This window comes from Zalophus californianus, chromosome 2, assembly GCF_009762305.2.
Source record: "Zalophus californianus isolate mZalCal1 chromosome 2, mZalCal1.pri.v2, whole genome shotgun sequence".
In the NCBI taxonomy this organism is placed as follows: Eukaryota; Metazoa; Chordata; class Mammalia; order Carnivora; family Otariidae; genus Zalophus; species Zalophus californianus.
This window is the reverse complement of record NC_045596.1, coordinates 149,763,382-149,907,560: the sequence shown is the minus strand read 5'-3', so window position 1 is coordinate 149,907,560 and position 144,179 is coordinate 149,763,382. Positions and strand designations below refer to the sequence as shown.

At 46.4% G+C, this 144,179-nt stretch overlaps 1 protein-coding gene across 5 annotated transcripts; it reads left to right on the top strand.

The window, feature by feature from the left end:
* The first annotated feature begins 55,912 nt into the window (after nt 1-55,912).
* On the top strand, nt 55,913-136,106 carry GATA4 (GATA binding protein 4). Of its 5 annotated transcripts, none has more exons than XM_035726421.1 (8): nt 55,913-56,026; nt 72,949-73,064; nt 87,577-88,695; nt 125,664-125,833; nt 127,063-127,188; nt 131,067-131,154; nt 132,674-132,822; nt 134,236-136,106. In XM_035726421.1, exons 3-8 carry the CDS (start codon nt 88,080-88,082, stop codon nt 134,416-134,418), a joined length of 1,332 nt encoding a protein of 443 aa, XP_035582314.1. In that variant the 5' UTR covers nt 55,913-56,026; nt 72,949-73,064; nt 87,577-88,079; the 3' UTR covers nt 134,419-136,106. The 5 variants fall into 5 exon arrangements, with proteins under 5 accessions (XP_035582314.1, XP_027456347.1, XP_035582315.1 ...); XM_035726422.1 differs by lacking the exon at nt 55,913-56,026 and adding an exon at nt 72,395-72,770; XM_027600546.2 differs by lacking the exon at nt 72,949-73,064 and having other exon boundaries at nt 55,923-56,026.
* The last annotated feature ends 8,073 nt before the right edge of the window (nt 136,107-144,179 follow it).

Genomic DNA, 144,179 nt, shown 5'->3' with positions numbered 1-144,179 from the left:
TCCACCCCGTGGCTTGCTGTCTTAGCACAGACACCCAGCACCTCTGGCCTAGACGCTTCCAGCTGTCCCTCCTGGACTCTCTGCCCACGTGAGCAGACAGCCCTGGAAATGCCTTCTGTATCCCCCAGCCAGGGTGGCCTCATTAAGATCCACACCTGACCCTGCCTTTCCCCGCTTGGAGCTCTGCAGTGAGCTCCCACCCACTCCCCTTGCCATGGCCTCAGAAGAAGATCCAAATGATGCCTCCACATCCCGCAGCTGTCTGTGACCCCCACGCTCTAAGTTGCCTGCAGTTTGGGGGTGCTATGTTGCACCCCCACAGCCTTTGCATACCTTGTCTGGGATGCTCATGGCCCTGGCACCCCCATCTGAGTACTCCCTGCATGACCTCCAGCACCCGGCTTGCTGCACCCTCCTCTGGGAAGTGCAGCCCCCTGCCCCCGCACCGCCCCCCAGCTGGGCAGGTTCCTTACCCTGCGGGGCCTGCTCCCCTTTCCTGTCTGCCCCCTCCCCTAGACCACCTGCTGCTCATGGCCAGTCACGTGTCTGCTCCCAGCCCCCAGCTCCAGGCCCAGCACCTAGCAGGTCCCCTATCCAGTATTTGCCAAATGTATGAACACCAGCTGTTTTCAAATATTTGAAAGGCTGTCATGGGGGAGAAGGGTCAGTGCTAACCTGAGTGGCTCAAGAGGCACGATCAGGATCAGTGTGTGGAAGTGACAGAGAGGCAGGACCCTGGTGGGCTTCACCTATAACATAGGCTGCTCCCGAGGGAGTGAACTCCCTGTCACCTGTGGTCACCGAATGGGACAGGATGGCCCCTTGAAGGGGTGGCAGTCGAGGGCGTTTTGTTTACATGAGATCACCTCCATGCCTTCGCGCTCCGGGACTCTAAGAGTTAGTTCTATTTCTATTTCGGGGCCCCCTCCACGTACACACGCCAGTCATGGTGCAGAGTTGAGCTCTCCCTGTTGAGAAGCCTCAGGGCTGTTGAGCAGAACACAGCCCCAGCTAGGATGGAAAATCTGTCACCGTTCTGGAGAGGCATGCTTTGTGTCTTTGGGAAGGCAATGAGATGGATGTTTGGCCATCAGCCCGCGGGCCCCTAGGAAACACATACTCTTCTCAACCCCAGAACCTGCGGGGCCAGCGCTTGGCTCTCACCCTCTCCTGGAGAATCAAGCATTGTGTGCCTACCCAGAGCTGGGACTGGGGTCTTTGACATCAGATCCAACCCAGGTGCAGCAGGGGAGGGGAAGTGACCTCAGCTCAGCCAGCACGGCTCCTTGGCCTCAGCTGGGCTGTCCTCCCTCACCGGCAAGGTCACTGTTATCTGCTCTGTGAACACGCTTGCAGGGCCTGGACACCCTCCAAATATGTGGAGGGAGTTTTAACCTAACCCAAGACTAGAAGGCCTCCCACGCCTGACATTTTCCAAGAGCTGTAAGCTGCAGGCAAGGACAAGAAAGAGACGCACTTGAAAGCACTTCTGCAGCAGAGGCTGTCCACACTACCTGCACTCGTGTACGTGTGTGTGGCAGTGTGTGTGGCTACGTGTCAAGGTGTATGCCCGCGCCAACATGTGTGCGTGTGTGTGCGCGTATGTCCATACGTGTCCTGGGTGTATGTGAACATGTGTGTGTGTGCGTGTATTGGGAAGGTGTAGAGAAGCCATTTGCCTTGGCTTCAAGGCTGGAGTTATAGAAGCATTTTGTCCAGAAGCCTCTCCAAGGCTGGGAAGACAGAGAAAAATGGCCCCAATTCTCAATCTCCAACTGCTTTCTGGACGTGGTCATCAGCGGCCCCCTCGGCCCCTTTGAAATCTCGAGCTGTGAACCATCCTTGTCCTCCACAGGAACTTCCGCTTCCCCATTGCTGTCAGACGGGCCATCACTTCTGGAGGATCGACTCCTTCGAGCCCCAGGGAAAGAGTGAAACGCAACGTGGGACAGTCCTGAATCCCCACCATCCCGTTGCCAGTTGTGTGACTCAGGGCAGTTAGCCTCTCTGTGCCTCAGTCTCCCCAGCTGTCCAATTTGGAAATGGTCTGATGAGCTGATACCTGGACAGCACTATTACTCGTGGCTTCCCAAACCCTTGGGAATCTTCTCTTTTTGTGGTTCCCCACATTGTAAAGCCACTTTCGCAAAACAAAAACCAACAGAGCTATTTCCCGACTTCCCTTCCTGCAAGGGCACAGGCCCATGACTCAGGTGGCACCAAGCGATGCCCCTGCGGGCGACTTTGAGTTGTTCGCAGGGAGGCAGACAGGGTGGGACAGCTGCCATGGGGCATGAGGAGTGACAGAGGCCACCGAGCAGTGGCTCCCTGACCTGGCCCGTCCCTCGTGGCTCTGGGAGTTGTTCCCAGAGATCAACGCAGAGCCTGGAGCTCACCCACATTCTTAAATTCTTTCCTGCCCTAATTACTAGCCGATACTGATTCTGTGGTCTGCAGCTAAGCAGCCACCAACCTCTGAGAATTCACTACCACCTTAGGGCATCAAAGTGGGAGCAATTATGACTGTGTTAAACGAGACTGGATGTACAAAGTGCCTAGGTTTGTGTCTGCTTCTCTCTGTGCAAAGCCCCAGAAAACAGCCAGGCTCCTTCTTGAAGCACATGCCCTTTTCTGAGCTTTGCCATAAAGCCTGTTGGACCAAGCCCCATATATGTGTGCAAAGTCTCATGCCCTGTATCTCCTGCTGTTGGTGTGTGGGAGAAGAATCCAGAGGTGGTGTGTTGTGGACACAGATTCTCGAGCAGACCCTGGAAACCATCCTAACCTTATCATCTCGCTTTGAGATTTTCCTCCATAGCTAATGAAGACCCACCAAGCACCAGATTCTGAGTTAAGTAGTTAGGGGAGTGTAAAAAAAAAAAAAAAGTAAACAATCCAGTGTCTACTCCTAAAGAAGTTAGTTGGGTTGGGGAGACATCTCAAATGTGTGGAAGAAAAGAAGGACCAATAAAAAATAGATTTGATCTTTTATTATTGAGAGGAGCAGACTGTGTACCCCAGCTCTGTGTCAGGGGGATGAGATGGGTCTTGCTGGAGGGGACAGGGAGGGTTCCCAAAGGAAGCTAGACAGAACTTGGGCTTTAAAGGGTAGGCAGGACCTGGAGGGACAGAAAGTCAGGGGCAGGGGTCCCAGGATGAGGCATAAGCAGAAGTGCGGAGTGGGGAAAGCCCCTCCCTGTTCAGGGCTAATCAGCTGGAAGAGAAGGCTAATGGTCTAGAATGGAGGCTTATGGGGAAATAGAGAGAAATCTGTCTGGAATTCCTGGGGCGATCAAAGCCTGGATGAAGAGCTTGGGTTCCAGTCCAGGATAAACCTGTGGTTGGGTTAGAACAGAGATGACATTGACTACACCTGTTTGGCCCCACTGTTCTGACCCAGAGTATTTTAAGCACCTCATTTTTATCTCATCTGCTTCTTTCCTGGATTCAAAATACCCTGGACCCATTTTTGGAAGATTACCCCACTGTATTCTTTTACTCCTTCTACTTAACTAAAACTGCCTTGGCCTTCCTGTTGCCGAATTTTAGACACCTCTTTCAGACTTTGTCTTACTGGACCTCTCGTGTTTAATTCTATGAACCGCTCTTTTGTTCTTAAAACTCTCCTCTCATGGCTTCTGTCCAGGGTGCTCCTTGTCTCTCCTCTCCTTTCTCTGAGCATTCTGCCACCCCTGGCCCACCACACTTGTCCCTCAGATCCCAGAGCCAGCACGAAGCCTGCCGGCACTCGCTCCCTCCTGCGCGCCAGCCGCCCCCCGCCCTCCCGCCAGTGGCCAAGCCTATTTCCTCACGCAGCTGACAAGGTCTCAGACCCAGGAGAGGCCTCTGGGCAGGGCGAGGACAGGGGACTGTCTCCCTCTCTGCTTCCGAGGCCCCCCTTGTCCCTGACTCGGGGGCAATGGGAGGGATGAAATGGCCACAGGTGTGCAAGGCAGGAAACTGCAGTACAGCCTCAGCCATGAGACACGCTACCTCGGGCCTTTCTGCTGGGCCTTCGCACACCAACCTGTCCTGTGCGGGCCGAGATCCTCACCTAGCCCCTGCGTCGTTCCCCCCACCTCACCCCTCCCACCCACCCCCACTCAGGCCGGCCCATTTGTCACATTGCGTTCTTACTCTGCGTACTTCGTATCCAATGACAATACTTGCAGGGAGACATGGTACCCCAAAGTCCCTCCGCTTCTGGTTTTTACAAAAATAAAAAGGAGGGAGGACCCTGGAGCCTGGGGCTCCCTCTCACACTTCGTGAGCCTCCAGGCCTATCTGCTGCATTCATAAGCAGCTTGACCCCAGGCTCACAGGGGAGGGAGCTCTGTCTTCACACCACCACCCACCCGGAGCCAGGGATCCGTTTGTAGTTTTTTGACAACTGAGCGTTTCTCTTCTGTACAGGATACAATAAAAACTTCCTATGATTTGTACCTGGCATTCCTAGCCTGGTTTCATGGAAACACCTTTCTAGAATAGAGCCTCACTGCTTAGCCAGCTGCCCCCAAACATCTCTCCTCTGGGTCCGGAATTCCTCCCAGTGGGCCATCTTTGGGTCTGGGGCCCCTTCTCTATGCAAAAAAAAAAAAAAAACACGGGGCAACCTGGGTGGCTCAGTCATTAAGCGTCTGCCTTCGGCTCTGGTCATGGTTCCAAGATCCTGGGATCGAGCCCCACATCGGGCTCTCTGCTCAGCAGGAAGCCTGCTTCTCCCTCTCCCACTCCCCCTGCTTGTGTTCCCTCTCTCTCTCTGTGTCTCTCTCTGTCAAATAAATAAATAAAAATTTTAAAAAAACCACACACACAAACTGCCAACAGCCATCTACCTGCTGACGACACATCACTACCCAGGTCTCTCTCAGAGCTTCAGGCAAGCATGCTCAAGTACCTGGATTTGACTAGCTCCTGATGAGGGAAACAAAATACAGGCATTCCAGACACCTTCAATTCAACATTTCCAAGAAAAAAGTCATGATTCCCAACCTCCCACCACCCATAGCTCTTCATCAAACTGCTTTCCCTCCCTCTGTTAATGGGCACTAACATCCACTTAGTGATCCAGGCCAGAAATTAGGGAATCGCCCTTTTCTTCCTCCCTTGGCCCCAGCCCCTACTAATCAGGGTCCCTCCAGACTCCCCCCTCCATCTCTGCCCTGTCCCCCCATACTGCCCCTCCTCACTCAGGGCTCCCAACATTTCTTGCCAGCTCCACACTAGTCCCCGCCTGGGGGCTCAGCCCCCGTGTCACCCACTCCACTAGCATGAGCTCTTGGACATACGGATGTGACCCCCATCACCCACCTCCTTCCTGCATCTTTCAGTGAGTCCCCATTGCTCAAAGCCCAAGCTCTTTAGTGGAGCACATCTGCCCCTCTGTGACACGGCCCTGCCTCCTTCTCCAGTCTCCATCTTTCACTCTTCCACTGCATTCTCCATGCTCATAATCATTACCTGCTTGTGGTTCCCCGAGACCGCCACGCTGTTTTCTGCCCCAGTGCCTTTACCTGAGCCGTTTCCTCAGCCTGTGTTATGGACTGAATATTTGTGTCCCCCCCCTCAAAATGTGTATGTTGAGATCCTAACCCCCAGTGTGATGGTATGAGGCAGCAGGGCCTTTGGGAGATGATTAGGTCATAAAGGTGAAGCCCTCAGGAATGCAATTAGTGCCTTTATAGAAGAGACTCCAGAGAGCTCCCTCCCCCTTTCCACCATGTGAAACACAGCAAGAAGACAGCTGTCTAAAAACCAGGAAGCAGGTCCTCACTAGACACTGAATCTGCTAGACCTTGATCTTGGACTTCCCAACCTCCAGAACTGTGTGAAATAAATTTGTAGTTTATATATATAAGCCACCAGTCGATAGTATTCCAGAAGGGACTACTGTGCCTGGAGAGCCCGTCCTTCCCTCCTTTATGTAGATAATGCCTATCTACCTTGCAGGATGCATCTCAGGAAACTTCTCTTCCAGGAAGCTTTCTTACCCCAGACTGGATTGAGCACTCTCCTCCGCGCCCCAATGCACCCCATACAAAAACACAGCAATGTGAATGTTCTTAACACTACGGAACCGTGCACTTAAAGAATGGGTAAGATAATAAGTTTTATGTTATGTATATTTTACCACAACTAAAAATAAAAGAGGTTTACTGTACTGTACTGATTTTATCTGATTATAGCCATTTCTTCCCCACCAGCCTTTGAGGTAAAGGCCTGGCATAATGTCTTATCCAGCTTTGTAAACCTGTCACCTAGCACTGTGCCTGGCACAAAGTGGGAGCCCCATTCATTTTGTCAAATGGAACCAAACTAAACTGCAGGATGCTTTGGAAGTAGGGCTGGCCAGGGGACAGGGAAGACAGGGTGGATCCTGGTACAGAAGCCAAAGTATAGGGGATCAAGTTCAACCATGAGCACTTTCCTTCTTTCTCTGAGGAAATCTTCTGAAACCTGAAGAGATCCGTGAGGTAAGTGATTAGGCAAGTCAAGGGACACACAGATATCCTTCTGCTCCGTGGGACTGCTTCTCACCAGGCTTCTTCGCCCTTTGAGGAGGTGTTGAGCCTAGGTCAGAACAGCAAGGTCAATGGGGAGAAAGGGAAGGCATGTGGAACCCTCGGGCCACAGGACTTTCTGCTTAGAGGACAAGCAGGGGACAGAGCAACAAGCTAAAAGATGTCATGGGAGAAGCAAGGAGACAAAACCAGAAGGCGGGAGACTGTGCACAGCTATTAGCTCCAGTTTCACCAGCACATCGGCACCACTAGATAAAAGAGCCTTAAGGGGGGGGAACGTCTGGGTGACTCAGTCAGTTAAGCCTCTGTCTTCGGCTCAGGTCATGATCCCAGGGTCCTGGGATCGAATCCCACATCGGGCTCCGTGCTCAGTGGGGAGCCTGTTTCTCCCTCTCCCTCTGCCTGCCGCTCCCCCTGCTCATGTTCTCTCTCTCTGAGAAATAAATAAATAAAATTTTTTTTTTTTTAAAAAGAGCATTAAGGGGTAAAACAACCAGGTGCAAATGCATGATCACAGATAGAGTCTAGTTAGGACATCTAGAGAAATTTGAATACAAAAATGGGTATTTAGAGGAAAATAAGCAACTCATTAATTTTTTTGTATTATAACGTTATTTTGACTGTGTAAGAAAATGTTGTGTTTTTTTTTTTAGAGATACATGGTGAAATACTTGGAGGCAATATGTTTTGATAGCTGTAATTCACTTTAAAATGCTCCATCAAAGACAGTGAGTTTGGAAGGGAAAATGCTATTTTCTCAACTTCAAGTTAGAGACGCTATGAGTTAATAGCAGTTATCTTATGGAAAGTAATTACAACTGTTGGGGCGCCTGGTTGGTTAAGCGGCTGCCATCGGCTCAGGTCATGATCCCAGGGTTCTGGGATGGAGCCCCAAGTCGGGATCCTTGCTTAGCGGGGAACCTGCTTCTCCCTCTCCCTCTGCTGCTCCCCCTGCTTGTGCTCTCTCTCTCTGTCAAAAAAATAAATAAAATCTTTAAAAATAAAGTAATTACAACTGTTGAGTTTATGCTGATAATAGATTTATATCATGTTGTCTGTGGTGTATAACAAGTCAAATCATTTATAACTTTGTCATACAAAGAGCTATATAGGGGTGCGTTATGGACTGAATGTTTCTGCCCCCCCATTCATATGTTGAAACTCTAAACTCCAAGGTGATAGTTATTTGGAGAAGGGATCTTTGGGAGCTAATTAAGGTTCAATGAGGTAAAGAGGGTGGGGTTAGTTCCCTTATGAGAAGAGAAAGGGATAAGAAGCCCATGGTCTCTCTCATCTATGTGAGAAATAAGGAATAGGGCCCTCACCAGAACCTGACCATGATGGTACCCTGATCTCAGACTTCCCAGCCTCCAGAACTGTGAGAAATAAGTGTTTGTTGTTTAAAGCCCTCACTCTATGATATTCCTGTTATAGCAGCCCAAACAAAATAAGTCAGTTTGAGTGAAGTCAACGTACCCAGTCAAAATTATTTTAATGACAAAGGGAGAACCTTGAATGTCTGGGACTATGTATGTGCAATTAATGCGGAGTCTGAGAGCTAGTTGGTAGGGAGATCAAATGCCTGAGAAGTGACTCAGAGAATGAATGAAACAATACTTGGCAATGGCCAAGACCATTTAGATCCAAAGAGCAACAGAGCCCAGAAGAGCAACTTAAGACTCAGAAGCCGAGTCTGGGCTGGGCTGAAAATCCAGGAGCCAAAACCAGGGGAAGCTTGAGCAGATGTTGGGGAAGCAAAGACAAGGAGCCCAGAGGAAGGACTTTGGGACAGGCAACACACAGAAACTATGTTTTGTATATGCTGTGGTCCTCCTCTGCATGTGGCCTGTGTGACACCTGTCCAGTTAGGATCACAGGTATCAAACCAACTCTACAGCCTAAGGGTGGTCATGCTGGAGAGAGTGAGTGTATGTGCAAGTGTGCATGCACACACATATGTGTTTGTCTTGGTGTCTGGCCCACAGCAAACAGAAGGGATTCCTAGGAGAGCCACGCACATTAATATTAGTGAAATCTGGGTTGACAGTCTAAAAGTGAGTTTACGAAAACTTAAACCATGAAAACCAGACCAATATGGTAATTTAGGTTAAGGACAAATAGCTGTACACATCTCAATGGTCTTGGAGGACATTACTGTATTACTGTGAAGTATTATGATGCCTCTTTATCATCAAGACAAAGTTATATAGAGTAGTACCCTTCATTTAGGGTGCCAGGGAGTTCTATGCCAGTTTTGGGGTCATCAAACATTATTGACATATTTTAAAGTGATATTTTCAAGGACTGTCATTTATCAGAATATTAGTGCTACAAATATCTCATGTACACACAAACACCACGTAACTGAAGATGACTGTAATAGAATAGCCTGAATGAGTTTGTTTTCCAGGGTAGATCAAAACTTTTAAAAAATACTGTTCCTTTACTTTTCTACATGCAAAAACTCAGCAATGAAAACCAAGAGAGCATGAAGAAATGTTCTTTATCATGATCAAAAATTATTAATGACGACTCAAGTCCTAGAAGTGTATTTAGTTGGCTTCCAAAAGAGCCCACCAAAAGACACATTTGAAAACTAACTTGTGTGTGTGGACTGAAATACATTTCTCTTGCAAAGAACATAGGTGTATATTTGTATTATTAGATTAAGGAGTGAGGGAAGATAAGATGCCATCTATCCCATTTGTACTGAATGAGCTTTTGTGTCCAACCTACCTTCCCCAGATCCCCGATGCATCCCACAATGAGGGACTCACCCCCTCCCAAAGTAGTCCTCTCCAGATTTGCAATGCTGTTTTCAACACTTCTCTGGAGTATGGTGCGATGCATTTCCCCAGACTTCCACCTGTAATCTTAGCTGGATTCCTAAAAAAGTTAGGACGCTGAAGTTAGTTTTTAAGCTAAGGAGACTTTAGATTAACCACGCAGGATGTCTCCCGGGATCTCAGGGCAGAAATGCAGAAAAAAACAAAGCCAAACATAATGAAGGCCCTGAGCTTCTCTCCATCTTACTGTCAAGCTCTTTTGGATGAGTCCAATTCAAAGAAAGTCCATTTCAAGAAAAGAATCCAATTTATTTCTCAGCAAAGCACCTTTCTGTGCTATGGTGTCCCAAAAAGGATTGGGTGGTGAGGGAGGTGGCTGTCCATTTTTCCCAAGGTCACAGTTCAAGAAATGCAGAAAAATGGACTCCCAATCTCACAGAACTAAAAGGTGTCCCCTGCAAAGTCCAGCCATCCTTCTTCAAAGCAGTCTTTCAAATACCCAAGCCCAGGGTCATGTCTCCTTTGGATCTTCTGCCAAAAATTTTTCAGTCATCTGTCACCTGACCTGTGTGTCCCTTCTGCATCATGACCAGTATCCAACAGAATTGTTACCCAAGGCCTCATTGTAGGCATTTATGGACACTTGAAAAAATCTAATTTTTCCAACATAATGACTATTCTCATATAGCCTTAGCTAGGGAAAGTGAGCTGGTCTCTGGATTTCCATACCACCTGAGAGACACTTCTTACCAAGTGATATGAGCCCTGAGGGGAAAGGAACACACAAATGATGAGAACCAATATAAATGGCTCAAATGTTCACACTGGGAGAACAACTGTTCCGACATTCTCAGATTTTAGGAAGGAAACAAGTCAGACAGAGATTGGAAAAGATTTGCCATATACACAAGTTACTTGAGGAATAAAACCAGGGATATTCCTTGATTCCTATTCTTTAGCTTAAATCATGTCCAGGGGCCAGGGTCTTGGCTTCTCACAATACTATGTGAGTTTATACGATCAAATTGTGTTCCCCAAGATATTGGTTCCGGCTACACTTTCATGGCACAAACAAGCTTCATATGCCGGTTTCCTCAACTGTAATGTGAGGTTAGTGACAGATTTCACAGGGTGGTTGCAAGGGTAAAACTAAACATTATACATATTCTCACATTAACATGATCAATGAATAAATCATCACCATCATCATTATTATCATTGTCATTCTGAGACCCAACTTCACAGAGTAGAAAAGGTTCAAGGCCACAAAGCAACAGGATCATCCAATTATTCAACAATGGATCATCTTCCATGCACAAGTCCCCGTCCACATGCTTTCCTTTGGAAACTCCAATTAAATGTATACAGGCATACCTCGTTTTATGGTGCTTCGCTTTATTGCACTTTGCAGATACTGTGTTTTTTACAAATGGACAGTTTGCAGCAGCTCTGCCTCGGGCAAGTGTCTAGGTACAATTTTTCCAACAATATTTGCTCATTTTGTGTCTCTGTGTCACATTTTGGTCATTCTCACAATATTTCAAACTTTTCATTATTATTCTATGTGTTATGGTGATCTGTGATCAGTGATCTTTGATGTTACTATTGTCATTGTTTGGGGGCACCATGAACCACCCATGTAAGGCAGCAAACTTAATCAATAAATGTGTGTACTCTGACTACTTTACCAACTAGCCATTACTCCATTTCCCTTCCTCTCATAGGCCTCCCTATTTGCTGAGACACAACAATATTGAAATTAGACCGATTAATAACCCTACAAGGGCCTCTAAGAGTTCAAGTGAAAGGAAGAGTCTCATGTCTTTCACTTTAAATCAAAAGCTAGAAATGATTAAGCTTAGTGAGGAAGGCATGTTGAAAGCCAAGATAGGCTGAAAGCTAGGCCTCTTGCACCAAACAATTAGTCAACTTGTGAATGCAAAGGAAATGTTCCTGAAGAAAATTAAAAGTGTTATTCTGGTGAACACACAAACGATAAGAAAATGAAACAGCCTTACTGCTGATGTGGAGAAAGTTTGAGTGGTCTGGTAGAAGATCAGACCAACCACCCCATTCCCTTAAGCCAAAGGCTGATCCAGAGCAAGACCCTAACTCTCTTCAATTCCATGAAGCCGGGAGAGGTGAGGAAGCAGCAAGAGAAAACTCTGAAGTTGCAAAAGCTGATTCATGAGGTTTAAGGAAAGAGCCATCTCCATAACATAAAGGTAAAGGTGAAGCAGCAAGTGCTGATGTAGAAGTTGCAGCGAGGTTTCCAGAAGATCTAGCTCAGATAATTAATGAAGATGGCTACACTACACAACAGATTTTCAATGTTGATGAAATAGCCTTCTGTTGGAAGAAGATGCCATCTAGGACTTCAGAGCTAGAGAGGAGAAGTCAATGCCTGGCTTCAAACCTTAAAGAACAGGCTGACTCTCTAGTTCAGAGCTAAAGCAGCTGGTGACTTTAAGTTGAAGTCAATGCTCTCTTATCATTCTGCCAACCCTAGGGCCCTTTAAGAATTATGCTATATTTACTTACCTATGTTCTATAATTGGAATATCAAAGCCTGGATGACAGCACATCTGCTTACAACATGGTTTACTGAATATTTTAAGCCCACTGTTGAGACTACTACTCAGAAGAAAAGATTCCTTTCAAAATAAGCCTACTTATTGACAATGTACCTGTGTCACTCAAGAGCTCTGATGGTGATGGACGACCAGATGAATGTTGTCTGTCTGCTTACAGAGCATCCATTCTGCAGCCCATGGATCAAGGAGTAATTTTGACTTTCAAGGCATCTTATTTAAGAAACACATCGTGCAAGGTTATAGCTGCCATAGATAGTGATTCCTCTGACAGATTTAGGCAAAGTAAATTGAGAATCTTCTGGAAAGGTTTCACCATTCTAGAGGCCCTTCAGAACATTTGTGATTCATGGGAAAAGATAAAAATATCCGCATTAATAGGAGCTTGGAAAACGTTGATTCCAACCCTCACCGATGACTTTGAGGGGTTCAAGACTTCTGTGGGGAAAGTGACTGCAGATGTGGTGGGAATAGCAAGAGAACTAGAATTAGAAGTGGAGTCTGAAGATGGGAGTGAATTGCTGCATCTCGTGATACAACTTGAACTGATGAAGAGGTGCTTCATATGGATGAGCAAAGGAAGTGACTTCTTAAGAGAGAATCTGCTCCTAGTGAAGATGCTATAAAGACTGTTGAAATGACAACAAAGCATTTAGAGTATTACATAAACTTAGTTGATAAAGCAGTGGCAGGATTTGAGATGACTGACCTCAGTTTTGAAAGAAGTTCTAATGTAGGTAAAATGTAATATAAAACAGCATCTCATGCTGTTTTTATGGGAAAACAAGAGTCAATCAAGCAGTAAATGTCATCATAGTCTTATTTTAAGAAATTGGTACAGCCACCCCAGCCTTCTGCAGCCACCACCCTGATCAGTAAGCAGTCATCAACACTGAGCTAAGACCCTCCATCAGCAAAAAAAAAAAATTATGATTTGTTGAAAGCTGAGATGATGGTCAACATTTTTTAGCAATAAACTGCTTTTATTTATTTGCTTGTTTTTTAGAGAGAGCGCACAAGCAAGAGTGGCCTGGAGGGGCAGAGGGAGAAGGAAAGAGAAAAATCTCAAGCAGGCTCCACACTCAGCACAGAGCCTGATGCAGGGCTTGATCTCATGACCCTGAGGTCATGACCTGAGCTTAAGTCAGATGCTTAACCAACAGAGCCACCCAGGCGCCCCTGTACATTGCTTCTTTAGACACAATATTATTGTACACTTAATAGACCACAGTATAGTGTAAACATAACTTTTGTATGTACTGGGAAACCAAAAAACTCATTTGATTTACTTTATTGTGATATTTGCTTTATCGCAGTGATCTGCAACTGAACCAGCAATATCTCCAAGGTATGCCTGTATTAAAAGCCACTTGAAGTTGTCCCACAGCTCACTGGGGTTCTGCAGGTGTTCCCAGTTCATTTCTCTGTGTTTCATATTGAATAGTTTCCACTGTTATTTCTTCAAGTTCACTAATCTTTTTTGCTGGATATCAAGTCTGCTATTAATCTCATCCTGTCTAGCTTTTATCTCAGACATTCTCTCTCATCTCTAAAAGTTACATTGAATCTCTTTTTATATGTTCCATATCACACTCGTGTTTTTCTCTATCATGTTCAATGTATAGAATATACTTATAATAACTATTTTAGTGTCCTTGTCTACTAATTCTATCACCTTTCTCACTTCTGAGTTTGTTTCTATTGATTGATAGTTATCTTCATTATGGGTCTTATTTTCCTGCTTGTTTGCATGCTTGGTAATTTTTAATTGGCTGAGAGACATAGTGAATTAATTTTACCTTCTTGGGTCCTGGATATTTTTGTATTCCTTTCAATGTTCTTGAGTTTTGTTCTGGGATTGAGTTAAGTTGCTGGGAAACAACTTGTTCCTTTCAAGGCATGTGTGTAAGATTTGTTAGTGAGGACCAGCACAGCACTAAGTCTTGGGCTGATCGGACTTACTGCCACTATGGAGGCTGTAACCATCTGAGTCCTCTACCCAGTGCTCCAAGTATTACCAGGTGTTCCACTCTGGCTTATGGGAACACGAACTATCACTAATCTGTGTGAACCCTGGGGATGGTTATCCCTATTCCTTGAAGGAGTTCTTTTCCCGACCTCCAGTAGTTTCCTTGCATGAATGCATCTGTCAGTGCTCTTCTGACTGCTTGAGGGGACCCTGTGAAGGTCTCTGGGCAGCTCTCTCCTCTCCACTACTCTGCTCTGTGAACTCTAGCCTCCCCAAGGAGACTGCCAATCTCCACCTGGATCTCCGCTGCCAGTCCTACAGATTAGAAACTTTCTCCTCTTTCCCTTCTTTCAGGGACCCCTGCCCTGCCGGGCCTATTATTCCTCGTCTACAAACCATTGTTTCATATATTGTGTCCTGTTTCTCAATTGTTCAAGGTGAAGTTGATTCCGGTGTCTGTCACTCCATCTTGGCTGGACATGGAAGTCCTGCTTCAACTTTTAGAGGACATGGCTCTACTTCCTCACTGAGCACGAACCCCAGAGGATGCAGGGATGGATGCCGCTGCTGCCATTTTACCTCTTCAAGGAGCCTGAGCCCAAAGCCAACACAACAGAAAGCAGAACCAAGAGATGGAGAGAAACAGAGCCCTGGTGCTGTTATCTGAGCCCTGCATCAGACTGGTTTGTTAGACATCTTAGCTAGATGAGTTGGAGGGGGCAGGGATGGGGAGGGTAGGAAATCCCTTTGTTCAGGCCAGTTGGGGCCAGGGTTTCCCAGCATTTGAAGTGAATGAGGCTTACGTGATTTGCTTTTCTATTTAAAAACACATATGAATACTAGCACGTGTCTTTTGGAACTGGGACAAAGGTTAAAGAAAATATCCTGTCATCCTGTATACAGCAGGTGCTCAGTAAATGCTAGCCCTCTCTCTTGTCCTTGGGTCTCTGCTTCTTCCTTCACAATTTTGATCTGGCCTTCAAAACAGATCCAACGCTCTCTCCTGCCACCTCTCCAACTCTCTTTCTTTCCAGTTAGTAGCTGGTCTGTTCCTCGGTTTCCCTCTGAGCAGAGGGCGGGCTTTATAGTTAATATCCTGCCGCCTCTGATTGCAGCTTTAAGAGGTGTAACATTTGATAAGCTCCATTTAGCTTGGCTGTGCTGCATTGTTTAAATTATTCAAAGACAGATTGCTCCCCTGCCCTTCCCTCCTCCTCCCCCAAGGATTTCTGCTCTACTGAGCCTGCCGCCTGCAAGTTACCAGGAAATAAGGAAGGGAATCAGCAGGGCAGTTTCTCACTGTAAGGCTGAAAATCAGTTCCAGCCGTTGTTCTACACCCATCACACCCCATTATTCCCTGCTAATTGCAAGCCTGGTATGCAGGTTAACTCTTTGAGAACAATGCTGGCTTTGATTGCTAAGGAGGCGCAGGGCTGCCCCTTCATCCCTCCCCCTCGCCCTCCCCAGGCCTCTCCCCCCATCATCAGCTGACTCTGCCTGTCTGGGATTCCAAGGGTCTCACTTTGGGGAAGAGGAAATCTGTTCCCCAGGCGTTCTATGGGCAGCTCGCAACAGAGCCCTAGACCTGGACCTAAATGATGGCGGAGACCGACAACCCAGCCCCACTGCCTTGGCTGGCAGACTCAGAAAACACTCACTCTTCCTGGCCCAAAACTAGCATGGAGAGCACTCAACCAGAGCCTGGAGACATGTCTCCCATTCATCACTCAGCAGAGCCGTTTGCTTAGAATACCCTGAATAAATGAGGATGGTTGGCAGGCACCTTGAATGGGGCAATGTTATTTGGGGGATCATGTATTTCACTGGCCTAGATTTGATAGCTATTCACTTGGAGCAAATAATAATGATAATAATAATAATGATAATAGTAAGAGAGGCCGTACAGCCTGCCAAACCTAAAAGATTTACTCTCTGTTTCTTTACAGAAAAAGTTTGCTGACCCCTGACCTAGAATTCGGATTAAAAGAGACTGAGGACTGATGAGCACTGGGTATTATACGCAACTAAGGAATTGTTGAACACGACATCAAAAACTAAGGATGTACTATATGCTGTCTAACTGAACATAATAAAAATAAATAAAATAAATTAAAATTTAAAAAAAGACTAAGAAGACCTGGCCACTAACTACAAGACATGAGCCTGTCCTATTGGATCCTGGGCCAGAAAAGGGCATTAGCAAAACAATTGGCAAAATTTGAATAAGCCCTGCAGATTAGATCACAAAGGGCATCCATGAGAATTTCTTCATTTTGGTCATTGTACTGTGCTTCTGTAAGATGTTAACATTTGGGGAATCTGGGTATGTGGGAGTTCTTCATACTCTTCTTGCAACTCTCGTGAGTTTGAAATTGTTGTGAAAAAAAAAAAAAAGAAAGATTTACCAAAAAATAGTAAGGAGATGGAGAGTCTTCCTCCCCAGAATTGCAGGGACCTGAGGAAAGCAGCTTTAGGGTAAGGAGGCACACTCCCAGCAGTGGAGGTTACACTCACTGGGGGACCTAAGTGTAAGCTGGGGGACCCAGATACTGCAGAAAACATAGGTTTTTGGAAAGACCTGGAACGAAGAGGGAGGGGGAAACAAGATGGTAGAAGGATGTCCTTGTGGTGATCCCTACACATAAAACCACCAGCCTTATGAAGTACGCGTGTGATTGGATTTCTTGTTTAAGAAATGAAGGGTCCAAAGCGGCGCTAGCTGCAGGAGGCGAAACGCCTGGCACACCTGGTTGTAGCAGCGGAGACGGGGACCATGAGGAAGTGAGGGCAGCCATTCACACACCTCTCAGGAGGCCTTGGGCCTTACCCAGCCTGGGAAACAAGACTGAGCCAAGCTCACCTAAACTGCCAAGGGGTAGAGCGGTCTCAGATGCTGGGTTACTCTCTCCAGCGCACTTTGTGCTCTGAAAAGCAAAATGTGCTTGACTTCCCTGCGAGGGAGGGGACCCCGATGTGCTCCCTTGAGAACGTGCAGCCCAGATTGGCATCAGGACGATAAATGAGGCACGGGTGAAGTCACCCCTTCCGAACTCAATAATGCCCTGGTAATACACAGCCACTGTATGCGCTGTTTGCTTTCTCCGCCTACCAGAACCTGCTAACCAAGCTCTGGAGGAGGTCCATTTGCTGGGTTGCAAGCAGCACAGTGGATCTGCGGGGTCCCTGCGGTCACTGTAAGTTAGTAACTAAGAGCAAGATGGAAAGGCCCTGCCTTTCTTAAAGTATCTTTAAGAAGAGAGGGTGTGAAGAGGGCAGATATTTATCAGGTGGGTACACAAATGGCCAGATCAGGCAGCATGGCCATGGGCATGAACTATGCAGTCCTTCAACTACAGAGGGCTTTGCTGACCAGGGGCCCCAGCCGCTGTGCTCTGAAATCCGTGGCTGTGTTGATAGGAAGACCACACTTCCAACCTCGATCGAGGGGGCTGTTCCCAGCCAGGGACTGAGTAATGCTGGGCAGTATTCCTGGCACCGCTGGGACCCTGCTGATGGCCAGTGTGAGCTCACGGACTCCTCTCCTGCTGCCCCAAACTGGCCTTCGACTGCATCACAGTCTAGAAACTTCCACCCAACTTCTCTCCCTCTCCTTCACTCCATTTACACTGGCTTTGCAGACTGAACAGCTCTCCCAGCTTTTCTGACTCCCTTTCCATTTTCCCTCCACAGACATTAAACCCATTTAGGCATCTGTTTTTTGGAGCATCGGGGCTAACCCAGGAGCCTCTGAGGTGCCAACGCCCACCCAATACAAAAGGAAAGGAGGGGCCGGGGTGCAAAAAGACTTCAGGGGCGAAGATATTTTAATACCATTTCATTAATAAAGTGTAAAATTTCAAGAATACATTCTTTTTTTCCAAGTTTGCACAAATTAATCTTTTTAATTTTCAGAAATATAATCTTTACTGGAATTATAAGGGGTGGTATTCACTCTAAAAAAAAAAATCCATGAACCTATTGATTTCTGATTACTACCATTTGAGGTGGTTATCACTTTTGTACTATCCAGTGGCTATGCCTTGAAATGTTTTGTTAGACAGCTACTGAAGGCATTTTATAAGGAAAGGAAAAGCATCGTCGCCCACCTCAAAAGCAGTGAGAAACTCTTCCAGACAGACAGGCTTCAGATTCAGGGGTCATAAGGAGTCAAAAAACCCAGTGGGGGGGCGGCGCCTGGGTGGCTCAGTTACTTGGGCATCTGTCTTCGGCTCAGGTCATGATCTTAGGGTCCTGGGATCGAGCCCTGTGTTGGGCTCCCTGTTCCGCAGGGAGTCTGTTTCTCCTTTTCCCTCTGCTGCTCCCCTTGCTTGTGTGTGCTCTCTCTCTCAAATAAATAAATAAAATCTTTAAAAAAAAAAATCCCAGTGGAAGAACATCAGGTTGATGTAACCTCTATGTCAACAATTATGTAATATGTGCAATATGCCATTGTCAAATTGATACAGTCTCACATATTGGCTTTACTTACCCCTCTACAAATGTTTTCCCCAAAATAAAAATAGACCAGCTAAGTCGATTGACAAAGTAGGAAGCTGCCTCAGAGATAGCATGACTTAGATGGAATGGGGGACATGAAAAATAAGGGGAAGAGGAGGGAGGAAAGTCAGAAGGAAAAACAGAGGAGAGGGTGAGGGAAGAGCCTCCTCCCCACCAGGCTCAGCTCTGTCAGGGGGAGTTTAGGTGCCTGCAGCTGGGAGATGGAAGGCCCGTTAACCTTGTGGATGGAGAGCCCCTGCGGAAGACAAAGCCAGGAAATGTCTGCGTTTGCCAATCCTGCTACTGACAAAAGTCCCAGCCAAATCTGTCCAAAACGTCCCTCACATTATGCAAATGGGTGAAAAAGGTCAGCGTAGAGGGAAAATCTTCTTTCTCTGAGAAGCAGAGGGAACTGTTTGGAAAACATCTCCATCTCCACACACTCCAAGGATGCTGGAAGAGCTGTCTGGGAACCCGGGAGGAGGAAGTAGTCCTGAGGTGTGAGAAGACAAACATGGCATTGGGTTAGCTCCTTCTCACACTGAGGAAGGCCGAGGGGCTCCTTAAGAACAAAGAGGTAGCAACCCCCAAAATGTTAGCACTGCAAAGGCCTTGGAGCTCACAGAAGTCAGCCCATCCTGTTGAGGTTTAGGCAATGAGGCTCAAAGAAGCTCAGAGCTACAAAGTTAAGAGCTGGTGTCCCAGCATTGGTGTCATGACACCATCCCGTGATTCAAATCAAGAAGGCATTTCTGGGCTCCTCGCCTCGGTGACTGTCAGCACTCACTTCCTTGGCTGGATTTTGGACTCAGAGCTGCCCCAGTGATGCTATCCTATTTGTCTTTGCTTAAAGCAGCGCTTTTTTAAAAAGCACAACTCACAGGAAGAAATACCTTTTTAATTACAGTCTGATATACATACACATATGGATATGTAGAAAATATCCGAAACAGAAGTTTCACAAGCCGACACTCGCCCTATCTGCAATACATTCTAGTATTTTCTCTTCCGTCTCTTCTCGTCTCTTTTCTCTATCACTGAAAAGAAATACTGCTTGTAATTGGACCGACATTGGCTGAAGGAAGGACCACAGTGACCTGAGGGCACTTTCTCTCCCCAAAGGGGCCCCGGAAGAGATAGCAGGTCACTAGTGAGGCTCTACTCACAGGTGTGGCTGGACGTCATCATCAGGTCTTTCTGAGAAGACTGGAATTACGACTCGACGAGGTCCCCATGACTGTGATTTCCATGGTTCATCCCACTACACAAGGTCCAATGGACATGCCTCAATTCAGACGCCCATACAGCTTTTGACTGCAATAATAATTTATACTTCCCCCTACATGCATTATCTCACTAGAAATTCCCTCAGAACAACCTAGCAGAATAGACAATGTTATTCCTTTGTTTAACAGATGAGAAAAGTAAAGGTTAGACTATCTAAGTGACTTGCCCAAGGTCACATGTGGCCAGGGCTAAGACCTGGATCTTCTGATACTCTTTCTACCATGACGCCTCCCCAATCCCCACGCCTTGATGATCCTCTGTTTGGAGTGGAGGACTCCTGTGATTCTGGAAACTCTCAGTCCTCCCCTCTCTCCCTTTGGAAATCGCTTCTGGTTTTCAAGCTCTCACAGGACTAGGAAGGTCCCCAAGGAGGAGAAATTTCTAGTACTCAGCTTATAGCAGGCTATGCAACTGACAGCCCCTCCAACAGGGGCTTACACAAAGTCCCTGAGCAAATGTTTAGGAATAATGGAGAGAGTGGATGGCTCAAGAAGAAATATGAAAAAGCCACAGTATTTCCAGCTCTGCCTAGGAACTCTTTTAAGCTGCTGAGGTCAGGAACAATTTGCAAAGTCCCCCAAGAAACTTGACCGAAAGACACTGTGTGCTAGGGGTTAATGTTTTTATTAATTGATTGTGTTTGCAGCTTCTTAAAAATATTGTATACCCATTGGCATCCGCCCCCATCCCACTGTGACAACCTCAACCCAGTCTCCATTTATCAACACAACTGCGTCAAGGGATCGCCTCCTGGCCTCATCCATCAAACAGGCCACTGTCTGCAGACATTCCGGGATTTGTTGTATTAGGGATTAAATGCAGAGGTGGGGAGTAAAATTAACGGGGTTTCTATAAATATAACTTCTCTGGCTCTTGTTAAAACTCTAGGGGTCACAGGAAATCTCTGGTTTCAAACAAGGCTATGCAGAGTGATCCTGTTTACTTGAAATGTCTAGCCAAGATCTAACTTTGCCCCATTAATACTAAATAAATAATTTCCACAGAAGCTATTTTTTGGTCACCTTTGCCAAAAATTTTGAGAAGAAGGGCCAGCACAGAAGCCTTACATGCATGTTTCATGAAAAGCAACAGGATCAGTGGGACCTAGGCTTTCTTTCATTTTTTAAAGCTGTTTCATGACAGATAAAACTCAGCTGGAGAACCAATCTATATAAAATGACCTACTGCACTGGTAAAAAAAAAAAAAAAAAATCAGTGATACTTGTTGAAGATGGTGAGGCAGACTTCATTCAGGACCATCAGGATAGGTGTAAGAACCACTGTAAGGGAATTTATAATGGGAGAGAGAGACTGGGCTCAACTCTGACTGCAGCATGAGCAAATGGGGATTTGTAGCCAAGGTGGGGGTCAGCAGACAGTAAATGAAGAGGAAACATCAGGGGTGAGAGGGGTTCTGGCTAAAAACCAACCTAATGGGATTCCTGCTGAAGGCAGACCAAGGTGATCAGACATCACCTAGAGGTGGTGGGGCCCCAGGATCCTGATCTGGTATTGAGGATGAGGGTGTTCTGGTTTAACTGACTTAGCAGGGTTCTTACTAAAACTAGATTTTACAAGGAAGTGAACAGATGGGCCTAGGAGAAGGACCAGGTACCTAACTAAGGTTTTGTCAAGCAGAGAATCTTGTGTCACTGGTTACCACCAAAAGGTCACTCCACAAGCTTCCTATTCACTTCCTAAGAAAACCTCTCTGAAAAGGGTCTAACAAACGTATTTACCCAAGATGTCAATGGCCAGCAAGCAGGGTTGCCAGATTCAGCATGAAAAAATACAGAATGCACAGTTAAATTTGGATTTCAGATGAACAGTGAATAATTTTCAGTATAAATATGTCCCATGCAGTATTTGAAATATACTTATGCAGAAAGTTATTCACCATCTATCTGAAATTCAAAATTAATTGAGTATCCTGTATTTTATCTTGCAGCTCTACTGGTAAAACTCCATATGCTATGGTTTCAAGAGAATTGGATATTTAACAGGGATAAGAGTAGACAATGATGTGGTTGGAAAGAAGGACCTATGGAACTGTGCTACTTTGCCAGGTAAGAGGCCTTCCTTGTTTTGTATAGAAAATTTGCTTTGTATAGAAAAGGCAGCCTATGGGGCGCCTGGGTGGCTCAGTTGGTTAAGTGTCTGACTCTTGGTTTCAGTTCAGGTCATGATCTTGCGGTTGTGGGATCGAGCCCCACATCGGACTCTGTGCCCAGTGCGGAGTCTGCCTCAGATTTTCCCTCTCATTCTCTCCCTCTCAAATAAATAAATAAAATCTTAAAAAAAAAAAAAAGGTAGCTTATCCAGCTATCTCCTACCTTGTCATTAAATAATAAAGCTTTGGGCCTTGACCTGTAGGACTGCTAAGAGCTGACATTATTGAGCGCTTATTGTACACTCACAGGGAGGTGGATATTATGACCCTGTTTTTACAAGAGAGGAAACAGAGTGTAGGGAGATCAGAAAATATGCCCAGTTCACCCCCGAGAGAGGTCACCAGAGCAGGCCAAGGTCAACACAGGAAGGAACATGCTCTTCCTCAGGCCACCACTCTGGGCACAGGGGAGACAGAGATGGACAGCAGAGAGGCAGAGGGACATCCAGACGCTGGTGGATGCATCCGATAAAATGACACTTACTGGGGGAGTTGAGGAAGCTTCAGCGCCAAAGTAATTTTGGAGAAATCAATAAAGAAAAAAGAGGGGATTTAATTGGAGGGAGGTGGAATGGGCACCAATCTGAAAACTGTGACCCCAACTGCCATCAGACCCTCTGCTTGGTAAAAGTGTATCCTCTCCCATTGGGTTCGCACCCAATTTATAGGAAACTCAAGCCAAAATTTTAGAAACTCAGTCTCCTCAACCTTATTACTGGAAAAGGACTCCTGGTCCCCCCGCCATTTTCTCACAGGACCCCCGTCAGCACAAAGCCTCCAAAATGGCTGTTTATCTCTGATTCGTGGGCTAACAACATCAACATCAGTGTCACGCTAACCTTGGATGCACCTAGTGTTTCTGTCAAGAGGTTCAGAGATCTCTGTAGGCCTCACGGTGGTTCTTAACTGGGCGATTTTGTCCCCTGGGGACATTTGATGATGTCTGGAGATATTTGGGGTTGTCACCGCTTGAGAAGACCAGCCATGCTGCTCGACATCCTACAAAGCACAAGACAGCCCCCACAACAAGGAATTAGCCAGCCTGAAACCTTGACCTAAACTATACATTTAATTCCTTCATTTGGGGCGCCTGGGTGACTCTGTTGGTTAGGCGTCTGCCTTTGGCTCAGGTCATGAACCCAGGGTCCTGGAATCAAGCCCCATGGTCCTGGAATCAAGCCCCCTGCTCGGCGGGGTGCCTGCTTCTCCCTCTTCTCCCTGCTCATACTCTGTCGCTCGCTATCTCTCTGTCTTTCAAAGAAGTAAATAAAATCTTTTAAAAAATAATAATAATCCCTTCATTTGAGAAGCAGCTATTTTGTACCAAGCACATCAGACATGGAGCGAGATGCTTGGAATGTGAGATAAATAAGGCAAGGTCCTTGATTTCATCAGCTCACACTCTGGGTAGGAGGAAAGACACAGAACCAGAGCATCTGCAAGTGATAGTGGTTGTGCACAGGGTTGGGAAGGCAGAGGGAAGAGGAAGGGAAGATGGTGTTCCTGGAACATCCAGGAGGCCTTCCAAGAAGGGGACATCGCAAAGGGGCTGTAAAGAATGAATAAGAGTTTGACAGCAGGAAAGGGAGGAAAAGTACTCAGGCAGTGGCCCCACATCAGAGGCCCAGTGGTGTAAGAGTAACACAGCACATTCCAGAAACTGTGAAGTGTTCCGTGCAGCTAGAGCATAGCCCGCAGTGAAGGACCAGGGTTGGACCAAGCAGGTGAGGAGGGGCTTGGCCATGGGATCACGTTTGAACTTGAAAACTTAACTCCGTATAGAGGATGTTCTGGAGCAGAGACAAGCGCGAGAGGACATGGGGACAATAATGCAGAGGGAGAAGGTGGCCAAGGGGTTAGGATAGCGAGGGGAAAAGCCGGGAGATTTTAGAACTTAGTGACTGATATTCCAGGGGGCGTCCTGGATTTAGAAGTTGGGAGAAGAGGGCAAAGGTGATGTGGTTGGTGAGGAGCAGGGTCTGGAGCAGTTTTGCTATGGAAATTTGCATGAGTTTGCTAGGGCCACCATAAGAAAATACCACACGCTGGAAGGCTTAACCTGCAGAAATGTATTTTCTCATTGTTCTGGAAGCTAGAAGTCCAAGATCAAGGTGTCAGGAAGGTTGGTTTCTCCTGAGGCCTCTTTTTCTTGGCCTGCAGACAGACATCTTCCACCCGGGTCCTCCCGTGGCTTCCCTCTGCACAGGTCTGTGTTCTAACCTCCTCTTCTTATAAAAACACTAGTCATATTGGATTAGGGCCCACCCCAGTTACCTCATTTTAATGCAATGGCCTCTTCAAGGCCCTATCTCCAAACACAGCCACATTCTGAGGTACTGAGAGTTAGGACTTCCAAATAAGAGTTTGGGGATGGAAGGTTACCAGTCAGCCCAGAACAGGACAGGAATGGATTCTGTCTCCTTCAGCCCAGGGGCCATCAGCTTCTTACTGGGTAACACACCCACCCGACAGCTGGACCGCAGCAACTTCCCGCAGACCAGGCAGCCAGCTGGTTCTCTAGTCCAGAAGGAAAAAAAAAAAAAAGCCCATTTATTGAGCAACTACTATGTGATGGGCATGTTATGTGCAGCATGCCGTCTTATCCTCGCGGTAACTCTGCAGGTAGCTACCACTATCCTTGTCATACAGTGGGGAGACTGAGGTTGAGACAGCTTCAAACACTTGCCAAGGTTCTCATCACTCATATGAGTCACATTAGCCTGACCACTGCCCAGTCTTCCCCTGCACGTCGATAAGCCTGCCCACCAAGCCCAGTCTCCACCAGAGGACCTGGGACCCGGTTCCTCGGGGAGACGCTTGGCCTCTGTGTTGCCCCGTCTCTTGGCTGGCAGAGCCCAAGCCTCAGGTGTCCCCACTGCACCAGAGATGTGCCCGTGAAAACAACAGGTAGCTCCTGGGACACCAGAGCCTCGGGTCAATATTTACCCAGTAATTCAAGCAGGCAATAAACAGCTTACAGGCAGCCTCCCTCACACACCATGCAGCCCTTGGACTAGGCCCAGCCTGGCAAGTCTGGTCTGGGGCCTCCTCTCCTTGGCCCTGGAAGCAGTGGCTCTCTACCTGGCTATACAGCAAACCTCCCAAGGGAGCTTTGAAAAATCTGAGAGCCCAGGCCATCCCCAGACTGATGAAATCCCAGAGCTTTGGGAGAGAGACTCAGTATTCTTATAAGCCTCCCCAGTGTGCAGGCAAGGCTGGAAAAATGCCGCCATCTGCAATGTGGTAAGGGTTCCTCTTGTCTTTTGTCCCTGAGAGGCGTGACATTCAGCACAGAGACCCTTCCCCTCCACGTTTGCACCTCCAGCTCATACAGATGACACACTGATGTGTGGATGGCCACACCCCACCACGCACATGCATGCACGCGCCTGCACACACCAGGACCACCTGTCATAAGCCCGTAGGAGAAAGGTCCATCAAACACGAGCTTCTCTGGGGCTTCCCCAAGTGGGGGATCATGAATCACAAACCCTGGCTTACCCCACATCACCCCAGCATTGACAATCTCAGCAGATCAGTCTCAGCCCTCGCTGCCAGCAGAGGAAAGGGGCCAGGCCTGCCCCTGAGATGTCAGTTCCAGGATCTGGGAGGGTGATTCCCATGGGCCGCTTGCACAGAACATCACAGTTAGGGGAGGAAAGGGACCTTGACAATGATCCTAGCTCCTCTTTTCTGTGTGGGGAACTGAGGCCCAGAGATGTGTAGGGATGTGCCTAAGGTCACCCAGAAAAGGGCTGACCATCCCCAGGCACCAGCCTGCAAAATGACACTAACAACCATCACAACAGTGAGCGTCACTGACCGCTCACTCTGGGCTGGTAGCTTTTCTCAGCTGTTAGACGTGTTCACACATTCAACCCTCATGTCCTTGAAGGCAGGGGAGGGGTTTTGCCCAATTTTAGAAAGGAAGAAACTGAAACTTAGGAGTTTTTCCCCCTCTCTTTTTTTTTTTTAAATTACAAAATACACATGACATGAAATTTACCATCTTAACCATTTTTAAGTGTACACCTTCACACTGTTGTGCAACCATCACCCCCATCAATCTCCAGAACATTTTTTTAAGAGAGGGCATGGGGGAGGGGCAGAGGAGAGAGAGAGAGAGAGAGAGAGAGAATCTCAAGCAGACTCCCTGCTGAGCGCAGAGCCCGACACGGGGCTCCATCTCATAACCCTGAGATCATGACCTGAGCCGAAATCAAGAGTTGGGTGCTTAACTGACTGAGCCACCCAGGGAGCCCCAGAACATTTTCATCTTCCCAAACTGACATTGAACCATAACCCCCCTCACCACCTTCCCCCAGCCCCTGGCAACTACCTTTCTATTCTCTGTCTCCATGAGTCTAACTACTCTTGGTACCTCACCTATGTGGAATCATATAGTATTTGTCTTTTTGGTGCCTGGCTTATTTCACTTAGCATAACTTCCTCAAGGTTCATCCATGCTGTAGCTTGTGTCAGAATGTCCTTCCTTGCAAAGAGTGAATAGTAGAATTCCATTGGACGTATATACCACATTTGTTTATATCATCAACTAACACTTGGGTTTTTTCCATCTTTTGGCCCTTGTGACTAATGTTATGAACACGGTGTACAAGTAGCCATTTGAGTCTCTGTTTTCCATTCTTTGGTGTATATTCCCAGAAATGGAACAAATGGTTACTTTATGTGTAATTTTTTGAGGATCCTCCACCCTGTTCTCCACAGCGGCTTCACCAACTTCCCACCAACAGTGCACAAGGGTTCTGATTTCTCCACATCCTCCCCAACACCGAGTTTCTGTTTTCCTGAAGGCAGCCATCCAGATGGGTGTGAGTGAGGTGGTATCTCAGGTCGTTTTGGCTTGCATTTCTCTAATGATTATTGATGTTGAGCATCTTTTCGTGTACTTGTCGACCATCTGTATATCTTCTTTGGAGACATGTGAAACTTAAGACTTTTAAATAACTCACCCAAGGCTACGAACTAGTGGTGGGAGAGTGACGTTCACACCCAAACATCTAACTGTGGGGACTTGCTCTTAACCACTAGCACTGAGATAACACATGGAAAGGTCTTGAACCAGTGCCTTGGATGCATTAGCTCAATAAATGTTACCTATTGCTACCAATAGTATTCCTACTATTATTGCTACCATTAACATTTGCCACTACTATTAAAACCATTAGTATTAGCACTTCTATTAGTACCCTTAATATTAGCACTACTACTGGGGCACCTGGGTGGGAGTCTATTGAGCAACTGACTCTTGGTTTCAGCTCACGTTATGATCTTGGGGTTGTGAGATCGAGCCCTGCGTTGGGCTCCATGCTCAGGGGGCAGTCTGCTTGAGAGTCTCTCTCCTTCTGCCCCTCCCACACGAGCTGTCTGTCTTGCTCTCTCAAATAAATAAATCTTTAAAAAATGTTAGCACCATTAATATTGCCATTACTATTTCTACCATTAATATTACTTCTGCTGCTACTACAAGGCTTCTTAAGACTGGAATCAGCCAGTTCTCTCTCACCACAGAGCTGTGACCCCATCACTGTATCCGAGGTATTACTACCATAGTTGGCACTAAAGGAGAAAAGATTGAGGACTATCAGGGCTTTGTGATTCACTCTATTTTAGCATTTCTCAAAAACTAGGCTGTGGACTGCCTGGATCAGAGTTTCCTGGGAATATGGTGCTTTTTTTTTTTTAAGATATTATTTATGAGAGAGAGAGAGAGAGTGCAAGCATGAGGGGCAGAGGGAGAAGCAGACTCCCTGCTGAGCAGAGAGCCTGATGCAGGGCTCCATCCCAGGACCCCGAGATGATGACCTGAGCTGAAGGCAGATGCTTAACTGACTGAGCCACCCAGGCGTCCCCTGGCTTTAAACTCAGGTTCCAGATCTCCATCTCAGACTTACTAGACCAGATTCTGGGGGTGGGAGAGCAGATGGACATTTGCAGGACACAGGCCTCAGGGGACTCTCCACTCCATATGACTGAGCATCTTGGCCCACTGATGCTGGGCAGGAGCCTTGCTCATCAGTGAGCCTCAGGTACATATTTTGGTTTTGGTAATAATGATCCCCCTACCAAAAAGACAAAAACAAACAGATTGTGATTTACTTTGTTTTTCCTGCTTTCATGAATTTCTAAATCTCTCTGGTGATCCTGTATTAGTTTTACACTGAAAAATAGACATGTTAAAAAAGCAACCAAAGACTTTGAGGCATGAATAAACTCTTTTTTAACAGCTTTATGGAAGCCTAACCCCTATATAATAAGATGCACCATTTAAGTAAACAATTTGATGAGTTTGTTTCTAAGATTTTATTTATTTATCTGAGGGAGAGAGCGCGTGCGTGCACGCACGAATGAACAAGGGGAGGGGAAGAGAGAGAGGGAGAAGCAGATTCCCCACTGACTGGAGAGTCCCCTCAGGGCTTGATCCCAGAACCCTGGGATCATGACCTGAGCCAAAGGCAGACGCTTAACCAACCGAGCCACCCGGGCTCCCCTACAATTTGAAGGGTTTTGACACATGTATGAGACCATCACTAGAGTTGCAAGAATGAACATGTTCATCAGCCCAAAAAGCCTCTGCGTGTCCCTTTGTAGAAGCACCTGTATTCATATCGTATGACTTCCTGCCCTTCCTTTCTGCCCCTGGGCCTTCCACTCTTCCCCAAGGCCTCCAGCATCAGAATGTGCAGATTATAAGGGGGAAAGGGATGTCAGTACCCTTTTCCAGAGAGCATTGCCATTGAAACAACCCTGGTGACACTGCCAGGCACAACAGACCGGGTCCCAGCAGCTGGCAGTAAAGCAGCAGGCCTAGGGGAACGCAGGCTGCCGCACACAGTGGCCGGGTAACAGGAGACGAAGGGGGGGCTAGATGACCAAACACATTAGCGGGCTCTGGTCTCTGCATCCAGGATGCCCTCCTCTGGCATCATCCAACTTTCAAACTCCTATTCGTCCTTCAGAACCCACCTCTTCTGAAAAGTCTCTCTTGGTCCACATCCCTGCACCCGCCTGGTCTCAGGGATGGTGCCCAATGTCAGGGAGTATCTTTTGCTGAGCTTTAAACAAAACCAAAGGACTTGGGACATCATCCTGGCCACCTCCCAACAACAGGAACCGGGATTTCTGAATCTACCTCCAAAGGCAGGCATCTGTCTCCTTTTGCTTTGATCTTCCAAGGGAGATTCACAAACGGCCATCACGGTGCCTAACAGCCTCCTCACTTTGGTCCAGCTCCTTGGCAACGACAGCCTAACACCTGGCCCCACTCCCCCACCCCAAAACACCTGCCAGGGTCTCCTGGCTGGCCCTGCTCCCCACCCAACCCCAACTCTTGAACAGTTTCCCTGGAACCAAGCCTGGAGCCTCTCCAGCCACCCTACACTCACTTCAGCCTCCTATAGGGAGAAGGCAGAGGGGAGGCAGGGAAGCAGGGCTGCGGAGGAGTCAGATCTGTGTTCTGCGTGTTCTCAGAAACAGGACAGAAGTGGTACAGTGCAGCCAGGCTGGACTTCCCGAGTGACACAACCCTACCCGGCTGCACATTCTTCAGCCCAGGCACCTGGGCACAACTGCCATGATAGCCATCGGTCATGCCAGCAGCTGAGTTTTGCGGAGCACTTCCCGTATACCAAACACTTTTGTTCACTGTATCTCACTGACTCCTTACAACAACCCCATAAGGTAGACCATTATGCTTCACAGAAGTTAGCCCCTCTTTCTCTTCTATGAATTCTACGCTTCACAGAAGAGAAAGAGGGGCTAACTTGCCCAGTGGCCCAGCTAAAGTGGGGCAGAATCAGGATTCCTGTGCCACTTGAGACCTGACTTCCTCATTCCAATGCTATGGTGCCTCGCTCACCTCGAAACCCAGAACCAACATGTAACGTGCAGGATCAGGGTCTTTCTGCACACGTGGCAGTTGAGTTCTCCATCCGGGGCTTCGGCCTCCACCCCTGGGAACCGATCCCCAAGACTTCGGGACAGAGCCCATCTCCTGTGCTGTTCAGAGCATGGGAGCTGTCCTGGCCCCGTCACCCATGCACCTGCCCTGCTGCTATGGTCCCTGGGCCTTACTCATCAGGGAAGCAGCCCCACAGTCAGGGTCAATGAGGAGGCTCGTTGCTTGTGTCTGAGCCTCATTCCACACCTACATCACCTCCTTTCCTTCTCAGGAGACAACTGACGGGGGCTTCTCAGAAGAGAAAGGCGAGCAGCGCCTGCCACATCCCCAACCCCAGCCCTCAGGAAGCGTGGCAGCCAGACACAGAGCTGCCGGCCTGCCGTGCATGGAAAGATGAGAGGAATTTTGAGTTTCCGGGCAATCTGACAAGGAGGAAATAAAGAGTCTGGGCAGGAGGAAAGGTGAGAGCAGGAGGAGGGTCTGGGGAGAGCGGGTACAACATGGCCGTTGGTGCTAAATTCTCTTGAAGGAAAATTCTCTTGTGAGGGAGCCACAGAACCCCAGGACAATACTGCCCAATGTCACATTTAAGTGTGTCTGCCAGGCTGTCCTCAGAGATGAACATCCATCCCCTCCCTGGCACTCAGGCCTTCGGGAAAAGTCAGCCTCACACAAAAGGGATATTTCTCTGCTGCTTGGGGCCTGAAGGAAGAGGAACGGCATCCAGCATGAGACAGTAAAAGAGGGTGGCAGACCAGGAACCTGAGAGCAGCAACACAGAAGGTGGGCAGGTGGGTGGGATGATACAGGGTTTCGAGGGACACCAGAGAGAATCTAGACTGATCGATGGCAGCGTCAGCCCCGGGGCTCTGCCCATATCCTCTCCCATCCCCCAGAAATCCTACTGAGGATTGTGCTGGTGAACTCCTCCCAGGACTGGAGCCAGGGGATGAGCCACACGCCAAAAGCCTAGAGGACATGTGTCCTAAGGACCATGGTAAGGAAGATGGCTTACAAACCCCATTCTACAGATGAGGGAACTGAGGCTTCTGCCCCCTTGCTCCCTCCACTCAACCACAAAACCCTCCCTTTACTTCTCTAAAGCAAAGGAGTTGAACTTTGGGTCCTTCCGCACCCTGCCCCTCACAAACCCCACTGCCTTGTTCCCTGCCTGTGTCCACCTGCACCTTCTCTAGGGAGATGACCCTCCATCAGCCATTCCTTAAGAACAGAGGCCACACATCCCTCCCAACCACCTGAGTAAATTCTGCACCAATCCACGGCCTCAGCTCTATTTTTTTTAAATTAACTGTGGTAAAATACATACATAAGATAAAACCTACCCTCTGAACCCCTTGTAAGTATACAGTTCAGTAGCATTCATTGTTGTGCAACCATCACTAGCATCCATCTCCAGACCTCTTTTTGTCTTTCTGAACTGAAATTCTAAATCCATTAAACAACCACCTCTCACTCCCTCCTCCCCGCAGCCCCTGGCATCCACCATTCTATTTTTTAAATTCCATGAACTTGACCATTCTAGATACTTCATGTGAGTGGAATCATACGCTATTTGTCTTTTCGTGGCTGGCTTACTTCACTCAGCTTCACGTCCTCGAGGTTCATCCATGTCGGAGCCTATGTCAGAACGTCCTTCCTCTTTAAGGCTGACTAATAAGCCATTGTATGGCCAGACCACGTTTCCTTTATCCACTCATCCACTGATGGACGCATGGGTTGCTTCCACCTTTTGGCAATTGTGAATAACGCTGCTCTGAACATGGGTGCATGAATAATTTTCAATTTTTTTAAGATTTTATTTATTTGATGGAGAGAGACACAGTGAGAGAGGGAACACAAGTGGGGGAGAGAGAGAAGAAGGGTCCCCGCTGAGCAGGGAGCCCGATGCAGGGCTTGATCCCAGGACCCTGGGATCATGACCTGAGCCGAAGGCAGACGTATAACCGACTGAGGCACCCAAATTTTCAGTTTTTTTTGGATATATGCCCCAAAGTGGAATTTCTGGATCAAATAGCAATTCGGTGCTTAACTGTTTTTGAGGAACTTTCCACAGTGGCTGCCCAATTTTACATTCCTACCAATAATGCACAAGAGCCCAAATTTTTCCATGTCCTCTCATTATTTTCTGTTCCCTCAGCTTTTTTTTTTTACCTAGTATCACTCCCCATCTCTCCCTACTTATGCTGGTGAAAAGTTGGAAAGTTCAGCCTTCCGATGTATTTTTCTGCTGGACTCCCAATTTCTGTATGGTTCCTAGTGCTCAGATGTTTTACAACATATAAAACAAAATCCAGATGACTTAATACTTCCCGCTTCATCTTGTTTGGCTTCTGGCCTGGAGCTGGTTGGAGGTCACTTTGACCTGACTGCAGGAGGGCCAGGCACCTGTCCTGATGGCCACCAAACCCTGGGCCTCAGCAGCTAATGGCTGGCTATGAGTCGAGGACTATTAAAAGGTCTTCACCTCGACTGCTGATTGGCTAAAAAATAAACCCGCTGCTCATTGGTGGAACGTGGGATTTTCACAGAGATATTCATGAACCCAATCAGAAAAAGACATCCCGAAGAAGCCTCACACATAGAAAGGCCACCCCTGTGAAAATCCGGATTTTACAGTCAAAGGACCTGTAGAAGACATCCTGTGCTCGCCCTCCCTCCAAAACTCCATGGCAGAAAGACATCTGCCCTCTTCTTAAAAATCTCAAGGGAAAGGAAGGAGCTTTCTGTGTAGTTCTTAAATTATACTGCTATGATCTGCCTGTTTGTATTCCCTCAAAATTCATATGTGGAAATCCTAACCCCAAAAGTGATGGTATGCAGAGGTGGGGCCTTTGGGAAGTGATAAGCAGGTTTAGTACCCTTATAAAAGAGACCCCACAGAGCTCCCTCACCCCGTCAATCATATGAAGACAAAACAAGAAGACAGCTGTCTATGAGAAAGTGGGTCTTCACCAGGGAGCGAACTTGCTGGCGCCATGATCTTGGACTTCCCAGCCCCCAGAACTGAGAGAAAGAAACGCCTGTTGTTTAAGACACTCAGTCTATGGTATTCTGTTACATCAGCTTGAACCCCCTCAGACATACACCATTAAAAAGCAAGGGAGGTGGCCAAGGAAGGTAAGTAGCATGGGTTCAGCAGCTCCTCTGTGCAAGCACCTCGCTCTGTGTTTTATATACTTTATATTACAGAACTCTCCAAATCCTGAGGGATATATAATCCCGAGACCATTTTGGAGATTAGGAAGCTAAGGCTTACAGGGCGTTAGCTTGTTGCCCACTAATGATGGAGATGCAAACCGAGACATGTCAGACTCCAAAAACCATGCTTCCAAACGGCCATCTGCTTCTCACCAGCACCATCTACTTCCATTTCTCCATGTCTTTGCTGTGAGGGAGGATGGGACAGGGGTGAGGGGGTGCTGTGGCTTCAGACCCTGGGCCTCTACTCTGCAGGTTCAGGGCTGGACTTCCATCTTTCTCCCAGAGGTGAGCAGTCTCCAGAGGTTTGCCCCCCACGCAGAGGAGACTGACTTGGAAACAGGGTAGGGTTTATCCATGTGTTATGCCCAGATGGTGAAGGACTGCCTAATTCCCCATCAGCCACCATCCACTGACTCAGAGAACCAAATCAAGGTCAGATCCAGAATTATACAAAGGAAGTCCATGCCGAGTGCTTTTCAGATTTTTAAGTGCATTTAAAAATGTAAGCAGGGCACCTGGGTGGCTCCATCGGTTAAGCGTCTGCCTTGGGGCTCAGGTCATGATCTCGGGGTCCTGGCAGGGAACCTTTGCTTCTCTCTCTCCCTCTGCCCCTGCTTGTGCACTCTCTTTCTTGCTATCTCTCTCTCTCTGTGTCAAATAAATAAAATATTAAAAAAATAAATTAAAATGTAAGCTCTACATAAGACGTACTATCTTAACTATTTTTAAGTGTATTATTCAACTACATTAAGTACATTCGCATTGTCATGCAACCCTCAGCACCATCCATCTCTAGAACTTTTTCGTCTTCCCAAACTGAAAACTCTGTCCCCAAAAAACACGAACTCCCCGCCCCCATTCTACTTCCTGTCTCTGTGGATTTGACTGCTCCAGGAACCTCATGTAAGTGGATTCATATAGCTTTTGTCCTTTTATGGTTGGCTTATTTCACTCAGCATGACATCTTCAAGGTGGAAGGTGCGGATTATAAGATACTTGGCACAACATGTCAAGGCCTGGTAAGTCACCCCTCTCTGCTGAGGAACCCAACACCAACTGGCCTGTACTAGAAAACTGCTAACAAACCCACGATAGCCTCTCTTCCCATGGACCGCATGTTAGGGGGACATCCTCTTCTCCATTTCTATGCTTCCAGATCTTGCTGAAGTCCCCAAATGTCCAGATAACTTCTCACTAGCTTGTATTTTTTTGGCGGGGGGGATGCTTCCCTATCACAGTTGCACAGGCCTTCTTCTTGTCAGGGTTCAACACATCTCCAAACTCCCCAGGGGTGGTGCCCCCAGGGAAGGCATCCAGAATCGGCAACCGCCATGCGGGGCTAGGGACTCTTGGTCACTTCTGCCATACAGCTGGGCACCTGCTGGCCCTGAGTCTTCTGCTCCCTGGTCCTCTCCACTCAACTACAAACCCCAAACCAAAGCTTCTCCAAAATAAAGATGACCTCTGGGTCCCTCCCACCCTGCTTCATCCCAGCTACTCCGCCGCCCTGCTCCCTGCCCACGCCCACCTGCACCGACCTGCCATTTGTCCCCTCACTGCTCCAGTCATTCCTTGTAGATTGAAGCCACCTGTCCCTCCCAACTACGTCCTGGCTGCCCCAGGCTGCCCAGGGCAGCTTCACCCTGAGTTCCTGGGAACACACGCGGCCATGAAATTGCATCATGCACACCTTTAGACTGCAAGTGCCACATGGGCAAGGACTCTGCTATTTGTCTTGGCTACACCTTTTTCTTTAGTTCCCTGCTGCCCTCATTTACGGCCCCATAAAACTACAGGATTAGAAAAAAATAACCAATCAGCCGTTGGCGCTCCCTTTCAGGAAAGAGGTTGGGAGGGGTCCTACTTTCCAAGTTCAGAAGTGAAAATATCACCTTTTACCTGAATAAAGAGAGGAACCCAAGAGGCCTTGCAGAGCTCAACAGCTCCCCTCCGAGCCCTTCTTGTCTCCTTGCAAAAGGAGTGACGTCTTCTGGACTCTTCTCCATCTCCCACCTCCTATCTCATCTCCCACCTTCTCACTCCCAGCTGCCCGATTACTCGTAAGTGTCCAAAGCCGCCCCCAGTCCTCACCATAAGCCCTCCCCACCACCCATTTTCCCTCCTGGATCCCAACTTCTCCCTCCACCAAGGCCCTTTTCCTGCTTCCCCAACAAACACCCTCCATGGCACCTCTCTCATCTTGTCTGTGACAGAGAAACTAAACGCCCTTCCCCAGAAGCATCCTCCCACCTCCTCAGCACCGTGCGTCACCACGCACCACCTGCCCCTGCTCGCTCCGGGAGGAGACCCCACTGGCAGAAGGGCAGGGCCAGCCCCTGGCATGCAGAGAGCCCTTCCAACCTCTCACCCACCATCAGTCACCCTAGCCAACCCTTGGAAAGGCCCAGCTGACAAAACCCTTATCGCTTCTCTCCCTGGTGGGAGCATTCCAGAACCGGCTTCTCACCTTCACATTTTAGAAACCACCTGTCTTTTCATCTTCCTCTCAGGCCTTTTAAAAAGTGAGAGAACCCCATTTTCATAAACATTCTGTCCCACTGCTGGAGGTATCTTTTATTCCTCACTCCTTCTCCACTCATATCCAACCTATTTTCTTTTCTTTTTAAGATTTTATTTATTTATTTGAGAGGGAGAGAATGAGAGATAGAGAGCACGAGAGGGAAGAGGGTCAGAGGGAGAAGCAGACTCCCTGCTGAGCAGGGAGCCTGATGCGGGACTCGATCCCAGGGCTCCAGGATCATGACCTGAGCGGAAGGCAGTCGCTTAACAAACTGAGCCACCCAGGTGCCCCCAACCTATTTTCCTGACAAAAATTCATAGTAGACCAGGTCTCTTGCAGAGTACTTCTCCTGGGTTCCAAGCTACTTCCGTCACTGGGGACCTGGTCTTCTCTGGTCGGGGCTGGGACACCAACCACCCAATGGCTCTCCCCAGCCCTCTGTCACTGCTGCCAAACAACCTCAGCGAGCCAACACAAGAAGCCTCTATGGCCCCCTTCCCCCAAAACCCTAAATGATTCCTTATCTTTTCTAGAATAAAGCACTGGAAGCCAGCCTCCCCTTCCAGAATCACCTCCCACAACCTCAGTGCACCTTATACTACAACTGAATAGATACACACACACATAGAATGTGCATGGTTTTAGTTTTGAAAGAAGGCAGCTTTTCTTCTATGGCTGAGGATGGCAGGAATGATCCAGAAAGAGAGAAAGAATGAGTGAGTCAAAGGAGAGAGGGGAGGTTTGTAGGAGCCACTCCTTGACCATCTGGAAGGAATGGGGTCCAGTCCACAGGAGAGGAGAGAGTGGCCTTCCAGAAGAGCAAGGACAGTGTGGCCACGTGCAGAGGGGAAGGAGGGTCACAGACAGGCGCTGAGAGAGGTAGGTGTGTGGATGTTGGGGTAGAAGCACATGGATGGCTTCCATTTTCTCGAAGAGGTAAGAAGAAGCTGAGAAGAGAGGAAGGGGAGGAAGTGTGGAGGTCTGAAGAGAGAGAGGAATGAAATATAGGATGACATCAACTATGAAAATACACACCTACTTATGCAGCTCCGTCTGTCTGTCTATCTAACTGTCTTTCTGCATACCCACCCACTTCTCCCTCTACCAAACCTGGAGAGAAATACATCAGAAGGTAATGTGAGGCGACATCTCAACAGAGGTTTTACCACTGGCTCCTGTTTTCTTCCTTGTATGTTTATATTTTCCACAATTTGTCCAGTGAGTGTGAATTAATTTCATAGTTAAAATAGAATTTTTCATAGTAAAAAGAAAATGAATTACAGGCTGGTACCTGAAGTTGAACAAAATAGTCAGAGAGTTCTCAAACCAGAGTCAGCCTTAAAAGGAAAAGGCAGATTCTGGCCCAAATATGAACAGAGGGGTCTGTCTCCTCTCTGGCGAAGGAACAAAGTAGCTACGAGCTTTCCCTTTCTCTCTCTGTCTCTCATCACACACACACATGCACACGCACACACACATACCCCAGGAGCTATAGGGCCAGGGAGAGCACAGGGCTATGATGCTCTGTTCTCCCCCACTGTGTGGGGCCCCATGTTCATGAAAATCCCTGTGTCCCTGGCTCTCCAAAACCAGTCCACATCTCAGAGTCCTTCCATTGGACACCATAAGGACCCTGAAGTTATCCACAAGTGTGGTCTCTATGCTGTGTGTCTCTCAGGAAAGCAAGGGGTCACAAAATCCAGAAAATTGTGGCTTTGGTCCGAAAGATGACAGCATAGTTGAAATAAGGCTGAGCTGGCTGAGCAGAGAGTAAATAAACACGGAGAGTGAATCTTAAATTTTGCCTGTGGCTTCGGAGAGAGGACAGTCTTGGATTGTCACCATCTGGTCCCTCCAAGTACACTACATAAATGTCGAGGAGACACATGACAGAATGCTTCTCTCTCCAAGCTGGGTCAATGTTCTGAGCCCTGATTGCCTTACCAGGACCAAAAAGAATGGCTTTAAACTAAGAAAGGATGGTGCTAAAGGCACAGGCAACAAAAGAGAAAAAGAAATTGGACTATATCAAACTTTAAAACTTCTGTGCATCCAAGGACACAATCCACAGACTGAAAAGGGAACCTACAGAGTGGAAGAAATATTTGCAAATCTTCTATCTCATAAGAGGCTAATATCCGGAATATCTATAGAATTTCGACAATTAGGAGCGCCTGGCTGGCTGAGTCAGCAGTAGAGCTTGCGACTCTTGACCTCAGGGTAGTGAGTTCGAGCCCCATACTGGGTGTAGAGCTTACTTAAAAATAAAATCTTAAAAAAAAAAAAGAATTTCTACAACTTAATAATAACAGAAAAAAACAACCCCATTAAAAACTGAGCAGAGGACTTGAATGGACATTTGTCTAAAGAAGACGTAAGAAAGGCCAATAAGAACCTGAAAAGATGCTCTGTATCACTATTAGGGAAATGCAAATCAAAACTAAGAAGAGGAACCATATTTAGACTAAGTAGCTGGAAGGGAGATGCAAACTGGCAGTCTAGTTCTGAAGCGATTTTCCCAGGAAGAGAGAGGCATCTGTGTCACTGGGTCATCTGAAGCATGAGATTGGACACCCTTCTTTGGGGGAAAGGTGGAGATGCTGTTCTAGTTCTCATAGGATGCTCATGGGGTGACTCTGGACTGCCCCAGGGTTTTCACTGTGATAAGTTCATTACTTGTATCCAAAAAACCAAGCGTGCCTATAAGCCAGAAGAGAGGCAAACTAAAGTTGGATCCATGGAAAAAGCTCAAGGCGGATTAGTATTCCCCTGTGTGAGCTCTGGGGCCACGCACCTTGAGCCCGAGCAATGCATGCACGGGTTGCTGCCTTCCTGCACCTCGGGACACCAGGCACCATGGAGCGCACTCTTAAAAGACCAATTCTGGAGCCCAGAGAGGGAGAGGGGGCCTTGTTCAAGGCCTCCCAGCAGGTCAGACGCAGAGCTTCACGCAGGTCTCTGACTCCACCATGCTGTGTCCGCTCACCACCCCCAGCTATTGCCTGACACCAAGCCTGAGAGGCCACCAGCTTTTTCCAGAAGGGCCCCAACATCTCAGCAACTTCGTCTTGCCTAATGCAAGTCGTTCTCCCCACTTTGACCCTCTTCCCCTGTCTTGTCTGTCCTGGATCCCTATGTCTTTATTACCCAAACTCAGACTTCCTGCCCTGCCCGAGGCTCCCCAACTCATCATTGTTTCAGGCACTCTCATTTCCGGATGCAATGGTGGCCGTGTTGTCCCACCGCCTCGTCCTCCGAGCTGTGCTCTTTCCCACCACTGCCCTCAAACGCCACAGAACAAGTCTCCAGATCTTCTCCCATCAAGTGAGATGGTACCTGTTCTTTTCCCCTGGGGTAGTCTAAACACGCATCTTAAGAAAAAGACATTTATGGCCAGGACAATTGGAGATAAGGAAAAGATCATGTGTCTGCCTGAACGGCTCAAGCTGAGCCTTGGCTGCAGCGTTGTCAGAGTGATTTTAGCACAGACCCTGTTAGACATTAGGCTCTTAGAAAACTCTAGATAAGGCCCTCATTTTTATAAGGCTCAGAGGAGAAGGGAGACGGGGAGTTGCATGATAGTCGCCACCGTAGATAAGGAGAATATATATTTTGTTTAACCAAACCTGTCCTTTGGCTGGAAACTCCAATGGAGTAGTATCCATCAAATCCTTTTCTGATTTACACAAATACCTGATTCCCCCGATAAGAAAAAGTGTAAGTCAACACTGCTCTGTTGTAATTGGGTGTTACCTGCCCAGATACCAGACTTTTTATCTACAGATCCTTTTGCAGGCTCCCTTCAGCTTTATCAGCCTCGTAGGTGTGACCAAATTGTCGTGTGTGTGTGTGTGTGTGTGTGTGTGTGTGTGTGTGTGTGTGTGTGTGTGTGTGTGTTGGTTCCAAGGGTCTATTCATGAATATGTCCCAAAGAAATGCCACAGAAAAAGAGTGACTGGGAATCTAAAGAGGAGAAAAAAGGGAGATGACAGGAGCATGATGGATCTATTTAATAATCATACCTAAGCCGCCTTGTATTGTCTGCTCTTCGGAGATCTCGTCTGCTATCCATCACCCATAACACGGAGAAGCCGAATCCCGGGGCTGACCTGATAAGAGGCCAATGCTGTGGTAAATCATCCCACACCTCCGGACTCAGTTTCTCCATCTAGGAAAGTGAAAATTATATCTACCACCAAGTATCTATCATGAGGATAGATGAGCTGCGTTACGCCAAGCAATCTTACAACAGAAAAGCTGGTGGATTAAATAAAGATTTACAAAGAATTATGTCCAAAGGATCATTATTTATGATGTGCTTCATGAAGGTAATAGATGACACCTGGAAGGGACCCCAGAGAAAACCTACTTCCAGTGCCTCATTTTCCAGATGAAAAAAAAGGAACACCTCCCCCCACCTTCCTCCACTGGTCAAGGAAGACCAGTTGGTGATGCAAGTCACTGGTAACTCAAAGTCCATCCTTCTAGTGACCCTTAGAATTTATAGCAATGTAGAGAAACAGCTGTGATAAAGTTTTGAGCAACGTAGCAGAATACAAAGTAGCATACATTTTACAACTATAGCTATGTCGTGTGTGCGTGGGAAATGCAGTGTTTCAAAATGAATGAAAATAATTGTGTTTGGGAGTGGCTTTTAGTTTAGAATTTGGTCTCTAATCTTACCGCTTTGTTATGACCTATCAAAAAATCATTACAATCTCTTTGTAAAAAGATTTTTTTTTGCATGCAATACAAACGTGTATGAAGTATAAAAAGTAAAAGTGCCTACCCCACCCTCAGTCCCTAATCTCTTAATCCCATTCTCCCAGGTTCGTTAGATTTAAATTTGCAGTGTCTTTCCAGACCTTTCTTAGATAGAAACCTGAGTCTCAATGTTTATATTTAAGGGTTTTGGCTTTTTTGTTTTTTTGTTTTTAATGAAAAGGGCATGAGGTGGTGACTCTCAAGTGTCACACTATTTAACTAAACTGGGAGCAAATCATCCTGTAACAATAAGCTGTCAAAGGGGAGAAGATACACTCTCCACCAAGGGACCAGGTAAAGGTGACTTGAGGAGCAGCGCAAGAAAAGAGTTCATTCACCTTCCTAAGAAGAGACTTTACTCCCAGAAAAACACCAACTCAGCATGGCTCCTCCTGGCCCAGCTCCTTCCCTTTTAGCCTGAAAGCACCAAGTGTGTTAGTCTGTGGACTCAACACCCATTGGCTTAGTCACAGGCCAGCTTGGTAGAGGAAGGCTCTGAGACATCAGTGGATCAGTGTGCATGAGTGACTTGAGAAAAACAAATCATAAAACAGGAATTATGGTAATAGTAAGTGGAGCAGACAGGGATTATGTCCAACATATTATGTTATGTACTTGGATAATATTCCTGAGAAATCCACCATCCTTCATGACCCGATTCATATGCCACTTTCATTAAATATTCATTTATTCTTAACTCTGGGTTGCCATAATGTACTAATCCCAATTTTGGAACAGGGTACTTTCATAATGCAGTGCCCTAAGTACCCTCCAACTATAAGGAAACCCCCATTTACATGCCATCCTCCCCATCAAACACATGCCCCCATCTACTGACCCCAAAACACTAGCAGTGGGCTCTTCACATATAGAGTTGCCAGATTTAGCAAATAAAAGCATAGGATACCCAGTTAAATTGGAATTTCAGACAATCATATTTTAGTCTAAGTATGTCCCATATCAGGACTCCTGGATGGCTCAGTCATTAAGCGTCTGCCTTTGGCTCAGGTCATGGTCCCAGGGTCCTGGGATCAAGCGCTGCATCGGGCTCCCTGCTCAGCAGGAAGCCTGCTTCTCCCTCTCCCACTCCCCCTGCTTGTGTTCCCTCTCTCGCTGTCTCTCAGTCAAATAAATAAATAAAATCTTAAAAAAAAAAGTATGTCCCATACGTCCTGAATTTTACCTGGCAACTCTATCCAAATGCTATACTCTCTACCAGCCAGATGATTTGATAATTTTATCTGATAATTTTATTTGTTCAAAAAGCACAGTCTAGGGGCACCTGGGTGGTTCAGTTAGTTAAGTGTCCAACTCTTGGTTTCGGCTCAGGTCATGATCACAGGGTCGTGAGATCGAGCTCCCACCTTGGTCTCTGCCAGGTAATTAAAACTCTGTATGGCAATTTTTATTTCTTTTTTCTGTGCGATGTCTATTCATATCCTTCATCTAATTGTGTATTGAAGCCTTGTCTTGTTCTTACTGATTTGTAGGATCTTTTTATATCTCTGTCATGCATAGAATGGTCTTTCCTACCCTGAGATTATATAAAGGTTCAGTGTATTTTTTCTACAACTTTTGTGGTTTTATTTTCTTATGTATTCGATCCAAATAAATTTATATATACAGTGTGAGATAACATTTGTCATCAAATGTTTACATCTGAATGGTTAGCAGTTGCCCAAACACTTGTATTGAATAATCTATTCTTTCTGAAATGCCACTTTTAGAATGTAGCAAACTCCTATATGTATTTCTAGACTACCTATTTCCGTTCCATTGATCTTTCTGCATATTATTACATCAATGCCTCATTGCTATCGTTACAGCTTTATAATACATTTTAACATTTAGTGGTCAAGTCCCTTATGATTACTCTTCTTTCATGGCTATTTTTATCCTTTTATTGTTTCAAATAAATGTTTAGATAAATTTGTGAAGTTCTAAAATATTCATATATCTTTCAATATTGAGTTTTCTCATCTAAGAGAACAGTATGTTTCTCCATTTAGTCCCCCTCTTCCTTCTCCTTCAATAAAGTTGAACATTTTTTGTGAAGTCCCCCATTTTGCATTGTCAATGAAAATCACATAGGAAGCCTGGTCTCACAACCCCACCCCGTAGCAACACAGCTACCACACTCCCAACTGGAATGGTGTCAGAGAAGCGTAATGGAGTTAGAAAATTTACCACCACACATTGATAAGGAGACCACCCTTTTTCTTGCATAAGTGGAAACCCCACAGAGTAACAACACACCTCTGATGATCTCAGACAGGGTGGCATCAATAGAGGCATAGTGGGGACCCCGAATTTCCAGCAGTGTCAGAAACCTACTCTAACAGAAGATTTAAATAAGATCCAGGGTGCCTGGGTGGCTCAGTTGGGTAAGCAACTGCCTTCGGCTCAGGTCATGATCCTGGAGTCCCGGGCTCGAGTCCCGCATCGGGCTCCCTGCTCAGCGAGGAGCCTGCTTCTCCCTCTGACCCTCTTCCCTCTCGTGCTCTCTATCTCTCATTCTCTCTCTCTCTCAAATAAATAAATAAAATCTTTAAAAAAAATAAATAAAGATAAATAAATAAGATCCAGTCCTGTAATGTAATAAGCAAAATGTCCACATTTCAATTGAAAATCATTCCTTATACGGAGAACCAGGGAAAAATTCATCTTGATAAGGAAAGACAATCAACCAAGATGACACACGTTAGAATGATCTGATAAAGATTTTATAGCAGGCGTAATAGAAATGCTTCAATAAACAATTACAAACACACTTGAAACAAATGAATAAGCAGAAACTTTTAGCAAATAAGAGCAGGTAAAGAAGAACCAAATGGAAATTTTAGAACTAAAAAATACAGTAACCAAAATTAAAAATTCATTGGATGGATTCAGCAGCAGAATGGAAGGGACTAAAGTAAGAATCAGTGAACTTGAAAATAGAACAGTAGGGGTGCTTGGCTGGCTCGGTCAATGGAGCATGCAACTCTTGATCTCAGGGTTGTGGGTTCGAACCCCGTGTTGGATGTAGAGGGTACTTAAAAATAAAACCTTAAAAAAAAAGAAAATAGGACAGTAGAAATTATTACCCAATCTGAACAATAGAGAGAAAATAGACTTAAAAAAAATGAAGAGAACCTCAGAGATGATGGGACAAGAACAAAAAAATAACATCCATGTCACTGGAGTCCCAGGAAGAGAGGAGAAGAACAAGGCTAAAAAGGTATTTAAAAAAAAAAAGACTGAAAATTTCCAAATTTGGTAAAAGACATAAACTTAGAGATTCAAAAAACTGCATGACCCTCAAAACAAGATAAATTTCAAGAAATTCGTGTCAAAACTCATAGTCAAACTTTGGAAAAATAAAGACAAAGAACAGTCTTGAAAGCAGTGAGAGAAAAATAACACCTTACTTGTGGGGAAAAACAATTGGAATGACAGCATATTTCTCAGCAGAAACCACAGGGGCCAGAAGAAAGTGGCATAATATTTTCGAAATGCTAAGAGAAAAATATGGTTAACTCAGAATTCTATATTCAGCAAAAATATCCATCAGAATTGAAGGCAAATCAAAGCATTCTCAAATGAAGGAAAACTAATAGAATTTTTTGCCCAAGACTTACATTGAAAGAATGACTAAAGGAAGTCCCCTAAACAGGAGGGAAAAAAAAAAAAAAAAACAGAAGAAAAAATCTTGGAACATCAGGAAGGGAGAAAGAACAACACAAATAGGGGTAAATACAATAGATTTTCCTTATCTTTGAATGTTTAGAATTATATTTGGCAGTTGAAGCAACAATTATAACATTGATATGGTTGGTTCTCAATGCATGTAGAGGAAATACTTAAGACAATTATACTATAAATGGGAGACAGTAAAGGAACATAAAGGGAAGTAAGGTTTCTACATTTCAGTCAAACTGGTAAAATGTTGATACCAGTAGATAGTGATAAGTTATGTACATATAATGCAATACTTATGCACCTACTGAAAAAAATTGTACAAAGAGACCCATTTAAAAACATGGTAAGAACACCATCAACCAACAGGATATAATCAACATTTATACAACATTTTACCCAACAACAGCAAAATACACATTTTTTCAAATGTCCATGGAACTGATATAGACCAAATACTGGCTCATAAGACAAACTTCAACAAATTTAAAAGAATTGAAATCATACAGAATGTGTTCTTTGACCACAATGAAATAAAAACAAGAAATCAATAGTGGAAAAATAACTGGAAAACCTGTATATACTTGGAAACTAAGCAATACACTCCTAAATAATTCATGGTTCAAAGAGGAAGTTTCAAGGATGATCATAAAATATATAAAACTGAATGAAAATACAACATAAAAAATTTGAAGGATGAAAATACTAATTTAAAGAGATGCATGCTATCCCATGTTCATTGCAGCATTATTTATAATAGCCAAAACATGGAAACAACCTGTGTCTCCCAACAGAAGAACGGATAAAGAAGGTATGGTATATACACAATGGAATATTACTCAGCCATAAAATAGAATGAAATCTTACTATTTATAACAACATGGACGGAACTTGAGGGCATTATTTTAAGTGAAATAAGTCAGACAAAGAAAGATAAATGCCATATAATCTCACTTATATGTTTGTTTTTTTTTTTTAATGAACTCATAGATACAGAGAACAGATTGGTGGTTGCCAGAGGTGGGGGGTGAGGGGTGGGCAAAATGAGTGAAGAAAATCAAAAGGTACAAATTTTTAGTTATAAGAGAAGTAAGTCATGGGATGTAATGTACAGCATGGCGACTATCATTAATAATACTGTATTGCATATTTGAAAGTTGCTAAGGGAGTAAATCTTAAAAGTTGTCATCACAAGAAAAAAATTGTAGCCATGTATGGTGATGGATGCTAACTAGACTTATTTATGGTGATCACTTCACAATCTATACAGATATCAAGTCCTTACATTGTTCATCTGAAACTAATATTTTACCTCAATTATATCTCAATATTTTTAAAAAGCACTGAGAGGGAGGCAAACTATAAGAGACGTTGAATTCTAGGAAACAAACTGAGGGTTGCTGGAGGGGAGGTGGGTGGAGGGTGGGGTAACTGGATGATAAGCATTAAGAAGGGCACTTGATGTCATGAGCACTGGGTATTATATGCAACTGATGAATCTCTAAATTCTACCTCTGAAACTAATAAAAAAAAAAGAGTACACTTATCTCGATGAGCACTGAGTAATATATAGAATTGTGAATCATTATATTGTTCACCTTAAACTAATGTAACACTGTATGCTAATTTTAATTCAATTTAGAAAAACATTTAAAAAAGAAAAAAAGGCACTGTGGTAAAATAAAATAAAATCACAAGGTTAGCTGTAGAATATAGGAGAAATAACTAGTCTCAGAGACAGAGGTTTCTCTGCCACTGACTAGTTGTGTGCCTTGAACATGTAATCTTGCTTTGACTTAGTTTTCCAATCTGTAAAGGAGAATATAACGTTTTTAAGAAAAATTTTGAGGGGCATAGCTAAAGCAGTGCTAAGAAAGAAATTTATAACACTACGCGTTTGTATTTGAAAAGAGAAAAAGTTCTCAAATAAATAATCTAAGCTCCCTCCTCAAGAAGCTAGAAGACTCAGAGTGAAATAAATGCAAAGCAAGTCGAAGGAAGGAAATTATGAAGGCAAAAATAGATATCAACGGAATTTGAAAACAAAAAAAATAATAGAGAAAAAATCAATGGAATAAAAAGCTGGTTCTTTGAAAAGATTAGTAAAATTGACAAAACTCTAGCAAAATTTTAAATTTTAAAAGGAGGTGAAGAAACAAATTGCCAAGATCAGAAATGAAACAAGGAATATTATTTCAGCCCTACAGACATCATAAGACAAAAAGTGAATACTATAATCCATTCTACACACACAAGTTTGACGAGTTAGATGAAATGGACCAATTCCCCAAAAAACAAACTACCACAACTTACTTAATATAAAATAAATCATTTGAATAGCCCTCTAACTCTTAAGAACATTGCATTTGTAATTTAAATACCCAAAAAGGAAATATGCAGGCCCAGATTATTTTATTGGATAATTCTACCAAATATTATGAATATGAAGAAATAACACCAATTCTACACAATCTACACAATCTCTTCCTAAAAATAAAAACGAAGGAAATATTGTAAGGCTAGTATTGCCCTGATACCAAAACAACTCTAAGAAACAAAAAGAACATTACAGACCACTATCCTTCATTTATATAAATGCAAAACCCTTAACAAAATATTAGTAAATAGAATACAGCAATATATAAAAAGAATTACACATCATGACCAGTGAGATTTATTCCAAGGATGCACAATTGGTTCAATATTTGAAAATCAATCAATGTAATCCACCACATTAATAAGCACAAAAAGATAAATAATATGATCATATCAATTGGTACAGAAAAAAGCTTTTGACAACATTTGACACCCATTCACAAAGAAAACTCTGAAAACTGAGAGTAGAGGAGAATTTCCTCAATTTGATAAAGATCATTTACAAAAGACCTATAGCTAACATTATACTTATGGTGAAAGACTGAATGCTTTCTCCTTAAGACTGAGAATAAGACAAGGATATCCACTCTCACCACTGCTGTTCAACGTAGTACCAGAAGGGCTAGCCAGAACAATAAGGCAAACAAAGAAAAAAGGAATGCAGTTCAGAAAGGAAGAAACAAAAGTATGCTTATTTGCAGATGACATGATCATCTACATAGAAAACCCCAAGGAATCTACAAAAATAAATTTCTAGAACTAAAAAAATGAGTTCAGCAAGGTTACAGGATAGATCAACAATTATATTTTTATATATGCTACAATGAATATGAAAACACTGAAATTAAAAGTAGAGTATTACATACAATTGCTCAAAAAAATCAATTCTTAAGAGTAAGTCTAACAAAATATGTATAAGACTATATACTAAAAATTACAAAACACTGGAGAAAGAAATAAGAAAGATTTAAATAAATGGAGAGATACACCATGTTCATGGACTGGAAGACTCAACATAGCAAAGATGTCAATTCTCTCAATATTCATATTTAGGTTTAATGCAATTCTTATGAAAATCTCAGTAAGACTTTTTGTAACTACAGATAAGATTATTTTAAAATTTATGTAGGTAGGCAAAAGAATTAGAATAGTTAAAACTTTGAAAAGGCAGAATAGGAGAAATCACTTTACTTGATTTTAAGACTTATTATATAGCTATACTAATCAAGACAGTATAGTATTTTTAAAGAAATGCATACAAGCCTGATGAAACAGAATGGAGAACCCAGAAATAGACCCACACAAGTACAACCAGCTGATTTTTGACAAATGTGCGATTCTGTAGAGGAAGGATAGTCTTTAACAAATGGTACTGAAGCAACTGGATATTCATAGGTAAAACAAATAAACAAACTTTGAACTACCTCATGCCTTATACAAAACTAACTCAAAATGAATCATCATAGATTTAAATGTAAAATATATAGGTATAAAAATTTTAGAAGAAAGCATAACAAAAAATATTCAGAACCTAGGGTTTTGTGAAGGTTTCTTAAACATGACACCAAAAGTCTGACCCATAAAAGAAAAATTTTTGTAAATCGAGCTTTACAAAAATTGAAAACTTTTCTCAGTGAAAAACCTTCTTAAGAAGATTAAAAGACAGGAGCATCTGACTGGCTCAGTCAATGGAGCATGCAACTCCTGCTCTCAGAGTTGTGAGCTTGAGCCCCATGTTGGGTGTAGAGATTACTTGAAAATTAAAAATTAAAAAAAGGAAAGAAGAAAATTAAAAGACAAGTTAGAGGGGTGCCTGAGTGGCTCAGTCGGTGGTTAGGCATCTGCCTGGGGCTCAGGTCATGATCCCAGGGTCCTGGGATCAAGTTCTGAATCGCATCCTGCTCGGCAGGGAGTCAGCTTCTCCCTCTTCCTTGCCCCTCCTGCTCACTCCTGTGCCCACTCTCTGTCTCTCAAAACAAATAAATAAAATCTTATAAAATAAATAAATAAAATAAAAGACAAGTTAGAGACAGGAAAAACTTATTTGCACGTCACATATCTGACAAAAGATTCATATCTAGAATATATAAAGAACACTCAAACTCAACAGGGAAAAAAATGAAACTATCCAATTAGAAAATGGGCAAAAGACATGAAGAGACATTTCACTGAGGAGAACATATAACTGCAAATAAGCACATGAAAAAATTTTCAAGAAACATCACTAGCGATCAGGAAAGAGCAAATTAAGACCATGATAAATATCACTACACACCTATCAGAATAGCTAAAATTAAAAATAGTGAGATAACAAATACTGACAAGGATGTGAAAAAACTGGATCTCTCACACATTGATGGTGGTACTGCCACTCTGGAAGACAGTTTGGCAGTTTCTTACAAAACTAAACATACAATTACCATGTGATGCAGCAATCACACTCCTCGGCATTCATCCCAGAGAAATGAAAACTTATGTTCACACAAAAACCTGTACACAATTACTTTAGCAGCTTCGTTTGTAATTGCCAAGAAGTGGAAACAGCCAAAATGTCCCTCAGTTGGTTAAGGGTTAAATAAACAGTGGTGCATCCGTACTATGGGATCCTACTCAGCAATGAAAAGAAATGAACTAATGATACATGCAACAACTTGGATGGATCTCAAGGACATTATGCTGATTTTAAAAAGCTAATCTCAGAAGGTCATATACTGTATGATTCTATTTATATAACATTCTCAAAATAACTGAATTACAAAGATGGAGAAAATTGGTGGTTGCCAGGGGTTAGGGAGGGGGTTAGGTGTGACTAGAAAGGAGTAGTAGTGTAAGGGGTAAGGGGTCTTTGTGGTGATGTATCCTAATTGTAGCAAGGGTTACATGAATCTACATAGGATAAAATGACACAGAACGATACACACACAGTTTCCTGGTTTTGATATTGTACTATACTTACGTAAGATGTAATCACTGAGGGAAACTATTTAGAGTACAGGAACATCTCTGTACTATCGTTTCAACTTTCCATGAATATATATAATCGTATTATATTAAAACATCATATTGGGGTGCCTGGGTGGCTCAGTCGTTAAGCATCTGCCTTTGACTCAGGTCATGATCCCAGGGTCCTGGGATCGAGCCCCACATCGGGCTCTCTGCTCAGCAGAGAGCCTGCTTCTCCCTCTCCCAACCCCCCTGCTTGTGTTCCCTCTCTCGCTGTCTCTCTCAGTCAAATAAATAAATAAAATCTTTAAAAAAATTATATTATTGTATATACTCAGTGGTGTATTAGCAGCCAAGAGACTTCTATTACTAAGGCCTGTAAAGGGAAGAACATTTGGGTTATAATGAGTCCTTTCCTCTATTTTCTTTTCTTTTCTTTTTTTAAAGGTTTTATTTATTTATCTGAGAAAGTGAGAGAAGATATCAAGAGCAGGGGGGACAGGTAGAGGGACAAGCAGACTCTGTGCTGAGCAGGGAGCCTGAGGCGGGGTTCGATGCCAGGACCCTGAGATCATGATCTGAGCCGAAGGCAGACGCTTACCCCACTGAGCCACACAGACGCTCCTCCTCTATTTTAATTGCACACATCTCTTTTAATAAACTATGGAGGATGGTCAAGGATGAAAATAATGATGGCACTGTCTTCCTTTTAAAGTATGTAATGTCAAAGGAGGCTTGATCACTTAGAATTTGATAGAAATTTTCAAACCGTGAAAAGAAAGGAAATTCAGTTTCTTCAATTCTCCACAGCCTCCTCACTTATACAGGCAAGGCAGTTAATGGAATTCCAGATTATTCTGTGTGTGCAGCCCTATGTTGGTACTCTTCCCATTACAAGTGTCTAAAAAAATTCATATCAGCTTAATAAAGGTTTAGCTGAATCTAGGGGTTCAAAATATGTCATCAGGGTCCTCATTACATAACAGACCCTCTTCCATGTGTGGAGCTTGAAGATGAACATTCCACCAACTTTGGAAGCCCAAGAGACAGATGGCTTCTTCATCATTAGCCCTGGCTGGAAATTCTCAGGAAAACTCTTGAGTGCATCTTCAAATTGGCCAACTTGGGACACTTGTTCCAACTAAGCCAGAAAAAATAGATGTCCCATAGGAAAAAAAATTCTGCCACTTGAAGAAGGGATGAGAGAGGCCAAGTGCTGGGACTAGCCTTCCATAAAAGTCCTCTCTGCCCTTAAAAAGGAAATTCTCAGACAGTCCCTACCCCTGCAGACTTTATGTTCCACAAGGAGAAACAAGACAAACACAAACGTGCAATTTATATAACACAGGAGATAGGAGCTTGCAATTATGTCCACATTGAACCCTAACTTTATGAAAAGACTGATCTGAGTAGGATGTCGGTAAAGTGAGAATAACGAAATGTTGCACTGGTCTTGGATGTGACCGAAGGGCCTGGAATCTGATGGATCTAGTGGGGGAGGAGAGAAAGAATTTTGGCTCTTGAACACACAAGGTTAATGGGTCACATGAGAGAACAGAGGTGAATGCTTGCCAAACTGTAAACTGCTACACAACTATTATCTAGCAGAAAGCATGAGGAGAACATCCTCGAGGAAGGGGCCCAATGAGTGGTTCAGAGTCCCCTGGAACGGCAAGAAGAATATGAGGGTTGAAGCTAGCAGCCCTGAGTTCAAGGCCCTTCTGTGGAGTTAGATAAAGGGTAAGAGAAAATGCACACGAAGTCCTCAGCATCGTGCTTGGTACATGATGAGAACCCAAGGAATGGTCTCCATTCATAGCGACCTGGCTCATCAAGTCGAAGTGCAGGGCAAGAGGGAGGAAGCCTAGGGGTGCAGACACAGAAGATCAAGCTAGAATGAAGTGACCCTAAGAAAACCCCAAGGACTGCTCTAACTAGAGAGCCTGGGATTGTATTTAAGAAACTTTCAGTAAACATCTAGTGAATCCAGTCAAATCGTAGTAGGGGTGATGGAAATGTTCTGGATTTAGATAGTGGTGATGGTTGCACAGTCTTGTGAAGATACTAAAAACCACTGAACGGTACATTTTATAAGAGTGAATTTTACAATATGTGAGTTATATCTCAATTTAAAAAAAAAATGGAAACAGACAGGCTAGAGAAGAGAGAGAGTTCAGAACAGGGTGGAAATGCAATTAAGTCAGGACCTGGCCCCTCAGACCATTTGTTTTCCCATTGTCCTCACCTCTGCCCAAGCTACCAGGACTTTGGGTACTTCTAGAGTCAATGAGATCTTCCAAAGACCCAGGCCCAAATAAAGTGCCCACCCTTATGAAAAGCTAGTCACCCTAGGGCTTCCTGGTCCCAAGGAGACACTTACCAGCAGTAATGCCATCACAATACGAGGAACTGCCTGCTAAGCACAGCACAGCCATGAGCTCCAGAGCCTGGAAGGTTCTTGGACAGCTGGTAAACACTTGCCAGGCAACTGTCCACAGAGTTCTGGCCTGGTGGCCAGAGCAAGGTCACTGGGCTAAACGCAAGCTTCCTCTTCTGCCCACAGCTAATAATGTTAATAACAGTTTATTCTTTCACTCATTTGTTCATTCATCCATTTATTCATTCATTCATCCATCCATCCATCCATCCATTCATTCACTCATTCATTTTAATGCCAGGCTTCACACTAAGTAATTCCCATCTCATTTAACCTTCATAGGAACGCTACAAGATAAGAACCGTTATCATGGCCATTTTATGGATTTGAAAAACCGAGGCTTAAATATGTTAATTAATTTACTCATGCAAGAGGAAGAAATGTAATTTCTGGAGACTGTCTCTTCATTATATGTTCAATGTCAAACACCCCAGAGAAAGGACAGTCTTCAGAAGGGAAGTCAGAATTTAAGAGTTATTTGGTGAGACAAGAGGAGCAGGTGTTAAGAAGGACTGTCGCTTTCTACCTTCTATAGTACTTTTAATTTTAACAATAAATATGTAACACTTTGACAATAAAAAAGAACTAATAAAAACTCTGTGTGTGTGTGTGTGTGTGTGTGTGTCTGTGCGTGTCTGGGTGTGTGTGTGTGTGTGTGTATGTGTGTGTGTTTTAAGGAATAGGGAAAGCAGATCTAAAAACAGGTGTTCCTCAGATGCTCAGAAAGTCTCTCTCAGGCTCTCTCCCTGGTGTGGGCCTTGAGTGATTTTTAGAGGATTCTGGATGCTTTTATCAGCAGTTCTATCTATCATCTTCATTTCGGGGGGTTACTTTCTGTCTGAATAGGACAAGCACGTGAGCATGAATGATACTCAGCTCTCGGCCAGATGTGCACACTAAAGTGTAGCTGGCAGGAGGCTCTGCTAAGTCTGAGCCCAAAGCACGGCTGGCTTCCCTGGTCCCATCCCACTATGTCACCCTCCGCCCTTCCGAGCAGTGAGGCGCCTAGCACTCCTATCTCTTCCAGGAAAGGCGAGCACTCGCTAGTCTGGACCAGATGGATAGAGCCCCAAGCGAGGCCTCAGGATGGTGAAGTTTCAGGTTCCCCAAAATACATAAAAACCTTTGGGAAGTTTGAAACCACAGGGGACAAAAACGGGCTTCCCTCCACCTCACCAAAAATTCAGAAATGGAGGGAGAAATGAAAACATGTCAAGTTTCGTTAATCCTCCCATGATTGTTTTTGTTTTCAAAATTACTGAACACATGGGGCGCCTGGGTGCCTCAGTCTTTAAGCCTCTGCCTTCCGCTCAGGTCATGATCCCAGGATCCTGGGATCAAGCCCCCTCTCGTCTCGGGCTCCCTGCTCAGCGGGAGGCCTGCTTCTCCCTCTCCCACTCCCCCTGCTCGTGTTTCCTCTCTCGCTGTGTCTCTCTCTGTCAAATAAATAAATAAAATCTTTAAAAATAAAAATAAAAATAAAAAATAAAATTCCTGAACACAAAAAATTGTGCAATCTATAGCTTGCATTTCCTTCCTGGACATTGCTAGCCCGGGCGGTTATGCTATGAGGCTCCTGGGTTCTTGGGATCGCGTGTAGAGGACTGAGGCAAAAAGATGTCAGAGCTGGAATTCAAACCCAGGTACCGTGGTCACGGCACCTTGATGCCAAAAGTTACGTCCCTTAATCTTTAAATAAAGAGGTGAGTGTTCTCTCTGCTGCAATGCAATTCACAAGAGAACCTCATGCACTACCTACTGTCCTACTGCAAAATCATTCTCTTTGACAAACTTCTGAGCAAGTAGGGCACTCTGCCCCTGGGCAGAACCCTAACTAGGGTAAGTGGAAGTTGCTGCTCCCAGGTCTTTGCAACTTAGGAGGATGGAGAGCTCTTCTCCAAATTTTAGATCAGAACTCCATAAGGAGTGGAAAACAGTATAGAGGTTCCTCCAAAAATTAAACATAGACTGTTTTATGATCCATCAATTCCACTTCGGATGATATACCCAAAAGAATTGAAAGCAGGTATTTGCATACCCATGCTCAGAGCAGCATTATTCACAATAGCCAAAATGTCCATCCATGGATGAATGAGTCAACAAAAGTGGTCTATCTATATAATGGAATATTATTCAGCCTTAAAAAAGGAAGAAAATTCTGGGGGCGCCTGCTCAGTCATTAGACATCTGCCTTTGGCTCAGGTCGTGATCCCAGGGTCCTGGGATCGAGCCCTGCATCAGGCTCCCTGCTTGGCAGGAGGCCTGCTTCTCCCTCTCCCACTCCCCTTGCTTGTGTTCCCTCTCTCGCTGTGTCTCTCTCTGTCAAATACATAAGTAAAATCTTTAAAAAAAAAAAAAGGAAGAAAATTCTGGGACATGCTACAAAACTGATGAACCTTAAAGACATTATACTAAATGAAATAAACCAGTTATAAAAGGATAAATGCTATATGATTCCACTTATCTTCCACCTAGAATACTCAAATTCATAGAGACAGACAGGAGAATGCGGGTTGCCAGGGTCTAGGGGGAGGGAAATGAGGAGTTATTGTTCGAAGAGGACAGAGTTTCAGCTTGGGAAGAGGATGTATACTTAAAAATGGTTCCGATGGTATATTTTTTGTTATATATATTTTATCATAATAATTTTTTTATAAAAGTCCATAAAGGTCAGCCACGTGGGAACAAGGCCGTCCTCTCATGAAACAACAGACACCCTGCCCCTGGAGAAAGAAGGTGGACCCAAGCTTCTGCATCTCAGCCTTATACTGTTCAGCTCACTCTTTAGGAATTTTAATGACCTGACACCACAGGGAGTTTTACACTAAAATCTTCCTGTGGTGTAGTTTCTACAAGCTATTTGGCGGGGGAAGAGTGTAAAAGCAGATAACAATAATAGACACCATATTCATCACTTACAAAAACATTTGTAACTGAAAATTCTTAGAAGGGAAAAATATTCATTTTCCTCTTATGTTTTCCCTTTTTTCCCAGGCCTTCATCTGTCTCGTTTCTTTTCCACCGTACACGTGCTTTTTGATTTCTGGCAGCTCACTTCCCTTTTCTGTTTCAGGTTCCCTGCTCTCCAGATGGAAGAAAGTCATTCGCTTGCACATTCTCTCCTCACTTTGCGGAGAGAGTGTTGTCAGGAGTCTGGGAGTCTGGGAAGTGGGAAATAGGTTAAAATATAAAGGTGCTGTGTTTCTCCTTCTTATTAAGAACTGCCTTTGGGAGACACCCACTCCACGGATGAGACTCATCCTAAATTATGCGGGGTGTGAGAGGGTAGAAGTCCCCCCTGGTTTGCCTGATGTCTCCAACCAGGCCACAGCCGCTGCCCCCTGTTTCTTCCTGTGTGCCTGCCCCAGCCCTGCAATCCTGGGTCATCTGGGGGACAGGGAAATGTGGTGGCTAGTAGAGCTGTACCTCCATGCAGTGTAGAGTGATGAGCTCCCCATACCAGGAGTATTTAAACAGAGTACAGATAATCACCTCACTTGGGATTCCTGCTCTGGGGAGGAGATTGGAAATCTGAGGTACCTTCCAACTCTAAGAATCTAGTGATATCTTTATGGCCAGATGAGGAGTCAATTAATCACATACCCCTTCCTTGCTGTGTGACTGGGCCACAGGCCCATTTCTAACCTCTCTGAGCTCAATTGTCTCAATTCTCTCTTACTGTTATGATCTGCTGACCTGCTCCTGTCGTGAAGAGCCCAGGAAATTCTACATGAACAAGCGCTTTGAAAATCTGTTATTTTTGTATGGCCATACTAGGAAGAGCTGTACTGCGGTTACTGTGATTTCGACCCTCAGGGGACGACAGCACCTAAGCAGGCAACATGAAGCAGCCAGCCCCACTCTTCAGAAAGGCAGGACAGAGCCTCTGAGAGAGACTTGGGGTGGAGAAGTCTCCTGCTATGAAGTCAGCACTTTCCCCCCACAAATGGTAATTCCTTAGGTTTGTTTCCTGCCCATCTCAGTCCTTCTGAGTGACCTTCCAGAAGCATCTCTGGAACCTTGTGAACATTGACTTTTTTAAAAAAATGTCCAACTAGGGCTATATTCCCTAACAGGGTTTCCTTCCACTTGTACACATACCCCCCCCAAAAAAATGCTTGCTGAATTAATGAACCACTTCTCTTATCTATTTTTCCTGTTATCTAATTCCGAGGGGAAAGCTGGGAGCTCCGAGGGAGCTGGGAGACGCGGCTCACAACGCCTCCCTCCCACCCCGCTGAGAACAGCCTGGAATCCCTGATACTGAGGGACAGAGACCGTCCCTGAGAGTCTGCCTTGCCCCGGGCCGTGGGGAGCCGCAGGGACACTGCTCCCACCGTGGGTGAGTCCTTTCCTGGCCTTCCTGGGGACCCTGCGTCTGGGCAGAGGGAGATACCGGGCGCCGGGGGGAGGCTGGGAGGGCCGGGAGCAGCAGGGCGGAAGGAATAGAAGGTCGATGGGAGCGCTGAGTCGAGTCGGAGACTGTGGGGAGACGGGAGGCGAGGGAAAGGGGGAGGGAAAGGACCTACCAGTGAGTGACTGAGGATGAGCAAGAGGCTCTCAGACCTTTGAGGACAGGAAGAAAAGAGGAGATATTTGGCAGGCCAAACCACGGAGGCAAGGCTCCCTTTCCCACTTTTTCTGTTTCTCTTTCTCACAACTTGGTAGCATTTTAGTTTCTCTATTTCCGGGTTCAGCCTCCCACTCCAACAATCAGAAATCGATGGGGATGGTCAGTCTCCTAAGAAAAAGTAAATAAATACATACCACACCAAAAATCAAATGGATTTGACCAGATGTCCCTGGGCCCTCTCGCCTTTGCTTTCTCCAACACACCCAGATCACTTGTCTTTCCCACCCCCAGGGGGCCGCGCTGCTGATGCTCAATCTTGAGAAGCCCCTGAGAAAGCTTAGAGAAAACCCTTCCTGACCCATGTCAGACCTGCCCAGTATGCTTTCAGGGCAGAAAGTCTCACCAGTGTTTCCTGTTGGCTTCATTGGTGAGTTAGTGAATAGGCCTCATGGCCTTTAGGATCTGATACTTTTCTTTGCCTATTTACAGGCCAAGGGTCAGCCAGGCTAGGTGTAGGGTTTAATTTTTCATTTATTCTGGAGCCAGGCCTGCGATGAGAAGGAGGAGGAGAGGTGGGTTTTGCAAGTGTTCGGCAATGATTGTACAAAGCCCACCTCATGCTTTGAAGAATTTGCTTTCATATGCTTTTGTACCCAAGTCAAAATTACCTCTGCTTCTTCTAAATCCAGAGTTGGGGCAAATGAGCTTTGAATCTTATTTGTAGCTGAGGAAAGGGCTGAGTCCAAAAGAAAAGGAGAGACAAAGGTAAAGACAGAGGAGCAGCTCTGAGAAGACACAGGTGAAGAATGAGAAGACCAGTAGTCCACAGTGAAGCATTATGTAACAGCTAAGGCTCTGGGAGAGTTCGAAACCAACCACTTGTCTGAGCTTCCTCCCCTTGCCCAAAGGTTGAAAACAGACAATGGCGTATTTTAACTCTGTAGCCTTAGGGGGACTAAGCAAGTGTTCTTTTGGAATTGGGTAGGATTTAGTGCAAAGTTTCTTGGTGTCTGTGCACTTACTACAAATATTAGCAGAGAATGGAGAATTGTTCGTTCTGGTATATTTCCCTCTCCCGAAGCCTTGCTTCCAGCGGGATGAATTCCAAAGCTGTCTCAAAACTTACACTCATCTGCTTTACTTATCTTTCCCTTGCCCATCTCCTGTCCCCCCTCCCCCGTCCCTTCTCATCCCCCCCGCTTCGTGCAGAGATTCTCACTCTTCTGCATATTCGCCAAAATTAAGGGAAATTGAAAGGTCTTTAGCTGGGCAAGATTAAGGAAGTGCCGATCTGAAAATGAGGGAAAACCTTACTGTGAAAGGCTGCTAGAATCCCGCGACCTATCATCGCAAAATTGGTTTGGCTTTTTTATTAGTAGTAGTGGTAATTGTTTAGTTTCTATTAGTCTTATTTGGATAAATTTGCCTAGAGTAAAAGGATATTTGAAAGTCTCCGTTTATGGACTTTATTTACACAATACATTGTAGTTCATTTTTAGTGACATAGACATTTCCTCTGTCTTCTAAAGAATTTGTCTGTGAAAGTGATTTTGCATTGGCCAGTTCAATGGGGGTGGACGACTTTAAGACAGTTTTGCGGGGTTGGTATTGAGGAAATGGTAGTAAGTTTCTCTTTATCCCTGTTCTCTTTCTCAAGCCCAATAACATATCCATTTCAAATGACTTTCTAATGCCCAGTTATATTTGCCAAGTGATTTATAGGAAGTAAAATTATGGTTTGTATGTGTAAGCCCAGAGATGTTTTAGGGCTGGGGACAGTAGAAAAGAGGGCGTTGAAGGCTGAGGTAGGACAGATACTGAAGAAATTCAAACGATCAATCTCCAACTGTCTAAACACAGCACCAGGTGGAGATTCGAGACAATTATCCGAATAATTGGGAGGGAGGGAGGCACTTTCACCTGCCTTATCCAGATAAAGGGGTGACACAGGAAAATGTCCACGGGCCCTCAAGGCTCTGCCTCGGTTGTCTCCACGATCACGAGAATTTAGACGATTTTTCTGTAGGTTCTTGGACTGGAGTCGGGATGGGGCGGGAAAAAGAGGTTTCTAGAAAAGCTTAAGAAGGGCTCCCACCGCGCCTCTGGGGGGCGGGGGATCGTGAGCTGCAGTACGCTCCGCTGGGTCTGATAAAGCCCCGAAGCCGATCTAAGGTCAATAAACCAGGCGGCGTCAGGCTCCGGCGGAGGGTAGGAAAGGACAGGCGAGGGAAGGGAAGGGAGCAGTCTTAGGGCTGTCGGCGAAATGAAAAGGAACGGAAAACTGCTGAGTTCCAAATCTGGGCGCCAGCGTCGGGCGCGCGGGGCCGGAGCCCTGGCCTGCAGTGCGGGCGCGCAGCCGGGGAGAGGGAGCCGGCCAGCCGACTGGGTGGGGTCCCCGCGGCGCAGCCCAGCGGGAATGACGACGACCTTGAAAGTGTCCCGAGCAGGCCTTAATGGGCCGGGTCTGGGGCTAACGGTCGTAACCGTGTCAAAAGTTTGTAGAAGGAAATGAAAAGTAACTTTTTTTAAGGGACAGAGGAGCGGGGGGTAATGAAGACTCCCAAATGAGGGGAACACTCAATAAAGCTTCAGGGACCCCTCAAAGAGGCGGAGAATTGCCCCTAAAGTAAAAAAAAAAAAAAGGGAAGACGATGACCATGACCGTATTCTTAGTGATCAATTTTAATCCCTTTTGGATAGCGCTTAAAGGTTTACAAATTCATTTCACATCGAGGTGGTGTTTCTCCCACACCTCGCATGACGGAAAGAAAGATTAGGAGAAGTTACTTTGCCCAAAGTTACATCTCTGGGGTGTCCCGCAAAGGGGTTCAAACCACTTGCTAAACGACCTCTCATCAGAGATGACCTTCCCAAGGGAAAGCCCCAATGAGAAGTATGCAGCCCTCGCGGAACACTGGGATGGAAGCCCAAAAGAACGCTGCTCTCCCATCGGGTTTAACGTCCGGAGTCTCTGAACCCTCTGGCTGAGCCGTCCGTGCAAAGCCCGAGTGGCCAGGTGGGGAAAGAGGTGGTGGTGGTGGAGAGGGCTCTTGTAGCAACAGGAGGCTCGGAGGAAACCCTGAGCGCGCGCGACACCACGTTCTAGAACCAGTGGATCTTTGCAAATAAACAACTAGACCGTTTGAGTTCTTTGCTACTTTGCAGCGGAACTTCCTCTTATCATTTCTATTCCTGGCGAGGCCGAGGTTAGATTGGTTTGAATGTCTTCAACTATTATGGCGCCACATAGTCCAGGTCATCTCGGACGGGGGTCGCTCTAGCGGTCTCCAAGTGTCGCGTCTCCAGCCCCAGGATCCCGGCGGGACCCATAGGCTGGGTCCCGGAGCAGGGCTAATGGGCGAGAAAGCCCAGGCCCGCAGACAGCAGAGTCCAGGTCTCGATCAGTCGTGTGACCTCGGGCCTGGGCCTGGTGCTGCTCAAAACGCGTCCCGGTTCGCCCTCTGGGCGGGAGACCCTTTTGGGGAGCACCGACCCGGGGGATGTTCAATGCACACACGGACCCGGGAGCCGCAGAGAAGGTGGGCAGAGCTTCCACCCGCCGCCTGCGCGCGCCCTTCCAAGTGCGGGGGCTGGCGCGACCGAGGACCCGCTCGCCCCCACGCCGCTGCCCACTCTAGTCAGGGCAGCGAGGAGGGTAGGGAAGCCGAGTCCGTCTGCTGTCTTTCCAGTCGCTACCGCCCACGTGAGGTCCCAGAACAGGCCAAGAATTACAGTAGGAGTTTCATCTAAACGGGTATTCCTTACACGCACACACACCTCACCCCCGAATCAGGCTGTTCTACATTTCAGTGTAGAGAGACATCGCCTCCCCGCCCTAGTGGAGGGTCGCAGAGAACCCGACTCCGGCCCGCAAGGCACTGGTTCAATCCTTTCTTGGAGGGCTACTAAGGGGCATGGAGCCCCCGAGCTCGCGGGCTTAGTGGCTACAGACACAGAGTTCAGAGAGTCTCCCGCAGCCCCGTTCAAAGAGCCTTAATATTTTCTGTCTGGTCCCCGGCTGGCGCGGAGGCCGGAAGCAGAGATTTCTCGAAGCTTCGGGACCTAGGACTTGGGGAGAAGACACTGGATTCCCAGGCCTGGGCAAGCTGGAGTTCTGGGGAAGGGCACTGTCTTTTTATCATTTCTCGGCCGCAAACTGGACAGTTTCCCAGCGCCCGTCCTCCAGGTCTTAGAAAAGACTGCCAGCAGACCCTTCCAAAACCAACCTCCGCTAAGCCCGGGGGCAGCAGCGGCCATCCGTGGAGCAGATGCCCGCGCCGGGGGCCAGGGGCGGGTGTCCAGGCGCCGCGGCGAACCTCGGCGTTTGGCCGGGCGGAGTTTGGAATGGCTGCTGCTTTTTCTTTAGATACAGTGATGTGTTTGTTCTCCCTCATCCACCCTACGTATGCGTCTTAGGGATTTTCTTTATTCGTTTAGTATTGTCTTAACTCTCCTGATTTTCTCCTTTCCTTGTTCATCCCCACCCACCCCCACCTCCCTCTCCGATTCTCCGTCTCCTCCCTCTAATTCAATTCCTGAGTTTCCTTTTCTTGCTTAATCAAAATCCTTCCCCCTTACTTTGTTCTTTATCTATAAAATTTGCTCTTTTTTTTTTTTTTTTTAAACCTGCGTGCCTTTTCTATTTTGCCGGTCCTTGGCGGCTGCAGACCCGGCTGATTTTAGCGACTACGGGGTGCTCCCAGACACACGTTCCACCTTTAAAATTTCCCGTGTCTCGCTTGCTCTTTTCTCATCCCAACCCTAGATCCTTACTCCTCGTGGTAAATTCGTTTTTATTAATTTGGATGTGCGCTTACATGCAGAACTTACTGGATAAAGATGTCTTGTTGGCTAATCGAAGCCATCCTGTTCGCGAGTTATTTTAATGTCTGGACATTAAACTACGCAGTAGCTGTGTTGTTTGCCCTGAAGAAATTTCTTTAATTTCCACCTCTAAATAAATAGTACACTATAAAATCATTTTACTATGGCTAGGTGGATGTCTAACAAGACTGATTCACTAAAAAAACATGATGCAGGTTTTTTTTAATGCTGTAGAAACATTTCATACTGAGCCAGATGATTTGTCCTGCCACACCATGTATTATGGCTTTTCACTAACTGCAAGATTTAACAGGAAATTGATATGGTATAAATAGATAACTTTTCCTTGTTCACCAGCTAAGATTTTATTTGCTTTCTGTTATATCACAGTAGTTCTATCATAATAATGATAGAACAATTAGTATATCCTTGTAGATAAATAATGATTTTGAGCATTTATCATTGTTTTATGTAGAATTTGTTGTTAGAGCATACATGAAATTTTATTTTTATAATAGTGTTGATAGATCGTAGATCCTTTTTGCTTTTAGATAATGACTGGAGACAAAAAACAGCTCATAAGAAAAAAACTTAAGGTTTATTTAAGAAATGTAAAACTCTAAAGAAAGTTTTCCTTAAGAAACAGGGTCATTAACGTGTAAAAACTTGACCATGGAGAATTAGGAAGGGAGATCAGAAAGTCAGCTATGCTTCCTCTGATGTAACTTAAGAAAAACAAAAAATTAGGAGAGATTCAGCCCTCCTCATGTAGTAGTCGCTGTACAAACGCATCTCTCTGGTATCAAGAAGGGGGGGTGTTGTCCAAGTGTTCCTGGCTTCTCGAAAGTTGACAAGCAGAATCCATGAGTTACTACTGTCTTAGTACTCCCTAGAATTCAGATAGTAACTACCGACCACCTTGGATACCTGCTTCCTTAAAATGCCATAGGAGTGATACCTGCTTCCTTAAATGCTATAGGAGTGGGGGGCAGGATCTAGGGTCCAGGGCAAGTTCTGAGAAGCTGCGCTTTGTGGAAACAGCCTTGGGGCCCCAGGATTTGTCAGCAGCTCTCTGCTCTCCCTTGCCCTCTAGATTCCCCAGGCTTCTCAGGACTGCCTTAGAAAGCTCTCATCGTAGTGACCGCCCGGGTTTGCTCCAGCCACGATAACGAAGGGGTTTGCTATCTAATCTGGACAGCAGCTTGAACAATCCATTAGACCTCGGCATTTATCCGGGGCGGGGGTGGAGGGAGGGATGCGGTCTGGCTGCCCCACCCTGTTCTGGGAGGCTTTGAGCTGCCCCATTTGGCGACAGGAGGGATTAATGAAGTAGAGAATTTTGTGTGGACTCAAAACTGACCACTGCATGGTATGCTTCCTGATTCTGGTAAATAAAATTCTACCCATTGTCAGTATAAGGGTGAATTAGAATCCCTTTGGGTTCGGCGGATCACATTTCCTTTTAAGACGTTCAATATATTTTACATTGTCTCATTCAAACTCCACACCAGTCAAAGGGCACTGGAAGAATCCAATATTCACCAATATTCCTTGGGACTTGGGAGACTTAAATCCATCCACCATTCTTTCATTCATTCATTCAGCAAACATTTACAAAGCTTTACTCTGCGCCAGGCATTGTGCCTTGTACTGACAGGTTAAATTATTTGCCCAACATGAGAACTCCACTGGCGACTGGGGTGGGACCCTAAATCAACTATTCCAGTCCCGTGACTGCTCACTTCTTTACTCCAACACATACAAATCAGAGACGTCGGGAGCTAGAAGGGCCCCAGAGGTTATCTGGTTCAGCCTTCCATTCAATGCAGGAATCCCCTCCCCAGAAGGCCAGCAACAGGCTCTACCCTCTACTGGCTCAGTAATAATCACTCCCGCCTGGGTTTTCCACTTGAAAATGACTCGCTGGACTGGCAGGTCTTTCCCTGAGAAAAGACCATCTCTGCCTGCCCACATCTAAGCTCACGGGGCTAAGTCCCTCAAGCAGCTGCAACCCACAATACCCCATGAACCCAGCTGTGCCACTTTCCCTTCAGACTTCTCCTGGGAAGGGAAAACCCCGGGTCCTGGACACTAAGACCCATGAAACTCTAAGACTCTATGGGCCTTAGTCAGTCCTCGCTTGCTGGCAGAGAAAACATTATAGGCAGTAGTCAAAGAATCATCAGAGCTTGGATTGTAGCCCTAATGCAACCACCTGCAAACTGGATGACCTCAAGCAAGTTATTTCTCTTCTCTTTCTGGCATATCTTAGAAATAAGATGTATGAATGTGCTTCTCAATAGTTGAGTGACACCTTCTTCAAAGATAAACTTTCCCCTTGCAGATAATCTGAGATTATTCTCATTTGCTGGTTAAAACCGTAAAGGCTACAAAAGGCAATTTCTGGACAATAAGCTCATGACAAAGAACATTCTGGAATCTTTAGATTTGATGAGCTACTAAGTTCAAATTGTCCCTGGGCCAGTGGTAAGAGTTTGGACTCCAGTGTTACAATAATATGATTTGAATCCCATCTGTACTACTTACTGGCTGTGTTATCTTGGGCAAATTTTTTAACATTTACTTTTCAGTTTCTTATATTTTGAAATCCTCATAAACTGTACAGGACAGGGCGCTTGGGTGGCTCAGTCTGTTAGCATCTGCCTTCAGCCCAGGTCTTGATCCCAGGGTCCTGGGACCAAGCCCTTCATCAGGCTCCCTGCTCAGCAGGAAGTCTGCTTCTCCCTCTCCCTCTGCCCTTCCCCGCTGCTCCTGCTCTCTCTCTCTCTCTCTCTGCCTCTCTCTCTCTCTCAAAAAATTAAATAAAATCTTTAAAAAACAAAACAACAACAAAAAACTTTACAGGACAGACAGGACCTCTCCCTGGTCCCTGAAATAATCTTCACAGTGTGATTCATTCAGTTGGGCATCAGTGTCCCCCTTGGTTTCATTTGGCTTTGTTTGTTTTGTTTCTTACCTGTAGTTTCAAAGCCCTTCAGAAATTAAATTTGTCTGATAAAGGGAGGAAATCTGCCTGGCAAATTGATAGATATATTTTTAAGTTTTCTTGCCCAAAACTGAATGCTGCTGGTGGTAGTGGAAAATTTGGATGCAACATTTCTAGAAGGCAAGTTTGCAGTATGGATCCAAAACCCTACAAGTGTTCATATTCTTTGACCCACTTTTCCAGTAATAGAAATTTATCCCAAGGAAATAATTGGAGGTTTACAAGATGCTCTCCTTACCAAAATTTATGTCATTTTGACAAGGATACATCAAACTTCTATTTATTATAGCAAAAAGTAGAAAATAACATGAACTCTGAACAGTAAGAGTTTATTCACATAATGCAAAACCCATAATATAGCCATCACACTGTTTCCTTAAAATATTTAATGACATAGAGGAGCGCCTGGGTGGCTCAATCAGTTGAGCCAGCCTTGGGCTCTCGGTTTCAGCTCAGGTCATGATGTCAGGGTTGTAAGATCAAATCCTGAATGGGGCTGGGCTCCATGCTTAGCGTCCAGTCTGCTGGTGCCTCTCATTCCCGCCCCCCACCCCCGAATTCCCGCACCCTCTCTCTCTCTCTCAAATAAATAAAGAAATAAGATCTTTAAAAAATATTTAATGACATAGAAATGTCTCATATTTTTAAAAAATAAAAAGTAGATTGCAAAAACACCCTACGGTGTGAAACTGGTGGAGAGAGGTGGAAGAAGGGAGAACACTAATCAGTGGTTCTTTCTGGGTCACGTGGTGAGGGATAGATTTTCTTTTTCTTGATATGCTTTCCTGTATTTTCCAAATGAACTACAATGAGTTCCTGTTTATTAGCAATTAGAAAAAGAGATGTTTTGAGAGGGATGGGGAGGATTGATCAGATCCAAGATACATCTCTTCCTAAGATTTCATGACTACTGTGCTTACGACTAAAGCTTATCCATTTTAGAGAATTCAGCTTTAGCCTTCCTAAAACTCAATGGACTCAAACTCCAAGAATAGTCCTGGTCTCTTGATTCCTGGCTGAAGACATTTACAATTAGTGGGAGTGATTTTTCCACAAAGAGGAGTCCCCTCCCCCTTAGAAAATGTTTTCACAGCCGTCCAGATTGTCTCAGAATTTCACTTGTAACCTTGAATGTTTCTGAAATTGAAAACAATAGTCTAAGTTCTTGTTACTTTTCCTCTTCTCAAAACTCCCTTTGCTGGCAGAAGGATGTGCTGGAATGTAAGGCCAGGTGCTGGTCCAGCTGCAAATAAAAGCTGATTATTCAGATCTGGGGGGAAAAGGGGAGGAGAGCTTGGACAGGGGAGGGAAGACAGACCTTTAATGGTGGCCCAAAAGCTGGAGAGGCTGTTCAAAAAGAAGACCTTTGTGGAAGCAAGAAAGTTACTTGCTAAGGATGGGACTGAAGACCAGATGAATTACAGGACAAGTTTTAATGAATGTCAGGTGCCACTATTGAACTGAAATAGTTTTAATTTGTAGATAAAGGAGTAGCAGTTTATAAAGATGAAGGCTGCTTTCCTCCCCTTTTATAAGCAGAGCGTGAGATGGGGTTGGAGGGAGAATGGTAACAAAAAGAAACAAAACCCCAACATAAATTTAGGAAAACTTTGGGGCATCTGGCTGGTTCAGTGGTTGGAGCATGCAACTCTAGATCTCTGGGTAGTAAGTTCAAGCCCCATGCTGGGTATATAGAGATTGCTTAAAAAAAAAAATCTTTAAAAAATACATTAAATCTTAGTGAAGCTTCAAAAGAGCTTTTACTGAGATTTTTAATTTAATGTAACATATTTGGTCAACAGAAGATAAAAGTGACATCAAACTAAAGGTCAGTTTCATTGTTTCATTGTTGTAAATTAGCAAATAAACATTTAGCAAATAAAGACTGTAGTCTGAGTACAGTAGGAAATATAGACTTAAAATACCACTCCTATTCCCTTTCTCTGCACTCTGTACTTTTTTTTAACATCGAGGTGAGCCTTTGTGTATTTGTTTGGTTGGCTGGTTGGTGGTAAGGGAATACGAATAGAATTTTGGTAGAACCACAGAACTCTTGTTTTTGCAGAATTACAATTTTGTAGACTGTTCATTCTCTGCCCTTCTCCTCTAAAAGGCAAGCAGGACCCAGTCAGGCACCACGTTTATCTTCAGGTCACATCTGCTAGTCCTCTACACATTACAGACATGGTGGTAGTTCTGTCTTGAAGAATAATTCTTGAAGGGGCATGCTGCAGACATTTTGCTGACTGAATTCTCTGTAACAAAAATCCTCAGCAACAACTGGCTTCTCTGCACATGTCTCTGAAGGGAATCAAACTCAAAACCTTGGACAGACCATAGGTACTCTTGACATGGCCAGGGAGCAAGGGCTATGAGACGTGAGGAGAACCAGAGCTGGGAAGGGCGCGTATTTTCAAAACCTTTGGAAAATGCTTTATTTTTCTACCAGCTGGGAGTTCCTAAGTCTGTAGGCCAGTAAGATATTGACTGGTTTTCTTATCACTATGACTATCCCAGAAATGTCCCATCAGACACAGGTTTTTCTTGAAGACTCAACCTTTATATATAAAAAGATTAGGTAATCTCTATATAATTTTTAAATAACTTCAATATGTAATCAAAGTAGAATAAGAGAAGTCAAACAAATCTTTCCCTTGGCCCTGCTACAAACTGATTAACCAAACAGTAGCTCGAATGGTCCCCTCATATGTAAATTTGGGGACAGTGAATAACATTTATCAAAGTGCTTTCATATATATGTCACACTTGATCCTCACTTTTGATTGCTCTCTAGAGTAATCGGTGTATTATTGGAGTATTGTGTCCGTTTTATAGATGAGGACACTGAGACTCAGAAGTGTTTCATTGCCAAAGGTCACAGCACTAATAAGTAATAGAATATAACTGAAAATGCCCTGCTCTAACTACCAAGTGCTGCCTCCCCCACCTGCCAGGGATATGCCAAGGATTCATGACAGAGTCCATAATGAACTGATTTGTAATTACTCTAATAGGTGTTATCAGGATCTCTTAATTTCCTCATTTGAAAATCATGGAATCAAGGAATAACAGAGCTGCAAGTCTCTTAAAGCTGATCTAGCGCACCCGCATCATCCCACACCACCTCCCTCACCCCCCACCCCCCACCCCCGCCTTCATTCTGCAGGTGAGGCCCAAGGAGGTTAAGTGATTTGCCAAAGGTCACCCCATGAGTTAGTGGAAAATGGCCAATGTGATTTTTAAAAATTAGTTTAAAAAACTGCCTACCAAGCCCATTTTTATGGCTTATTTTAAGCAGGTTAATAAGTATACCAGACATAGCTTTAAACCCAACTGAGTAAATGCTGACACTAGTTTATAGATTTAGCAGATAAGTAGCAATAAGGAATTATTCATCTCTCATTTATCATCCAGCCTCTCCAAGGTGCAAGGTATAAAGTGAAGCAAATAGCACTTTAAGAGCCCCCACACACGTGAAGATCAAAACAGTAAAAAATAAAGTGGTTTACAAAGCCATACATTTACAATGTGGCGGTGCCTGAGGTCTCCTGAAATGTGAAAAAAGAAAGAAATTGAGGCAAATTTTTGCATTTCACAAATAGGCAATTTCTTATACAGAACTCCAGATTCGGTCTCTAGATTTCTTCAAGTATTAATTCATTCTTTTAAGGATGGACTGAGCACCTACTATGTGCAGGGCATTGTGGGAGACCTGGAGAATTACTAAACACTATTCCAGCCATCAAGGACTTCTTAAGCTTAATGGGGTGACAAAATAAAGCACACGCCCACTTGAATTTCGAAGGGAAGGGTCAGCGGGTATAAGGGGAATGTTTACGTGGGAATAGGAGGAAAGGGGAGACTGCCGGCTGCTGGGGTAGCCACAACAAGCAGCACACCGAGGAGGTGGCCTTGCCACAACCTTGTCCCCAACACCCTTTCTTTATCATGAAAATGGGGTTGGGAAACATCATGGGCAGGGGAAAAAAAGAAACAAAACCATGAGACAGTGAATTGATTACCCCAATTAAGAACCAAAAAAAAAAAAATCCTGTCTCTTCCCTTTAGCTAGATATTAAATACAAACTGGTGGAGAGATGGAGGAAGGACTCATACGGGGCCAAGAGCAGTTATAATATTTGTAACATGACAAAAATTCAGAAGGGCTGGTTTATTTTATTATTTTTAATCAATCCCAGTTTGTCAATGGTGAACCTGAAGCCCAATGTTCAATGTCAGTAACAGCAATCGCCAATCCATAAGTGACTTTGCTCTCAGCTGCCCAGACAGAAGAAGCTACGACGCTTCTCTTGGAGCCCCACATTCATACAAGTGAAGCATTTTCAAGTGAAAAGAAAATGAAAGATATTTACTCAAAACCCTTTACTTTGTAGATGGGGACCTGAGGCTCAGAGAGTTCAAGTGACAAATTGATTATGTGTGCTACTAATAATTGCCCAGGATAGCAGGCATAAACTGGAACATAGGATCACCCTATGAAATGGTGAGAGTCAAAACAACGATCAAGTCCAGAACCATGCCCATTATATGCCCTCCAAGATTGCTGTCTTATCTTCTTTATTGTGAAGCCTGGAATATTTATAAGTCCACAGGATATTTGGAAGATACTCAGTTTGGAAATGTAGTACGTATCGAGTGCCCCTTTTGGCTTGGTTTACCCTCAGTCTAAGAGAGGCATGGAATGACTATAGTTTTGAATATGATTCCTTGAGACCCTGGACCACATCCTCATACCCCCTACCTGTCCCCACTGGGGCTGAGCCAGGCTCACTCTTTCCACCTTCCTGCAAAGGGCGGGCCCAGCAGTGCTAACCAGGTTCCCAGACTACCCCAGAGCTCAGAGCTGCCTTATCGCTAATCCTCTCACCCTGCTGATTGTATCAGGGTGAGGAAAGCATGGCCTTGGGGTTCAGATTTATAGAGGAGAGATATCAGTTCCTACATGTTGAAATGGAAGAACAGGGTATGTGACCAGGGTCCCAGAGCCCCTGTTCCCAGCCCTGCCATGAAATAGCTGTATGACTCTGGATAAGTCCGTAGCCCTTTCTGGGTCCTTACTGCCTCAACTATTAAATGAGTGGATTGGACCAGAATCCCTGAGGTCCCTTGCAACTCCAGCCCACCACATCCATGTCAGTGTCAGAGAGAGGCTGTCCTGTGACCAGTAAGTGAGCCAAAGATACACACGTGGAGCCATAGTCACCCCACCAAGAGGTGCACTCGAGCTGAGATGCTGGTGGGGCATCACAGGGCATCTCCTGCACGCGAGCTTTTCTATGTTTGCACTTAGTTGCACTTTTTCAGTCATAAAGGAGAGGGATTTTACGCTACGTAATGACAAGCTGAAACTCCAATTTTCCTAATTTAACTCAACAAACTTCTTAAAACATCAACTACCTGTTAGGAATTATGGAAAATGCAAAGATATCAAATATAGGCTTTCTGCCCTCAAGAAGAGTGACATTTGGGAGAGAGGGGGATGTGGAGACAGGCAGACATGTGGAGATAGCGAACTGAAATACAATGTGTTCAAGTTTGTGAAACCAGAGGGAGGAAAGCGATTGATTCTGGGAATGGAAGTTTAAACTATTTAAAAAAAAAAATTTAAAGGAGGAATATAAGAAGAAAGCCCTTGCTTTTTCCCTTCTGCGTCCCTCACAATACCAGTGCCTTATTCATATTGTCAGTGTTTGGGTTCTTTTTTTTTTTTTTTTAAGATTTTTTATTTATTCGTTTGACAGAAAGAGACACAGCGAAAGAGGGAACACAAGCAGGGGGAGTGGAAGAGGGAGAAGCAGGCTTCCCGCTGAGCAGGGAGCCTGATGTGGTGCTGGATCCCAGGACCCTGAGATCATGACCTGAGCCAAAGGCAGACACTTAAGACTGAGCCACCCAGGCACCCCATGCAGTGTTTGGGTTCTGAAGGCAAACTACTTGCCTGTGAATCTTGGCTCTGTTACCTATCAAGCTGGGTGAGCTTTGTGCCTCAGTTTCTTCATCTATAAAATGGGGGAAATAGAGTGATTGTGTGGATAAATGAGCTAATCAATCCACGCAGCCAACTTGGCACCATGCCTGGCATATAGTAAGTGCCCAGTGTTAGTTGTTACTCAATAAATGTTTGCCTAGTAAATGGATTGAAGTTTTCATCTGCAGGCCTTTTTATCATACACACTCAGAGGGACCTCATATTTTGGGTTCCTCGCTCAACACGCTCATTATCCATGACAAAGATTAAGTTCAGCCTTAGAGGCCTGGCATACCCACCCTTCGACTCTGCAGGACCAGGAATGAGCCTCTTGGTATCAAATCTTTGGGGGGCACAGAATGGCATGATTTGGTGATATCTACTTCAGGAGCCCCCTATGTCACAAATGTTGATGTAGGAAGGGGTCCAGTCTCTTCATCTTACAGACAGGAAATGAAAGCTTGGACAAGTTAAGTGATTTGCCTGCAGTCCTGCCACTCACTGGGTGGCAGTGGTCACATTAGAACCCAAGGCTCGGGACTCCCAGATCAATGAGCTTCCACCACCTGCTGCCTAGACCCTGACCTTCCTGGCTTAAGCTGCATACTCCAGTGAGTTTCTTGGGCCACACCAACCTCCACTCTTTCAACTGTGCCCCAGAGAAAAGAGTACCTGTTTTCCAGTTCTTAGGTCACATCTAATGCAGAATTAGGGCTAGTCCCTGCCTCCAAGTGGGGAAGACAACAACTTGTGCCCCTTAGCTCTTCGGGTTGAGCTGTCTCCAGTGTTGACTTGCCCCCGTTCTGCAGCCTGCCGGGCTCTCACCTAAGAGCCCGGCAGCCTTTATTATTCTGATAGGGCAAGGGGAAGAAAAGGAGGCAAAGCAAGATGGAAGAAGGAGGCACTGGGAGAAATTAAGCCGGAGGCGTGAGAGTGAACTAAGCTCGATCATATCACAAGGAGAGCAAGTGAAGTGTCTTTGCTATTGTAAGAGAATACTTGCTCAATTAGAAAATAAGAAGTGGGGGCGCCCGGGTGGCTCAGTCGTTAAGCGTCTGCCCTCGGCTCAGGTCAGGATCCCAAGGTCCTGGTATCGAGCCCCGCATCGAGCCCCGATCGAGCCCCCCCATCGAGCCCCCCATCGAGCCCCCCATCGAGCCCCGCATCGGGCTCCCTGCTCAGCGGGAAACCTGCTTCTCCCTTTCCCACTGCCCCTGGTTGTGTTCCCTCTTTCGCTCTCTCTCTCTTTCTGTCAAATAAATAAATAAAATCTTTCAAAGAAAATAAGTGTACAAACATGGGGGTGGGGAGAATGCCACGTGGAAAAATTACCGTCTTTACATGGAGATGTACTTACTTTTATTTACCTGCCTATCTTATCTGTCACTGTGTGAATGTCTAATGAACTCAAATGGAATATTCGCCGATGTCCTGACTTTTCTCCTCTCACGCACGCGGTGATTGCGGGGAAACTGACTACGCTCCCCCTAGACTGTGTCGCCTTTGAGACGTGTGGCGGCAGCCAAGTCCGGCCTCGCTGGGCGCGGCCCCTTCACTTGGGAAAGGCACTCCTCTCCGAGGGGGCCCCGCCGGCGGTTACCGTGGCCTCGGACGCCTGCACCGGCCTCGCCGCCCGGGTAAGAGCGGAGGTCCGGGCGCGGGCGGGGCGGCAGACAGGGCCCCGCCGGGGAGGGGCCGGCGCCCGGACGAGGCTGCGGTCGCGGCCCCGAGGGAAGACGCGCGCGGGCGCGCGGGCGCGCGAGCGGGAAGCGAGGCGGGCGCACGGGCGCGCGGGCGCGCGGGCGGGGGTGGGAAGCTCGGCGACCGCGGGGAGGAAGCGGGCTCCGCGCACGGGGGCGCCAGGCCCCGGGCGGCGCTTCCGCACCCGCCGCCCCCTCCGCGTAGCCGGGGCCGGGGCGCGCCGGAGGGGCGGGCGCGGCCGGCCGGGGGCTGACCCCGAGCGCCGCCGAGTCTGCGGCCGCCGGCCGCCCCGCGCTCGCCTCCTGCCGCCTCGGGTTACGCGGCGGCCGTCAGCGCGCACCTCATCAATAAGGCCTGACAGGCCGCCGGCTCCGCGGCCATCCATCACGCCCGCCCGGCGCGGGCTGCGCGGGCGGAGGCGCAGGGCACCCCGCGCGGGGAGCGGGCGCGCGGGGCCGGAGAGCCGGCGACCCCCTCGGAAGAGCGAGACCCAGGGAAGGCCCGCGTTCACCCGGGGGCCAGGCGACTCTGTGTGAGCCCCAAACAGACCCGCGTGGCTCGGAGGAAGCATTTTGCTATCAATCAACAAATATTCGACTTTATTCCACCTCTTTATCCTAGTGTTTTTTAAGGATGTGTTCATTTGTTTTTAAAGAGCTGCGAGGGAGCTTAGAAATGATCTCCACAACTTGTACATTTCACAGATGAGGAAACTGAGAGCCGGATGGGAAGTGTGGGGGGCCGGGCATGCCCGAAGTCACATTACCCGGTGGTGATAGAAACTAGAGCCCTCATCTCCGGACCCCGACTCTCAGCCCATGCGATGGCCGCACTGGCACTCTGCAGGAGCCATGTCGATATGCATGTTTGGGATCAAATATATGAAATGGGCGAAGTCGTGCATCTTGGAAGTTTTGGGTGTGCCTGTCAGTGCATGAACTATGCAGGGTCCTCACAATTCCTGCTCCCAAGTCAGGCCACCGCGTCCCTAGGTCTGGGAAGAGAATAGTTAATGAGTCAAAAGTATGGGGGTGGGAGACACCTACACAGACAAATAATACAGTTCCTTGAATTCATTAACTTACTCTCCTCCTCCCATCTACTCCCCCCCCCCCCCCGCCACCTACAAGGAGTGTACATGGTTTCTCTTCATGCTTTCATCTGTTCCAGAACTTTCTCCCGTTGCCTGTTTGCTGGACCATTTCTCAGTGATCTGAACAGTTCAAATGTAAAGGCTTGTGTTCATCCTTACATCTCTCCAAAGTTTGCAGGGTGCCTGGCACATAGTAAGTATTCAATAAATGTTTGCTCTATGAATTGCAACATCTGTAAGGGAATTTATATAATTCAGGTTCTGAAGACATCAAGGCTGAAAGCACTATCAGATCACGGTGTCCAATTTCATTTCATAAGAGGAAGACTGTGGGCCACAACCCTGTCCTTGATTTACACAAGGCCTCCCGGGGGTAAGGTCAGATCCTTGGTGGTCCCCAGGGTACCTTTCCTTGTTTCCCAGAATGTTGCCTACCATCATGCTCTTCTAGTTGTGATTGGGGCATCCACTTCACATCTTTCCTTCCCTTCCCACCTTTTGGTTCTTCCCCTGATTAATTAGCAAGATCTGCAAGGATGGGGATGAGAGTAACAGGGAAATCGACAAAGCCAAACTGTTTACTTTGTTTCTAACAGGAAACACAATATTTTGTGGGGTTTTGTTCTGTTTTTGTTTATGATGGTGTTTTGCTAGTGTTGGTATTGTTGGTTTTTTAATTCAAGTGAAAAGGATAAGATTAAAGCCAATGACCAATGGCTGCTTGTTAACCTTAACATTCATTTTCCCTTCATGACCACAGTGGTTTGACTGAAGTTAGAAACAATGATATTATCAACAACTCTGGGAAAGGGTAGAAATCAACACACACACACAATTATATTGAGCAGAAAAGGTAGCAGAGCCATCTGATTAGTGGCTTTTGGGCTCCTTGTGATGTCCACTAGACTGTGATTTCTATAAAATACGCGTACAAAGTGTGGTTTTATCTGCCACGGGGCACACTTTCTTCCCATTACCACCCACCCAATGGTTGCCCATCCCTGTGCATATCATAAACTGCAGCTGGGTGTAATGACAATGGATGTAAGAATCAGAGTCAAAACCATTTATTCCGCAGAACTGTTGTGTGGGTTGAGTAGAATCATGTACCGGAAAGGCCATGTTTCAGCAAATGCTTTTCCTTTAGTCCATTCAGAAATACAGTTCTACTCTCAGGGGTAAACTCATTTTTTTTGCAAGGCCACGCCTTAGTTTATTCTTGCCTCATGGGAACAGCTGGACAAAACCCAGTCTCCCTAGACAGACTGGGTTGTGGCCAGCTGGGTCTTTCGCTCTTCATCCTCCACTGTCTGCAGGTTCCCTGGGGAATGGTGGTGTTGCTGAAAGTGACTTAGCGTTTCTGAGCTTCTGCTACCTGGCTCCAGGACTCTCCGGATGAAAGAACAGAATAACCCTCCCTCCCTCACATGTCACCTTCCCTGCAGCCCATTGTGAAACATGAATGCAGGCGTGGGCCACGTGTGAAACAGGCCCTAGTGCTGTGTCCAGGATAGACTGCTGTAGCATTTCCTGCTGACCTCCAGGAAGGATGAGCAATAGGGAGGACCAACCTTGGAAACTGGATCCTTCTGAAAGAGATGCAAGGCTTTCTTTTGTATATAAATCACTCTTCTGAAGTATTTTAGGTGGGAGTTGAACTTGTACCAGGGATGTGGAGTCTCGCTAAGGACTGGGGATAGGTGCATGCACAAGAGTGGGTGGGGGGTGGGGAGAGAGAGAGTATAAGGGCTGAAGAATCTCATCCTACCCCAGCAACACTCAATTTTCCCCCTACTTTTTGAAAAATCTGATTTATTTTTTTTAAAGATTTTATTTATTTATTCATGAGAGACAGAGGGGGAGAGACAGAGAGAGAGAAGCAGAGGGAGAAGCAGGCTCCCAAGGAGCAGGGAGCCCGATGCGGGACTCGATCCCAGGACCCTGGGATCATGACCTGAGCCGAAGGCAGACGCTTAACCATCTGAGCCACCCAGGCGCCCTGAAAAATCTGATTTATTGAGATGAAATTTACTTACAGTAAATTCATCCTTTTTAGTGTACAGTCCTTTGAGTTTTGACAAGCACACAAATGGTGTAACTACCACCACAATCAAAATATAGAATAGTTCCAGCACTCCCCAAAATTTCCTCCTTTCCCTTTGTAGTCACCTCCCCCCCCACCCACCCCCATCCCTGGCAACAACCTCTGATCTGTTTTCTCTCCTTATGGTTTTACCTTTGTGGCAGTGTCATATAAAAGGATTCATTTAGTCTTTTGAGTCTGGTCTCTTTTGTGCAGCCCTACTGTGTTTGAGATTCACGCATGTTGCTTTGTGCACTGGCCTTTCATTCTCTTTCTTTCCTGAGTAGTATTCTCCTGTATGGATGTATATCCTTTTATCTATTCCCCAGTTGAGGATCATTTGTGCGGTTTCAAGTTTGGGTCAGTTAATTATACAACTGTAGGTTTTGAAGATGCCAGCAATCCTCTTTTATAAATGAAAACATAACTTACATTTAGATTTTCTTATCCTGGATCATACTGCAAAGAATACATCTGCTGAGCAGCCACTTTCAAAGAGTTTGGGGTGAAGATGTCAGAATCCCTGACAATAGTGGTATATGAAGTTGTGTGGTGGGAGGGGAGAGAAAAAAAAATGAATGAATGAATCTGGGCAGGAATGACTATGTGCTAGCTACTGAACCAGAGGGGGTTGGAGAGAGAGAGAAAGGGGGGCGGAATGAGATGAGAATTTAGGGCTTTTGAAGTGGAGTAAAGACATTTCTCATAGCAATTGAGAAATTGATCACTTTTGACTGAAGAGGCTGTATTTTCATACTATCTGCTCTCAGCCCTCCAAGTAAAGTGTGGGCTTCTCTGGAGTCTTTCTGGAGGGTGGGTGGGAGATTCTTCCCCTCACCAGGAAAAGGCTCCAGCTCCAGAGGCGAGGTGGTAGGAGGGGGGAGGGAGGATGGGAGAAGGTTAGCAGAGACTCCTGGGGTTAGCTCTGCACCTCTAAGAGTGAAAAGCTCCCCTTTATCTAGGTGCTGATTATTCATTCCATTTCACTCAGACCTTGGCTTCTTGCTTTGTCTCCCAGTACTTCCTTGCCCTGTGGCAATTTGCTGTTTATTAGCACCTCTGCTGTAGAGGGCCTGGAGTTGTGGAAGAAAGCAAACTTTAAAGGGAGGGCACCCTGTCTTTCAATCAAACACACAGATACCCTGCTGAATGTGCAGGAAAGTTGAAACTGGTGGGAAAGAAATGGAATGTCAGGGATCTTTCGTTCTTTTTATTCTCTCAGGTCAGAGTTCAGTACATACCCTTGGAGAGAAATATGTCTGTCTAGTTATTGCCAAGCTCCATGCCTCCCCTTTCCTCCTGCTGTTGCAAGAAACCAATTATTCCCAAACAATAAATACCTCCAAGCCCCGATGGGTGTTAGAAGAATGAGCAGACCTCTCTCTATGGGCACCTGCTACAACTGTGGGGCGGTGGCCTGTGAAAGCGACCTTTTGTCCATTACAGGGAAGCTCAGGCCTGTGTGGAGTGGGTCCGCACAGGCATGAAGGACCTCAAGGCCTCCAGCCGTCAGCACCCCCTGCCGCCCCCGCCCCCTCTCCACACCCCCCCCCCCCCCCCGCTGTTTTCGCACTTGGGCTTCTGCTTCCTTGACACTTTCCTGTCTCTCGCTCTGCCGCGCCAGGTCGCGGCGCCTGCCTGGGCGTCTTCTCCAGCTCCGGGTCACCTCGGGCTCCGTGGCCAGGGGAAGGGTGCCGGGGGCTGGCGGAGGAGGGGGCAGCCTGGGCGGAAACGCGCCGGGAGCTGGCGATGGGAACATCATGTCTCTGGTGGCCCCACAAGTCCCCCGATATGTGCGTCGGGGTCTGACGACTGGCAGCGCTCCAGCCGCTGGTGTCCTCGTCACCACCACTGCCCGCCCTGGGATCTGGGCGGGGTGGGGGTGGGGGAGCCCTCGACTCTGGACTGACCTCGTCCCTATCTGGTCCCCCCCACCCCCCGCCCCGCTCCGATCGAGCCCTGGCGCTTTCCTTCCCTTTTCTCTTGCTGGCTTTCTCCTCTCCCTGGGGGTCTCAATCTCTCTCTTTCTGTTGCGACGTCTCCTGACCCCATCTCGCCTTCTTTCTCTGGGTTTGTGTTTTTCTCTATCTTCCCCTCTCTCTTTTCTCCGGTCTCCAGCTCCAATTCCTCTCTGCATCTCCGTTCCCTGCTCTGTTTTTCCCATAACACTTCACGATTTAACACTCTATAGATTTGACTTTTTTATTGTCCGGCTTTCTCTTATAGAATGTAATCTCTTGGAGACAAAATTTTCTCTGTTTTGTTCCATGCTGAATCCGAGCTCCTGGAAAGTTCGGGGCAGAGTAGGTGGTCAGTGAATAGAGAACGGAGGAAGGAAGGAGGGCATGAATGATCACGTCCCTCTCTGGCTTTCTCAGGCCTGTCTCTCTGCCTTCTCCCTAGTTTTTTCTCTGTCCTCCTCTCTGCCTGCCTTCCTCTTTCTCACCCCCCTTCCCCTCCTTTCTCTCGTTTCTGTCTCTCTCCATACGCCCTCTCCTTCATTTTTTCTTGGTCCTAGTGTTTGGCTGGGTCCTTCCATCTTTGCAGGATCTATGGGTCTGGGCCTTCCGTGCCTCGGGAGACCTGGCACCTGGCACCTGTCATCCTTTGTCCGTCGTTGGTCTCTGTTCTGGGGAGCCCCAGGCCTCCCTTGCTAATCGCTGCCGTCTCAGCACCTAATCGGGTTGTCTAGACCAACTCAACTTCCAAAATCCTGATTGCGCACCCATGCCCGGAAATCCCTTCTTCCTGCAGACTCCAGAGTGCAGGGACTCTCTGGTTTCCTCAGGGGCCACCTAGATTTGGTCAGGAGAGTGGTAGTCGGCCAGGGTGGGGCAGAGCCACACAGATAAACATTCTCGAGTGACCCAAATCTTGGTGTCTAGCCTGGACCTCCGTGTCCTGGTGGTGACCCTGGGTACCTACTGTGTGCCAGGGGACACATTCCCCTTGGAGAGGAGTGTTCCATTCTGCAACTCCCAACAGCCCAGAGAGATGCTGTTAGCAATCCCTTTTGTCATTTTAATCCTTCAACAAACATTTATTGAGTATCTACTAACTGCCAGCGACAGTCGCTGCCCTTCTGGAACTTAACTTCTGGGGTGTGTGTGGGGAGGGAAGTGTATAACCAACCACAGATAAACGAATTTATAACTCCAGGGAACATAAGGCCTATGAATACAACAAATTCACATTTTACATATTCCAAGAGTTCTTGCCCTGGACCCGGGGCTGCCAGATCTGCAACTTCTAAAAGTCCCTGACAGAGGACCCACAAGTGAACATATTGAGGCCCGCGTCACCAAGAGAGATCCCGGAGGTGACAGTTTACATCCCCAAAGAGTAGGTGCCCTCACGACAGCTCAGAGAGTCTGCAGGCCAGGAGCCGGTCTCCCCACAGCTTGGACAGTGGGGGCAGGAAGTTCCCGTTTGCAGCAGTTTTCTTAAGGCTCTTGGGTGAGGAGGAAGAGAGGGAGCCAGGCTGGGAAGGGGGAAGGGGCGTGTGCGAGGGCGTCAGCATGGCCACAGGAGGTGAAGTTTCCCCGCTTGGCGCACACTGGCCCAAGTGCTCGGACTTGTGGGCGCCAAGGTGGGTTTCAGTTCTGTCCTCTGCTGCCCTGGGACTGAGGAGCGCCCTCCCCATTTAAAAAGCCTCTGGCATCCTTCCCGAATTTAATGAAAATGTGGAGCCTCCTTTTCACTGTTCTTTCCCTTCTCCCAGGCTCTTAGATTATGAGACATGACCTGCTTTATTTTAAATTGATTTTAATTTTTAAATGTCAGGCGTATTCATTAAAGGAATCTTAGAGATATTTGAAAAACAAAAGGCGGGTTTAAAAAAGTGTTTCAGGGGTGCCTGGGTGGCTCAGTCGGTTAAGCATCTGACTCTTGATCTCAGCTCAGGTCTTGATCTCGGGGTCCTGAGTTCAAGCCCCACATTGGGCTCTGAGCTAGGCATGGAACTTACTTTATTTTTTTTTAAAGATTTTATTTACTTATTTGACAGACACAGAGAGAGAAGGAACACAAGCAGGGGGAGTAGGAGAGGGAAAAGCAGGCTTCCCGCGGAGCAGGGAGCCCGATGCGGGGCTCGATCCCAGGACCCTGAGATCATGACCCGAGGGGAAGGCAGATGCTTAACGACTGAGCCACCCAGGTGCCCCAGAACCTACTTTAAAAAAGAAAATTAGAAAACCCTTTCATGATAGAAACTCAACATTAAATAGAGTGGAAAAAAGAACCAAGACTCAGGAATCTAGATCTGAGACCTATTGTCCAGTGCACTGGCTTAGCCACCTCAGAAAAGTGTCTTAACGTCTCTGGGTCTCTAAGTTCTTGTTCGTATGCGATGGTAACACCTTCTCTTCCTTCCTCTAGCTCCCCAGTGTTGTTGTTTCCTCCAGAAAAATGGAATTTGAGAGTGTTTGGTAATTTGGAAATGACTATAAAATATTAGGGGGAGTGCCAAAAACTCTGATCCTCAGGGCCAGAAGTACCAAGGAGGCTTTTGGGGAGGTCTGTGAGCGAGACCTTGGCTTCACTTTGCAACACCAAATAGTATTTTTAAAATATTTTATTATTTTATTTTATTTTATTTTATTTTATTTTATTTTATTTTATTTTATTTTATTTTATTTTATTTTATTTTTAAAGAGGGGGAGAAGCAGAGGGAGAGAGAGAGAGAGAATCTTTAGCAGGCTCCACGCCCAGCCCGAGGCAGAAGAGGGACTCAGTCTCAGGACCCTGAGATCATGACCTGAGCCAAATCAAGAGTCCCACTCTTAACCGAATGAGCCACCCAGGCGCCCCGTCGAATAGTATTTTTAAAAATAAGACAGGACGAAAAAGCGTTACTGCCTTCTCTCCTCACATCTGCCAGCAAGAGGCTGATGATCACTTCCTGGGGTGCTGAGCTAATTCGGGTGGGAGGGGGAGGGGGTCTCTATGTCCCCAACACCGCCAACCCCACCCCACAAAGAATTCTGGGTGTTCAAACGCCAGGCACAAGGAGAGAAAGAAGGTCTACCTAGTCTCGCAGCTTAATTCATTCTCCGATTTTGCGTCAGCGGGGACTAGCCCGGCTCTGCAGTTTGGTTCTCCCAGCTCCGCCCAAGGCGGGGTGGGAGGTGGGCTGCTCAGGGGGCAGGGTGGGTCACGCGAGCGAGGACTAAGAGTCGCAGAGGAGGAAACGTGCGGGCCAGGTGGGGGAATTCGAGGGCCGTGTGGGGACCGGAGCCAGCCCTACGTTCAGCGCGGGTCGCTTTGCATGTCTGTCATGAGCCCTTGCGCCCAAGTCCGCAGAGAAGCGTCTCCATCTCGGAGGAATTCGTTACAAAGGACGAGGGGGGACTTCCTAGTCCCCTCTCTGGTTCTCTCTCTCTATGGGGGTCTCTTGTTCCGATTATAAGACTTTGGGTGCCCCGTGTTTTTTCAGGCATAGTTGGTTTTTGTAAGGCGGCAGCGGAGGCTGATTTCCGCGGGGTGCCAAATGACTATATCAACCAAAATCTGAGATTCTGGCACCTGAGGTTGCGCTGTGTTTACAATAAGCTGGCTCGGGTCCGCCAGGAAATCTGGTTACCCCACGAGGGGAGACCCTGGCTGGTGTCACCGTGATTTCCATCGTCCACAGTTTATTAACTCTTTTGTTCAGGGAAATAGAGTTCAGATTCCTCTGTACACCTTGTCCAGTCTACAATTGCGTCTTTACTAGGGTATGGACCAGCTCAAGTCCCCGAGGTCTTAAGGGAGCAAGAAAATGCAATTTATTCTTGTGTTCTGGGGAGATTTTTTAAAAGTGTACAGTACATCTAAGTAATTCTTATTTGTCTAAAATCTCATGACCTGACTCTTCATTAGATCCAGGCCCTTAGTAAAAAGAGATCAAAGATTTTTACAGTATTAAATTTTCCCTGTTGACTATGGGAAAGAAAAGCGGAAAGAGGACGTGAGTGGGGTTGGGCCACCAGCCCAGGCCAGCCCAGGGACATGTCCTTAAAAATAGCCAAGAATCCGAACCTCAACCCCCCCCCCTCCCCCCCCGGAGCTGCCTCCTGAGCGAGAAAGAAAAGCCTGGGAACTTAGCGGCAGCCGATAAACCTCTTCCAGCCGGCGGGCCAGCGAGGCCTTGAAATGCTCCCTGCTCCTGGCAACAGCGCGGCGGACGCGGGGGCTCCCGCCTTGCCCTAGGGAGGGAGGGGGCCGACCGAAAGACGGAGGGAGGGAGCGAGGGAAAATCAAACACCCCAAAAGAACAGACCTCTCGCCAACCACCTTCCGGACCGTCCTTGAACTAAACGCTTTGGGGAGAAAGTTGGGGCGCTGGGTCCAGATAAAAGAGTCACAGGAAAGACACAAATTTATCCCAGGTGCATTCCTAGAAGGAGGGAATCTCTCAAGGCTCCCAGGCCTCAGCCCACCTGAACTGCGCCAGAGCGGGGCGTAGGTAAAAGAGCTCTGTCGGGTCTCTTGCCAGAAGAGGACTCTCGGTGAATCCGGGGTTCCTAGCAAGCGAGAGCTTAGAAAAACCAGGCTCTTCCATCTGGGGTCTCACAACGGCCACTTAGAGCAGGCAGGGCCTGTTCCGTCCCCCCCAGCCCCCCCCTACAGAGGAGGAGACTGAAGTTCCGGGAGGCCTGGTGTGGGAGCAGTGGGGGGGGGGGCTCGCCCCAGGGCACCAAGCTAAAGCGAACCTCAGCACACACGCTCTTGCGCCGAGGGTCATGCCGCACTACTGGTAGAAGCCCGCCTGGGAGTGGTCTGTGTCCTTGGCTTTGGTGAGGACGCTTGGATGGCCGCTCCAGCAGACGCTAAACCCCAAGCCATTGGCTTGTTGCTAAGAAAATCCACTGCCCACAGGCCGCAGGCTCAGCTCTGAGGGTCTCGTGCGGAAGGCAGCTCTGAGACCTCCGGCCTCGCTGGAGCCACAAATCCCCACCGAAAACAGAGAGGCCAGAACAGCTTGCCGCTTGTCCAAGCCCACACGTTTAAGTCTCCAGAAAGCCCTCGTAGGCCAATGGGGATGTCGTTTTCGACCGCGCAGGGGTCGCGTACCCTTCTCCGCCATTCGTCTGAAAGTGCGCCCGCCGAGTGTCCTCCCCAAACCGCTCCAGCCTCCCGGGTCCCCAGGAACCCCTCCCTCTTAAGTTCCCAGACATCTGGGATCTGCCAGCGCCAAATTCTGCAGAGGCGCTGGCGAGGAGTTGAGGGAAGGCTGGAGCAGGGTCCCTAAACAGACCGTCCTTAGTTTCCGGGGCGCGAAGGGGCCGAGGCGAGCAGCTGCCTGGGGGTCGCGGTGGGGCGGCGAGGGTGCGTCCAGCCCCGGCGCAGACCTTCCGCGGCTCCGCGGGGCGCCTCAGTTTTCTCTCCTGCGCTCAGGCCCCTCTGAACCTCTGCACGTTTCGCTCAGGAAAGAGAACTCCCCGCGCAGCCGCGCTCAGTCCTTCCTCCGGGATTTTCCTGAGAATCCCCATGAGTTGGCCAGGATCCCTTTGGGGGTTTCCTTCCAATCAGCCCCGCGTCCTAGTCTCGTCCTCTGCGCCCCGGTTGCCCTCGCACAGGCCAGGAATCCACTGCCGATTACCAACAGCGGAAGCTGGCGTAACCCCTTACCCTTCCTTCGCAGCCGCACGGGTTTCGTGCAGGGTGGTATCCCGGCCCCCTCCCGACCCCTCTAATCTGGTTATGAAAAACCTGCTCTAGAGAGAGAAACTCGGCTTTGGGGCGGGGGGGGGGGGGGAAGTTTAACCGAAAGCGTGAGAGTCACCGGCCGGCTGTTATCTGGGGCTGAAGGCTGCGGTAATCGATGGGTTATTTTTACGCGGTAATAGGGCCCTGTGATTGCTCTATTAACCTTTAGACCTGTCTGAGGGACTCTCCGGCTCTCAGCCCCGTTGCGCTGGGGCCTCTAGGCACTGACGCCGACTCCAGACTCAGGCCTGCCACCCTCCCCGCCCCCAGCTCTAGGGAGGGGGCTGAGCTGGCTGGAAGACCTCTCCGCTGAGAAGCCCTGCTGGACTGCCAAGCTCCCCAAGCCCCCGCCACGTCCCTCGGATTGGTGCAGCAGCGCCACAGGCTGCAGGGAAAACAGAAAGATCTGAAGGTGGGAGGCCGTTGGAGATGGGAAGCGTCGCCAGGAAAGGGTGCACGTTTTGCATAAATACATAACGTTGAGGGCTGGAGAGGCCGCCTTGCGAAAAGGAAGGCGAAAAGGAAGGTGTCGTCCCCGCGCTCTGACTTGAGTGGGCCAGTCCCAGGTTTCATGTCTTTTCCACTCGCAGTCTGGGGCTAGCAGGATCCCCACTATCCACAACCTCGCGGAGACTCGCAGCCAGCCCGGCTCTCCTGGTGACCCTGTGCTCCCCAGCCGATCAGGGGTCTCGCTCAAGAGGTCACCTTCCCTTCTATCAGCCCCGCCCCTTGCCCCGCGAGTCCAGGACTGGGGCAGGACTCGGACCACCAGGAGGCGGGGGTGGGGGATGGGGTGAAGGGAGGAGGTAGGAGAGGGGAGGTCCTGAATAAAGCTGACCCTGCGCAAAACTGCAAACCGAATCGACCTCAGGCACCGCGGTGGGTGAAGCCCCACTCCCCGGCAGTGGCACTTGAGCATTTTCCGAGATCCTTGCGCCTGGACTTTGCCTGTTGGGGGAGTTTTTTTGTACACCCCCGCAGCCCGGCGCAGAGCGGAGGTGTAGCCTCTGCGGCGCACCCCCGCCCCCGCCGTTGCACGTGACTCCCACAGGCCAGTCAGCGCCCGAGAACGCGAGCGCAGGGGCGAGGGGACCCGCGCCTGGAGCTGGGGGAAGCGGAGGCGGCCGGCACAGTGGCCGAGAGAGGCACCGCCGCTGCCGTAGCTCCCCGGGCGCCCAGGGGAGCGCGCGCCGGCCCTCCAGGAAGCTCAAGTCCCGGCAGGTACGGCTTTTTCTTCCCCCGCCACGCTCTTTCCCGCCGTCAGCGAAATTCAGAGCTCCTCTACGCTGTTTGCCTGGGAGTAGAGGGAACTGGTGGATGGAAAGGACACGTTGGTCACTCTCTCCGCCCCCAAATTGGTCTAAGACGGCTCAACTTTGGGCATTGGCTTAATAGCGTCTTTAAATCAAAGTAAGATTTGGGGGGGAAGCGAAGAGGGATATTCGAAGTGCTTTTGGGTGTGTGTGTGTGAACTTGAACGTTTTTAATTCCCGCCGCCGCGTATATATTCTCCAGCCCTTGTTTCTGCACCTCCCAGGCCAGGGTCTGGATGGGGATGACGGCCGTACGAAATCACACTGACCAACTGACCCGGGACAGGCCGCACGGAGGGGCTCAGACGGAGCAGTGTCACTCGTCGGTGGCTCCGGGGACTCAGAGTGGCGGTGGGAGGCAGAGCGACTGGGCCTCGGGCCCGGTGCAGGCGCTTCCAAGTCGGGAACGGCTACTGAGCGCCCGGACTTTTTATGCGCTTCTGGCCAGCCTCCTAGCCTTCCTGACTGGGGTCCAGGGAGTCAAACACCACCCACGAAGCTAACAACCCCACCCACTCACACTACTTCTGGGCAAGCTGAGGGCCGGAACCCGGGAGGAAAGCAGTGACGTCCCTCCGCCAGCCACGGTTAGCTGCCCCGATCCATAGTATTTTGTCGCTTGGCTTTGGGTTGGGGGTGAGGGGGTCCTTCAGGGGAGAGAAGGATGCCTGGGTAGTGAACTGCCACCAGGTGGAGGGAACGAAGAGGCCTTTCTGTTGGAAAACAGGGTGGAGAGGGACCCAGGGCTGGTAGGATTTGGGGCAGCACGGTGGCTCTCCGGGGAAGGTTGGAGAAGCGCGGCAGAGAAGTATTTCCTGTGTTTTGGACAGCCAAGAGCAGGTTTCAGGCTTTTAAAGAAAGGTTTCATTGGGATACCCTACCCCCCTCCACACACACTTCTGAGTCTACACGTTACCCAGCAGCAGCCAGCTTTATTATTGCCGGCCAGTGTGGTGCGTGTCTGACAGTTTTCTGCGCAGCAGGCCGAGAACAGGGACGTGAGCTGAGCCGAAAGAGCAGGAGTGACTTGTGAATGGACGCGGACATTAGGGCAAGCTTTCAATCCTGATCCTCCCGCAATCAGACATGGATTGGAAAAGGGCTGTGAGCTACATCACGAAGAAAGCATTTCCTGTTTGGTCTGTGAATTTGAGGTGAACTGGAATGAGTGATCAGGAGGAGAGGAAAAACTGGGGAGCAGGCCTGAGTCCCCATAGCGAGGCCCGACCTGCCATTCTCAGTAGCTCGCTCTGCTACCTCCGCGGATATCTGAACCGAGGCTTAATAATAGAAACAAGCAGAATGATTTCTTGTCTTTCCAGAAAGGTATTGAGGGGTATTTTCTCCACCGTCTATTGTTCAGTAATCCAATGCCCAGGTAATGTATCAGCCATTTAAAAAGGTAGAGCATGTAATAAAGACAAATGTTAGATTTATTGCAGTTTTAGCATTTACATTTTAAAGCTTGTAAATTAGCGTCTGTATGTATACTCGAAGTTGGCTTACAAAATTATAAATCTTCCTTTCCTGCAGTTATGTGAGAAAAAAGTGTGACATTATGTTTTAGAACTGCAGAAGTTGAGTATCACAGAATATACAATGAAATAGGTCAAATATTTGATGTAAAAATTAAATACTGAATATTTTATCAAGGTAAGCCTATGTATTTACCTATTGAAGCCCAGAAATTCCTATGAGGTCTAATTTTTTGCCTTCATTTTCAAAGAGTGAAGTTGGTGATCTCAGATCAATTTTTTTTTTTTAACATTTTACTTTTAAGTAATCACTACACACAACGGTGGGGCTTGAACTCACAACCAGGAGATCAAGAGTCACATGCTCCAGGAACTAAGCCAGCCAGGTACCCCTCAGATCAAATTTTTTTGTATCCACCCTCTAGCCAAACTTCTTACTGAAGAAAATGTCCAACAAACAATAATTTATTGTATAGTTTTGAAAGCAAATAATAAACCGTCTAGGAGTTAACATGTGACTATAGAATACAGTGCTATTAACTCCATTATCATTAGTGATGTTACAAAAATGGTTAAAAGCATTATATAGTATTAGAAATTCCACTTTCAGAATTTTTTATAAAAATTAAGATGCCCATTTATTATAGTATGATTATATCTGAGGCACTGTCTTATGGCACACTAGAAATCTGTAATAATAATGGCCAACAATTATATAGAACTTTGTGCCTGTTAATAAGGTTTATAAAACCCTGTTATAAGTGCTTTATATATATTAATGTATAATCCTCACGATCCTCAAGTGACTCTACAAGATAGATACCTTTAACATTTGCATTTTTGCAAATGAGGAAACTGAGGCACAGAGGTTAAGTAATGTGTGGAAAGTCATCAGTAAGTCACAGAGCCTGTATTTAGTGTAATAACGGTCAGTTAGTATCTTTGTAATTCTGCTATTGCAATGAAAAAGAAACCCCTGTTAAAAGTGGTTGCCTCATCTTAAGGAGAAAAGTGGGAGTGTAGTGGTCAACCTGAAACCCTGGAGGCCCACAGATTCTGTCCCCCACCCCTCTTTAATTGTATTTTGATCTTTGACAAGTTTCAAAACTTTCCAATACTTCAGTTCCGTCTTTTGTAATGGAGGCGACACACTTTCCTTAGTGGAGCTGTGACGAAAAGGACCTGGAACAGAGCAGGTGCTTCAGAACGTCGAGCTCTTATTTTATCCAAAAAATTGCCTGAGAAAATAAAAACACAGGATACAAGGATATAACCAAGTCCAATGAACTGTTCTTCCCCCTGAAGCAGTGTCATTGGTGTTCTAATTCCCTGCATGGGTGGATGACCAGGGATTCTATACGGAAAAACCCATTCAGTGAATCTGAGTGGCCCAGTGAGTAGTTCTGTAAAGTGAACTTGGACATCTCTTTCACTTTTCTGGTTTTGATACCCAATCTGCAAAATTGCTAAAATATAATTATTTGCAGGAAACAAATACCTCATCTGACTTGACTTCCACATGATAAAGTGTGTGGATGGATAAGAGATTTCACAATCCTTTTCACAGAGATTTAGCAGACCCTGTGCTCATGTATAAACATTTAGACTCTGCCTCTAGCTAAAAAAAAAAAGTTACAAACAAAAATTTCTTAGGTTGCTGGTTTTCATAAAGTTTGTCTTTCGTGGGCAATCTAAAGTTTTTTCACTGCCAGGGACACTTGCGGTTAGGCGGGACAGAGATGAGCAATATTTCTTGTGTCCCAGGCACTCTGCCGGAAACCCGAAACCCTTGAACTTAAAAAATACTGTGACAAGAATATGCTTGAAAAATAAGGTAAAATTAAAGTCCTTCCTGACAAGCAATACAAAAAAAAAAAAATGACCTCGGTTACAACCAGCAATTACATGTCCAATAACCGTGAAGCTCCATGTCCCTAGAGCTGCCCTCTCTAGGCTTTCCTGGAGCAGCCCCCGGCCTCCGCAAAACCAAGACCACAGCTTCCTTCGGAACCGCACGGCTTCCAAAGCTGGGCGCGGAGGGTGACGATTTCTTGGGTTAGCAGTTCGAGAGAAGCAACCGCAAGCATAGAGAGTGTGCTCTGAATGCTTCTGATGAACTTCCCCTTTTTGTCGTTCCTCTTTTAGGTAGGACCACAGCAAGGAGGAAAGGAGGAAAAGAGCCAGCCGGACCCTCCGCATTGGAACCAGCCTACCGCACCCAGCGCCGGAGTCTGCGGGTGTCCTGAAGACCGTGCGCAGCGACGGCCGCCGGCGTGACCCGAAGACCCGTGCCCCGCACAGGCGCCCAGGCACTGCTCCGCCTCTTCTGCCACTCTTGGTTGCTCGGGACCTCTAGGCCCGGGGGTAGACTCAGCCCCTCCTCCAGCACCTCCAGGAAGAACCAAAAATTCAATTTGGGATTTTCCTATAAACAAGAGCCTAGAGTCTTTTTTGCTCGATGCTGGATTTAATATACGTATATATTTTTGAGAGTTTTTTTTTTTTTACTTTTGATTTTTGATCTTCGTTTATGTGACAGGCTCTCACCTGTACATTATTATTTTTTCTACTATTATTTTCTGTCCCTGCATTGCGCCTTGACTCGCACGTGGGAGAGAGGACTCAGAAGCTGAGAGCTCGCGGGGGCGATGTACCAGAGCTTGGCCATGGCGGCCAACCACGGCCCCCCTCCCGGGGCCTACGAGGCGGGCGGCCCTGGCGCCTTCATGCACAGCGCGGGGGCTGCGTCCTCGCCAGTCTACGTGCCCACGCCGCGGGTGCCCTCCTCTGTGCTGGGCCTGTCTTATCTCCAGGGCGGAGGCGGGGGCGCCGCGTCCGGAGCCACCTCCGGCGGCAGCTCCGGTGGGGCCCCGTCGGGTGCCGGGCCCGGAACGCAGCAGGGCAGCCCGGGTTGGAGCCAGGCGGGAGCCGAGGGAGCCGCCTACAGCCCCCCGCCTGTGTCGCCGCGCTTCTCCTTCCCGGGAACCACTGGGTCCCTGGCAGCGGCCGCCGCCGCCGCCGCGGCCCGGGAAGCCGCGGCCTATAGCAGTGGTGGCGCAGCGGCGGGTGCGGGCCTGACCGGCCGCGAGCAGTACGGGCGTGCGGGCTTCGCAGGCTCCTACTCCAGCCCCTACCCCGCCTACATGACCGACGTGGGTGCGTCCTGGGCAGCGGCCGCCGCCGCCTCCGCCGGTCCCTTCGACAGCCCGGTCCTGCACAGCCTGCCCGGCAGGGCCAACCCCGCTGCCCGACACCCCAATCTCGGTGAGTACTGAGCGCAAGCACCTGGGCCGGCTCCGGGGTACCGGAGCAAGCTGTTCTGAGCACTGTTTGGGGCATTTAATTTTTCACAAGTGTGTGTGTAGGGTGGCGGGCGGTGGGGAAGGGGCCGGACGCGTGAGTTTCCAAGGAAAGCAAACTGGAAGACCGAAGCTGGCGGCGCCGAACGATGGCGGCGGTGAAGGTCACAGCCCCAAAGAGCCCAGATTTCTGTTAAGCCAGGGCGAGCTTGCTTTCTAGATGCTTTTCTCAAAGAGAGAGGACTGCGGGGTGTCAGGGTCTGAGTGTTGCCGCAAACGTCGGGTGTGTCTGAGCCCACCATGCCCATCTGTAGGTGACCGCGGGAGGCCGACAGGCTCACTGGAGAGCTGGGAGGAGCAGCCCCGGGAGCCCTTGGTGGACAGCGTTAGCGATCGCGGGGTTTCTGCTCCCATTTCCTCCCGGCCCTCCCTTGGAGTCCTCAGCAGGGAACTGATTACATTGGCTAGGGCCCAAGATCTTCTGGGCCATTTGGCGGCCCAGTTGGAGGATCCTTCGCAGTGGCGGTTGATTCTTCTGTCGGGATTTCACACCTGGTACAAAGGAGGGACTGGAGCAGTGGAGATGGGTTGAACTGGGGCTGGCAACCTTGTGGGTGCCTGGGGGCCAGAGCGCATTGCTCACTGCGCGGGGCTGCGGCGGCGCCTGTGCGGGGTGTATTGAGAGCGCACGCCGGGTCAGCGTCCGGAGACACGGGAAGCCCAAAGGGGCTTCTCTATAATACCTGACTTAAGTGGAGACTTCGCAGCAGCTTCCATAAGTTGAGCGTCCTCTTGTCTGGAGGGCTGAGGTTAGAAATAACAATCGTAACGGGCACAGTTTAATATTTCCTGTGAATGTCAGACCTGGGAACGCCAGCAAACGTGTGCTCTCTTGCTCCGATTTACAGATTGAACAAAATGAAGTCTGAAAAAGGGTCTCGTTGCTTTGGGCTCGCAAAGTAAGGGAAGTGGCAACCACTAGTTCAAAATGCAAACGACCTGTGGCCTTGTGAAATTTCAGGAAGGGACAGGATCGGGTTTGGTTGGTTATGACTTTTGCGGGGGAGGGGAAGCCCAGACCTGAGAAACAAAGTTAACATTTATTGACTACCTACTAAGTGCTAAATCCTTTCACATTTGTTCTCACTTTGAAGAGTAAAGCCTGTCCCTCCCCGGTTTCCAGTCTTAGGCTGGCTCTGAGAAGGGTCCCGGCTTTGAAGAGCTTTTAAATTATCCTCTGACCCTGGGTGGCCAGGGAAGGTCCCCAGGGGGGTCCAGCCAAATACACATCCCAGGTAAACTGATTAACCGTGGAAGTGGCGCCGGGTCTGGGTCTGTGGCTCCTAGTTTCCCCCTCCCCTTCTTAGGGGAGCCAGACGGCACCCCCCCCCCCGGGGAGGAGGGGCAACTGGCTCCGGAGCCTTTCGGTGGGCCTGAGCCAGATAGCTCCCTTGAAGCATCTACATACAATGGCAGCTGGGGGTGGGTGTGTTGGGGGGGGGGGTGGGCGCGGTGCGGCACTTTGGCTCTGCATTCTCAGAACTCTCCGTTGTCTTTGGAACGCTCTGTTTGGAACTTACGTTTTAAAATAGGGAGAAATGGTCCCCAGAGTTCCACTTCTTTTAACTTGTGGTGGGAGTGGAAAGGTTGCTTCCTAACCCCTATAACTTGGAATGAGAATTTGGTGTTGGGTTAGGGAAAAAAAAGTTCAAAGTCCAAAAATGGAGGCTATGCTTTTCTGGTCTTCAGAGTTACAACCACAACAGAGTTAAAAAAAAAAAAAAAAAAAGATACTGTATGAATGCACACAGTATTTAAATTCTAAAATGTAACCCGTACCACTTAGGAGGGTGCTGAAGTAAGTAACGTTTCCCAAATTTCAGGGTCAACAAATGACAAGCTGACTTCCAAGGAGCACCTCCTTGCTGAGAATTGTGGCCTGTCTTCCCAGTACTCTGCTCTGTTCCACTAGTTCAGGAAGTCCCACCTGAAAACAGCCCTTGGGTCTGGCCTAGCAGCTGGATTATCTCCTCTATACATAGCCAAGTGTGTTAAATGGTCTTCAGGAAACTTCCATGTTATTTTTGTGAGAGAACATGAGGCATGTGGAACTTGCTGGCATTCACATCTTCAGCATGTTCTGCAGGTGACACTTACTTAAAAGCAAGTTCATTTAAAAGCAGTGCATGTAAATAAATATATATATTTTTTGTCTGTTCTCCTATCACACGGACCCTCCTGTAAATGCCTGCTGGCTTTATCAAGGACCAACACTGGCATATTGGCTGATGCTGAGTGATAGAAACATGATGACAAGTGATTACTGATTCCATGATATTTATTGAGAGCCGCTGTATGACAGGCGAACGTTCATTCAATTCCAGGTACCCCTGTGATCTTGGGCAAGTTACTTACCTCTCAGTCTCCCCTCTCTTTCTGTAAAATGGGATAATCCTAACTCCTTTCAGTGTTGTCTTACATTAGACAAATATAAGGCAGTGTTTGTGAAGTAGTTGGTTTTGGCCCCTCATAAAAGATGGCTATTTTGTTAAGCAGCCACTCACTGTCATGTAGAGTGACTTGTTTTCCTGATTTTCTCGGGACTGAGGGGTTTCCCAGGACTTGGGGTTTTTAGTGCTAAACCTAGGGCAGTCCCCAATACACAGGGATGGTTGGTGACCCTAAACAGACATGAAAATGGGTAAATGACCCTGTAGCATGCTGCAATAATGAGCTAAGAGCAAAGAAGAGAAGACAGAAGTGGTTCTTTCTTCTATCTAGGAATCTGGAAGTCATCACCTAAGTGGTGTCATCTGCATTTGGTCTGGAAGGATAAGTAGGAGTTCGCCAGGAAAAGCACAGCACCTGCAATTAAAAAAAAAAAAAAAGGAAAAGAAAATTAAGCCCTCATTTGCCATCACATTTTGTAGTACCATGAAATGACACAACACAGCTTGGCTTTTGTGCAAATAATATATTTACAGCCATAGGTAAAACCACACAGACTAACTCACTCTTCACCTCAGAAACTAGTTTCAATTTCAATGAGGAGAAATAAGAGCTTTATTTTTTTATGAAGTATTAACTTCCTCGTTTTTAACAATAGTTAATATCTTGTCAGAGTTCTTATGTTGGTTATTGGAAAAGACGAAAATCAAAGTAATAAAAGCTAACAAGGGCCTCTGTAAAGCCGTGCACTTAGGTTGGAAGGAGTTATTCTGCCTTGACCGCAATGTATATGAACTTCAGCTCATTCCAAGTTCAATATGAGCCTGACCCTGAAATAACCATTGACATCATTAATTGGGCTGCATTAATGGAATTATGTGACCTTACTGAGGGCAGGTACAGAGTCTTACTCATATTTAAGTGCCAGGCACATGCTGGGCACTTGGCAAATATTTGAGTAGAAATCTAGGAGGCAGTTGCCACAGTACTCTGCCCAGGTCAAAAATACACACAGTGGCTGCTTCAGAGGCCCATTGGGGAGTCCTGGGGAAGAGGGAGCAGGGTGGGAGAGGGTTCTGGAACCCTGAGAAACCACTATTTTAGGTTGGAGAAGTTACAGGGTGTCAGAGAGAGAGAATGACTATGTAAAAATACCTGACGGGGTGCCTGGGAGGCTCAGTAGGTTAAGCGTCCGACTTTTGTTTTCAGCTCAGATCATGATCTCAGGGTCATGAGATTGAGCCCGGTATCCAGCTCTGGGCTCAGCAGGGAGCCTGCTGGAAATTCTCTCTCCTTCTGCCCCTCCTCTCTCTCTCTCCTTCTACCCTTACCCCCCCCAAATAAATAAATCTTAAAAAAAAAATAATAATCTGAATGGCAAAAGCTTATGTCCTTTTAACATTGTGTTGTTCCAGGTGAGCGAACATTAGGTTTGGCACGAACACTTTCTCACACATGATTGTGGTTGTTGAAATGGAATATGGAATATGACTGCTCTTAATAATAACCCCCTGGGCACTGATAGTGCTTAGGGAGATGGTGGTTGCCATCTGTCCGTGGACCTGGGCAGGGATTTCTTGCATTTCAAGGGCTAGAGCCTTTCTCATGTTTGTATGCCCATGAGATAGCTAGAGCAGGGTAAGAAAGCTGTGTCTCCTTGTGAAGTAACCAATCAGGGTGGTTACACAGGTATATCAGTTTGTCAAAACTCATGGAAATGCACTATTAAAACAGGAATGTTTGATCGTATGTACGTTATACCACAATAAAGTTGATTTTTGTATTAATTAATGCTTGCAAATACTTAAAGCAGAAAAGGAAACCGTAGAAATTATGTGTAAATATGCCATGAAGGAAATAGTATTGTAGCAGATGTTACTGGAAAAGCAAAGAAAATATGCCTTATTATGAAATAACAATTCTTTGGGGTAATAGAGAAACAAGCAGTTATAATGCTGTCAAAGGATCTCAAATTTTTGAAATCATTTTAAGGGTTGATTAAAAAAAAAATAACACGGTGAAACACGTGCATCACCCAGTGTCAGCCAGGTGGTTTCTTTAAAAGCTTTGCTTCATTCGTGGGGTCGTGAGAGTTTGTTTATGGTACAGGTCAGTGGAAAACTCTCTCAAGTGTTTTCTGGATCTTTGGGGGAACTGCTTATCGATGAAGCCGGTTTCTTTCAGAGCCAGTTCATTTATATAGGGAACTTTGCGAGATCAACTCTGAAGTAGCTTGTTTGGCTAGAGAATGATTTGTCAGTCTCTGAGAAACCAAAGTTGTTTGACTTTCCGGTTACCACCCTGAGCAGGTCAGTCAGAGCTGGGGCTGGTCTGTGGTGCTAGATTGAGAACCAATTAAGTGAGGAAGGTGTGTGCGGGGTGGCCAGGGGTGTGTCACTGCTTCCAGTGAGATCTGTCACCTGCCCAATTGTGTCCCATCAAAAGGTCAGGCCACATTTGCTAGGTACTTTCGAAGCACTCAGGTAGAATGATGCACAGGAGACAGTTTTAGATAACACTTTCTTCTGTATCCCTTCCCATTTTTCTTTTTTTTAACTTAAATGAGCTAAGAAAACAAACATACTCTGAGGTGTGGGGAAACAGGAACTCTGATACCTGTGGGTGGGAGTGTAAATTGGAGAGCCCTTGGTGATAGTCAACAAATTATAAAGTAGCTACTCTTGACCCAGAACTTTAACTTCTAGGAATTTAACTGCAAATACACTGGCATAGTTGTAGCCCTGTTTATAATAACGAAAATTGGGAAAAACCTAAATGTTTATTATCAGGGGACTGTTTGTATACATATCGGACATACAAACGATAGATAGCATGTAAGCTTAAAAAATTAGGAAATTCATTATGTGATGGTATAGAGTCCTCTCCAAAGATATTTATAAGTACAGGATGTGTATATTGCATGTCACTTGTGTAAATAAAAAAAGAAGAAGGGCAGGGACGCCTGGGTGGCTCATTCGGTTAAGGGTCCGACCCTTGATCTCAGTTCAGTTCTTGATCTCAGTGTCCTGAGTTCAAGCCCTGTGTTGGGCTCTATGCTGGGCGTGGAGCCTACTTAAAAAAAAAAGAGAGAGAGAGAGAGAGGAGTATATGCATTTGAAAATATTTAATTTATCTCTGGAAATACAAGGAATTTGTAATGTCGATTGCCCATGGGGAGGATAACTAGGTAGATGAAGAATGAGGGTGGGAAAGCACTTTTAGCACATATGCCTTGGAACCTTTTGATTTTTTTTTTTTTTTTTTTTTAATTTAGAGAGAGAGCGAACAGGGGAAGAGGCAGAGGGAGAGAGAATCTCAAGCAGACTCTGGGCAGAGCACGGATCCCAATGTGGGGCTCCATTCCGTGGCCCTGCACATGACCTGAGCCAAAACCAAGAGTCAGATGCCCAACCAACTACGCCACCCAGGTGTCCCTGTGGAACCTTTTGAATTTGTAACCAACGTAGCCATTTTTTATTTTTATTTTTTTTAAGATTATTTATTTATTTATTTTAGAGAAAGAGTGCGCGCGCACGAGAGAGAGAGCACAAGCAGTGGAGAGGGGGAAGAGGGCTCCCCCCCAGCAAGAAGCCCAGTGTGGGGCTCAATCCCAAGACTCTGGGATCATGACTTGAGCTGAAGGCAGCCGCTTATCCAACTGAGCCATCCAGGCATCCCTTAACCATTTTTTAAGTCACTTCTATGCTTCTTTATTATCACATTAAATAAAAAAATACTTTTAAAATATAGGGAAGTTAAAAAATATAGGGAGGTTAAAGTTAAGTTTTATTTGATTTTATTCTTTACCATCTTAGCCATTTTTAGGTGTACAATTCAGTAGTGTTAAATATATTCACATCATCGTGAAACAGGTTGTCAGAACTTTTCATTTTGCAAAACTGAAACTCTAATACCATTAAACAACAGTTCTCTATTTCCTCTTCCCCAGCCCGTGGTAACTGCCATTTTAATTTCTGTCTCTCTGAATCGGACTATTTTTTAGGTACCTCATGTGAGTGAAATCGTATAGTATTCATCTTTTCGTGACTGGCTTATTTCACTCAGGATAATGTCCTCAAGGTTCATCCATGTTGTAACATGTCATATGATTTCTAACACTGAATAATATTCCATTGTATGTATATATCACATTTTTAAAATCCATTCATCCATCACTAACTCTTGAGTTGTTTCCACCTCTTGTGAATAATGCTCCTGGGAACATTGGTGTGCAAAGGGAACCTTTTGAATTCTGAACCATGTGAATATATTACCAATTTTAAAAAAACATACTAAACCAATTAAGTTATCAAAGAGACATACAGCATTCATGAATTAACTCCCTGAGAGTCTCTCGCCCCCTTTTTGTTTAAAACAGGGTTCCGTATTTAGAGTTATAGATGCACAGAAAGAGTACTTTGTAGTACAAATTGTTTATTGAATTTAGCTTTTGGTTTTTGCTTATCTAACGGGAGATTGCTTTACCGACGGGACAAAAAACTCTTATCCTATGCTTAGTAATGTCTATTGGTAGCATATCTCAGCAATTGTCAAGTTACTGGCATTGGGGGCACATAGGTGCCCTTTCCTGGTGTGGCAGTTCTCCCTCAGGTTATACTGGGGTGAGAGCCAGAAAACCACTAAGGCAGTGATAGGACGATCTTAGAAAAACAAATTACCTTCCCCCAAGGCAAGTCTTTTAACCAGTTCTTTTCAGCCTGTCCTTTTTTTTTTAATTTAAGATTTTATTTATTTATTTGAGAGAGAGAGAGAGAGTGTGAGCACGAGCAGCAGGGGAGAGGGAGAAGCAGGCTCTCCACTGAGCAGGGAGCCCAATGCGGGACTTGATCCCAGGACTCTGGGATCAGGACCTGAGCCCAAGGCTGATGCTTAACCCACTGAGCCACCCAGACGCCCCCTGAGCCTGTCCTTTTAAGGCAATTGGGTTGTAGGGAATGTAGAGCTGAAGCCTGCTGCAAATGTTGCCGCTTTGGTTTGCATACGAAAGAGGAAGGACTGCCGGTTCTTCCATTGCCTTGCTCTAGAGGGCAATTCTTGGAGGCCCCTGGATGCTGCTGCTTTAAGAACTTGACCGAGCCTTTTTGACTTCTGGAAGTATTTGTCGGCTGGTGACTTTTTTGATCTGCAAATCCTGAATAAGGTGCAGGTGATAAGGCCCTCTCATGGTTTGGGAATGGGTATCACTCTGTTCTATTGACTTTCTATGGTCCATGACATGGCGTCAGGTAACAGTCCATGAAGGATTATTTAAACATTTTATTGGCTAGGGCGCCTGGGTGGCTCAGTCGGTTAAGCGACGCCTTCAGCTCAGGTCATGATCCCGGAGTCCCGGGATCGAGTCCCGCATCGGGCTCCCTGCTCGGCGGGGAGTCTGCTTCTCCCTCTGACCCTTCTCCCCTCTCATGTGCTCTCTCTCTATCTCATTCTCTCTCTCAAATAAATAAATAAAATCTTTAAAAAAAAAAAAAAACATTTTATTGGCTATCTATAGAGCTATTTCCTTTGTCTCCTTCTAAAGCAAGTAGGGAAGATAATATGGGTGGGGCTATAATAGGAATAACCTCTGATCTGTTTTAATTTGTGCAAAATAAATTTACAAGTTTGGATACATTCATGTTTGGAAACTAGCTAACAACTCTTTAGGGACAGGAGCTTCTATCTTGTGCTATATATGTGTCTGGATCTTGCACTCTGTAATGCGATTTATATATAGTAAGTTGGATCCTTTATCAAGGGTCAGTGGGGAAGTTGTCAGGTGATAGGGACTTTTAAGTCCTTTTTTTAAAAAAAAAAAGATTTTATTTATTTGACAGAGAGAGACACAGCGAGAGAGGGAACACAAGCAGGGGGAGTGGGAGAGGGAGAAGCAGGCTCCCCGCAGAGCAGGGAGCCTGATGCGGGGCTGGATCCCAGTACCTTGGGATCATGACCTGAGCTGAAGGCAGATGCTTAACGACTGAGCCACACAGGCACCCAAGGGACTTTTAAGTCCTTCTTGAGAGGCAGAAATGTTCTACATTTTGCAGGAGACGTAACTGATCCTCAGAAAGATTAAGTAGTCTGCCCAAGTTCCCAGTGGTAGTAAGCAACAGCTCTGGCTTAGAACACAGGGAAGCCCAATTTCCAGGACTTACATGCTTTCCTTTCATTTACCTCCTTTTGCATTTGCCAACCTTAAGATGAGGGCGCTTATCCCTTCAGTACCATAAGGTGCATGGTGGTTGAAAGACTCAAACTTTAGGATTTTTTTTTTTTTTTTGAAGACTTTATTTACTTGAGAGAGAGCACATGAGAGAACATGGGGAAGAGGCAGAAGGAGAGGGAGAAGCAGACACCCTGCTGATCAGGGAGCCTGCCGCTGGCTTGATCCCAGGACCCCAGGGACCATGACCTGAGCTGAAGGCAGATGCTTCACAGACTGAGCCACCAGGGGCCCCTCAAACTTTAGGATTTTCTATTACTTGGTCTCCGCCAATGTAGTTTTTCCTCTGTGTTCCTGCTTCCTACCAGTGCTTCTCCAGGTACCCTGTTTTCTCTAGTGGCCTTCCATCTCATTCTGATTCTGCCCACCCTGCACTTGGGGAGTATGACATTAGGAATCCCTGCCTTACTTCAACTTCCTTTTCAGCCTCCAGATTCTCCTGTGCTGCGAATTAAAGAGAGATTTCCCAGAATTCAGACCCTCCAAGCTAGAGGATTCTCTCATTCTGGGGGGGGGGGGGGGGGGGGGGGGGGAAATTGCTGGCTGCAAAAGAAGGACAAAAACCTATGGCTCTATCAAAAACCCTTTTCCTCAAAGAAACCTAGAACCAACTTTTCTGTATTCCCTTTCCTCTGAAGATTCAGATGTATCTGAGGAGAGAAAAGCACTGTAGTAATTGGGGTTTTAATGAAGATGAGAATAGGGGTATGGATGAGGGCAGTGACTGAGCCCCATGGAGTGGAGCTGAGCTGAACACAGAAGCCATCGGTGGAAGCTTTCTTGTTTCTGGCAGGGGGCCTGTGGTTTTATCTATTACTGCTCTGTAATCAGAATTGAGCCAGGATATTCAAGCCTCTTATCTGAATGAAGGGAATTTGGTTTTCTGGCCTTCAGCATTTTGCAGAAGTCCCAAAATTGACTTCATGACTCTTAAGTATCTTTTTTCACCAAGGGAGGAATATAATCCAGACAGGTAAGCCGTTCCATACGTTTAAAGTCATCGAAAAGCCTCTGCGATTGGAATGTTGAGGCTGTGTTTTTCACTTCGCATTGAATAGTTGTAGATATACTTTATTTTGGAGGATGAGAAATCAAGGAGATGCCACCACAATTTGGTAGATTATTAAACCATAGGCTTTGGGATTCCCTAATTACGGATCTTAAAGTGGAATTTGATTCTTAAATTATTTTTGTAGTCTTCCCTTTTTCCTCCCGGTTTAAAGCTCCATTTTTACTTCTAGAAATCCAGTCAAACTTTATCACCTCCATTCAGAATTGATCAATAGCAACTGGTGAGCAGGTTAATTATAATCGCAGAATAAACGCTGAAGTCTCAAAGTTCACCACTTTTGCAATGTTTCCAAACCCCTCGGGGACGGTGCCAAGAGACTCTCATTGACCCATTCAGAGCAGGTGTGGGAGTTTGAACCAGGGGCAGACAATCGGATCTGATTCAAGACAACTCAATTTGGTTTCTTATCTGCGGCTTTTCCTATCTTATGATGTCTGTCATTTCAGATAAAAAAAAGTTCAGTCAATTGAGCTGGGAAATGGTAAGTTATGTGTTCTTCTGATAAAAGTTTTCAGAGTTGTTTTATCAGATTGGGTTGAAATTGTATGTTTCTGTCAAGGTCTGCAATGACCTTTTCAGATATTTTATCAGGTATTAGGTGGGGAAACCTTTTTTTTTCCCCCTGTTCTCTCTTCGACCTAGCAAAGAATGACCTGACTTCCAAGATCATAAATCAAACCAGGTAAAGAGAGGCAATAATACAAGTTACCCCTCGAAATTGACTAGGTGGGGGGAAAACAAACAACAAATAAAACCTTTCCCTAGCACATAGAAAGAACTTAACTTGACCCTAAATAAAGAATGTGGTTCTTACAAAGTACACACTTAATAGGAAAATACTGCTTATTTGAAAAAAAAAAAAATGTTTTTCAGGTTAAAGATGGCTTTAGAAAAGCAAATAGTATTTTTTTTCAAATAGAATCATAACACTTAATTGTCCTTCTTTTATTAAACTCCATGCATGTGTAATATGGAAAAATAAAAAACTCATACACATCAGCACAAAAATAGTTGGTAATCTTACCACCTAAAGATAACCACCGTTAGGCATTAATCCTTGACTTCTTGGTTACCATACATATACAGGCATGTGTATATGTATATATTTAAACAGTCGTAAAAGTTACTGTTTAGTTATTTCAGCATTGAAGAAAGTTTTTAAAGATCAGTGACCCAGACTGGCTCCTGAAGTCAGATCCCTTAAGGAGAGCAAAGATGGGAAATTGGCAGAAGGAACTGCCAATAATAAATAGCCAATCAAATGGGAGAGTTCTGTGTAAAAGCTTAGTTTTTCCATCTTCTAGTTTATTGTGTATATAGCCAATTTAAAGCTGGAACATATGTATACGTTTTAGGTGGTTCCCCCTTGAAGTGAGGTGACCAGTTGCAAGATGTGTTGATTTGTGAGGCTCTGATTTGCTGTGAACCTTGAGCTGTAGCGTTCAACCCACTTTTTCGAAAGGGAAGTCAATGAGGTGAAGGCCCATCAGTCTGGCACCAAGGGTCCCTAGGACCCTGTCCTGTGCCCTCCAAATTTCCTGCTGCATGACTTTGGACAGCTTACCATGCCTCTCTTGGCTCCAGTGCCAACATTTGTAAGGTTCAGATATCAGTCCAGGAGCAGAAATGGTTAAGAAGGAAGGGCTGCTCTAGGGCCCTTTCGGGTATTTAAAATCCAGGGTATTATACTTCCCCCAGGATAATAGTTCATGTTGGCTTTGTCTTTCCTCATACCAGAGCTATCCTATAACTTGTAACCTTCCTGAGCATCAAACTCAAATTCGTGCGGTCTCGGTAATGTCGGTTTCCATGGCCACCTGCCTCATTTGAAGCAACAGCATCTGTGAAATTTGGGGGTTTGATGGGCAGTTTTATTTTTTGTTAGACATAATAAAATATTTAACTCCTAAAATGTAAGAACAACTTTTGGAAACCGTGGGTTAAGTTACCTCAGAGTTGGTCTCAGTTTATTGTTCCTTTGGTTTTGCTCTTCTGTTATTACTAAACCCATTTGGCATCTGAGTTTCTAGGAGCCCATGGAGATCCATAGAGGGTAGAGCTCCATTCCAACCACCACATCCAGACACATCATTTGTTTCGTCAGCCAACAACCAGCCAACAGATATTTTTGCCTGTCTCCTGTGAGCTGGGCACTTGTTAGTTTTTGGAGATCAAAAAAGAACAAGATGGCCTCTCTATCCCAGCAGCTTACAGCGTGGGAGGGGAGGTAAAGAGTGAACGTGCCCTCTTGGTGCAGGGAGGGTGGTAGCAGGGTAAGTCTGGGTTCCACAGGAGCCCTTAGCGTACTTACGCTGGCCCTGCCATCCCAGACCAGGCTTCCTGGCAGAGGGGACCCCTATGTTGTGTCTGCGAGGCGATGACTGCCTCCCCTCTGTATTTCCGCACCCACTCCCAATTAGAGAAGGAGGTCTGATGGAAAGGAGGCCACATGTTAGAAGGATGTTTTGGAGGAGTTACGCATATGTGCGTTAGCAGTAGGGCACACAGTAGGGCTGTGTGGTTTGTGTCTAGGCCGAGATGGAAAGAAGGGGCAAAATTCCAGGCCAACCCTAGTTCCCAAACCAGCTCCCTGCCCTGGGAAGAAGTGGGGCCTGGTTAATCGGGAGGGGGGGGTCCCACCCTCTTTTGTAATCCCACCCACTCCTGGTACTGTGTCTGGAGGTGGGGAGGGTGCCGGGAGTGGCCTCGATTAGGAATATAGATAATTACGGGGAAAAATACTGTTTATGCAGGTATGCATCACCAGACCCCATAGGATAGATTAACCAGAGCATCTACCTCCCAGGAAGTTTCGAGGTGAAGATAGAGATTTTAGGTTCAATTCTCTTCATCCCCTAGCTTCAACAAATAGCAACTGGTGACAAGCTGTATTTCATCTATATGCCCCCCTTCCACCATACTATGTTATTTTGAAGGAAATTCCAGACAACTTATCATTTCATCTATAAATACTTCTGTATGAAAAGATATAAGGACACTTAAAAAAATATGTAGCCCCAATGCCCACATCACTCTGATTTGAATTAACTGTCACTCCTTAATATCATTAAGTGTCCAGTCAGTGTTCAAATTTTCTACTTGTCTAATTTTCTTAGATTATGTGTCCAAATCAGGTCCATGTGTTGCCTCTATTGATGTGTCTCTCTCAAGTTTCTTTTAATCTGTAGGCTCTCCTTTCACCCTTTCTTCTTTTTCTTGCAATATATTTGCTAAAGAAATTAGGCTTTTCCTGTAGATTTTTTCCTTCTCTACAGCCTCGATTTTGTTGATTACATTTCCTTCATGACATTTAACATATTCTTCTGTCCTGTTTTTTCATGTAAATCTGTAATTGGAAAAATAGACTTGATCACATTCAGCAATCATTGATGGACATTGCCTAGATCCATTATTCCATTAGGGGTTGCAAATGGTGATATTCTAATGCACTCATTTATTAGCTGAAATACATCCGTAACAATAAAAAATACTTCAGTTACCAAATATTTGGTTAGCCTGAGATACAGTTTGTATAGGTAAGGCAGGATGAATGCTTTTTGCTTTCACTTCACTTTTCAAAATAATGAATTAGTTCCCTGACATCCTTCAAAGATTACCAATGAAAAAAAACTTTTTTAGTATCGTTAAGAAGTCAGAGATTTAAACGTATATGATGTGTTATAATCCATGTAGCTATTATCCTGACTGAAGCTCAGACTGTTCTGTCTTTGCCAGTGGGAACCTGTCCAAATTGGCTCCTGAGTTCTTTTGACAAAATCTTAGTTCGATCCTTTCCTGCTTTCCATACGACGAAATATTCCAAGCTCTTATTAGCATCTTCTCCTCCCAGACCTGGATTTGGCCTTTTCCCTGGAAGCACTGGCTCGTTTTAGTGAGGAATGGTATTTGGACACCACTCCTAGAGCTAGCTCTGCTAGTTGTGTTTTTCGCTCTTGGGTTAGTCATTCCATATAGAGTCAGGAAAAACTTCCTCCATCCCATCCAAAGTTATCTTATGATAAAAGACATCATGTGCCGATACCACACTTCTGATTGAAATTTAGGACTAAAATGATTTTACTGCCCTTTATGCATCTTTTTTTTAACTGTGCTAAGATATACGCAACATAAAACTGATCATTTTTTTAAGTGTACGGCTCAGTGGCATTAAGTGAATCCACATTATTGTGCAGCCATCACCCACCATCCCTCTCCAGAACTTCTTTCCCATCTGAACTGTGTATCCATCCCCCCTCCCCCCAGCCTCTGGCAGCCACCCTTCTCCTTTCTGTCTCTATGAATTTGATACTAGTTACTTCAGGTATGTGAAATCATACAGTATCTGTCCTTTTGTGTCTGGATTATTTCACTTTGCGTAATGTTCTCCAGGTTCGTCCATGTTGTGGCACGTGTCAGAATGTCCTTCCTTTAAAAAAGGCTGAATAATATTCCATTGTGTGTATACACCACATTTTGTTTATCCATTCATCTGTGATAGACCCTTGGGTTGCTTCTGCCTTTTGGCAATTGTAAACAATGCTGCTGTGAACATGGCTCTACACATAATCTGTTTGAGTCCCTGCTTTTCATTCTTTGGGACATATACCCAGAAGTGGAACTGTGTGGTAATAGGGTAATTCTGTGTGGTGTTGAGGAGCTACCATACTGTTTTCCATGGAAGCTGCACCTTTTTACATCTTTCATGCATCTTTACAGCTATAACTCTTTTCATCCATGCCCAAAATTACATTATCAGCCACCCACATAATTTCACATTTGCTCTATGCCATAACATCCATAGAGTCTCAGATAAAAAACATCAACACTTTGACTGACAGTCTGTTACCGAAACCACTTTCGTGCGTTTGTTTTGGTCATGCCTTGCCTTGCTTTTGGGGTTACCGCCAGTGTTTCCAGCTTTTGGCTTTGTACTCCTCTTCAACTACTTGAGCTGGGATACTCCAGGTAGACTCCCCCTGCATCTTGCCTCTTGATGTGGTGCTCCACCCCAGATGGTCACATTGGGCATTTTGGACATTATCACCAATTTCTCACCCGTTTCTCACACCGCTTGGCATGGAGACAGAAAGCAGTGGCTCAATGAGAGGCTGTTAGAAGTATTCTCCAGCCTGGAGAATGAGTGAGTAAAGGCAAAAGACATGGAAGGAAAGACAAGAGAAAATCATCAGGCCAGATTGGCCAAAGAAGGGCATGGGTAAAAACCATGGTAATGACCTCATTATCTTGCTTTTGAGTGTCTACAGCCTTAGTTTGAGGACAAAGTGGTGTGGGAGGTATGTGTAAGATGACTTGCAGGCACCTCTCATCCCCCCAGTTTACAGAGGCTCGGGGGTGGTCATCTTGAAGTTGCCCACCTGGAAACTGCATTCGAGTTTGCTTCATTTCTTTTGGATTTTGAACCGTTCTTCCGTGTTGTCGTGGAGAGTGGGTCCTACTGTATAGACCTCCTGCTTGGCTGATAATCTCCTGGTGGGGGTGGGAGTGCAAAGGAGGGGACACGCAGTAGCAAATGGGACACGAGATCAAGGCAGGAACCGTGGGGTTGAGGCCTCACATCACTGACTAGTCATGTGGACCAAGTCGTTTCTTCATTCTGTGGGATTCTACTACCCATCAGGAACTCGTACCCCCCCCCCTTTTTTTTGGCCCAGTACCTTAATTTTCTGGATTGAAAAAGCCTGGAGTAACTTTTGAATAGGGAATTTAGTGAATTGGTGAGTACGGTTTCTCACCCCACGTTCGCATTTAAGCCTCTTCCATGGCCCAGGGACTGGGGGATCTGATTAATCACTTTCCCCTTCTGCTTGGCAGCCTCTGACTGCTGGGTCAGCCTGGAAAATAAATGGCACTTCGAGGAAGGACACCGGGCAGGAACTGGGAGTCTCTTATTTGACTGCTTTCCTATGGAGAGAAGAGCACATTCTGTATTTCTGGAAAGTCCCTTGGGTTTTACCGCTTAGGCTCAGTGGGTCTTGGTCTTTGACGGGAAGGCCAGGATAATTGGAGCTTCGAATCTAGCTCTTGCCTCTAAAGGGCAGAGTTGCTGCTGTCTCTCGTGGTGGTGAAGAGCGTGGACAGCATGGACCCTGGAGCCCTGCACCCTGGGAGTATGTCCCGATGTTAGCGATTATTACCCAGCACCTTGACAAACAGTATCTAATATCTGATGGTCTTGGTTTCTTTCTTTCTACCCTGATAATTCCCTAATGGCTTTTTATGCAGACAACTTTTTTCTCTTGTTCTCACTCACTTGACTGTGGAAGAATTGGAAACAAACAAGAATCAAAGAAGACAGGATCACACTGCCTCTTGGTATCAAAGAGGGAGAAGGTGGATCTTGCGAAAGCTGGAATGAGATCTCTCATTGGAATCTCTGCAGTGGGCTTATCTCTGCAGGAAGCCTTTTTTTTTTTTTAAGATTTCATTTATTTATTTGTCAGAGAGAGCACAAGCAGGGGGAGTGGCAGGCAGAGGGAGAAGCAGACTCCCTGCTGAGCGGGGAGCCGGTGGGACTCGGTCCTAGGACCCCAGGATCATGACCTGAGCTGAAGGCAGATGCTTAACCGACTGAGCCACCCAGGCGTCCCTGCAGGCAGCGTTTGACATATCTCCAGGCAGAACTCCCAAGAATTAAATAGGGCCAATGTTCTCACAGTATCTTGTGTTATCCTTTTATTTGGATTATAGTTCCAGTAGACTGGAAGTGTTTTCAGGGTATACCTCATTCATTTTGGTGTTTGAGATACAATTACATGGTAAATACTAAATAAATGTTCATTATTTGAAAAGATAAAGTCTGGAACTCATCCGAAATTATATGTATGGGCCCTTGGACTCCCATACTCATACCTGCAGTCTGGCCCAACTGAGACATTGAGCGGGAGGAGAGGATGCATCCTTGTAAGGGGAGGAAACTGAGAGACAGAAGTCCAGGGATGAGCATGTCCCCATCCATGACCAGTTTTACAGGGAGAGGGGCCTGGCATGGGTTGGGGGAGAAATGAGGAGATCGAGGGGTTGTAAGAATCTCACAAAGGCAGAAGGCCAGGAGGAGGGAGAAGAGCATGGAAGACCCCAAGGGTCTTCTCAAAGGTAGCAACAAGGAAAGAGGCAGCTAAGTGTGAGGGGCATGCAGGTGAGGTTTCCAGGATACAGGTGGCATGGGCTTGAGGCTGTGGGCTCATCACCCTGATTGAAGCCTTGGGAATAGGAGAGAGCCCCTGGGGTATGGGGGAGAGTGATAGGGGCAGAGGAAATCTGCGGAGCTGCACTTTTGCTCTGCTGAAGGTGGGAGGGGAGTGTGGAGCAGTCCAGGGTAACAGATGTTGGTAAGAGGAGCCGGGAAAGGAAGCTACAAATATGGTTAGGTGCCCTCCATGTTTTACCTTGTGAAAATCACCTGGGTTCATTCCTTGATCCTATGGTGCTCTGCTGGGACCTGATGGTGCCCCCTTGGGCTTCCTAAGCGCCCCCCCCAGAGTCTTCACATCTTATCAGTGTTCTGCCCCTAGAGCCAGGTCGATTATAATCTTTCCCTACCAGTTGACAGAGCCTTGTAGAATGTTGCTCATTGAGTTTGTCTTTTCCTACCTATTGAGTGCCTGAATCCACTGTGTTCCCTCCTCTCCACTTGGCACAGATTCCCAAAATCCTTCCTAGAGAGCCCCTGGAGACACCAGGGAGAGTTTTGTGTATACGAGGGACTGCCTCTCAACCTCATCATAACAGACAGGCTCAGGAACTCAAAGAGTCTCTGTAGAAACAAACTCTCCCATCAGACTCTGTTTAAAGGGTGTAAGTGCCTTTAGATTTGGGTAGGAGGCTGGTCTCGCCTGCCTGAAGTGCTTCACAGAGGTGACAAGACACTCTCCTTCGGGGAATGTTGATATTAAGTTTCCTGCCCTGTGTAAACACAGCTCCAGGAATGGCATTAATAAAGGGGACCCTTTCCCCAGGGCGAGGCAGAAGGGGCTGTCAGGGGGAGAAGGACAGAGAAGACAGATCTGCTCTGGAGGGGGGAGCTGGCCATCTCACAGCTGTTCGTGGTGAAGGCAGAGCCCATTAGCCAGACTTTCACTCATCACTTTCAAAATTTTTGCTTCTATTCCTTGTTGGGACCTCCAACTTTTTACTAAGGGGCAGCTGATAGTAGGAGGGGCAGAAGCATCCCGTGGTTGGGGTCTGGGGTCCGGACCTGATTTACAATTCTAGCTCTTCTTGCAGTGTTCCCCAGTTATCATGTGCATATGATTGAATGAAAGCCACTTCATAGTGTTATTGTGAGTAATAGGAAATAGCGTTCATAAACCATCGTATTTGACACGCAGGGAGTATCTTTAAATATTAGCCATTAGTCACCCACTAGTAAATGTTCACAAGTATCATTAAAGGGACCAAATAGGATCTGTCTTGTCCCACTAATAAAGGGCAGGGTTAGGTTGCTACCAAGTTGAATTAAATGAGGGTTTTAGAATTTGCCCTCATTCTCAGTGTTAATCTACATTTAGGGACATAGACCCCACATCCAACTTAGTTGTGTCTATAATTCCTTCCACATAGGGGGGCCTTTTACATAAACAGGCTAATTGGGGTTGTAGATACCTGAAGAGTGACTTTTGTCATAGCTTTAGAATATTTTAAAACTCCTCCTAAGGGAGTTGGAACAAGTTGTCTGCCTCTAGTGAGATTTAAGCAAAATGGGAAAAAACCACGTTGAGTTGTGCTCAGAAAGAAAAGGTGGTGTGGCTGCTGCCAGGGAGGGCGTGTGTGTGCTTGGAGAAAGCCATGATGGGGTCTGTCTCTGGGAATCTCTGAGAATAAGTGAGACCCGCCCCCCCCCTCCTTCCACCGTGAACTGCTTCCTGGAGCCTCTTCTAGGGTCCGAATCCAGCACCACCATGGTTAACATGATCATGGTGCTACCTTGTGTTTGCTGAGAGCAGGGGGCAAGTCGCTTGCATTGTGGGTTTCTGCCAGGAAATGCATCTAACCCAGTGGGGCTGCCAGACTGTGAGGGTTTGGCAGAAGATAGGAAGAAGAGGAGTGGCTTATTCGTTCGTTTTGTAGTTGTTCTGATAACCTGATGTATACGCCTGCCTGAGCATTCATCTCTGACTGATATTATGGGCTGGAATCAGGACCTAGGTCTCTTTGTGCCTTTGCCTCTCCGAGAGGAGAGATGTGGACTTGGTGTCCATTTGAGAAGTGATCTGGCTGTCTTTCCAGGAGCACTGGTGGAAGCTGCACACTGTCCACATGGGCTTTCTAAGGCTTCCAATTCTTTTGCAAAAATGAATGAATGGGAACGGGAGGGTGAAGACTTGGGGTGTTTTAATGACTCTACTGAAAATAGGAGTAGAAGGTGAAAAACAGGAACAAGTGAATTACTTGTGCTGTTATTATCAGGAGTGGGGCCCTTTGGCCCTCCGTTTTGGACTGAGGACAGCAACTGGTTAGAAGCAGCCAAGAGGAGAATGAAGCCTCGGTCTCCATTCACAGCCTCGTGCAGCCTGACTAGCCGCTGGGCAGTTTGGAGAGATCTGGTGGTAGCATCGAGGCCCAGCACACACTCAGAGCTTACGGTGTTCACTGCTCTCTTCTGGCATTGCTTCATTATTTATTCGCAACAACTGTCCTGCGGGCAGGAGTTGCAATGTCCATTAGCAGGTGAACTGACTGAGGCTGCAGGGTGCCCGAGGCCACAAGGGGGCTGAGGCTGGTGGCCTCGGGTCAGCCTGACATCCCAGGCCGGTGCCTTCCCAATCCCTGCATCAGCTGCACTGAGGGCGCACGCCCTCCCATTTCAAGGATTTGTACGCACTGAGGCCACCAGACGAGCTCCTGAGCAGCTCTATCAGGGCTGGGCTACCTGGGCAGTCTTCCTTCCCTCAGGGTCTTGCCACTACAGGATTTTCCTCTCATCCTGGCTTTTCTGCAGCTACTGCTACCTCTGAGTTTCTTCCTGGAAGGCCAGTCTTAGGAAGACTCTGCCATGAGGACTCTCCCCAGCTGGGTCATCTTTTTTGTAAAGATGAATACATTATTGACCAAAAAGAGAGAGACACAGTAGCCAAAAGGTGGAAGCAACTCAGGTGTCCCTAGATGGATGAATGAATGAACAGAATGTGGTATATACATACAATGGAATATTTGTTCAGAAAGGAAGGAAATTCTGACATAGTCTACAACATGGATGAACCTTGAGAACATTATGCTAAGTGAAATAAGCCAGCCACAAAAAGACAAGTTCTGGGGCACCTGGGTGGCTCAGTTGGTTATGTGTCCGATTCTTGATTTTGGCTCGGGTCATGATCCCAGGGTTGTGAGATTGAGCCCCGCATCGGGCTCCACGCTCAGCACCAAAGTCTGCTTGAGATCCTCTCCCTCTGCCCCTTCCCACCACTGCTTGCACTCTTTCTCTTTCTCTAAAATAAGGAAAAAAAAAGACAAATTCCGTATGATTCCACTTATATGAAGCGCCTAGAGGAGTCAATTCCATAGAGACAGGATGTAATGGGGCTTACCAGGGGCTACTAGGGAGAAGGGAGTTATTTTAACAGGTACCGTTTCATTTTAGCAAGATTAAAGAGTTCTGAAGATGGATTGCGCAGAAGTATGAACGTACTTAACACTATTGAATTGTACACTTAAAAATGGTTAAATGGTACCTTAGTGTTATGTGTATTTTACTACAGTTGAAAATAAAAAAAGAGATGATGCGAAAGCTTAGCGAATAGAGAGTCAACTGTAAAACTTCTCTCTCCTCAAGACCACATTCGATAACCTCCAAAGGTGTGAGCAGTATGAATGTAATAGTTGGTAGTACTGTCCTTCCTGAGTTTGTTGTACCAGACGCTTTTCTGTAGCAGCTTCACACTTTTCCTTAGATGTCTGCCAAGTAAGTGAAAGCTGTAAAAGGATGCATTGAACGACTAGACCTTTGTCATCAAATATGCTCCCGGAGCCCTGGGACTCGGCAGTGGTGTTTTGGATAGGAGGAAGAAAGGCCGAGAGCTGAGCTTGGCACAGCCTCTGTGCGGGGAATCTCCACTTCTAGACTAGAGTGCAAAGGAGAGAGAAAATAAAACTAACTCAATAAACAAGGTATGAAATATAGCCTGATCTCTGTGTGCTTATAATTTGGCTTAGGAGCAAAATGTAGTTTGGTAGAAAAGAATAAAATAACACCGAATGATTTAAATGATACTTTGTGACAAGAATAAAATAAGTAATTCAGTATCGATGTGATTGATTGTTAAGTAAACCCACCGAAGCACTGGGTTGGACTAGGAAGTCCAGTGAGCCGAGAGGAGCCAGTGTTAGGATTTGAGAAGGATGTATTGTAAAAGGCGAAAGATTTATGCCATCTGAAGAGAAACCAGAGTATGAGAGAAGGATGTATTGTGAAGAAGGGGGTGGACACTTCGTGTGAAAGAAGCAGAGGAAAGTTTGCTTTCTCCCAGACCTCCCCGAACACCAACAGATCAGGTTAAAAAACCAAACCGAACCCCAAATAGTAAAAATTTCATCTCTAGTGAGAGTAGGAAACAACTCCTACCCCCATCTATAGAAATACTATCAAATACAATGGAAATTCAGACCACACTGAGGATCCATACCTCTCAGCTCTCCAGCAGGCTGTAAAGTTTCCAGGTAAGAACATAAATGGGGCTGGAAAAAAAGAGGCAATGTTTTCATTATCTGCAAATGAGAGAATGGTCAGCTTTGGTAAACAGATCTGTAAGATCGCAATGGAGAAAGCTATCAAAACTTTGCTAAAGGATGCAAAAGAAGACATGACTAAATGCCAAAAGATACTATGTTCTTGGATGGAAAATATAGCGGTGTTCTTTCTTGCAGATGCCCCAAGCAAATCCATCAATTTAATGCAGTCCCAGCAAACATCCAACAGGATTTCTTTCTTTTTTAAAAAATACTTATTTATTTGATGAGAGAGTGAGGGAAGGGAAGGAGCACAAGTGGGAAGGGGGGCAGAGGGAGAAGCAGACCCCCCACTGAGCAGGGAGCCCGATGTGGGGGCACGCAAGAATATTATGTATTGTTTGAAAAATACAAAATACCCTGAGATCCCGACCTAAGCCTTAGGCAGCCGCTTAATTAACTGAGCCACCCAGGCACCCCCCCCCCCCAGCAGGATTTCTTAAATGCAGCTTGTCATGCTGATTGTCAAATTTATATGGAAGACTTATTGTACAAGAATAGCCGAGATAATTTTTATAAAAAAGACAAGACGGGAGAAGTTGCCTTGTCAAAAATCAGAACAGATGAAAATAAATAGGTCCTGGGGCAGAAATTAATGCAGTGATGTTCATTACAGCCCTCTTGTGTGCAGCAGTGAAAAATGGCCTCCCGAAATATGGCCCAGGCATAAGAAATGGGGAAGCTGTGGCATAAAAAGACGGCCATTCAGCATTGGATCCTTTCAAATATCAAAGTACAGCTAAACAACTGTAGGAAGTATGGAATAGAATGTAAGTGGCATGTACCTTGTGTTGTTTTTTTTTTCTAAGTGAAGTCTACACCCAATGTAGGGCTCTAACTAACAATCTCAAGGTTAAGGGTTGCATGCGCCACCTACTGAGCCAGCCAGGCACCCCATAAGTGTCATGTACCTTTAAAATGTAGAACTAACTAACTAAATAAATAAATAAAAATGAAATGTAGAACCAATAAATCTTCTTAAAAGAGTGAGGGTAGATCTGTACTGATACGGGAGGATGTCCAAATAGATGTGCTTCCATGAAAAAACTAAGCTGCAGAAGAGTTCTTACGGTATGATCTCATTTGTGTTCAGGCAAATGGCCCTGTTCTTCCCACCAGCCCCTTCCTGGGGGAGGGTTATATCCTCCACTCTCATCACACAAGCTTGCCTATGACACCTGCTTTGATTAGTGGCATGGGACTAGAAGTCAGTTGTACAGCTTCCAAGCAGAGGTTTCAAAAGCCATTATGTGGTTCTGACATAACTTTTTGCCCCCCGCCATGAGGCTGGCAGGACCCAGATCGAGGTTGGACCTTCAGCCTGGATCCTAGAGTCTGACAGAACTTCAGCCAATTTGCAGCTGACCTGTCATGTGGAACAGCAAAAAAATAAATCTTTAATATAGTAAGCCAATGAGATATTGGGGGTAGTTTGTTATAGCATAACTTAGCGAAAGCTAATTGATACATTGTTAAGCAGAATCCAAACCAAACATAAGTGTTTTATAAATATATTTTTGAGCATGTCTATACATGTCTAATATATCCTAGAGAAACTTTTCTTATGTATATAAACAGATATGAACAGGGATGCCTACTGCAGCATTTATTACAATGAAAATTGAAAAACAACCTGAATATACATTAATAAGGAAATGAAAAATTAAATATGATGTAAATATAGTGGAAAACTATAAAAGCAACTCAGAGTACCTCCATGTTTATCAACATAATTAAAACTCAGAAACATAATAATAGGCAAAAAATAAAACTTGCATATTATTTCTGTGAAGTTTAAAACACGCAAGAATATTATGTATTGTTTGAAAAAATACAAACATATATCGCAAGAGTAAAAACATTCACATGAATCATAAATATGACATTCAAAATAGAGGTTATTTCCACTGAAGGAAGGAAGAGGCTGGGATGATGGGAGGCACAGAGGAATGAACTGTATTTGCAGTGTTTTTTTTTTTTCCTTTACAAATATCTGAAGCAAATACAGTAAAATATTAAGATGGACAAAGCTAGGTGGTGAGTTGAAGAGTGTTTTTATATTTTTTTCTCAATTACTGAAACACTTCATATTTTTTAAAAAAAGTAAATTTATAAATGTGATGTACAGTGTGAAGGCATTCAAGTAAATTTAAAAAACAAAAAACCAGACTTATGTTGAGAGGTGCATATACATGTGTGTCAAAATACAAGAATGAATTGGAAGGATATATTCTAAATTCAAAATAGTGACTGGATAAGAGATGGTGACAGGGATTATTATTTTATTCTTGTTACTTCTATGTAATTTCTAAATTTTTAAAATAAAAATTATAATTACTAAGGTACAAAATGTTTGAAAAGATAGAAAAATTGTTAGCTGCCATTGCCTCTGAGGGAGTGTGATATTGTTAATGGTGGAGATTTTTTCTTTTTCATGTGACATCCTTCCATAGTGTTTGAATTTTTATAGCAGTTAAACTTAAATTAAGGAGGAAAATTTTTTAAATACATAAATGAGAAGAGTTACAATGTAGTGCCAAGTTGGATGATTTCAAAAGTAAGGAGCTAGAAATCATCTTTTCCAAATACTCCTTTTTTTGAGCTGTGGAGACCAGAGCAAGAGAAGAAGAATTACTCTTGGTAAACATTTCCACCCCTGCTTGCTTGTGGAATTGGTTCTCATTGCTCCCGGTCTATAGGTTTGGTAAATGTAGTTTGTGATACTGAAACAATGGATGGACCCCATTCACATCACGGTAGAGTCCTGAGTAACACTCCTGCAGCTATGCTCCTGCGCCCTCTAGTGGTTGGAGGACCTTCCTCAGGGCCACTGGGTGTGTGTAGAGGGGGATTTGAGAAGAGGCTGGTACATCCTTTCACCTAATTCGCTGTACTCTTCTGTTGTTTTATGTCCAGCTTCCTCAAATAAAATTTTCTTCGAAGAAAGGGTTCTGCAGCTCAAAAAAGCAAGTGACAGAAAAACCACTGGTGCAGAGTAATTCATACATTTGATCTGACCTTAATCTGGATAATATTCAAACTAGGAAGGACCTAGATTATCTGGTCGAACACCCTCATCCTAGGCAGAGACAGGTAAAATGAATATAGCCTAGGTCTGTTGCTAGGGAGGCACAGTTTCCTAACACCGCTGTACACGGTCTTCATCCTGGTTTTCTGTGTTGTTTGTCTTTTTTTTTTTTTTTTAAAGATTTTATTTATTTATTTGAGAGAGAGAATGAGAGCCAGAGAGCACGAGAGGGAAGAGGGTCAGAGGGAGAAGCAGACTCCCCGCTGAGCAGGGACCCCGATGTGGGACTCGATCCCGGGACTCCAGGATCATGACCTGAGCCGAAGGCAGTCGCTTAACCAACTGAGCCACCCAGGCGCCCTGTGTTGTTTGTCTTAACTGAATTCAAAGCAGAGCCGTCCGGACTGTCCTTAGACTCCACACTTTGTGCAACAAGCTTACAGGAAAACTAGGTGCATTAGCAGAAGATGTAAAGTGGTGGTGATTGAACTGAACTTTGGTTTGATTAAGTAATCCTCAAGAAACCCCCAGAGGGGAAAATAGTCCCCTGTATATGTTTCTATACCTTGGCTCCCCTCCCTTTCTAAAAGGCGTAAATCTCCCCTGAAATGCCTCCCTAGCATTCAGAGCAATAAAGAGGTCACATTATAACTCCATAAATCTCCCGGGCTGGCGGGCTGGCTGCTGCAGTTCCAGGAGGTGAAAGGGAAGTTGTTTCCTCTCGACAGCCGCTGGGCTTGAAGGAAAAGCCTTTTCCCTCCAGACCCATTGTCTTGGTCCCTGAGGGAGCTGGTCTGGCAATTTGTTCAGTATTTCCTTTCTATCCTGCCAGCCTATAACAAGCTGGACAGGGGTTTCAGAGTCCAGCGGGCCCAGACTAGCCTGGTTTAAGTCTACTCAAATGGCCCTGAGAGAGGGTCTGGCCAAAGCTCCCACTCAGTCTTCCTAATTATAATACAAGGAATGAGGTCTAAACAGGCAGTGTGCATGGGTATAATCGAGCATTAGAAGCCAAGCCAGATCCAGGGGGCGGGGCTGGAGCCTGAGTCTGCCTGTGGAAGCCTGTCTGGGGACCCATTGAGACAGGAACCAGGGCACTGTGCGGGAAGACAGTGGGTCAGTGAGACCGAGAACCCACTTGGAAAATGGGAGGCGATAAGATGCTTTTATGGGAAATCAGAAAATGGAACCTGGCCTATAAAGAACCTGCTCTAAATTAAAAATAATGCTACATGAAACAGTGGTGATGTTAACAGCTTGTTTATTTACTTATTTATTTTACATACAAAAGGATTATTTATTGCAAATAGGAAATAAATTAACATAGTTCAGTATTCAAATGATTCACAAGACTCTAAGAACAAAAGCATCCCTGAGCCACCGGGATGTTTCCCTGGAAGCAATCAATATTATCAGCTTTTTGTCTGTCCTTCTGCAGGAATTTATTATATATGCAAACAAATGTGTGTATAGACTCTTCTTTTGTGAGAGGGTATCGTGTGTACTGTTCTGTACCTTCCTGCTCATATTTCACAGCATATTTTGGAAAGGATTCCATATTAGTGTATGAAATATCTTTATTCTTTATGGCTACATAGTGTACTTTAATTGAGTTAACCATTTCCATATTGATTAACATATAAGTCGTTTCTCAATCCCCTGCTATTGCAAAAAAAAAAAAAAACAAAAAAACCCACAATGAATATTCTCATATGTGAGCCATCTTACACAAGTGCAAGTGCATCTGTAGGATGAATTCCTGGAAATGGAATTTCTAGATCACATGGCCCATGCTTTTGCTAAGATACTGTCCAATTGCCACCAACTCCCCCCCGCCCCAGCCCCAGGCTGTACCATGTCACACCATCAATGCGGGGACTGCTTGTTTCTGCACACCCCCACTCCCAGGGCACATTTAAATGACTGACTGACGCAGGTTGGCGGGAGGCCTAGAGAGGGACATTGACCCGCCCCAGTGACTTGGAGGATGCAGGACCAGTGTTGGACTTTGTCCGCAGTGTGATTGGCCAGGCAGCTTTTGATAAGCTCATCATGTACATCCCTGCACTTTCTGGTCCTATACCTTGGAAAGAGCCTTTCTCTTTCCTTCTGTGGGATGGGAAGAGTAGTTGGTACCATAGTGGATACTTGAGCCCCAAGGGGCTGACCCTGTGGGAGGAGAGGCACTTGGTTTTGGAATGAGAGGGTCCCAGGGAATTGAAGACATTAAATAGACATCTCCAATCCTCTAATTCTTAGGCAGAGATGCTTTTTTAAAATGCAGTTTTTTATAAGTTATTTTGTAACAGCTTTATTAGTAGGTACTTTACGTTCTATAAAGTTCACTTATTTAAAGTGTATTCTTCAGGGGCGCCTGGCTGGCTCAGTCCGTAGAGCATGTGACTTGATCATGGGATCATGGGTTCAAGCCCCATATGGGGTGTGGAGCATACTTAAAAAGTAAAATAAAGTGTACTACACAGGGAATTTTAGTATATTCACGGAGTTGTGCATTCATCTCCCAAGCAATTGTAGAAACATGCTCATCACTCCAAAGAGAAGCTCGTACCTAGTAACAGCACTTCCAGTCCCTCCCCCCGCCCCTGGCAACCACTCCGAATGCCCCGTCTGTGGATTTGCCCATTCTGGATATTTCATATAAATGGAACCACACACTCAGTGGTCTCTTGGTGTTACTGTTAACTGTCCATTTCCCTCCAAGCTTCGGGCCTTTGCCCTGCTGTTCCCAGTGCCTCTAATGCGCCTCCCCAGATGCAGAAATGCTTGTTTAATTAATTGCTTCATTAATGAATTTAAACTGCGTTACAAGAAGAGAAAATCTTAACATAGTCCACATAATTGTCATTTTAAAAATCAACTCAAATTTTCCTTTTTTTTTTTTTTTTACTGCATCTCAGTTTTCTTACTCATTTCCCTATCCATGGGCCTTTGGGTTGTTTCCAGTATTTTGCCATGAACATCTTAAAAGTAAACTTTTTTCTCTTTCTTTTTTTTTGGGGGGGGGCGATGCCTTTGATTATACCAATGTATTATTAGAGCAGTTTTGTCACTGCGTCATGGAGTTCTTTTCCGTATCTCTCCATCCATCTGTTATATATAATTGTATATACACACATTATATACATATGAGAAACCTCTGGCCCTGTGTAATTAACTCTCAATTGAGTTATTACGTGTGTCCAGGAGCATGGCCAGGCTGTCAAGCAGAGCCTTCAGATTTATACCATTCTACTGTCTTGTTAGATACTTTAGGATGCTGGATTTTGTTGAAATCTGATCGGTCAATGTGCAGTGAGTTTCTGCTGTATGCCCAGCGCTGCAGATAGAGTGATTCAGCCTAAGAGCAGCGTGGTGCTGGGGAGGGCAAGGATCAGGTCAGAGAAGGTTCTGGAATCTCACGTGAGTCACTCACCTTCTCTGGACCTTGGTTTTTTCCCCTGAATGTTCATGGAATCACCCAAACATCACTTCCAGTTTTTAAGACTCTGGGCCACCTGCCCTCCAGGAGACTTAATGGAGACCTAAAGGAGATGAGTCATCCCAGGGGGAACAATGATTAGGGGATGTTCAGAGCTAACCAATGGTCATAGTCACTGAACAAGGCAGGGTCCAGAGAAGGGAGGATACAGTTTGCGCTCAGTACCCAGATTCCAAAAAGTGGCAGACATTTTCAATTGCTGATGCCCAGTGAGGGCTCTCTTGGCTGGAGCTGAGCCTAAGGCCAGACCCAGGGAGCTGAAGCCAACCAGAACTCAGGGAGCTGTGAGATATCAGCAGCCAACTAGGGAGCCCAGCATTTAGAGTGATTTTACACGCCTCTTTCCTTGCATTCTGCATGCACTCTGTCTGCGAGGCAGTAAATCAGCCCAGTAATAAGTCACTTGGTGACACTGGGGAGAAATGAGTGTAGGGACTACGGTGGGAATAAGTGTCAGAGTTGGAGGTCTCACAGCCAACATTCTGCTGAGAGTGGCCACACATCCTGATTTTAAATCTGTTGTCCCAGAGTAATTAGTGATCAGCTCCTCTCCTTCAGAAGTGTCCCATTCTGGAGGACGAATCAGACATGGCCTCCTAGTCAGACCTGGCAGAAAAGAGGAAAGCCAGTGTGGTTCCAGGTTTAAGAGGGTCGGTGTGTGGGGGCGGGCTTCATGACCCCATGCCCGCTGGACACGGCAGCCTGTAGAGACTCAGGCTCTTGCACACTAACTGGTCTTAGCTTACACTTCGTGGGCCTCTTCCCGAGGTCCCGCAGGGAAGACTCTAGACTTCTCATTCACTGGATGGTAATGGGCAGAAGGCAGGGAGAGTGAAGCCCAGAGAGAGAAGCCCAGAGGAGACAACTGGGCAAAACAGTGTTTGTAAAAACATTTACTGTTAGAAGGACAAAAATAACAACTTTAGGGAAAGTTTTACAAATAGAAGTGATAACACAACACAATCTTTGAGTATTCCCTTCTTTGCTTTGTTCTTTTGGCTCCTTTAAAGATGGTATCCCAGCCCATGGATCACAGGTGATGACCCTCTCCTGGGAGTGTATGAGTGTTTAATTTCCAGATCTGGCAAACGAAGTCATATTGTCAGTACCTAACATCATAGAACTTTTAATAGCAATGTGGCTATCTCTGTCATTAATGGATTTAACTTTGTACGATGCCGAAAGCCCAGGACCTAATCATCGCTGAGGATCAACCTCGAATAGCAAAACACCAAGAATTTCTCCTGGGGCTAGTGAGTGACCCTGCATTTTGTGGGGAAATCTTTATGCTGCAATTATATTCTCACATGTAAGGATTCTCGAAGGTCTCAAAATCTAATCACAAAAATGAAGGCTAGGGAGCACTTCTCAGTTTGGTGTGCTGAAGAGCATTGAAACAGATGTGCTTTCCGCCGCTTCTGTGATCAGATGAGCTGGGAAAACAGAGCACCCATGGGTCCTGGACTTTTTGAGCCCCTGCTGCTAACATGGGATATTGTGACCTTAAACTGTCTTCCATATTCTGATTTTTGAACTGTTCATGTTGACACTATCCACTGCTGGGGGAAAGGGTTGGGTCCCCAACAGGATGGTGAAGTCAGGAGCTGGAGCTCGTGGGATTCTGGGCCCACGGTTAAGAGACTGGTCAGTGAGTGTGGGTTTCCAGTCCCAGCTCTGCGGTTGATTCAGCAAGATCTTCTCTGAGCCACGTTAACCACATTAACATTCTTCCATTGCCTGCCCTCCGGGCCGGCCTCCCACTCTGCCCCCGCTAGGAGGCCAGACCAGGTAGGACCAGAGGCAGATATTCGGGGGCTTGGAGATCTGCAAGGGAGGGGCAGTTGTCACAGAAAGGAAAGACAGATGGTTGACTCTTTCCATAGTCCCTTCAGTGACGGGGCATCAGTCACCTGGTGGAGCCTTCATCTCATCTTTCCCTTGGAATTTGTCATTTCTCTTAGCGTGTTAGGGGCTATTAGTTCTTGGCAATGTGCTGTAAATATTTTTCTCCAGTCTCATTTGTTCTCTCACCTCCTCCTTTTGCTTTCTCGTTCTTTCTCTCTTCCTCCCTTCTTGTTTTTGGTGCTTTTTTCCTTTCTCTCAGAATGTTCTTGCTGCTTTGTGGGGTGTTCTTTTTTTTTGAACCTGAGTCACATTCTTTAACTTTCCTTCCAAGTCCGAAGCCAGGCTCCTAGATGAATGCCAGTGGTGTGTGTGTGTGTGTGTGTGTGTGTGTGTGTGTGTGTGTGTGTGTGTGTGTGTGTGTGTGTGAAGGTGAAAGTTTATTTCCAGTGCAGTGACAATATTCACCTGGAGAAAAGTTTAAAGGTCTCTCATACTATTCAGTGACTATTAAGAAATGTAGCATGCTAAACGTTTCATGTAGATTATTGTCCGTTTGTTGTCTGTAAGATGCTGAAAGTGTTCCGCACCCCACGGCACCGCGGTCAGAATGGAACGGACAACCCCCGTGAGGCGCTGCCATGTTGTCCCTCCGCGCTCAGAAGTGGAGGCCCTGGGCTTCGCTGGGCCGCTCTGGCCAGGCCTGGCGGGAGCCGCTTCTGTTCAGTGGCTGCAGGAGCTTTCAGATTCGGTGCGCTGACCCCTGCCAGCCCGATGCTGCCTGAGCTGTGTCCGCCTTCCTCTTGGCAGCCCCCTGTCACAGGCCAAGCCTGACAAAGCCCAGAAGACAGAAGGCTTAGGCTGCCAGAAAAACCTCAGGATTTGTTTGCTCCTCATGCCCCAGCCCTAGGCGCCAGCCCGGAGGACTGAGCCAGGGCTGTCAGGAAATCCAGGCACAGTCTCTGGTGAACTTTGGATGGGACACAGGGCTGGGGTTCAGCAAGGGACATATGCGTGGGGCTTGGGACTTTGTTCCTGAGGCCCCTTTGGCTCTGGGGAGGTCTCTGGGCAGGTACCTCCTCTCTCTTTGCCGAGGCCTTGGATCCCCACTGGCCTCTGTTTCGGAGCATTGAATAGCTGCCCAGAGCATGGGTAATTTCCACTGTGTTCACGTGTCTTCTCTCCCCAAATGGATTGTAGCGTGGTCTAGGGCAACTGAAGATGTGCAGCTAAGGGTGGAGGGGTTGGGGTGCGTGATAGAGCCCAGGAGCCATTGCAGTTTGTCACATTTCATATAATTCTTTGTTTTGGGTTGTGTATCCCCAGCTAGACCAAAACAACTTTGAGCAGGGATTTTTGCCCCAGTTTTGTCTGATATATCTCTATGCCCAGCACTTGCTACAGGGGCCAGGAGAGCAGACACATGACAAATGTTTGGGCTTCAGTGCCCCCCACAGAAATAGTGGTGGGGGCCCGAGGTCAGATAGTGTCAGGAGGGTGAAGGGTGAAGGTGAAGCAGGGGGCTCAACATGGGCTCTGGCCCAAGACCCAGCTTTCCCTAGCAAGAGCAAGCCACTCAAAAGACGGAAGGCCTGAGGGGCACTTCCAGGGCCGAGCAGAACCAGGCTCTGTGGCATCCACCTGTTGGGCTGGAATTCACACCGGCAACGTCCCCAGGTGGGCAGACAAATCCAGCTCTCAGGCAGTGCCCAACACACGTTGCCAACCATGAACCTGGCCCCTGATTCCTTCCCCTTCTTCCTCCTACTTTTCTCCTCTCCTTCTTCCTCCTTTCCTTCTCCCAGTGTAGCTGGGGTGCAGGGGTGCAAAAGCACCTGGCTCCGGGGCCCTACACAGGCCGGGTTCAGCCACTCCCCACTGACAAAATCCAAAGGCAGAGTTTTGAGGCGAAGCAAGAAAGGGATTTATTTTGGTGAGGCTAATACTGGGAAACAGGGAACTAGCGTCCCAAAGGCTGTCTTCACAGCCTGGAACATACTCTCAGGTTTAGGTAAGGAAAATGGGCGGGGGGCAGACATGGGTGGGTGCGTGCAAGTAGGCAGTGAGAGTCAAACCCATCACTGTCCTGGAGTCCAGCAGGAGCAGGGTCTTGCTGGCTCAGGGTAGTCCTCCTTAAGAAAGGGGATAGTTTTGATTCCCAGCAGGGGATGCTTTGCCCTTAGGGTCTTCTGCCTGAGCCCAGAGACACGCTGGAAAAAAGAACCCAACTAAAGAGTTTGAGGTCAAAATGGAGGCAGCCGAACTCCTCCTCCGTCACCAGCCCTGACTTGCTTGTTAGCCCTGCCTGTGGGTGGGTTCCCCAAGATGGATGGAGCAGGTCAGGGGAGAGGTCGGAGTCTTTGCCTTTGATTGCGTCACTTCTCTGTGGGGAAGTCAGGGGTGGGATCCTTCAACCTCCTGGCCCACATTTTTCTTTTCAGGCACTTGGGTAGAAGTAATCTGCCATAATTCCTAGGAACATCCCTATGAAATCGGATGCCTCAGAAATCAGGCTGAGTTTGCTTCCCTCTTTAAGAACAGTGTTTTCCTAAGTGGTTCATGGATGGAGGTGAGGCGTTTGATCCCCATTCCTGGGGATGGGGTTAGGGCCTAATTCATTTTGTGTGTCTGATTGCTAAATATCAGTAACTACAATTTCCCGTGAGCAGTAGCCTTGTGGCGCCTCACAGGTATAGACTATCAACCGGGCTGCCAGTTCCTTCTCAGCCTGCAAGTCTCCAAGTTGGCCAAGTCCGAGAGACACAATTCACAATTCTGAGCACGGCCCCCCCTCGCCCCTGTGCTTGGTGAAAAGGTCAGATTCCCAAATCTCCTAGCTCTTTTATCTATTCCCTCCCCCTGCGAAAACTCAGCACCAAGCTTTGTCCCTGGTCTTCCCACTCCCTCCCCACCCCTCCAAACCTAACAATAATCCATCACTCTTATCTCATTTGGTGTTTACAAAGCACTTTACAGCCATTGTTGTGAGTTTTTCCTCTTATTTGCAAAGTACTTTACAACTATTATTACAAGTCTTTCCTCCAATGCGGTGTAATGCTGACCCATTTCCGAGAGAGTTGGATTGCCACTGCCTTCTAAGTGGTTGGACCAATGGCCGTGATGCCCAGCACTGGAGAGGTGGGGCTTTCATAAGTGAAGGTCACAGCTGTGCCCTTAGAAATCAGGCTGAGAAACTGGCTTCAGGCCACTGCCCACTTGCCCTTTGGGAAGTTCCACTCAGCGCCTTTCTAATGAAGGCATAAGTTACCAGGGTTCACCCCACCAGATGTTTGTGCTGGTATGGGGCTCACTGCCTATCAGCTCCCACTTCTGGCAGGGTGGCTGCTAAGCAGCAGGGTTTGAACTTCGTTCTCTCCTTTCTTCACCCCAAGGTAGAAAACAGGCAACTATGGCATTCCAGAATGGCATTTTTAAGAAAGAAAAGTCCACATTACAATAACTAGCCTAACAAAAACTTCTTCCTTCTCAGTGTCTTACCTGCCCTCAGGGTGGTCTGGCAGTTCATGTGTTGCACTTTTCATTTAACGTTTGGGGTGAACATTTTCCTCGATTGTTACAGTGCTTTGTAATAAGCATTTAAACTTTTGTAGCCTGTTTTTGAGTAGGTTGGATGGCAAGACTTTCTGGTAGAAAACATGGAAACTTCTGTAGATTTGGAGGGTTAGTGGATTGTAGAGAGACTTGGTGCAATCTGACAGGGTGCCTTGAGGAAGCACGGCCTTGACCTCCTATCCCGTTTCTTCTTTGGCTACTGTTATTAACACCTGACCCTTCAATCTGGGTCTGACTTCTGCACTTCCCACGCTAGACAAGAAGTATCTGCCATCCAAATCCCATCTTGGTTAAGGTATGTTCTGAAAATGAGTTGAGCAATATTGTTAACTCATTATTGGTATTTTGGCCCAATTTGCCCACCTCAGTTATCAGCCTTCTGAGAATGTTTCCCTCTTAGCTTCTGGGACATCTATCAGAGTGCTTAAATAGCAGATGCTCAGTAAATGTTTGTCGGTGACAAATACATATTTGCCAACCTCCAGTGCCTTTCCCTGGCCAGTAAAATAATTGCCTTGAGTGTAACCTATTCTGTGAGGCAAGTGTGAAGGAGTTTCTAAGGCAAATCTTTGTGTTGGGGTTTCAGTTAAGGCCAGTAAGTGGCAGAGAAAACTGTAATTGCCCAGATGGCTCCTTCGGTGAGATTCTGCCCCTTCATATAAAATCAGAAGTGTGAAGAGATGAGATCTCCCCTCCAAAAGAGAGGACCAGATTATGAGATTTTTGTCTCTGGAGGCTTCTTTAGGTAAACCAGAACATGGGAAAGAGGCCGGTTTGCTTTATTTATTTATTTTTTAGGTTTTTTAAAAAAGGATTTATTTATTTGAGATAGAGAGAGTGCACAAGCAGGGAGGAGGGGCAGAGGGAGAAGCAGACTCCCCACTGAGCAGGGAAGCCCTATGTGGGACTCAATCCCAGGACCGAAAGGCAGATGCATAACGGACTGAGCCACCCAGCCACCCCCAGTTTACTATCTTTAAAGGGAGGAGAGTGTGATTCTTTATCTGTGAGAGCTACGTACTGGAATATTTATGAATGAAATGGTAGGATGTCTGGGATTTCCTTCAATTATACAGGATGGAGGAAAGAGGGTGGAGAGAGAGAGACATGGGACAAGACTGGCCACAAATTGTTGGAAGCTGGATGATGATTAAATAAGAGTTCACGGGGCGCTGGGTGGCTCAGTCGTTAAGTGTCTGCCTTCGGCTCAGGTCGTGATCCCTGAGTCCTGGGATCGAGCCCCGCATCGGGCTCCCTGCTCCGCGGGAAGCCTGCTTCTCCCTCTCCCACTCCCCCTGCTTGTGTTCCCTCTCTCAGTCTCTCTCTGTCAAATAAATAAAATCTTTAAAAAAAATGAGTTCATTCTGTCCACTTTTGAGCGTGTTTAAATCTTTCCATTAAAAAAAAAAGAATAAGCGGGTCGCATTAGGTTTGGACTGGGAACATGATCTGAAACAGTCCTCCATCCCCAAGCATGGTTTAGGCTAGAATGCCGTGTATTGGTTCAATTTTGAAGCTCTAGTGCCATCTAGTGTTCGCTGCAAACCCCCAACCAAAGGCCGACATTGCAAGCGCCTCTCCTTGCTCCAGAGTCCTTCTGTGAACTCCCCTGGCCTCAGGGGAAGGCCTTGGCTGAGGGAACGGGGTTGACCGGCCCAGGACAAGGGCAGCACTTGCGGGTCTGGAGGTGGAGGTGGCGTGTGGGCGCATTCCTTGCCTCACCCAGGCGTGGGGAAGAAAACTGGGATGGGAGTTGTCCTTTTGTGTGCGGCTCTGAAAGCAGGTGACCTTGCGGGAGGGTTCTCGGTGTGACCCAGGTGCAAAAATAGCCTCTCTTGTGACCGGTGTGTGCTCAGCTCCCTGGCCTGAGCAAATAGCCCCTCACACCTGCACATTGTTGACTCGGTGTGGACACACAGCTACTTGTTTGCAGGTGCAAATGACTGTTTGTATGCCCAGAGTTGAGGGGAGGGCCCCCCACCATCCTCTTCTTCAGCTCACGTTCCCTTAGAGCAAGTAGCTGGGCCACAGAACTAGCAGAATGTGTGACCTTAAAACCCAGTGCTAAGTCCCGGTAGAGGGAGAGCTCTTAAAACCCCTCCTCTCCAGATATCCCCCACCCCGTTACAAGAGAAGAATCCACTCTTGCCTCTGGTGGTAGGACAAGAACAATCTGAACACCAGGGTAGCTGCATTTAGGGACAGAAAATCTGGATAGGATATAAAATATTTTTCAGGCTAGGAAGCAGGGTACATGGAGTCAGGGAGACTTCTGGAATTCTCAGCCAGGTTTTATACAGATCATGAGAATAAGAAACTTGGCCCAGCCTATATCAGCAGGGCAACTGAAATGGGCATAAGTGAAATTTGTCAATTGTAAAATCCTATAGACTTGGGCAATAGAGGTGGTGGGGAGCGGGGCTGGGGGTGGTGAGCGAGTGCAGGAGACTGAGTGGTGGCAATGTGCCCACGGAAGTGTGAGTGACTCTAAGTCACAGTTGCTTACAATATGGACCTGTATTTTATGTACCAATAAGCAGGAAAAAGTGTCAAACTGTGATACAGTATATCATACAGTTATATTGAAATGCAAAAATGAACGAAAATGGATCACAGCCCTTTTTGCAGGGCGGTTTGAAAATTTCAAAAACTTTCCAAAAATGTAGTCCCTTTGGTTCAGTAATTCTACTCCTAGGGGAGTATCCTAAGGAATAGGCAGAAATGCTAAGATTTGTGCACAAAATGAGCAGTATTTACAAAACGGGAATCAGAAACCAGGTAGGGATTAAGTAAAAGTTTAATGATAATGAGGATGGCACGTTTATAAGACGGGATACCATACTATGCTAAAATGAGTTTATGAAGAATTTCTAATGTGGGAAAAATGCCTTGGTATTATGTGAAAAAAATAGGTTCAAAATTATATAGCTTGACCTCGACTAGGCAAAGTATATGTCAATATATAAAATATTGCAAAGGATATAATAGAACAAAATGTTAATAACTGGTGATCTTGAAGTCACAGGATTACATATGATTTGTATTTTCTTCACACATTTTATTTTCTAATTTCCCTGGAATAAATCTTTTTTTGTTTGTTTGATTTTGTATTTGTATTGAAAGGGAAAAAGAATCTCAGTTTTAAAGGGAAAAAAAGAGAGGAGGAAGGTCTGGGCAGAATTCAGTGCTGGGTGAGAACCTCAGGGCCACCGGCTCTGAAAGAGAGAGAGGGACTAAAACGCAGGCTGCTGGTGGTCGCTGCCCAAGTCTTTCTTTCCTTGTGACCTGGGTCTTGTGCTCTGTGTGCAATGCCCAGGAGTAGGAATGTCCACTTCCCGACAGTCCTGTGAGCCAAGCCGAGTCAGGAAAAGGGAGGCAGCCCGAGCTGATCCATCTTTTACTCCTTTCAGGGAAAAGGCATTATTTCCTTGGCCTCTGGATTCTCCAAGGTAAGGTTTCTGGGCACAAACCGAAAGAATTAATCCTCTGTCTTACTTTTCACCCAGTAGATATGTTTGATGACTTCTCGGAAGGCAGAGAGTGTGTCAACTGTGGGGCCATGTCCACCCCGCTCTGGAGGCGCGACGGGACGGGGCACTACCTTTGCAATGCCTGTGGCCTCTACCACAAGATGAACGGCATCAACCGGCCCCTCATCAAGCCCCAGCGCCGGCTGGTAAGCAAGTGCGCCAACTGCTCAAGTCCACCCTTCTCACCTGGCTTCGGGGCTCACGCTTTGATTCTGAATTCCCAGGTTCTGAATTTTGGACTTCAGGTCATTTTTTTTTTCATTTTTTAAAAAAAGATTTAATTTATTGACAGAGAATGAGAGAGAGAGAGCGCACAAGCGGGGAGAGCAGCAGAGGGAGAGGGAGAAGCAGAATTCCTGCTGCCTGGGACCCCGGCATCATGACCTGAGCCATAAGCAGACGCTTAACTGACTGAGCCACCCAAGCGCCCCTCAAGCCATCTTTAAAAAGATGGTGTTTGTGGAGGGGTTGGGTGGCTGGGTGGCAACACAGTAATATCTCATATCTTTAGAGTTAGCTCCAGCTGCAAGGATGTTCCAGACCATTTAGTTTAACCCCTTCATTATGCAGAAGTGAAAAGTGAGGCTCAACAAAGCTAACCTCGCCCACGGTCATAGGGATACCGAGTGTCCTGTCTAGAATCAGAGTCCAGGCTTCCTGGTTCCCAGTCCAGCCTTGCCTTGGACAGCTCCTGTTTTCACCTCAACCCCAGGAGGACGGGGAACTTCTCCGTAACCCTGTTTTCAGCTGATTGGTTAATAAAACCTGAAGCGCAGCGGGCAGATTAAGCAGTGTGTGTTGGGCCCTAAGGCCGGGAAAGAGTACAAAAAGGGGTTTTTGGCTCTCTGCTCCGTGGTCTTTTCTAGTATGATTTGATTTTGACCAACACAAATTAGCTTTCGTGTATATTAGGGAGGGAGGAACGGAGCGGTTAAACCCTGACGTTTACCTTTCTTGGGATCCTAAGGCCCATCCATCCTTTGAAGACACTTGAATACGATAATTCTTCCCCCAGCACCCTTCCCCCACCCGAAGCCCCCATTTATTCTCCTTTTGAGGAAAGCTCTTCTGCTCCCAGGGCCCTCTGTCTGGTGAATGATTGATATGCCACTGATTCCAGTGAGAACTAGAGTCCACTCTACTCCCCCTGCCACCGAAGTCTTTGTTCTCATCCCCCCTCCGCCCCCCCCCCCCCCAGTGGCTTAGGTGAGGGGAGAATCAGCGCCTCGGCTGCTCCGAGGTTCTCCTTCGGGGCTCTTACCGCTGACCCTGCCACCCATTCAGGGCTGGCCAGGCCCTTGGCGCTCCCCGTGAGGGAAAAGCAGCAGCGCCTGCCTTCGGCTTGGACTCCAAGGGTCTGTCTTCTCTGTTGCAGTCTGCCTCCCGCCGAGTGGGCCTGTCCTGTGCCAACTGCCAGACCACTACGACCACGCTGTGGCGCCGCAACGCTGAGGGTGAGCCGGTGTGCAATGCCTGTGGCCTCTACATGAAGCTCCATGGCGTAAGTAGCCGCCCTGCCCCCGGCCCCGCGCACCGGCGTGTTCCCCCCCCCCGCAACCCCACCCACCGCCCAGCATTCTGTCCTTCCACTCTGACTCGCTTGCAAACTCAATGTCATTGTTTCCTTCTTAGCAAAGACACTTGGATTTGGAAGGGATCTTAGAGGCTGCCGTAACAAAACCCCATGGCCTGGGTGGCTTGTAAACAACAGACATTCATTTCCACATTCCTAGAGGCTGGGAGTCCCAGCTCAGGTGCTGGCGTGGTCAAATGCTGGTGTGGATTTGGGGGAATACTCTCATCTGTTATTGATTTGCATGTGACGTACTGCAAGTATTCACTAAGAAATTAACCTGACACTACTTTTTTTTTTTTTTAAGATTTTATTTATTTATTTGACAGATAGAGAGAGAGCACAAGCCAGGGGAGTAGCAGGCAGAGAGAGAGGGAGAAGCAGGCTCCCTGATGCGGGGCTCAATCCCAGGACTCTGAGATATCATGACCTGAGCCGAAGGCAGACACTCAACTGAGTGAGCCACCCAGGTGCCCCTGGCCGTACTTATTAAGGATAAACACACATATCTTTTGATTTAGCAGCTCTGCTTTTGGGAAACTAGCCAGTAAAACAATAAAAGAATGAGTACGTAATGATGTTTGAGCTATTTATTGCTGCAGTATTTGTAGTGGCAAAAACTAGAAACCATCACAAAGCCCCGTAAAGGAATGGTTGAGTAAATTATGGCAGTAGTATGATGTGGAATATTGTGCAGAAATTTAAAAAATACTAAGTTAGAGCCATGTATCTTGCCCTGGAGTAACAAAAAAGCACATTGAGAAGTAATACACATAGTATGACCCCATACTATGGGGGTGAGGGTGTGTTAAATACACGCACAGATATAGATGGATGGATGGATGAATACACATGTACATACGTGTATAGATCTGTATGTGTGCATACACGTTTGAGAACGTTTTCCAAATGTAAGAAACGTAACAGGCTGGTCCTCCAATTGCCTCGTGGGGACAAAATTGATGGGAGAGGGGTGGGAGGGGCAGTACTACCTTAGTCTTCATGAATCTTTTCATGTCTTCTTTCTTTATCTTTTTATTAGTTCTTTAATTTTAATTCCAGTGTAGCTAACATACAGTGTTATTTTAGTTTCAGGTGTACAATACAGTGATTCAACAATTCTTTTTTTTTTTTTTTTTGAGGGAGAGGAGGGGGCAGAGGGAAAGGGAGAGAGAGTCTTAAGCAGAATTGGTGCTGAGCATGGAGCCCGATAGAGGGCTCGATCTCACAACCCTAAGATCATGACTTGAGCCAAAGCCAAGAGTCAGACACTTAATCAACTGTGCCACCCAGGTGCCGCAGTGATCCAACAGTTTTGTACATTATTCGGGTGCTCATCGTGAGAAATGTACCATGTTTTCTTGTTAGTGAGAAAAAAAAAAGCCAAAAATATAGTTAAGAACATTCATAAGAAAACATACTTCTTTCTGCAGAAAAGTGTATCAAGGATGTTTGTTGAATCACCATGATAGAGAAAATGGAGAAAAAAAACCTTCAGTAGGGAAATGGTTAAAGAAACTCTTGTTCCTCAATAGGGGAATGGTAGAAGAAATGGAGAAAGGAATATCATGCAGGTTTTAAAAAGATTGTGTCCTCGGGACGCCTGGGTGGCTCACTCAGTTAAGCGTCTGCCTCCAGCTCAGGTCATGATCCCAGAGTCCTGGGATCGAGTCCCACACTGGGCTCCCTGCCCAGTGGGAAGCCTGCTTCTCCCTCTGCTTGTTGCTCCCCCGGCTTGTGCATTCTCTCTCTCTCTCTCTCTGACAAATAAATAAAATCTTTAAAAAAATTTATATCCTCAAAAAATTAAAAAATAGAATTAGCATATGAGCCTGCAATCCCACTTCTGGGCATAGATCCAAAAAGAATTGAAATCAGAGCCTTGAACAGAAATGTGTGTCCTCATGTCCACAGCAGCATTCTTCACAATAGCTAAAGGTGAAAGCAACCCAAGTGTCCACAGTTGGGTAAGCAAAATGTGGTCTGTCCATGCAATGGAATACCATTCAGCCTTTAAAAGGAAGTAAATTCTTTTTGTTGTTGTTGTTTCATTTATTTATTTTTGAGAGAGAGCAAGAGAGATAGAGCACGAGCCAGGGGGAGGGCCAGAGGGAGAAGCAGACTCTCCACTGAGCAGGGACCCCAATGTGGGACTCGATCCCAGGACCCTGGGATCATGACCTGAACTGAAGGTGGACGCTTAACCGACTGAGCCACTCAGGCGCCCTGAAAGGAAGTAAATTTTGACACATAGTACCAGATAGATGAACCTTGAAGTCATTATGCTAAGTGAAAGAAGTCAATCATACAAGAAGGACAAGTCTCATATGATTCTACTTACTTGAGGTACCCAGACTAATCAAACTCATAGAGACAGAAAGTAGAATGGGGGCTGCCAGGGGCTGGCAGAGGGGGAAATAGGGAGTTCATGGTTAACGGGTACAGAGTTTCAGTTTTGCAAGATGAGAAGTGTTCTGGAGACGGATGGTGGTGATGGTTGCACAACAATGTGAATATACTTAACACGACTGGAAAGGGTTAAGATGATAAATTTTATGTTACGTGTATTTTACTACAAATTTTTTTAAAGAAGTACTGAGCTTGGTGGGGAAAAACATGAGGGCTATATTCTTCTGAGGTCAGGATGGGCTTCAAGTGGGCCAAGGCAGGGTGGGGGGCTGGCGGGAGGAGAGGACACTTCCCTCCAAAGGTGGAAATACTGATCTAGAAGGCAGGTTCAAGTTCACCTAATCTGCTGCACCTCTCTCTTAACCATTCCATGTTTAATCTCTGAAGTGGTAATTACTTGTCTTTCAGTATTTCAAGCATGGCCGTTATGAGTCCCATACAGGAGACAAGCACAGACCAGGAGCTAAAAGATTTGGTTGGCCTGAACTAAGAGAAACCAGATGCGGGGAAGGCACACTATTTAAAAATACTAGAAAGGTGATCCAACAAGCCTCCTCCCCAGACCCTTGTCTAGGCACCTGTGAATGGTTCAAGAGCATGACACCTGATAGTCACTGCTTGTTTATGAGAAGTCAGTGCAATAAAAGTGTTGTCCATGGACTGTTTATCTCTGGACCTGGCCACAGGGCAGTCTCCCCAACATGATCTCTTTTTGCTCCCCACCCCCCCACGGAAAGACTGCGGTTGGCTCCAACCAGACTTAATGCAATGCTGAGCTGCTCTAGGTAGAGTGACTTGATGTCTCAATTCACTGGGGCTGTCCCAGCCTCCGCCTATTTTCTTAGCATAATTATTAATAGCACCCCCTTTTCACTTTCATAGTATCCTGATTTTGCTGATACACTAAAGGCTTTTGCAAATACTGTTCCTGCTGCCTGAAATGCCTGCCCCTTGTCTACTCGACAACCTCCCACAACTTAGGCATCACCTCCTGAGTGAAGCCTTCATTGATATGGTCACGTGCCACTTCCTCTCCTCCCCAGCTGGGGACACAGTTTAGTGTTTCTTCTCCGTTCTCCCAGATCACTTATGAGTCTGGTTGTTTCCTGCTTGTCTGTCTTTCCCAGTCAACTGAAGCTCTGGAGGGAAGGAATGGTGCCTTTAAGCCTCCATTTCTCCAGGGTGAGTGTAACAAACAGCACGTAGTATAGGATCTCAATACATACTTGATTTCTTTCTCAGCAGGCGTGCCAGGGGCTGATTCACCTAGTCCCAGCCCCAAGGTTTGTGGAGGAATTGCTTAGATGTTGCCTTCTCATAGTATGTGTGCATGTTTAAATACTGTAGCAGATCACATACAAGTGGAAAACCATATATATTGACTTGTAATCCTCTAGGTCCCAAGGCCTCTTGCAATGCGGAAAGAGGGGATTCAAACCAGAAAACGGAAGCCGAAGAATCTTAATAAATCTAAGACACCGGCAGGTGAGGAAAAGAACTGTGTGTAACTATAGGACAACTCAGTGGCCCTTGGAGTATGTGAAAATCAGGTATTCTTAGTTAGGTGGGCCAGCCCAGGCTACGGAGGCATGATAGCATTGTCCAGCCCCAGCTATTCAGGACAGAATGATAACCCAGGGAAAAGTAGCATCACCACGCAACATTTGGGGAGCTTTTGAAGCAGGCTTAATTCAAGGTGCATGATCACTGTCAGTTGCAAAGGCCACAGGGGGCCAGCTGGACCGGATGGGGGCCAGAAGGAGAACTACTCATCCCTCCATCTTCGGTGCTGCAGCCAGCCACTCTAGAGCTCAGTTCCTCTCTATTCTCCTTGAGATAACTGGGATCTAGGAGGATCTCATTAGTCCTGTTCACAACAGCTTGATTTGTAAGCCAGTGTATAGTTAACATCAGGTAGTACTTAGCATTTTAGAAAGCTGCTTTACCATTAGTAGCTCATTGGTCCTTGAAGACCCCCATGTGACCCATTATCCCCATTTTACTCTTGAGCAAACTGAGGCACAGAGAGGTTAGTGACTTAACTAGAGTCACACAGCGGTGAGGGAGTAGACCTGGAATAAAAACCCAAGTTTTTACACTTCCGGGTCCATATTCTGTCCATGTGCCACTTTGCCTTCTCAGTTTCTAGATGAAGAATGAGGACAACTCATGCTCCTATCAAGAGCACTCCCTCCTCAGTACTGCTACCAAATTAAAGATTTCACGGGAACATGCTGCCATTGCAGAGGAAATAAATCAGCTGATCCGATGGAAAGTTTATCTTTTAATCTAAGGCATGAAAAACAGACAAATTTCCCCTTTCCACTACCAAGAACATGACCAAAGTTCTCCGTTCCCAGATTCCACAATGGCTTACCCCTGCTGGCAGTATGTCTCGTTAGAATTTTCTGTGTCTTACACCAATGGTCCTCAGCCTTTCTGCCTGTGTCCACACTGTTTTATAAGTACAGCACCTTCCCCTGGGGAACTTCATCTCCTTACATGTTGTGGTGACAGAGAGAGCAAGCATTTGGTTCAGTCTGAAATTCCAAATCCAGGGAGCTGCCTCTGGCAGTGAAACCTAATCTGAACAGACTCCAGCTATTTATAGTCTTTATTTGTCCCATGTGTGAAGATTCACATGTTTTGCTGCAGAACCATGAGTGTATTTAATTATGGGGTGTTGTCTCAGGCTCCACTGGAAGTACCCTAACATACAGTATCAAAATCCAAACACTTTTGAATCCTGAAACACACGTGGTCTCAAGGATTTGGAATAAGGGGTGGTGAGCCCATCACTTGAAAAACTTCCCTTGAAATTCTGGTATTTTCATGTGTCCCATTCTGAGAACCGTTGTTGCCCGGCACTGATGAAGGACGCTGCTTCACTCCCCAGCAAATCTAAATAAAGCGGTTAGCACAGACCTACCCTGGCTGTCTCCAAGGACCGCCATCCATTTGCCCCTGCCCGTGGCCTGGGTGGCCTGACTCTGCCTCATTCCAGGTCCCTCGGGCGGTGAGAGCCTGCCTCCCACCAGCAGCGCATCCAGCAACTCCAGCAACGCCGTCACCAGCAGCAGCGAAGAGATGCGCCCCATCAAGACAGAGCCCGGGCTGTCGTCCCACTATGGGCACAGCAGCTCCATGTCCCAGGTACAGTCCCCAGGTGGGGAGATGGGACCGCCTGGGGGACGGTGGTACACTGCCAAGGACCAGGTGGCTGGGTCAGCCCTGGAACACGGAGGCTGTAGCCGGGCCTCAGCAGGTCGCAGCAGGAGCTGCTTGGTGCCCCTGGGGCCCCACCCGAGGCTAGGGGCTTGTCTGCATAAGGGTCTGTTTCAGCACATCGGATCAAGTTACAATGATTGGGGCACACAGCGGTGACACACAAATGTTCAGTAGCTCCTCCATGCCGGGGCCTTCGGACACAGGTTGTGGGGAAGGACGCATTAGGGCACAACCACAACCCGAGTCGGACTGTGTGCATTGAGGGATGGCGGTACGAGTATAGCAGGCTGTGGAAGGTGGTGCGTGGGCTTTCTAGGCAAGTCTGTCTCCTAAGTGAGAGGTGCTTTGGCCTTGACCTTGAAGGATGGATAGATTTTTTTTTTTTTAAGACTTTATTTATTAGAGAAGGCGCGCAAGAGAGAGCACAAGTGGGGGGGCCGAGGGAGAAGCAGACTCCCTGCTGAGTAGGGAGCCCGATGTGGGGCTCGATCCCAGGACCCTGGGACCGTGACCTGACCTGAAGGCGGACACTTAACCTACTGAGCCACCCAGGCGCCCCCCAGGATGGATAGATTTTAACAGGAGGAGGGGAGGAAGAGGACCCTCCTGGCATGAGCAAAGGTGTGGACACTAGAGGGCAGGGTGGGTGGGCACAGGGGATTGGTGAGGAGGTCACAGGCAGGGTGCCATTTAATGAGGGTCAACTACAGCTTCAGCTTCAAACATGTGTCCAGAAGACAGGTTAGCAGTACTGTCATTTCCCTCTTTCGAATATGATGGTATTCCTACTCCCCAACCCCTTCCCTCTTGGGTTCCCCTATTTGGGTTTGGGATAGTCCCACACTTGGTTACAGTTTCCTGTTAATTCTGATCTGTTTTCCGCATGCGCTTGAGGGAGGCTGTATCCTAAAGAGCCTTTTACTGTCAGGGTAAAGAGGCTGGTCCCATAGAACCAGGAGAGCCAGGAGCCTCTTCTGGGCATGGAGATCCAGTGGTGATAAGACCATAGAAAATGTCTCATGTAACTTATCAGAGCCTTCGGAGAAGCCACAGTATCCACACACCTACTGGGTCCCAGTGCTCAGAAGAAGTGAATGAATCACATAGACCCTTCACGTCCCACCCACAGCACAGGGGTTAGGAAGAACGGAGACAAGGGCTACTTGGTGTCTTCTCCTGCCCTTGTCCTTGGGCCCTCTCCCCTCATCCCTTTCCTAGGGCTGGGAACTAGCTTAGGGACATCTGTGTCATGGGGCTCCCCTCCCCAGCCCAGACCCCCTGTTCCTGAGCCCCCCAGGAGTGATTCCATTGAGCTCATCTTGCGCTTTTTGCTTTCAGACGTTCTCAGTTAGTGCGATGTCTGGCCATGGGCCCTCCATCCACCCAGTCCTCTCGGCCCTGAAGCTCTCCCCGCAAGGCTATGCATCTTCCGTCAGCCAGTCACCGCAGGCCAGCTCCAAGCAGGACCCTTGGAATAGCCTGGCCTTGGCTGACAGTCATGGGGACATAATCACTGCATAATGTCACCTCCTTCCCTCCTCATATTCCTGCACGGACTTGGGACTTGGAGGACAGCAGAGATGAGGGTCTGGGCTCCTGGGAGCCAGCCCGCTCTGTTGGGGAATGACTCCAGAAGAACAACTGGGAAGAAACTTGAAATTGACAATTTGGTTAGGGGAAGTGGGTGTTGGATTTTATCGGATGCCTTTTCAAGGGTGGGCTACTGGAAAGAGCCCAAACTCTGATCTGGAAGAACCCACCCTTCACTATGAGCACATTTAAGTCCCTTCTGTGGAGTAAGAGACTTGTTTCTTGTTTTCCACCCCACCCCTCCCGCACAAGAGATGAGATGTCCTCCCCTACCCTTCCACCACGGTCGCCTAAGATGGTGGTTTTCCCATGGTGTTCCCAGCACTGGGGATCTGAGGGTGGGGGGAGGGGTCAAGGCGCTGGGATCTCTGGTCCAGCCTGAACCAGGGCACCTGTTTGACACGCATGTGGATGCGACAAGCCCCTCCGGGCCGCTGCTGCCCCTGTCCGGCACTCCCCCTTCAGGCTTGGCCCACCCCTGCATTCCTCAGTACCGAATCTTGACCCCAGAAACGTTGAGTTTAGCCCCGATGTTACTGAATGCTTCATGGGGAGATGGAGGAGAGGGCCGCTTCACCCACTGCAGGGTGTGCCTTTGGCAAAATCACAACTTGGCAACTTCGCCTCTCCCAAGTTCGTTTCCCCGGCCCACGGCTCAAACCTCCACTCCTTCTCACTCTGCAAGGCCTCTGAAAATAAAAAGCCCTTCCACTGCTGAGTGATTCAGCTCTGCCTTCGGCTTGAACAGGTCTCTCCCTCTGCAGAACAAGAGCTCGGCAGTTTAGCCACACAGCAGTCTCCCCCACAACTGTCCCCCAATCCTTCATCCACCCTATCACATACAGGCGGGTCCCGAGTATGTACAAAAAGGTTCTGTTGCTAAAGCAGGTTTGACAAACACTCATCTAAGACTTGAGATCCTTCTGGAGAGCGTGTCTGGTGGACACCGTCCCCGGGGTGGGCAGAGGCTTTCCGTGGATTCTGGCTCGCTTGCACTTGGATCTCGCGGACGCTGCTCTTGTTCTGCGGAGCTGGGCCTCTTAGGCAGACAGCAGGCTGAGTTCATCCAAGGGGTGGTGAGCAGCGGCACCTGCATCCTTTCCCCAGCAGAAGTCTCTTGTGCCAGAGGCAGAAAGCTAGGGACGTCGCAACATCACTTCAAAGCAAACAAACACAACAAAACCAAACTCAGACGCAAAGATGATGACCGATAAGAGAAGACACCGAGGGTGGGCCCTGAGGGAGTCTCCGGCTCTGTGCTCTTCTGGAATTGGCCTTCTTTTCTCCATGTTGCTGTTTCTGCCCGTGATGCTGGGGCTCACAGAGACTCCTCCTTCCTGGTCCTCATCAGCAGCAGAGCTCTAGATGACTGTGGCCTTCCTACATCCTCCCCCCAGATGCCCAGCTCCCGACCCCCAAATCCTACTGGCTGTAGCAGTGAATATTTTTAAACCAAGATTCTGTTTTAATCATCATTTACATTGCTTTCTTCCACGAAGGCCACCCTCGTGTACCTTCCCTAACCCACGAACCTGTTAACATTGTCTTAAGGTGAAATGGCTGTAAAATCAGTATTTAACTAATAAATTTATCTGTACTCCTCTTTTCCTTCTCCTCCCTCAGAGGTCAGTACTGGGAGGTTCGATGCTGCCCTTTGCAAGTCAGTCTTGAGCCACGGAGGCCCCTTCGCCAATCTGCTCACAGGCAGCATAAAGTCGTGTTCTCCTTTCCATCGTTTATGGCAGCTGCCCAGGACTTCCTCTGTATGTGATGGTGGCTAGTGAAAAGAACACTCATCCCAACCCTGCTACTGGGTAGTTTGCAACCTTGCCGGGTAACCTCTAGGCTTTGGTTTCCTAAGAGATGGTTGGGCCAGCCGTTAACTAAAGTTCCTAAGGCCCAACAATTGTTGCCTGATGAAGGGAGCCATTTCTAGAGCTTTCCTCGGGACTGGCAGGGGTGGGGCATGAGGCAGAGCACAGGGCAGTGGTCCGTCCAGCCCATGTAGTTTAAGATCACCCTGACTTGTCCTTGCCCTCTTCCATTTCTTTATGGTTTGATCCAAAGAAGCTTCTAGAGAGGAGATGAAAACTTCTTTATCCATTTGTCTTCACCTACTTGGGCAACAGAATTGCTTAATTGCTTCCTTGTAAAGGTGGGCTGGGAGTGGGGGCGGGGGTCCCAAGGCACCTGTGGGACGGGACCCAGACAAGCAAACCTGCCCCCATTCAGAACTGTTGGTGGTGGCTGCCTCTTGCACTCAACTGGCTTTTGCCAAACCCACGGGCAACTGGTGGCTTTGACCTTTCACGGCACCCCTAATGTTTCTGAGCAGGTAAGAGGAAAGAAAACTAGGACAATATTTTATGTAAAATCAGAAAAGCTTTTAAATTTGCTAAGGAATAGTTAAACCTACTAAGTAGATGTAGATACCACCCAGAAGGACGCATAGCGGATGACTAACAACTACGAGTAACAAGAGATTCAGAAACATGAATAAAACCTACCAAGATTTATGCTGGCCTTGGGGAGTGCATGTTTTCTGATGATGAAGTCTTTGCTGAAGACATTTGCCACTTCCCTTTTAGGAATGGCTTTCAGAACAGAATGACCTACACCACCAGATCAACCTCGTTCCTTAAAGAGTCATAACTTGGCGCTTCCCCCCCAGATGGTATATGGAAGCCTGATTCAGCCTCCCTGCTCTCCAGACTTGGTGGCTTCCCCAGATTGCATCCATCCTCAGGGGAGGTCAAGTTGCTACCAATCAGGATATTCTATTTTTTTTTTTTTAAGATTTTATTTATTTACCTGACAGAGACACAGCGAGAGAGGGAACACAAGCAGGGGGAGTGGGAGAGGGAGAAGCAGGCTTTCTGCGGAGCAGGGAGTCCGATGTGGGGCTCGATCCCAGGACCCTGGGATCATGACCTGAGCCGAAGGCAGATGCCCAACGACTAAGCCACCCAGGCGCCCCCAATCAGGATGTTCTAAAGGATGCAATTCCCCGAGGGGCGGGAAGTGGCTGGTGTGGAAGGATGGGGAGGGGGACACTCGCAAGGATGGAGTCATTACAATGAATGTCTGGCCTGATGTGAGTGAAGCAGACAGTTGATGTGTCCAGGTTAAGCAATCCTTCACATTCCCCTACGATCTCACCTCTTGCTAGGACAAAACCTTTGGAAGCACAGTTTAAAGTAACAGTCGGAGAGCATTTTTGAATGCCTTGAGCGGATGAGTTGTAGCACATTTAGCTGTGATTGTATCTGGCTTGAGATGACAACAGTGAAAATACATTTATATTCACTGAACCTATACCTAATGGAGCTGGGGTACGGGCTATTTGGATGAACCTCCCACCCTTTCGAGCCTCCAGAACTTGACACACTTGAATACTGACTGCATGAGAAATCACCATTTGGAAAGCTGCTTTTGGAGTGGAGATGATTGGTCTTTTTGGCTTTTTAATCATTTTCTGACATTGGAGGCTACTCTTCAGATCGCATCCTTGCCTTGCTTGAAGCTAGAACACCAAAATGCCATCTCCCCTAACAACCCCAAAAGGTGTCATCCCATAACCAAGCACCAGCCTCAGAGCTTCAAGGTTTAGCCTGGGAGCTGGAACCTGAATTCCCAAGGTCTCTCTGCCCTTGGGCACTTCTTTCATTTCAGCCACTGGGCACTTCTTTCATTTCAGCCACTGGAGCCTCTGTCCTGCAGCCTCCTGGGGCGTGCTACTATTCTAAACCACACTGGCTCCAAGATGATTTTTCTGTCCGCTCCAGGTGCTGTGGCATGGCGCTTGCTAACAGACTATTCAGTAACAGGGAGAACTAACTAATTCAAGTGAAGAGGACATTAAAACAGACCTCATTTTTCCAAGTCCAGTTTGCTTTTGGTCTGAAGCCTGGGAGCGTGTGGGTTCACAGTTTTATAGAGGTGATTGACAGCAGTGCTGGGGGTTACCAGGAACAGAAGAGTTCAGAAAAAGCCTGCTAGGCACCCAGCGCTCTTGGGAGCAGGCTCCACGTGGGGAGGTCTTCAGATAGACGCAAAGACAGAGCTTCTCCTCCTGAGTAAAGGCGCGCGCGCGCGCGCACACACACACACACACACACACACACACACACACACACACACACACACACACACACACACACACACACACACACACACACACACACACACACACACACACACACACACACACACACACACACCCTCCCTCCCCTCCTCTCCCCTCCCCTCCCCTCTCTGCTCTCTCTCTGGTGATTGCCTTTTGTCATACAGCTGTGGCGGCCCCCTTTCACCTGAGAAATGAAGATGTGCCCACCTCCACCCTGGGTTTATAAGAGCTTTTTAAATAGGGGCACCTGCTGTTCTAATCATTGAGCAGTGGCAGGTTTCTAACCAGTGAATCTCTGATTGCACGGAGTTCAGAAGAAGCTCAGCACTAGTAAATAGTACTAGTAGACCATACTATAGACCCCTTACAATGACTGTAGTCTCTTGTGTGGCCTCTTCTTTAAGATGGATTTGCTCAACTGAAATGGGTTCTAATTAGAGATGTAAAAAAAATTAAATTTATCATTCCTCCCCTGTTCTTTTCCTTTAGAACGCAAGAAAATAAAAAATTGACACTATTTGTTATTTTCAGGGTTCTTGATTATCGGAGATGTTTGAGTTGGGATGGGGGACAGGTGTGGTAAGAAAAGACTGAAATAACAGAATCCTCAGCAGACCTAGGAGCAGGCCTCTCTGCTGAACAAAGCAAGAGGTAATGTGCTTTACATCCTAAAGGTGTTGCTGTATTATTCAGAGAATCCCCCAGCAATGCTATAGTGATGTGGGTGGGAAACACTTTCAGGAGGTCAACCCATTTCCCCCCTGGCTCTGTGACATCCTTGACAGCCGTTTCCTGGTGCAGCTCACCTTGCAGATTTCCTTAATATGGATTCCCCCTTACCACGGCCGAAGTCCCCTTTACCCTCACCCTGCCCCTGCTAGAATTCTCATGATTTGAAATTGTTTTACTTACATCATTATTTCGGCTTTTCCTCATTTTTCATAGATCAAAACCAAAACCACATGTAAATGACACCTCTTTTTAAAAGAACAAAGACATAACTGCTAACCTCTGCTAACAAGTGCCAGATAGTTGATACACTGAGCCGATACTGTTCCCACCCAACGCAAAGACATTCAATTTGGTTTGCTTTATGATCTTGGTATGGCAATTGGATGGATGTTTACCTTGGGGTATTCTGACTAATTAAAAATGGCTTGTGGGTTCCTATTGGGTGAATCTCTGGGCCCCCGGGGCTCTAGAAGGGGACCACTGTCATATACTCCTGTATCGGATTCCGTACCCATCTCTACCCATGCTTCTGCTTCCTCAAACACTGAGGGAGGAAGTCTACCAGAAAGAGCCAAAGATGGACTCTGAGGTTTCAGAATTGTAGTTCAGTTTGGCTGTCATCTAGCTGCATGACTTGGGGCATTTCACCAAACGGCTCTTCACCTCAGCATCTTTGTCTGTAAAATGTTTTGGACCTAGGGGATCTTCAAGGTCCCTTTGAGTTCTAAGCAGTCGTGATAGCTCCAATAATCTGAAATTATTCTCACCATATCTGGTATCATGCAAGGAACACAAGTTACCTTTCCTTTTTGTCATGTGAGAATGGTCAGGAAAAGACCTAAAGACATTATTCTCCAGAGACACACCGAATTAGATCTAGCATCCAGGACACTGGGCCACCAGCTCTGAAATTATAAGGAAGTTGCTCACCTCTCAGTCTTTTTTTAAAAAAGATTTTATTTATTTATTTATTTATTTGAGAGAGAGAAAGCACAAGCAGAGGGAGAGGCAGAGGGAGAGGAAGAAGCAGACTCCCCGCTAAGCAGGGAGTTCAAAGTGGGGCTCGAACCCAGGATCCCAGGATCATGACCTGAGCTGAAGGCAGATGCTTAACCGACTGAGCCACCCAGACACCTCACCTCTCTCTCTCAATCTTACATATTCTTGTTGGTACACGTGAGACCGCAGGGTCCCAATATCTGAAAATGCTCCTTCTGGAGACTCCAGATTGATTTTCTTCAAATGGAAAACTATACCTTTTTCTTGTGACCTAAGTAATGAGCTTTAAAAATGTTTCAGAAGCTATACATTCCATAAGTAGTGTCTCACAAAGTAGCCATCTTGGAGACTACTTATTCTAATGTTGCTGCCATTGCAAAAACATTGGAATTCCCTTTAGATGCCATCCAGAATCTGCTCATATCAACCCAAGAGAACCAGGCTAATGGCTTCTTAGCCACGTTTAGTTTGGGGCCCCAAGTATAGAATTACATCGCCTAACCAATTTTTGTCACCAATCCTTTCTAAATGCCCCTCATAGGATAGGAATTCGTTATCAGTGAAGAGCTATTGAGGAATGATCTGTAGACTCTGAAAGCTGATGCCAGCAAACGAAGCAGGGGAAATGGGAAACACTTTCAGGTCTTCTGTGGCTGCCACACTGCAGAGGAAAGTATGCTATACGTTTTCTTAAATCCATCCAACGACGTTGGTGTCTTCCCTCACTATGCAGCTACACTGAAGAGGTTTGAGAGGGACTGCAGGTCATGGAACTGGAACGCACTTCTGAGGCTTCCTGCAGGGTCCCGCAAGAGAACATTCTAAGTAAGTCATTTCTGCAATTTGGGGCAGTGGCTTTTTTTAACTTTGGGGGTCAGAGACCCCTCTGAAAATACAATAAAAGCCAGGTCCGCTTTCCCAGAAAGGTACCATACCCTGAGATTTTGCACACTAGTCACCATTTTAGGGGTTTTATGAACTCTGGAAATGTCTCCATACACCCCAGGTTAAGAACTCCTGCTCTCAGGGCTCTGGTTTAGTCCAGTGCTGCAAGGCTCTGTTGGTCAGACTGACCAGGTCAGCTCCATCTAGGATATCCTGGCACTTGGTAGGACCTTCCTATTTAAGCTATGAAGTCAAGCAACCGAACAATCCCAGGGCAGTTGTCAGGGGCCCTGGTGCTGTTCTAGGCTCCCAGGAAGCCCTGCAGCCTAAAATCCAGTTGTTCCCCCAAGGACAACGCACTGAGGAATTCCTGGTAGCTTCTTCCTTACAGGAGGATATGGGTCCGGAGTCTGCGGGAATAAAATGGGGTTACAAGACACAAGCTGCTAAGGATTTGGGGAAGTTAGTATTGCCAAGGTTTCCAATAGCTGGCCTGGGAGAGTTGAACTGCAAGAAAACTGAACCCTGGGAGGAAAAAGGATACCTGGATTGGGAGGCCATGCCTAACTCATTTACAGATCATGAGAGGTCTCAGGGATCATCGGGTCCAAGCCCTCCTGTCCCACCATTGTTGAGGGAACTCGCCCAAAGCCATGGAACTGGTGTGAGGAAGAGCCACTGTTAAGCGCCTACCCTTCAAGAGAGGCTCTGAGACTGGCATCACATCAAGTCCTGTCCTTGCAGTTAATGCACTCACCATGGGGGGGCACCAGCGTTCTCCTCGCCTGTGACCACCAGACTATAAAAGCCTGATTTTCAAGCCATCTGAGGTCAGCCCAGAAATTGTGCTAAAAAAAATACCTACTGCTTATTAAGCACTAGCGCAGGTCAGACTCTGCTAGTAGCTTTATATATCCACATAAAACATGTATATGTCCTCACAGTCACGTTTCAAACATGAAGAAGGTGCGACCCATGGATTTTAAGTAACTCACTGAAGGTCACAAAACTCATATGCCTCTAGAGACATATAAAACCTCCTCTCTGTGGTTCAGAATCCCCAAACTCTTTCTTTGGCAATCTGATTCCTTACCAGATTCTACTGCTTTTTCTCCTTCACTTCCTTTTTCGCTGTCTTTGAAGTGGTTGCATTTTAATCAATTTTCATGTTCACTGTAACTTTAATCCTGTTGCAGAAATGGGCACAAAGGAAGATGGAGGAAATTGGTTCCATGGCCCTTAGAAAGGTAGATGCTGACACCCAGTCTCCTGTGGGCTTTAGGGTTGCCCCCAATCCAGGAGACAATAAAAACTAAAACATACTGAACCCTATGCCAGGCCCAGTGCTGAGATTTATGTGAATCATCTCAATAAATCCCACAGGGGCACAGTGAGGTAGGCATTTCACTCCATTTTACAGATGAGGAAACTGAGGTACAGGAAGGGAAATTACTTGCCCAAGCTCTGCCCACTGAGTGGTGAAATTTGGACTCAGGGAATCTGACGCAGAAACAATATTCTTCACTGCTATTCTACAGAGTTACTCTTCTAGGAGTTTGTCCTTCCCCAACCTTATTGTCTTAGAATGATGATTACATACACTTGCATAGCACTCTACAGTTTATGAGTGTTTTGCATCTAATATCTCATTTAATCATTCATTCAAAGAATAGTTATTATTGAGTGCCTACCAACTGCCAAGACCTTGCTGCTTCAAGTGCAGTCCCTGGACCAGCAGCAGCAGCAGGACCTGGGAGATGGTTAGAAAGGCAAAATCTTGGGTCCTGCTAGAAACCTGAATCAGAATCTTCATTTAAATAAGATTCCCAGGTGATTCATGGGCATATTAAAGTTTGAGAAACCCTGCTTTTTGATATTTCCACGATAAAGCCATATATAACTCACTTAAAACATGGATATACAGAGATACCGTGACTTGTCCTCCCACAGCTAACAATGAGGCAGTATAACATGAAGAGCTTACAACAGTGCTTTGCCCATAGTATGTGCTCAACAAATAGCTATTATTATAAATGACAGAGTCAAGCTGTGAACTATTTGGTTTCTTAACACCCTAGTCCTCTGGCCTCTGCAGAGCCTTCTGAGGCATCAGGCGATCGTTCCAAGGGGTGAGGCAATGATTGTGGCTCTGGCTTCCTTCCCAGCTCAGCCGGGGTCTAGAGAATGGGTATTTAGGAGCTCCAGAAGCTGCTGTTGGTGTATACCTGATCTTACAGCAGGGGGCATCCCGGTGGGGATGTTGTTCTCCAGAAGAGGCCAGATAAAGAAAGAGGGAGACCAGAAGGTTCTCAGGGGATCCCTCCTGGAAACTCAGCACCTGCAAACCTCATCCCCTCTGTCTCCAGGGTCCCGCTGTGTTGAGGCACTTCAGTACCCCAAGCCTTCCTAGCCTTCCTCTCACTTCCTGCCCCTATTCCCTTCAGGCCACCTGCACTGCTCCCTCTTACTCAGCAGGACACAACCTGAGAAAGAACGGGGCCCGTCTCCTGTGCTGACCAAGTCCTCCTCAGGACTCTCTCTCGGGTCCATGGTGCAGGCTACCCTGGACAGTTTCCGGAACACCTCCTCTGGCACTTCCCCAAACTTCCCTGCTGTCTTCTTGGAAACGGCTGGCTCCCCATCCTCTCCGGAGAACTAACAATGGAACATAATTATTTCTGAATAGTCTACCGTTTTATCTGTATTACTCTCTGAAACAAAAATTTAAATCTTGCTTTTAAAGCAAAACTTGCTTACGGCAAAATCAATAATATTCAGATAATATAAAGTGAAACAGCCCACTCTTTTCAAACTTTCATGAGAATTTCTTGACAACCTGTTTCCAAAATGACCTGAGCTTGGAAGCCGTTCAAAATCAACTCAACGACTTTGCCCGAACTACCCAAAGTCCTATTCAGTAACCTCACTTTTCTCCATAACCTCCTATCCC

Coding starts and splice junctions, on each gene's coding strand:
- GATA4 (XM_035726421.1), top strand. CDS start 88,080: ATGTACCAGAGCTTGGCCATGGCGGCCAACCACGGCCCCCCTCCCGGG. Junction 127,189..131,066: donor TCTACATGAAGCTCCATGGC/GTAAGTAGCCGC, acceptor GTAATCCTCTAG/GTCCCAAGGCCTCTTGCAAT. Junction 131,155..132,673: donor TAAATCTAAGACACCGGCAG/GTGAGGAAAAGA, acceptor GCCTCATTCCAG/GTCCCTCGGGCGGTGAGAGC.